Source organism: Cervus elaphus, chromosome 20, assembly GCF_910594005.1.
Source record: "Cervus elaphus chromosome 20, mCerEla1.1, whole genome shotgun sequence".
Taxonomy (NCBI): domain Eukaryota; kingdom Metazoa; phylum Chordata; class Mammalia; order Artiodactyla; family Cervidae; genus Cervus; species Cervus elaphus.
This window is the reverse complement of record NC_057834.1, coordinates 54,068,157-54,202,426: the sequence shown is the minus strand read 5'-3', so window position 1 is coordinate 54,202,426 and position 134,270 is coordinate 54,068,157. Positions and strand designations below refer to the sequence as shown.

Sequence of the window (134,270 nt, the reverse complement as noted above, 5' to 3'; positions counted from 1 at the left end):
CCTCCTACCATCAGGGTGTGAAACTAGAGTTTATTCTGAGGATGGGGAAGTGGGGACAGTGAGGGTGGGGGGTGGGAGCTGATGGGGAGGGGGTGTGGTTTGATGGGAAGTCAGCCAAGTTGCTTTCTCAACCAGGTACATCATACCTACCTGTTCGGGCATATATTTAGGGAAAAGGGAATTCAAGTCAGACTCATTCCCCTGACACCTGGCTCCTACCTGCTGCCCTGTCAGTACTCCCATTCGCCACCTAGAATTATGAGCTTCCATGCTGGCCTCCGCCCAAGGTGAAGGTGGAGGGTGTTTTCACTGCTTTGTCTCCTAATTCTCCGCAACCACAAAAACACATGTACTGTGTAAAATACATTCTACTGTAGGTCTCAAAGTGTGGCCCATGGACCAGTTACTTCAGCATCACCCAGGAACTTGTTAGAAAAGGAAATTCTCAAGTGTCAGCCCACACCTACTGAATCAGAAACTCTGGGATTTGAGTGTCAACAAGACTTTCAGGTGATGCTGATACTTGCTGAAATTCAAGAACTGAAGCTATATGTTTGTGTATAACTTGAAAAAAAATTACAATGTAGAAAGGTGACTAAATTAAAACAGAAATGTAAGTAGGACTGTTTGTAAGACTATGGGAATATAAAAAGGGTCTTTCATGAAGTTTCACTTCCCTCTCAGGTGGCCCACATGCAGAGGTTAAGAATGTTGCACAAATCTTTTTATGGTGTCTTTGGTAAATTCAAATTTACTGTAATGTATTAAAATTTACTGTTCTTGTATTTGTGAATTTTTTTTCATTTTAAGATATAATTTTGTGCTCAAGTGAAAAAAATAGTCTTTACTATTCTCTTCTAAACGTCTTGATTTTGCTTTTCATTTTTAGGTCTTAAATTGATTTTTGTATTGGGTTAGCCAGAAATTTTGTTCAGGTTTTTCCATGACATCTTACCTCTTAATCCCTTACTTCTACTTTGTCCCTCTCCCCTTCACTCTCCCCACTGGTAACCACTAATTCGTTTTCTATATCTGTGAGTCTGTTTCTTTTTGTTGTATTCACTAATATGTTTTACTTTTTAGATTCTACATATAAGAGATATTATACAGAATTTGTCTTTCTCTGTCTGACTTACTTCACCTAGCATAATGCCCTCCAAGTCCATTCATGTTATTTCAAATGGCAAAGTTTCACTCCCTTTTTATGGATGAGTACTACTGCATTGTATACACACACCACATCTTCTTTATCCATTCATCTGTTGATGGACACTTAGATTACTTCTGTATCTTAACAGTTGTAAATAGTGCTGCTATGAATACTGAGGTGCATGCATCGACTTGAATTAACTCTACATTTTTCTTTTGGTCTTGCTGCGAGGCGTGCTGGATCTTAGTTCTCCAACCAGGGATCAAATTCATGCCCTCTGCAGTGAAAGTGTGGAGTCCTAACCACTGGACCACCAGGGAGTTCCCCCCAATACTACACTTTTTTTTTTTTAATACTACACTTTTTAACCACTACTACTTTAAAATCTATTTTGAAATCCGGTAAAGCAAGTACATATATACAAGACTTTTTTCATTATTGTTCTCTCCTTGCAATACCATGTACATTTGGGAATTTTGAGGAGATTGTATTAAATCTACAAACTGACCTGAGGGAATTGACGACTTTATAATAGCCATTCTTTCAGTGTAAATGCATAATAAAAAACTTTCTATCTGCTTAGGTCTTTTAAAAATGGTTTTCAGTTTGTTTTATAATATTCTCTACATATGTATTCTCTTGCACTTCTTTGTGTGATCTAGGTATCTCTCAGCTTATCCTAAGAATCTTTTAGTTTTTATTGCTATTACAAATGCTATCTTTTGAAAGTTGTATTTTATTATTGCTGACTTATTAGAATAGTATTTATTTTAGTATTTTGATCTTGTAGGCACAACTTTGTTGGAATTTTTTGCTAGTTCCAATAGATTACCTGAAGATTTTTTGGATTTTTTTTTCTTCAGACAATCTTATCCTCTGTGAGTAAGGGTAATTTGTTTCTTCTTTTAAAATCCTTCTGTCTCTATACTGGCACAAAAAAAGGATGCATAGATCAAAGGAACAGAATAGAGAGCCAGAAATAAACCCATGCCCTTATGGTCAATTAATCTATGACAAAGGAGGCAAGCATATACAATGGAGAAAAGACAGTCTCTTCAATAAGTGGTGCTGGGAAAACTGGACAGTTGCTTGTAAAAGAATGAGATTAGAAAATTTCCTTATGCCATATACAAAAATAAACTCAGAAATAAAAGGACTAATGACCTAATGTAAACTTTTGCACAGCAAAGTAAACCATTGACAAGATGAAAAGAAAAACTACTGAATTGGAGAAAATATTTGCAAATGATGTGACTACCAGCGGTTAATATCCAAAGTACATAAACAGCTCATACATCTCAATACCAAAAACCCAAACAATCCAATAAAAAAATGGGCTGAAGATCAGAGTAGACATTTACCCAAAGAAGGCATACAGATGGCCAACAGGCACGTGGAAAGATGCTCAACATTGACAGTCATCAGAGATATACAGATCAAACCCCTAATGAGATCACTTCACACCTGTCAGAATGGCCATCATCAAAAAGACCACAAATAGCAAATGTTGGCAAGGATGTGGAGAAAAGGGAATGTAAACTGTTGGTGAGAATGTAAATTGGTGCAAGCACTATGGAAAACAGTATGGAGGTTCCTCAAAAAACTAAAAGTAGAGCCACCATATGACCCAGCAATTCTACTCCTGGGTATCTATCCAAAAAAAAAAAAAAAACTCAAAAACTACCCACAAAACACTAATTTGAAAGATACCTGCCCTGCAATGTTCATTGCAGCATTATTTTACAATTACTAAGATATGGAGGTTACTGAAGTGCCAACCAACAGATGAACAGATACAGAAGTGGTATATCCACACAATGGGATATTTCTTAGACATAAAAAAGAATGAAATTCTGCCATTTGCAACAAGGTGGATGGAACTAAAGAGTATTATGGTTAGTGAAATAAGTCAGACAGAGAAAGACAAATATTTTATGTTATCACTTGTGTGTAGAATCTAAAAAATAAACCAACAAGAGAATATAACAGAAAAGAAACAGACTTGCAGATATGGAGAACAAACGAGTTGCTACCATTGGGAGGAGGGAAGTGGGAGGGACAAGACAGGCATATGGGATTTGTTGTTGTTGTTTAGTCGCTGAGTCATGTCCGACTCTTGCAACCCCATGGACTGTGGCCTGTCAGGCTTCTCTGTCCATGGGATTCTCCGGGCAAGAATACTAGGGTGGGTTGCCATTTCCTTCTCCAGGGGATCTTCCCGACCCAGGAACCTAACCTGGGTCTCCTGCATTGCAGGCAGATTCTTTACCGATTGAGCTATGAGGGAAGCCCATGTGAAATAAATGAGCAGCAAGGACATATTGTACAACACAGGGAAATATAACCATTATTTTGTAATAACTTAAAAAACTTAATTATTTATTTTTGGCTGTGCTGAATCTTTATTGCTGTGTGTGGGCTTTGGGCTTCAGTAGTTGCAGCATGCCTACTCAGTAGTTGTGGCATACAGGCTTAGTTGCCTGTGGTATGTGGAATCTTCCCAGACCAAGGGTTGAACCTATGTCCCCTGCATTGGCAGGTGGATTCCCAACCACTCAGGGAAGTTCCTGTAATAACTTTAAATAAAGTATAATCTATAAAAATATTGAATCACTATGTTGAACACCTGAAACTAATATATATTATTGTAAATCAGCTATTCAGTTCAGTTCAGTCACTCAGTCGTGTCCGACTCTTTGTGACCCCATGAATTGCAGCACGCTAGGCCTCCCTGTCCATCACCAACTCCTGGAGTTTACTCAAACTCATGTCCATCGAGTCAGTGATGGCATCCAGCCAACTCATCCTCTGTCGTCCCCTTCTCCTCCTGCCCCCAATTCCTCCCAGCATCAGGGTCTTTTCCAATGAGTCAACTCTTCGCATCAGGTGGCCAAAGTACTGGACTTTCAGCTTCAGCATCAGTCCTTCCAATGAACACCCAGAACTGATCTCCTTTAGGGTGGACTGGTTGGATCTCCTTGCAGTCCAAGGGACTCTCAAGAGTCTTCTCCAACACCACAGTTAAAAACATCAATTCTTTGGCGTTCAGCTTTCTTCACAGTCCAACTCTCACATCCATACATGACCACTGGAAAAACCATAGCCTTGACTAGAAAACTTTGTTGGCAAAATAATGTCTCTGCTTTTTAATATGCTATCTAGGTTGGTCATCACTTTCCTTCCAAGGAGTAAGCATCTTTTAATTTCATGGCTGCAATCACCATCTGCAGTGATTTTGGAGCCCAAAAAAATAAAGTCTGACACTGTTTCCAATGTTTCCCCATCTATTTCCCATGAAGTGATGGGACCGGATGCCATGGTCTTAGTTTTCTGAAAGTTGAGCTTTAAGCCACCTTTTTCACTCTCCTCTTTCACTTTCATCAAGAGGCTTTTTAGTTCTTCACTTTCTGCCATAAGGGTGGTGTCATCTGCATATCTGAGGTTATTGATATTTCTCCCAGCAATCTTGATTCCAGCTTGTGCTTCTTCCAGACCAGCGTTTTTCATGATGTACTCTGCATAGAAGTTAAATAAGCAGGGTGACAATATACAGCCTTGACGTACTCCTTTTCCTATTTGGAACCAGTCTGTTGTTCCATGTCCAGTTCCAACTGTTGCTTCCTGACCTGCATATAGGTTTCTCAAGAGACAGATCAGGTGGTCTGGTATTCCCATCTCTTTCAGAATTTTCCACAGTTTATTGTGATCCACACAGTCAAAGGCTTTGGCATAGTCAATAAAGCAGGAATAGATGTTTTTCTGGAACTTCTGAAACATGTTTTTCTCTTGCCTTTTCGATGATCCAGCAGATGTTGGCAATTTGATCTCTGGTTCCTCTGCCTTTTCTAAAACCAGCTTGAACATCTGGAAGTTCACGGTTCACGTATTGCTGAAGCCTGGCTTGGAGAATTTTGAGCATTACTTCACTAGCGTGAGATGAGTGCAATTGTTTGGTAGTTTGAGCATTCTTTGACATTGCCTTTCTTTGGGATTGGAATGAAAACTGACTTTTTCCAGTCCTGTGGCTACTGCTGAGTTTTCCACATTTGCTTACATATTGAGTGCAGCACTTTCACAGCATCATCTTTTAGGATTTGAAATAGCTCAACTGGAATTCCATCACCTCCACTAGCTTTGTTCGTAGTGATGCTTTCTAAGGCCCACTTGACTTCACATTCCAGGATGTCTGGCTCTAGGTGAGTGATCACATCATCATGATTATCTGATTATCTTAAAGAGATACCCCATGTCCAAGGTAAGAGAAACCCAAGTAAGATGGTAGGTGTTGAGAGGGCATCAAAGGGCAGACACACTGAGACCATAATCACAGAAAACTAGGCAATCTGATCACACGGACCACAGTCTTGTCTAACTCAATGAAACTAAGCCATGCCGTGCGGGGCCACCTAAGACGGATGGGTCATGGTGGAGAGGTCTGACAGAATGTGGTCCACTGGAGAAGGGAATGGCAAACCACTTCAGTATTCTTGCCTTGAGAACCCCATGAACAGTATGAAAAGACAAAAATTAGGATACTGAAAGAGGAACTCCCCAGGTTGGTAGGTGCCCAATATGCTACTGGAGATCAATGGAGAAATAACTCCAGAAAGAATGAAGGGATGGAGCCAAAGCAAAAACAACACCCAGTTGTGGATGTGACTGGTGATAGAAGCAAGGTCCGATGCTGTAAAGAGCAATATTGCATAGGAACCTGAAATGTTAGGTCTATGAATCAAGGCAAATTGAAAGTGGTCAAACAGGAGATGGCAAGAGTGAATGTCGACATTCTAGGAATCAGTGAACTAAAATGTACAGGAATGGGACAATTTAACTCAGATGACCACTATATCTACTACTGTGGGCAGGAATCCCTTAGAAGAAATGGAGTAGCCATCATGGTCAAGAAAGAGTCCGAAATGCAGTACTTGGATGCAATCTCAAAAATGACAGAAATGATCTCTGTTCATTTCCAAGGCAAACTACTCAGTATCATGGTAATCCAAGCCTATGCCCCAACCAGTAATGCTGAAGAAGCTGAAGTTGAACGGTTCTATGAATACCTACAAGACCTTTTAGAACTAATACCCAAAAAAGATGTCCTTTTCATTATAGGGGACTGGAATGCAAAAATCAGCTATAGTTCAATTTAAAAATCTTTGTACCTTTAATATTTTTGCTTGTATCTGTTAGGAGCTCTTTCTACACTTGTTACAACCTCTAGTACACTGTTGTATAGAAACAGTGATAGGCATCCTTATCTTGATCCTAATGGAAAATAAATATTTTTTAATGTTTCACTATTAAGTATGAAGTTTGTTGTTGGTTTTTGGTAAATGCCTTCTATCACTTTAAGGGGGTTCATATATTCCAAGCTGGTGAAGAGTTTTTATAATGAATATGTCTGGAATATTATGTTTTATACACATATATGATATATCTCAGGCTTCCCAGGTGGTGCTAGTGGTAAAGAACCTGCCTGCCAATAGAGGAGACACAAGAGACACAGGTTTAATCCCTGGGTGGGGAAGATCCCCTGGAGGAGGGCATGGCAACCCACTCCAGTATTCTTGCCTAGAGAAACCTATGGACAGAAGAGCCTGGTGAGCTTCAGCCCATAGCGTCACAAAAAGCTGGACATGACCGAAGTGACTTAGCACACACTTGGATGATATACGTCATATAGTAAATATTTACATATATCTTATATGGTATACGTGACCTATATTATATATCACATACTAGTATATATGTGTGTGTGTGTGTCAAAGAAGAAAAGCCTTATAGTTATTTCAGTACATATATCTCTGTACTGAAATAGAGACAACGGGAGACGTAATGGAAGATAGATATGGAAGATGGGGCAGCTAAATTTTAACGGGGTGGTATTATACAAAGGTCTGGAACAAGGTATCCAAAGTGAGCAGTTTTATTTTTCTTTTTAAAAAATATTTATTTGGCTGTGCTACGTCTTAGTTGTGGCAAATGGGCTCTTCAGTCATTGCATGTGGGATCTAGTTTCCCAACCAAGGGTTAAACATGGGCTCCCTGCATTGGAAGCTCAGAGTCTTAGCCACTGGACCACCAAAGAATCCCAACCTGTTTTATTTAGGAGTTTGGAACTGAGTTATCTCTGCTTGTAGATCACACTGAACTCTAAAAACTCTGCCCAGGTACTTTGGCACCCAACGATTAATTAGATAATTCTAGAGCAATGAATACAAAACTCTTTATTCCATTTTTAATGAGAAGCGAGCCACTAAACTCTTTATTAAAAACATGCATTTGCTAAATCTATTTGGCTACATGGTGGGTTATACTGTGATTCTCTTTATTTGGATTTTTTTCATACTAAGAAAGTTTCAAAAGAAAAATTTTATTTTATTTTTTTTAAAGATTTATTTCTTTTATTTATGGTTGTGCTGGGTCTTTGCTGCTGTGCTCAGGCCTTCTCCAGTTGTGGTGAGCTGGGGTTACTCTCTCGTTGTGGCGCTCAGGCTTCTCATTGCAGTGATTTCTCTTGTTGTGGAGCGTGGGCTCTAGGCATGCAGGCTTCAGTAGGCATTGGGCTTAGTTGTCCCGCATGAGAGATCAAACCCATATCCTCAGCATTGGCAGGTGGATTCTTTACTTGAGCCCTCAGGGAAGCCCCAGAAAAATGTTTAGATAATTTTATTAAGTAGAATATAAAATAATCTCATCATCTAGTCATTTATCAAACATTTATTGAATGTTTATTATGTGGCAGTATCTGTGCTAGTCCATATGGGAGTATAAAGACATATAAGGTACATATAAGTGCTATCAAAATGGAAAAAATAATGTGCAGAAGAAATTAAGAGCTGGGAGGGACACCTTGCAGGTGTGACCTTCACCACTTATTGGAAAAGACACTGCATAGAGAGCCTTAGCACATCTAAAGGGCCCATGGGAAGCTTTGAAACTATAATGCACAGTGGTACTAAGATGCCTCATTGTTTTTTTTTTTTCTTGTGGGGATCTTTTCTAGGCCCGGTTTCTTTTTTTTTTTTTTTTTCATTTATTTTTATTAGTTGGAGGCTAATTACTTTACAATATTGTAGTGGTTTTTGCCATACATTAACATGAATCAGCCATGGATCTACATGTGTTCCCCATCCTGATCCCCCCTCCCACCTCCCTCCCCACTCCATCCCTCTGGGTCTTCCCAGTGCACCAGCCCTGAGCACTTGTCTCATGTATCCAGCCTGGGCTGGCGATCTGTTTCACACTTGATAATATACATGTTTCAATGCTGTTCTCTCAGATCATCCCACCCTCGCCTTCTCCCACAGAGTCCAAAAGTCTGTTCTGTGCATCTGTGTCTCTTTTCCTGTCCTGCATATAGGGTTATCGTTACCATATGTTTAAAATTCCATATATATGCGTTAGTATACTGTATTGGTGTTTATCTTTCTGGCTTACTTCACTCTGTATAATGGGCTCCAGTTTCATCCATCTCATTAGAACTGATTCAAATGTCTAGGCCTGGTTTCTTAGCTGAGGTTGTCAAGCATTTTCAACAGCAGGGAAGTGAGGCTAAGTAAGAGCAAATTTCACTCTGCTGTCTTGATTTTTTAAACGTTTAGTTTGGATTGGAGCACTGGATATGTCCTTGAGTCCAAGAAATATTTCAATATTAAGAAACAGAAAAAGGTCCTTAAAACCATAATTGTGACTCCAAACCTGCCATGGGAAGATTGATTATTGTTATATTCCAGGACAACTGTATGACCTAGGCATTGTCATTCGTCTTAACCTGTTCAGGTTTTTAATTTACAAGTCAGAAAACCCACAGTAATGCCAGCTTGCCTCTGTTTCTGGCTAAGTTAGTTTAACCTCTCTGGGCTTGTTTCCTCAACAGTAGTAACTGTCTTGCCAACTTCACAGTAGTTGAGAGATCAGACCATGTAACTGATGTAAATGCTCCTTGAAGAACATAAAACCACTCAATTTAAGTGGAGTGTCACTATTATTCTTAACATCTGTTCATAATCTTGGGTATAATATACGGCTGGATGAATATAAAGTTGTAATCAAGCAGGACTCTATGGGGCCTTCCCTCATATCTTCTGCTTTAGCTCCTCTCTGAAGTACCTAGATAACAGTATTTGATGCACATTTCCTGAGTTGTTTTACACATGTGAAAGTTCAGTTCAGTTCAGTTCAGTTCAGTCACTCAGTCGTGTCCAGCTCTTTGCGACCCCACGGACTGCAGCACGCCAGGCCTCCCTGTCCGTCACCAACTCCCGGAGTTTTCTCAAACTCATGTTCATCGAGTCAGTGATGCCATCCAACCATCTCATCCTGTCATTCCCTTCTATTCTCATCTTCAATCTTTCCCAGCAACAGGGTCTTTTCAAATGAGTCAGTTCTTCGCATGAGGTGGCCAGAGTATTGGAGTTTCAGCTTCAGCATCAGTCCTTCCAATGAATATTCAAGACTGATTTCTTTTAGGATGGACTGGTTGGATCTCCTTGCTCTCTAAGGGACTCTCAAGAGTTTTCAAAAGCATCAGTTCTTTGGTGCTCAGCTTTCTTTATAGTCCAGCTCTCACGTTCATTCATGACTACTGGAAATACCACAGCTTTAACTAGATGGATCTTTGTTGGCAAAGTAATGTCTCTCCTTTTTAATATGCTGTCTAGGTTGGTCATAACTTTCCTTCCAAGGAGTAAGCGTCTTTTAATTTCATGGCTGCAATCACCATCTGCAGTGATTTGGGAGCCCCCCAGAAATAAAGTCTCTCACTGTTTCCACTCTTTCCCCATCCATTTGCCAGGAAGTGATGGGACTGGATGCCATGATCTTAGTTTTCTGAATGTTGAACTTTAAGCCAACTTTTTCACTCTCCTCTTTCACTTTCATCAAGAGGCTCTTTAGTTCTTCTTTGCTTTCTGACCTGAGGATGGTGTCATCTGCATATCTGAGGTTATTAATATTTCTCCTGGCAGTCTTGATTCCAGCTTGTGCTTCATCCAGTCCAGATTTCTTGTGGTGTACTCCACATATAAGTTAAATAAGCAGGGTGACAATATACAGCCTTGATGTACTCCTTTCCTGATTTGGAACCAGTCAGTTGTTCCATGGTCATTTCTAACTGTTGCTGCTTGACCTGCATACAGATTTCTCAGGAGGCAGGTCAGGTGGCCTGGTATTCCCATCTCTTTAAGAATTTTCAAAAAAAAAAAAAAGAATTTTCCAGTTTGTTGTGATCCATACAGTGAAAGGCTTTGGCATAGTCAATAAAGCAGAAGTAGATGTTTTTCTGGAACTCTCTTGCTTTTTTGATGATCCAACGGATGTTGGCAACTTGATCTCTGGTTCCTCTGCTTTTTCTCAATCCAGCTTGAACATCTGGAAGTTCACGTTTCACGTACTATTGAAGCCTGGCTTGGAGAATTTTGAGCATTACTTTGCTAGCATGTGAAATGAGTGCAATTGTGCAGTAGTTTGAACGTTCTTTGGCATTACCTTTCTTTGGGATTAGAATGAAAACTGACCTTTTCCAGTCCTGTGGCCACTGCTGAATTTTCCAAATTTGCTGGCATATTGAGTGCAGCACTTTTACAGCATCATCTTTTAGGATTTGAAATAGCACAACTGGAATTCCATCACCTCCACTAGCTTTGTACATAGTGATGCTTCCTAAGGCCCACTTGACTTCACATTCCAGGATGTCTGGCTTTAGGTGAGTGATCACACTATCATGATTATATGGGTCATGAAGATCTTTTTTATATAGTTCTTCTATGTATTCTTGCCACCTCTTCTTAATACCTTCTGCTTCTGTTAGGTTCATGCCATTTCTGTCCTTTATTGTGCCCATCTTTGCATGAAAAGTTCCCTTGGTATCTCTACTTTTCTTGAAGAGATCTCTAGTCTTTCCCATTCTATTGTTTTCCTCTATTTCTTTGCATTGATCACTGAGGAAGGCTTTCTTATCTCTCCTTGCTATTCTTTAGAACTCTACATTCAAATGGGTATATCTTTCTTTTTCTCCTTTGCCTTTCACTTCTCTTCTTTTCTCAGCTATTTGTAAGGCCTCCTCAGAGAACCATTTTGCCTTTTTGCATTTTTTTTTTCCTTGGGGATGTCTTGATCCCTGTCTCCTGTACAGTGTCACAAACCTCTGTCCATAGTTCTTCAGGCACTCTGTCTATCAGATATAATCCCTTGAATCTGTTTGTTACTTCCATTGTAAGGGTTTTGATTTAGATCATACCTGAATGGTCTAGTGGTTTTCCCTACTTTCTTCAATTTAAGTCTGAATTTGGCAATAAGTTCATGATCTGAGCCACAGTCAGCTCCCAGTCTTGTTTTTGCTGACTGTATAGAGCTTCTCCATCTTTGGCTGCAAAGAATATAATCAATCTGATTTCGGTATTGACCATCTGGTGACGCCCATATGTAGAGTCTTCTGTTGTGTTGTTGGCAGAGGGTGTTTGCTGTAACCAGTGTGTTCTCTTGACAAAAGTCTATTAGCCTTTGCCATGCTTCATTCTGTACTCCAAGGCCAAATTTGCCTGTTACTCCAGGTATCTCTTGACTTCCTACTTTTGCATTCCAGTCCCCTATAATGAAAAGGATATCTTTTTTGGGTGTTAGTTCTAGAAGGTCTTGTAGGTCTTCATAGAACCATTTAACTTTAGCTTCTTCAGCATTACTGGTTGGGGCATAGACTTGGATTACTGTGATGTTGAATGGTTTGCCTTGGAAACGAACAGAGATCATTCTGTCGTTTTTAAGATTGCAACCATGCTGCATTTTGGACTCTTTTATTGACTATGATGGCTATTCCATTTCTTCTAAGGGATTCTTGCCCACAGTAGTAGATATAATGATCCTCTGAGTTAAATTCACCCATTCCAGTCCATTTTAGTTCTCTGATTCCTAAAATGCCGATGTTCATTTTTGCCATCTCCTGTTTGATCACTTCCAATTTGCCTTGATTCATGGATCAACATTCCAGGTTCCTATGCAATATTGTTTTTCATAGCATCGGACTTTACTTCCATCACCAGTCACATCCACAACTGGGTGTTGTTTTTGCTTTGGCTCAGTCTCTTCATTCTTTCTGGAGTTATTTCTCCATTGATCTCCAGTAGCATATTGGGCACCTACCAACTGGGGAGTTCATCTTTCAGGGTCCTGTCTTTTTTCCTTATCATGTTGTTGATGGAGTTCTCAAGGCAAGAGTACTGAAATGAGTCCCTTCTCCAGCAGAGCACGTTTTGTCAGAACTCTCCACGATGTCCTGTTCATCTTGGGTGGCCCTACATGGCATGGCTCATAGTTTCATTGAGTTAGACAAGGCTGTGGTCCATGTGAACAGATTGGTTAGTTTTCTGTGATTGTGGTTTTCATTCTGTCTGCCCTCTGATGGATAAGGATAAGAGGCTTATGGAAGCCTCCCGATAGGAGAGACTGATTGAGGGGGAAACTGGTTCTTTTTCTGATGGATGGGGCCATGCTCAGTAAATGTTTAATCCAATTTTCTGTTGAAGGGCGGGGCTGTGTTCCCTCCCTGTTATTTGACCTGAGGCCAAACTATGGTGGAGGTGAAGAAGATAACGGTGACCTCCTTCAGAAGGTCCCATGCAGCACTGCTGCCCTCAGTGCCCCCAACCCTGCAGCAGGCTACCACCAACCCACGCTTCTGCTGGAGACTCCTGGACACTCACGGGCAAGTCTGGGTCAGTCTCCTGTGGGGTCACTGCTCCTTTCTCCTGGGTCCTAGTGCACACAAGGTTCTGTTTGTGCCCTCCAAGAGTCTGCTTCCCCAGTCCTCTGTAAGTTCTGGTGGCTCTATGATGGGGTTAATAGTAACCTCCTCCAAGAGGCTGCACCCAGAGCTCCTGCCCCTGCGTCAGGCTGCTGCTGACCTTCACAGGAGACACTCAGACACAGTTCTGCCTCAGTCTCTGTGGGGTCTCTGGGTCCTGGTGTGTCCAAGGTTTGTTTGAGCCCTCTGAGTGTCTCTGGTGGGTATGGAGTTTGATTCTAAATGATTTCACCCCTCCTACCGTCTTGCTGGGGCTTCTCCTTTGCCCTTGGACGTGGGTTATCTCCTCAAATGTGGGGTATCTCCTCAGATGTGAAAAGCCACAACCAAATGGAAGGTGTTAACTACTTGATGACCTGGAGCACATAGCCCCAGGCCTCCTGGAGTTGAAGGAGTGATAAAGTTAACCCCTGTGACACCAACCTGTTACCTCACTGTCAGTCAGTCAGAGAACTGTGCCTGAGCTGATCACACACTCTGTGATCCCTTCCCTCACTTGGCCTTTATGTAGCTCAGTTGGTAAGGAATCTGCCTGCAGTACAGGAGACCTGGGTTCGATTCCTGGGTCTGGAAGATCCCCTGGAGACGGAAATATCAACCCACTCCAGTATCCTTGCCTGGAAAATTTCATGGACCCAGGAGCCTGGTGGGCTGCAGTCCATGGGGTTGCAAAGAGTTGGACACGACTGAGCGACTAACACTTATTTACTAAAACCAGTTCAGGAACTGGGGGACTTTTTTGTGTGCCTGAGCCACCAGTCTCTTTGCATGACCCTGCAATAAACTTTTCTCTTCTCCAAACTCTCACATTTCAGTTTGTTTGGCCTTACTGTGCCTTGGTCATATGAATTCACACTTACAAGGTGGCCAAACTTCATTGTTCTTGTTACGTTTTCTGCAGCCTCTGCTTTAGAATTAAAAAAAAAAAAAAAAAAATCCTCACACCTAAGCCTTTTCTTTGTTGATAGTTCAACATTCTCTATCTATATGTCTTGCTTGCTTCTGTGAGAGTGAGTGTAAATACACCACAGCATTCTCCAAATCAGAGGAAAGAGGAGTATTTTCCTTAAACACATGCATTGCAAGTGTGGCCCCATCAACATTTATTGAACTCCAAGACAGAACAGAAGGGGGAGGTACACAGATGAATAAATACGGTGTCTGCTCTGACGAGCTTAAGAATCCACCAACTGATGTGGCTTCCTGTTGGGAGTTGCCTTGCATTTGCAGGAGCCATTGACCAGCAGGACTTGCAGAGGAGGCCCAAGCTTGGCTCTGGAGTCCAATGGGCTCATGAAAGCTCCCGCACCCCCTCGGTGTTTACCACTCGGGAGGCACCTCTTCTGCCATTCTCCTTACTTGATGCCGAGAGATGATGAAAGATCCTTTTCTAGTACCACAGCGGATACATCGCAAATCAGGACTTCGGACTTCAGCGCTTGTGCCCTCACTCCCTCCTAAGGAGCCACTGCGCCCCCCAGCGGAGAAACGGCGGTGGAACCCCAGGGGCCGCCCCTAAACTCTGGACACCTTAAAGTCCTCCTTAAGGAGTTCGCTGTCTCCACCACCTCCCCTCGTGGAGTCCCGCCCCGACGCCCCTCGTCCTGTGCCTCGGATTGGTTGGCTCCTGTGCGTGAAGACGTTGCGTCGTGGGGCGGGGCGAAGCAGCGTTGACCACAGGGCCTGTGTTCTGTGTCCTCGGCCGCCGCCCCCGCTGCCGCGCTGTATCCGCCCCTCTCCTGCCCTTAGAGGGTACAGGCGACAGCCGTTTCTCTGGGTGGTCGCGCAGCCGCCAGACGTCTCCGCCGAGCTGCTTTTTCTAGCTGGCTGCTCTTCTCGGCTCGGTCCAGGTCGGGGGTGGGGGGGCGGTGGGGAGTAGGGAAAAATGGCGCCGGCGCCCCAAGGCGTTCGGGAGGAGCCGCTGCTGGAGTGTGGGTCCAGATTGCTTTCCCGGCTGCTCTTCCTCGCCCAGGCAGTGCTGCTCCTGCTGCCAGCCGCCCGTGCAGGCCTCTGCCCCGCGCCCTGTTCCTGCCGCATCCCGCTGCTGGACTGCAGTCGCAGGAAACTACCAGCGCCCAGCTGGAAGGCGCTGGCGACCTCGCTGCCCCCCGATGCCATCAGCCTGTGAGTAGAGTTGCTGGGTGGGGACCAAAGGAAAAGCGGGGGAGAGTGGGTGGGTTCCCCCTCCCAGAGGGACAGGAGAGAGATGCTTGGCCGGAGGGTGCGGCCGGGAGCCTAAGTTCTGAAGGGAAATGCCATTGCAATGTTGTGAACTTTTGGGGAGGATGGTGGGAGCCTGAAATCCTGGTGTTAGGGTTCTGGAGACTTGTATGAAAACCACCGTTAAAATTCTTGGGACCGGCGAGTATGTGATTCCTGGGCTGGGAGAAGTTGGGGCGGGGATGTTGTTAAGAGCTCACTGGTTCTGGGGCACCAGCATTGGCTCTGAATGGTTGGGGCTCCTCGGCCACTTTGGGCTGCATCATCCAATGCATCAGCTTGAATGATCCCCGGGTATGTGGTTTTATATCCTTATCATAAAGACTTATCTACTGTTTTTTGGCTGTCGTTCACGTTTTGGCTAGTTTTGTGCTGTTTTTCATATTTAACTGGGTTAAAACTTCATGTGTTACTACATCCAGTACTACCTTGAACAAGCATTTTTATAAATAGCATTTTTCTTCTACTTTAAGAGTCACTGTAAAGAAGAAGGCTTATCCGTGACAGAATTAAGTGATGTGCATTTCCTTGTGGCAAATAATCTAAAAATCAGTACTCTTTGTTTATGTATAAGAAGCAAGTACCATGTTGGATGAATTCTTCTGGAGACGCCACTGCTGAGTGCTCATCTTGACAGGCCTGTGTTAGACAGTGGCACCTGAAGAGTTCATTAGTCTGAGTCAGCCTGATGGCATTAGGAACAACAGTAGGTATTAAATGCTGCAATTATGGAGCTTCTTAACCACTAACATACAGTTATTTTCCTGCCACTAACTGAACAATGTATTTATTAATTGACAGACTTCTAATAGAGTCATCTCTATAAAAAGTGCGAGGTGAAAAATAGATCCAGGTGTGGCTAAAGTATGAGGGGCTGTTGGATGTTTGACAGAAAACAACAAAATTCTGTAAAGCAATTATCTTTTAATTAAAAAAGTAAAAAAGAAATGGAATACAAATAGAATGTCTCTCTTTGCAGTGGTTAAAACCTTTATACATTTGCAAATAGGTTATGTTAGGAAAGAAAGCTACTTTGTAAATTCCTTGAGGAAATTAATGTTAACAACCAAATGTTGTCATAGCATAGATCTGCAGTGTAATAAGGTGTTTTCTGTTGTTTTAGGATAGTGATAACTTTAATTCTGATTCTGTTGACACAGATAAAAGGTAAAAATTTATATCAATGTGCAGCATAGTCTGAATTAAACCTAGTATAGTATCTTAGTAATGCAACAAGTACCTTTTCCTAAGAAATTCTTGAAACAGCTATCTGATTATGACAAACTAAATCTGGTGCAGGTTTAAAAACAACACAACTTCATTTAGCTGTAATTGAAATGAATGTGGCCTACTTTTCAAGCTCATCCATTGGTAGATCAACAATAATTAGAAACAGTTTCATGTCGGATACATTTATTTTGTGTTGAGGTTTGATTTTTGTGTAATGAAGACAAATTGCCCAAAGCCAAATAAAATTCAAAAATTTTAAGTGTCCTCTAGTGAAATTGACATTTTCAATTGAAGTGAAATGCCTTGGAGAGCAATTCTCTTGAAGAAATGTAACTGGATGGAAACCTTACATTAGCAAAAGAACTCTTATGATATTAAAAGATGGGATTGTGCTGTTTTAAACTGAGAAATACAACATTTTTAAAAAATCAGTTGCTTTCAGCTGTGAAACCAGCAGTGCACGTGGGTTTATGTATTTTTGAATCTTTAAAACACATGCAGTGCTTTAAAGTTATTAATGATTATTCAAATGCTCTAACTTGTGGTAGTCATCAGAAAGTTGGTAGACAAAATTCATTAATCCTGGGTTCTAAAATATGTATCTGTCCCCAGTTACAGGCTTCCCAGGTGGCTTACTGGTAAAGAATCCACCTGCCAATGCAGGGGATGCAGGTTCGATTCCTGGGTGGGAAGGACCACTCCAGTATTTTTGCCATGAAAATCCCATGGACAGAGGACCTGGCGGGCTATAGTTCATAGGTTCACAAAGAGTTGGACATGATTTACTGACTTAATATAAACGCTTCCAGTTACTGACCCAGAGCCCCTGAAACCCTTGTAATTTCCAAAGTGATAGGAGAACTAGGAGCGCCTTTCATTTTTGTGTTTGGTCTTTGACCCTGATTCCTGACACAGAACTCATACATCTCTTAGCATTTTCTGGGTGATAGAAATGTCTTTTGACCAAATGAAGTGACTTTTAGTTGGCTCCAGGATGGCTTCAGGATGGGGGCTGGTCACCAGAAAGACTAAGCCGTGATTAGAAGATTGGAACTTTCAGCCCCGTCTCCCCTCCCCATCCTCCTGAAAGAGGAGAGGGGCTAGAGATTGAGGTAGTATTTGATCATGCCTGTGTGATGAAGACTTCATAAAAGTCCTAAAGTATGGAGTTCAGAGAGCTGCTAAGTCGGGGAACACATCTGCTGCGCGGTATGCTGTGAGGGTGGTGCATCCCAACTCCATGGAGACAGAAGCTCCTGCACTGGACCCTTCTGGATCTCACCCTCTGTATGTCTTCATCTGGCTCTTCATCTGTGTCCTTTATCGTATTTTTTATTACATAGTAAGCCAGTAAATGTGAGTAAGTGTTTTTCTGAGTTCTGTGAGCTGCTTTAGCAGGTGGTTGAATCCAAGGAGGTGGGTCTTGGGAACCTCCAATTTATACCAAGTTGACAGAAGTTGCAGGCAACGTGGGGACTTGTGATTGGTGTCTGAAGTGGGAGGCTGTCTTGTGGGACTGAGCCCTTAAGCAGTGAGGTCTACACTAATGCCCGTTAGTGTCAGAATTGAATTGAATTGCAGGATAGCCAGCTGGTGAAGGAGAATTGGTTGGTGTTGGGGGGGGGAAAGGCACACATCTGGTGTCAGAAGTATTGTATGTGTGAGTAAAAGAAAACACCAGTGACAAAAATTTTTTGCTTGACCAAACTTTAGTCAGGCTCCTGAACCTTATCCTGGACCCTCTCTGCACATTCTTGTAAAATGCAGTTTTAGCAGTATCTCTACTGAGTCAGTGTAGTGGGAATCCCCCATCCTCAGTATCTGATCCGATTCCTCCACCTATAGCACCCCCCAGGTGATATTTGATTACCCTGACCTGTCTTCAGCAAGAATCCTGTTGGGTCTCTTGAGTTAAAAATCCCCTTTCCCTGATGTTTACTCTTAGTAATTTTCCATTCACCAACCCTACTTGGCTCCTTAGCTGTGAGTTTCCTCTTATTCATGGAGTATTATTCAGAGTTAAGCCCAATCTCTTTTCCCAAACTTCAAAACTTCTTTGCAGCGGTTCCTTTATGGAGAAAGCCTCATCCCCAAAAGTCTTCCTTACCATGCTGTAACAAATATCATTGAATATTTTTTTCCTTTTAACAGTTTGTGGTGCCACAACTCGGGATAGGGTCAGATTCATCACTGGACCCCCGGACCTCTCACCCAGGACCGTAAGTGCATACCTTTGAAGTCGTTATCTTCACTCCTGACTGATTGATCGGGGATCCATTGGTGAGTCCGACTCCTGAACCATTGCACCGGACAAACATCCGTGGAAGCTGGTAAGGACAGATTTAGATGTTTAAGAGTCTGAGTACAGTTGACCTTGAACAGCGTGGGTTTGAACTGTAAATAAATACTGCAGTACTACATGGTCCATGGTTGGGTGAATCCATAGATGCAGAACCTTGAATACAGAGAAACCTCATGTTTGGAAGGCAGTTACAAGTTACCTGTGGATTTTTAACTTTGCAGATGGTCGGTGCCCCTAACCTTCATCTTGTTCAGAGGTTAACTGTATGCTGCAGAAAATGGGATAGAGTCCTAGATAAACACAGGCTGGGTTAGAGTCCCAGGTTCCGTGTTTGTAAGAAAGCTCAGTTAGAGTCCTAGGCTTCTTTGTTTGAGGCGTACTTACTGGCCTGGAAATTTCTTCTTCCTGGCTCTGTTTTTCCTGAGTGGGGATTATTCCTTGACCCCTTACGCTGGAAATCTTTCTTCCTGGCTGTCTGTGAGGCCTCTCTCTCTCGGGTCCTACTTCTTCCATGAGAACTTATCAGATGGCTCAAACCCTCTTCTTGAATCCCTGCTGACTCTGTCTGCCTCCATTCTTATTGGCATGCTTTTATTGAGGATAATAGGGAATTTCACAGACTTCTTTGGGAAACTTGAGATGTTTCTACACTGGCTCCTCTAAGACCTCTCCTTTCTCTTTGCTCTGCTCCTCCTTTGCTTTCTCACCGCCTTCAGTCTTCCTTCCAGTTCCCTTGAATCCTATGATGCATGTGTGCGTGCTAAGTCACTTCAGTTGTGTCCAACTCTTTGCAACCCCACAGACTGTAGCCTGCCAGGCTCCTCTGTCCGTGGGATTCTCCAGACAGGAATACTAGAGTGGATTGCCATTCCCTTCTCCAGAGGATCTTCCTCACCCAGAGATTGAACCCATGTCATGTCTCTTACATCTCCTGCATTGGCAGGCAGGTTCTTTACCACTAACGCCACCTGGGATATGTCTCCCTCAAAATCCCTTCATCCTTCATCCCTATGTCCACCCTGCCAAACCTTTTTCCACCTCCATCTTTATAGTCACTTGAACTTTGGACCACCTGCTCTCCACTGGAGTCTATTAAGGAACTTAGGGACCCCCAAAAACAACTGAAAAAGAAAAAGCCTGATTGGAAATACACTGGATGTTTTCACCAGTTGAATGGGCTTTGGAGACATCCAGATAAGTCTCTTTATATCTCCTCGGTCAACACCTAAAAAATTTGGTCCATAGTCTCCATATGATTACCTATCAGGGCAAGGGAAGGTGGTCTGTACAAAATTGGTAAACAGATAACCTTAACTTGTCTCATTTGCCATAAACACAACTCACATAAAAATACAGTGAAAATACAAGAGGTTATTATTTTATATAAACCAGTGAGTTTATATTTCTGTGTTTACTAACTTAGGACTAAAATTTTCCAGTGAAACCTGAGATCTGTTAGAATCTGTGTGTATGTTTATGTGGGTCTGTATATATGTTGTAGATAGATGTGAATTTTTCTATTTCTAGATGATATTACCAAATTAATTTATAAAATCCAGTTCTGTTCAAATTAGCTTAGAGATAAACGAGCAGTTGCATAAGTATTCCTGATGCAAAACTGGAATCCTAGAGTTTTATTGGATCATTGATCCACTCCTTTTAAGATCTCAGTAGTTGTGGTGCATGGGCTTAGTTGCCCAGTGGCATGTGGGATCTTCCGGGACCAGGAATAGAATGCTTGTCCCCTGCAAGTGGATTCCTAACCATTGGCCCACCAGCGAAGTCCTTCCTGTGCCTTTGCCTTCTAAGTAATCTGTCTAGGAGACAAAGATTTTGTATCTTATCAAACTAATTTCCTGTATTTCATGTTGTTTTTTTTTCAGATCTTTGATTACTTTAAAAAACTGAGTTTTCTCTTATTAGAAGAGCTATTTTTTTTAAAGCAACTGTGACTTTCTGTATTTGCCTTTGAAATCTTTTTCCGCTTTGTTTAAATGGATAACTGAGTATTGTTTCACAATGACCTGTGATCTTAGTCAGGTTTTTAAAACTTTTTGATGTTTTTGACCTCACAAAATCAAATTCTGAATGGAATCTGTTTGATTTCAAACTAACTTTGAGACTTTCCAGAGTGTCCCTGGAAAATCTCAAAAGGATATGTCTCTCACCTTATAAAAGGATATGTTAAACTAATTAGGTTTATTTGATATTTTAAATTACATGAGAAGCATAGGAAATAAATGAGGACAAACCTTAGGTTATACATGTATGGATATAAGTTACTAATATAGGTGTTTCAGAAAAGTTATGGAGTTCATAGAGATATGAAATAGCCTTGCTGTCTGGGTATTATGTGCCACAGAGGTAACTAATTTTCCTTATCAAATGAACTTTCATCAGAACTTTAATCATAGCCATTTTAAGTCTTTTTTCATTCATGAATAAGTTGTAGTTTTACTCTCCTTCTCTGAAAGTATAAACAGTCAGCCACAGGCAAGAATGCTCCATGATGGCATCAGGAAGGCCATGCCACAAGACTGAGAATTTCCAGAAGTAATGAAGCTGATGAATTGATAAAACGGTTAACCCAAGACCAATTAGAATAATAATTAATTACATCAGACTGATAAACTAATGAGAATGGTTATAATTTTTTATCACTCTTTATTTGAAGCAATGCTGGTTCTTTAATGTTTTTTTCTTCAGATTTAAATAACCTTTTTCTTTTCTGTTGTGTTATGTATAGCTTAACAACAGTAATACCTTTGTGAACAAAGAAGAAACAATTACTTTTTCTCCCTACTTGGTTCCTCCAGAATTCAGAAACTTTCAGCTAGTATTCTTATTTTCATGACAGTGTAGTAATTTGAATAAGTTCAATAATATGCTCTTGTAACAGGATCCAACTTGTAAATGATTGATATATTACTATGGCTTTGATTGAAATGTTATATTTAAGAGTGAACTGTATATGGAATCTGGTTTAAGCTACCAAGGTTGAGTTCATGGACCAGTGTTCTTGGGAAAACTGGCCTGGTATCTGGCTGATGAGGTTCGCAACCTCATAGGTGAGTAAGGAAAGTCGCTTCTGGGCTGGCTCAGGACCCTTAGGATATCTTGGGGACCCCAAGAAAAGCAAAATTCACCTGAATCTTTAGGAGTGGGAGATGAAGTCTGGTGGCTACTTCCTGAGCTGTCCTCCTAGCCTCGAGAGGCATTTAAAAGCCTAATCTGAGTTTCCTTTTGGTAAGTTTCAGTAGAACCAACTCAAAAAGAGCCTACTTATATGGTCAGTCACTATTCTTGCTGCACTTATGTAAATAATCAGGACCAATCTAATGAGATCAGAATTTGCAAGCAAGAATTAAAAGGTTGACTGTAGAGAGAATGTTTTTTGTTTTAGTATAAAACTGTAGTGCAGGGAGCGGGGATCGGGATGGGGAACACATGTAACTCCATGGCTGATTCATGTCAATGTATGGCAAAAACCACTACAATATTGTCAAGTAATTAGCCTCCACCTAATAAAAATAAATGGAAAAAAAAATAGGAAAAAAAACCCCAAAAAACTGTACAGCAGTCTTGTGAATTCTGTCTTGCACATTGGCCAGTCCTTACCACATTCTCAGTTCTAGTTTCCTCTGATGTCTGGCTGTGATGCTCCAAACTGATGTTTCTAGTTTTTTTCCCACCCTCCTGACGTGGCATCCCTGAGAACTAAAGTTGCCCTTTTCCTGAAATTCTGCAAGATGAAGCTAGATGACTTGGTATAAGCCTAAAAAAAAAGACCACAACACCTTGTATATGGGCAACCTGTGTGCCCCCTGAACAGTTGGTGCCTTCACCAGAGACACTGAAACTGCAAACCAGGAGACTTCTTCAGGTGACCACTGCCATCCTCACTCTACCATTAAAAGATGCTTCAAGGTCAAAATCTAGGAATCCCAACTGGCTGCATCTGGATTGAGAAGCTGGGTCTCTAGTTATTAATTTTGGTTTCTCTTTTATTTTTCATAGAAACTGCCATTATTAAATGCTTGACTGCTGGCACCATTGAGCAAATATCCACTAACACCAAGTCTCCACAGAAGGTTTACCCTGGTCCTTAATGAGCAAAAGACCACTGACTGAGAAAATAGACGTATGTTTCTCCTCTCCTTGAACAGAAAGGGGCCTGACAAAGATTCTTTGACTAAATTTTAATCGGACTCCTGAACCACCTTCTTCTAGGCTCATCTGTATACTTCTTTGTAAAATGCAGTTTTAGCAAGAATCTTGCTAAGTCAGTTTAGCAATAAACCCTTGATATCTGATCACCCTTGATCTGTGATCTGGTTTCTCATCTTCTGCCATCTCTCAGGTGATGTCTGATCACCATGGATTGTTTTCAGCAAGAATCCACTTAGGTCTATTTAGCCAGAACCCCCCTTCCCCTTGTTTCCAGTTTTCCATCCATTGACCTTGTCTGTCCACCCTGCTTCGTGGCTGTGAATCTGTATTAGCACATGCAGTATTTGGAGTTGAGCTCAATTTCTTCCCCCACTGCAGAATTCCATCATTTTAGTCCGTGTACTCATAGAGATAACCTGCATCACCTTGAATAAAGTCTTTCTTACCAGGTACTAATGAGTGTCATTGATTATTTTTTCTTTTAGCACAGGGAGTTTTTCCTGGACATTTGGTATCACAGGAGTGAGACTTGCTAGAATGGACCTGACTCATAGAAACATGGTTTGGGAAGACAAAGGATAAAAGGCAGGGGATGCAGAGCCTTTGATTCCTGGGAGAGCATGTGGTCACCCATGGTATGGAGCAGCAGCTTTGCTGCTCTCAGTTACTAACGGTGAAAGTTACCAATGGAATTTAGAGATGAATCAAATTCCCAGCATGTTGGTCCACTGGATGCATAAGGAAATGGAAACTAACAAGAAGGTGAAATGTTTAATCTCTTGGTTATTGTGATAACCAAATAATAATAGCTGACATTGAAATAATGTAATACAATGCTGCTGCTGCCAAGTCAGTTCAGTCGTGTTCGACTCTGTGTGACCCCATAGATGGTAGCCTACAAGGCTCCTCTGTCCCTGGGATTCTCCAGGCAAGAACACTGGAGTGGGTTGCCATTTCCTTCTCCAATGTATGAAAGTGAAAAGTGAAAGTGAAGTTGTTCAGTCGTGTCCAACTCTTCGAGACCCCATAGACTGCAGCCTACCAGGCTCCTCCATCCATGGGATTTTCCATGCAAGAGTACTGGAGTGGGTCGCCATTGCCTTTTCTTTGTAATATAATGAGTAAGAGCTAAAATTGAAATTAAAAGTGAGTCCTGAGTCAGACCTTAATGTTGGACCAAGGTCAGATTTCACTAAGTCAGAGCTTTGGTCATTGGCCTCAAAGCTGCCCACCAAGGAAAAAATTATGCAAGGATAGCAGAAAGTACCTCTTAGACCTCTGGTCACCAAGAATGTAGTCAGGGTGGGAGGAGAGGAAAACCAAGAAACTACTGAAATCAGGGAATATAGTGTGAAGAAGATGTTTGCTTTTGTGGATCAGTAATACCAGCTTACTGAAGACCAAGGAATACCCTGAAGAACCTTTATTAAAATGGATTGTGGAGTAATTAATTTAGTAGCAGTATCTGGTTTTAGATGCTACAATGGGGAAAAGCATGTTTGAGTTGATGAAAGACCCACAGCTTACCATGAAACAATCACTGATGGCCATATGTGATTCAGACACAAAGCAGTTTGTTCCTGAGGGAATAGCCAGCCTAATGGATTGGACAGAAGCCACTGTAAGGTCTCCCTATCCCTGAAGAAGAGGACTGCCCACCTCCTCCAATAAATATCAAGGGAAAGCAAACAGTGTGTTTCATATGTAAGCCCCGTGGGTTTACCTTTCTGATAATTGAGATAGTCACCTGCTGAATATGTTTGTTACCCAGTCCATGGTAACTGCTGTGGTTGAGGGGGAACTCTTATATGGGCACCCCATATAACCTTACTGCTGCAAAGCCAAGGGACAGATGTGGAAGGCTTTTGCATTTGCTGCTTCAGCTTGCCCTCTGGATCTTACATAAGTAAGTGTTAGTTGCCCAGTTGTGCCTGACTCTTTCCGACCCCATAGACTGCAGCCCACCAGGCAACGATTTTCCAGGCAACAGTCCTGGAGTGGGTTGCCATTTCCTTCTCCGTGGGATCTTCCCAACCCAGGGATTGAACCCAGGTCTCCTGCACTTCAAGCAAATTTCTTTACAGACTGAGCTACAAGGGATCTTACATAGATGCCAATAAAAACATTAGGTTAGTAATAATGAGGAAAGGCAAAGGAGAGAGTCAAGGAACTGATCTTAGCAAGGCAAACTTTTTTTTTTTTCCATTTATTTTTATTAGTTGGAGGCTAATTACTTTACAGTATTGTAGTGGTTTTTGCCATACATTGACATGAATCAGCCATGGATTTACATGTGTTCCCAATCCTGAACCCCCCTCCCACCTCCCTCCCCATCCCATCCCTCTGGGTCACCCCAGTGCACCAGCCCCAAGTGCTTGTCTCATGCATCCAGCTTGGACTGGCGATCTGTTTCACACTTGATAATATACGTGTTTCGATGCTGTTCTCTCAGATCATCCCACCCTCGCCTTCTCCCATACAGTCCAAATGTCTGTTCTATACATCTGTGTCTCTTTTTCTGTCTTGCATATAGGGTTATCGTTACCATCTTTCTAAATTCCATATATATGTGTTAGTATACTGTATTGGTGTTTATCTTTCTGGCTTACTTCACTCTGTATAATGGGCTCCAGTTTTATCCATCTCATTAGAACTGATTCAAATGAATTCTTTTTAATGGCTGAGTAATATTCCATGGTGTATATGTACCACAGCTTCATTATCCATTCGTCTGCTGATGGGCATCTAGGTTGCTTCCCTGTCCTGACTATTATAAACAGTGCTGCGATGAACATTGGGGTGCATGTGTCTCTTTCAGATCTGGTTTCCTTGGTGTATATGCCCAGAAGTGGGATTGCTGGGTCATATGGCAGTTCTAATTCCAGTTTTTTTAAGAAATCTCCACACTGTTCTCCATAGCGGCTGTACTAGTTTGCATTCCCACCAACAGTGTAAGAGGGTTCCCTTTCTCCACACCCTCTCCAGCATTTATTGCTTGTAGACTTTTGGATAGCAGCCATCCTGACTGGCGTGTAATGGTACCTCATTGTGGTTTTGATTTGCATTTCTCTGATAATGAGTGACGTTGAGCATCTTTTCATGTGTTTGTTAGCCATCTGTATGTCTTCTTTGGAGAAATGTCTGTTTAGTTCTTTGGCCCATTTTTTGATTGGGTCATTTATTTTTCTGGAATTGAGCTGCAGGAGTTGCTTGTATATTTTTGAGATTAATCCTTTGTTGCTTCGTTTGCTAATATTTTCTCTCATTCTGAGGGCTGTCTTTTCACCTTGCTTATAGTTTCCTTTGTTGTGCAAAAGCTTTTAAGTTTCATTAGATCCCATTTGTTTATTTTTGCTTTCATTTCCAATATTCTGGGAGGTGGGTCATAGAGGATCCTGCCGTGATTTATGTTGGAGAGTGTTTTGCCCATGTTCTCCTCTAGGAGTTTTATAGTTTCTGGTCTTGCATTTAGATCTTTAATACAATGGAAAAAAGACAACCTCTTTAACAAGTGGTGCTGGAAAAACTGGTCACTTGTAAAAGAATGAAACTAGAACACTTTCTAACACCATACACAAAAATAAACTCAAAATGGATTAAAGATCCATCTGTTTATTTTAAGGCAAACATTTTAAAACAGGTTTTAGAAATGTGGGGAATAAAGCAAATATTTTTAGCAAAACAAAGGAAATAGGGAAGAATCATGGGATCCAACCCATGGAAAGCAGAATGGAGAATGGAAGGCTTTAGATGACTTTTAAGAAATGGGATGAATAAAACGGACTTTAATTGGGTTGAAACAAAGGCTTTAATACTGCACTATCCAAGGCTGGGCAGGCTGAAGGGACCTCGTTCTGATCCCCGAAGAGTAAAGGGCCTTGAATCTGCTGTTTAGGTTGAAGAAGTCTAAAAGTCCAAAGACTGAGAGTGCAGTGAGAAACATGACCAGCAAATGCTTTGGTCATTGGTTAGGCAGATTAAATGGAATAAAAATTGACCCAAAGGGGGACTTCTGTGGCAGTCCAGTGGTTGGGATGCCACACTTCCCACTTCCACTGCAAGGAGTATAGGTTTGATCCCGGGTCGGGGAACTAGTATCCCGCATGCCTTGTGTCATGGATGAAAAAAAAATTGACAAAGAGGACCAGGGTCCCTTGGCTCAGCCTATGGTGGGAGTACCCTGAAACCTTTTGCAGTAGAGTGGATAATGGTCAGAAAGCAGAGAATTTCCCAGGATTTTTTGATAGGAGAGCATCTTGCCCTGTGGTACCAAAACCATTTGTGAAACCTGATGCAGCTGAGAACATAAAAGTATAAGAGTTGATAGAATTATGAAAGTAGGAATGTTTAAACAGGCTTTATGTAAAAAAGCCGTATCTCCTTTATCTGAATATTTTATGGGAATGGGTGTTATATCTGGATGGGGATTGCTTCCCTTACTTAGTATTGTAAAATAAAAACCTGTTAATATCAGCCCTAGTGGAGTCTACAGTTAAGAATGTAAGGTGAAAGTTTGTAGGAGATTGATATGTTTGATCAGACTTTTACCTGATTACATAATGAGGATGGACATTGTATCTGATCAGGGAATGTTTCCTCTACCACATAGTATCGTAAAACAGAAGGCATGTAAATCTACCCTTCAAGCAATATTAATTGGACCTGCTAAGTGGTCCAATGAGATGGACCAAGCCCACACAATATAGGGTAGAAGTTGGAGTGTTGGTATGAACAAATTCTCTGTGTGATAGCCCTGTGTGTACCCGAATGCCTCCCAGCAGCAACTTCTAGGACTTTAGACTGCAGAATTCCCAGTTGAAGGGTAGTTATTGGCTTGCTATTGCACATTAATTGAAACTGCCACTATGACTAAAACTCATAAAGTAATCTTGAAATGTGAAATACTTGTGATGTCTTGCATAATGTCTGATAAACACTCTGGGGGAGGGCAGTGCCCAGAAGAGTAGTAAAGTGGAAATGGTTTACACAGAATCGTACTGCCTGGGGCGTGTGAGGAGGGGATCCTGAAGAGCAGGGAGCCTCTTTCCCCCCAGGACTGGCTCTGGAACTGTGAGCAGCTGCTGGGTTCTGTTGTCACCTAGCAGTGTCCTATAACTGACCAGCAAAGAGTTACTTAGTTTGTGAATGACAGTTGCAAGGTGAATGGACAGCATCCTATTTGGAAGGCCACCACTGATTGAAGAAGGTAAGGACATTAGCTCAGTGGGTTGAATTGCATGCTGTTTTCCTGGAGTCCTCTTTCTTAGAGTAAGAATTTAACAGTGGTAAAAACCCCTGTTTGAGTTTGACTCATGGGCAGTGGCCTGTGGCCAGGCCATATGGTCAGGCAGAAGAGTAGTGAAAACCTGGCCTGTTTAAGGGATGCCCTTAAGGGACAGAGCCCTGTGGGAATTACTGTGGGAATTTGAAGGGTGCATTAAAGTAGGACTTTCTTGATGCCCACTAGGAGAAGCCACTTCTAGGTTCAGAAGGTGATTAGGATCAATAAGCAAATATGCCTGTGTGATTTCTTGAGGTGGTGCCTGAATGAGTGGATCTGGGGACACTGCGGGAATGCAGAGATAGTCTGAATCTATAGACATAATTCTCTTGTACCCCTGAGGCACAAAGTGACAGTAATTGTTGACAGAATAATGTTCTGTCTTCAAGCAAAAGAGACAAAGGCAGCAGATGGTTATGTCAGATTGCTCTGGTGGAAAGGCTTGAACATAGCTGGTAAGTGAGCCTGGTGCTGGTGGGCCTGAGGGGCTACAAATGAGTCCCGATAGAGTAGACACTGACTCTGGACCAGGCTTTGCTTACTTGATGGTAGATGCCAGTGTTCAAGAGTGCTTTAAAAGAACCAGAAGAGAAGGTAATTGTACCAATTTGGATGGTCGACCATCATCTCTTCAGACCAAAGAATATACTTTATAGCCCATAATGCCCAACAGTGGGCAGAGAGAGAGCCTCCGCAGGGTGCTAGTTTGATGGAGAACTGGAATGGGCAATTAAAACATTGGTTATCTAAGATGGGGGAGATACAGATGTGAAAGGCTGGCTTATTATATACCATCACAGTGTACTCACAGCATGGGGTGTGTTAAAGGAGCTCTCTTGGTGAGTCTGGGGAAGAGGGTGTGGAACGACTATGCGAGGAGAATGCTGGTGTCGTAACCACACTTTTGTCTTTCTTCCCCATGTCGTATCAGCTTTTTTTCACCCGCTTGATGCAGTGGTTACCAGGGCCAGGGCTGCAAATACAAGTGCTGGAAATGGATGGTTCTTAAGCAGGAAACTAACTCTAATTTTAGATTTGGGGCCAAGGTTCCCAAGTGTCTGGTGGGGTGTGTTGTGCTTTCATTCCATCTTGCAAAATTGAGGTCAACAGTGAATGTCTCTATATTGCCTGGTGGTAGAAATAGCCCAGTAGTTCTATACGTTTGTAACCTTACCCTAAATGAATGAGTGGCTTGAAGGGGGGGAACTTGCTAAACTAGTATTGCTGTTTGCTATCTAGATCAGCACAGTGGCTGAACCTGATGTTCCTTCTAAAGTTGGAAGAGTTTGGGTTGGAAGAGCTGAAGATAAAGAAACAAATAAATGGGTTGTTATAGTGAGGGAAATCCAATATTAACACCTCAGAAGGGCTCAGAGTAGTAGATAATATCATATCTTAGTTCAGTTACACCAGACAACTTAAAGAATGAAATCATATGTTTGCCTAGACCATACCTGCATTTGGACCCTGACAAGTTTAATTGGAAGCCTGCAAACCCAAGTGGAAATTATTTTTCATATCATATGATGACGGATGGTCCAGTTATTAATGACTGAATGGGATTCTAACAATGTGCCAGTGTCTTTTTTGAGTTGTGTGTCATTTTGCTGTAAGGGGGGTTGGCCAGAGACCAAGAATGTGGGCTGTGAAATAACAGAAAATACGTGAATTGATCTCTGCTCCTGGTTCCTGGCACAGAGCTCCTGAAACCCCTGTGATTTCCAAAGTGAAAAGAGTATTTGAAATGTCTACTGGTCTAATATTTGTGTTTTGACCCTGATTCCTGACACAGAGCTCCTACATCTCTCGGGATTTCCTGGGTGATGGGAGTGTCTTTTGACCTAATGAGGTGACGGTTGGTAGGCTCCAGATAGCTTCAGGATGGGGGTTGGTCACCAGAAGGACGAAGCTGTGGTTAGAAGCTTGGAACTTTTCACCTGCATTCCCCTGCCCCCTCCATCCTCCTGAAGGAGGAGAGGGGGTAGAGATTGAGGTAGTACTTGATCATGCCTGTGTGATGAATCCTCTGTAAAAATCCTGAAAGTATGGAGTTGAAAGAGCTTCTGAGTTGATGAACACACCTGCTGGTAGGTATGCTGTGGGGGGGTTCATCCCAGCCCCACGGAGACCGAAGCTCCTGCACTGGACCCTTCTGGATCTCCCCGTGTGTATCTTCATCTGGCTGTTTATCTGCGTCCTTTATCATATTTTCTTGTTATATAGTAGACTAGTAAACATAAGTGTTTTCCTGAGTTCTGTGAACTGTTCTAGCAGGTGTTTGAATCCAAGGAGGGGGTCATGGAAATCTCCAGTTTGTAGTCAAGTCAAACAGAAGTTGTGGGTAACATGGGGGACCTTCTATTTGTAATTGGTGTCTGAAGTGGGGATGGGGGCAGTCTCGTGGGACCAAACCCTTACTTTATGGGATCTGCACTAACTCTAGTTAGTGTCAGAATTGAATCGCAGGATATCCAGTGGGTGTTGGAGAATTGGTTCGTGTGGGGGGGAGAAGCCCCAAAATATCTGGCATCAGGAGCATTGTGTGTGTGAGTAAAGATAAAATTTTTTTCCTGGACAGAAACTTTATTATTAGATACTGTCTTTAAAAATTTTTTTCTAATAGTTGATTTACAGTGTTGTGTTAGTTTCAGGTGCACCGCAAAAGGATTCGTTGTATATATATATATACACACGTATCTATTCTTTTTCAGGTTCTTTTTGCATGTAGGTTATTGCAGAATACTGAGTAGGGTTCCCTGTGCTGTACAGTAGGTCCTTGTCGATTATTTTATGTGTAGTGTGTATTTGTTGATTCCAGACTCCTGATTGGTCCTTCCCGCCCACGTTTCCCCTTGGTAACCATAAGTTTGCTTTCAGAGTCTGTGATTCTTTCTGTTTTGTAAATAAGTTCATTTGTACTTTTTTCTTTTTTCGATTCCACATATAAGCAGTATGTGATATTTGCCTTTCTCTATCTGATTTACTTCACTTAGTATGATAATGTCTAGGTCCATCCATGTTGCTGCAAATGGCATTATTTCATTCCTTTTTGTGGCTGAATAATATTCCACAGTGTATATGTACTACATTGTCTTTATCCATGCCTCTGTCAGTGGACATTTAAGTTGCTTTTGCATCTGGGTGGTTGTAAAAAGTGCTGCAGTGAACATTGGGATGCATGTATGTTTTCAAACTGTGGTTTTCTCTGGATATATGCCCAGGAGTGGGATTGCTGGATCATATGATAGTTCTAGTTTCAGTTTTTTAAGGAATCTCCATTCTTTTCTCCATAGTGGTTGTACCAGTTACAGGTACTGGGTGTTTTTTGGTCATGTTACTCAGTTTGCAGGATCTTAGTTCCCCGACCAGGGATAGAAGCCAGGCCCCTAAGTGAAAGCACTGAGTCCTAATCACTGGATCGCCAGGGAATTCCCTAGATACTGTCTTTGCTTCTGTCTGTCAGAAACTTCTAAATTTTATTTGGTTATTTAAAAACTCCCCGGATTCTTCATAAGTGCAGAGGTCTGTATCACATTGTTCTGATTTTACACCCCTACCACCCCCCATACACAGAGATTGAGGGACCAGGTGTATTAGTCAATTTTCCATTTGTTTCAAGTAAGGGCATTAGAACCCCTCTTTTCCAGCATTTATCTGTTTTTATGGTCATGATTACTTTGATATTGAATGGTTTGCCTTGGAAACGAACAGAGATCATTCTGTCATTTTTGGGATTGCATCCAAGTACTGCATTTTGGACTCTTGTTTACTATGATGATTACTCCATTTCTTCTAAGGAATTCTTGCCCACAGTATAGTAGATATAATGGTCATCTGAGTTAAATTCACCCATTCCAGTCCATTTTAACTCACTGATTCCCTAAAATGTCAATGTTCATGCTTGCCATCTCCTGTTTGACCACTTCCAACTTACCTTGATTCACGGACCTAACATTCCAGGTTCCTATGCAGTATTTCTCTTTACAGCATCGGACTTTAAGTCCAGCACCAGTCACATCCACATCTGGGTGGTGTTTTTGCTTTGGCTCAGTTTCTTCATTCTTTTTGGAGTTATTTCTCCACTGATCTCCAGTAGTATTTTGGGCACCTACCGACGTGGAGAGTTCATCTTTCAGGGTCCTTTCTTTTTGCCTTTTCATGCTGTTGATGGGGTTCTCAAGGCAAGAATACTGAAGTGGTCTGCCATTCCCTTCTCCAGTGGACCACGTTTTGTCAGAACTCTACCATGTCCCATCTGTCTTGAGTGGCCCTACATGGCATGGCTCATAGTTTCATTGAATTAGACAAGACTGTGGTCCATGTGATCAGTTTGGTTAGTTTTCTGTGACTCTGGTTTTCATTCTGTCTGCCCCCTGATGAATAAGGATAAGAGGCTTATGGAAGCTTCCTGATGGGAGAGACTGGCTGAGAGGGAAACTGGGTCTTGTTTTGATGGGCAGGGCTATGCTCAGTAAATGTTTAATCCAAGTTTCTGTTGATGGGCGGGGCTGTGTTCCCTCCACCATAGTTTGACCCTCCAAGAGCCTGTTTCCCCAGTCCTGTGTAAGTTCTGGCGGCTCTGTGGTGGGGTTGATGGTGACCTCCTCCAAGAGGGCTTATGCCATACCCAGGTCTGCTGCACCCAGAGCTCCTGCCCCTGCGGCAGGCTGCTGCTGACCGGTAACTTCACAGGAGACACTCAGACACAGTTCTGCCTCAGTCTCTGCGGGGTCTCTGGGTCCTGGTGTGTCCAAGGTTTGTTTGAGCCCTCTGAGTGTCTCTGGTGGGTATGGGGTTTGATTCTAAACATGATTTCGCCCCTGCTACCATTTTGCTGGGGCTTCTCCTTTGCCCTTGGACACGGGGTATCTTTTTTGGTGGGATCCAGCATTCTTCAGTTGATGGTGGTTCAGTAGTGAGTTGTAGTTTTGGAGTTCTTGCAGAAGATGAGCACAGATCCTTCTACTCCACCATCTTACGCCACAAAATGGTATGGACCTAACAGAAGAAGAAGATATTAAGAAGAGGTGGCAAGAATACACAGAAGAGCTATACAAAAAGATCTTCATGCCTCAGATAACCATGATGGTGTGATCACTCACTTAGAGCCAGATCCTGGAATGCAGAGTCATGTGGGCCTTAAGAAGCATCACTACGAACAAAGCTAGTGGAGGTGATGGAATTCCAGTTGTGCTATTTCAAATCCTAAAAGATGATGCTGTGAAAGTGCTTCAATCAATATGCCAGAAAATTTGAAAGACGCAACAGTGGCCACAGGACTGGAAAAGGTCAATTTTCATTCCAATCCCAAAGAAAGATAATGCCAAAGAACGTTCAAACTACTGCACAATTGCACTCCTTTCACATGCTAGCAAAGTAATGCTCAAAATTCTCCAAGCCAGGCTTCAACATTATGTGAACCATGAGCTTCCAGATGTTCAAGCTGGATTGCGAAAAGGCAGAGGGATCGGAGATCAAATTGCCAACATCTGCTGGATCATTGAAAAAGCAAGAGAGTTCCAGAAAAACATCTACTTCTGTTTTATTGACTACGCCAAAGCCTTTCACTGTGTGGATCACAACAACTGTGGAAAATTCTGAAAGAGATGGGCATACCAGATCACCTGACCTGCCTCCTGAGAAATGTATATGCAAGTCAAGCAGCAACAGTTAGAACTGGACATGGAACAACAGACTGGTTCCAAATCGGGAAAGGAGTACATCAAGACTGTATATTGTCACCCTGCTTATTTAACTTACATGCAGAATACATCATGTGAAATGCCAGGCTGGATAAAGCACAAGCTGGAAACAGGATTGTCGGAAGAAATATCAATAACCTCAGATATGCAGATGACACCACCCTTATGGCAGAAAGCAGAGAAGGACTAAAGAGCCTCTTGATGAAAGTGAAAGAGGAGAGTGAAAAAGTTGGCTTAAAACTCAACATTCAGAAAACTAAGATCATGGCTTCCGGTCCCATCACTTCATGGCAAATAAATGGGGAAACAATGGGAACAGTAAGAGACTTTATTTTTTGGGGCTCCAAAATCACTGCAGATGGTGACTGCAGCCATGAAATTAAAAGACACTTGCTCCTTGGAAGAAAAGTTAATGATCAACCTAGACAGCATTTTAAAAAGTAGAGACGTTACTTTGCCAACATAGATCTGTCTAGTCAAAGCTGTGGTTTTTCTAGTAGTCATGTATGAATGTGAGAGTTGGACTATAAAGCTGAGCACTGAATAATAGGTGCTTTTGAACTGTGGTGCTAGAGAAGACTCTTGAGAGTCCCTTGAACTGCAAGGAGATCCAACCAATCCATCCTAAAGGAAATCAGTCCTGGGTGTTCATTGGAAGGACTGATGCTGAAGCTGAAACTCCAGTACTTTGGCTACCTGATGCAAAGAGCTGACTCATTTGACCCTGATGCTGGGAAAGATTGAAGGCAGGAGGACAAGGGGACGACAGAGGATAAGAATGTTTGACGGCATTAGCAACTCGACAGACATGAGTTTGAGTAAGCTCCAGGAGTTGGTGATGGACAGGGAAACCTGGCGTGCTGCAGTCCGTGGGGTTGAAAAGAGTCGGAAACGACTGAGCATCTGAACTGAACTGATGGTCATGATAGCATCAAAAAATTAGCAAATACATGATTTTAGAGTTAAGGGCAATTCTGTAGATTAAATATATTTAGCTTTATGGAAAACTTGTAACCTTGACTTTATTTTCATTTCTTGTTGACTGGTGGCAACTTCATCATGTATTTGGGAACCACTGCTAGACTAGATTAATTGGATTTCATATACTCAGTCGTGTCTGATTCTGTGACCCCAGGGACTGCAGCACTCCAGGTTACCCTTTCCTTCATTGTCTCCCGAAGTTTGCTCATACTCCTGTCCATTGAGTTGATGATGCCATTCAACCATCTCATCCTCTGTCGTTCCCTTCTTCTGCCCTCAGTCTTTCCTAGCACGAGGGTCTTTTCCAGTGAGTTAGCTCTTTGCATCAGGTGGCCAAAGTGTTGGAGCTTCAGCTTCAGTCCTTCTGATGAATATTCAGGGTTGATTTTCTTTAGGATTGACTAGTATGATGTCCTTGCTGTCCAAGGGACTCTCAAGAGTCTTCTCCAGCACTGCAGTTCAAAAGTATTAATTCTTCAGCACTCAGCCTTCATTACGGTTCAACTCTCACATCCATACATGACTACTGGAAAAACCATAGCTTTGACTATATGGACGGCAAAGTGATGTCTCTGCTTTTTAATATGCTGGTTTGGTTGGTCATAGCTTTTCTTCCAAGGAGCAAGTATCTCAATTTCATGGTTGCAGTCACCATCCACAGTGATTTTGGAGCCCAAGAAATTAAAGTCTGTCACTATTTCCATTTTTTCCCCATTTATTTGCCATGAGGTGGTGGGACCGGATGCCATGATTTTAGATTTTTGAATGTTGAGTTTTAAGCCAGCTTTTTCACTCTCCTTTTCGTCTTCATCAAGAGGCTCTCTTTACTTTCTGCCATTAGGGTGTTGTGATCTGCATGTCTGAGGTTATTGATATTTCTCCCAGCAATCTTGATTCCACCTTGAGCTTCATCCATCCTGGCATTTCTCATGATGTACTCTGCGTATAAGTTAAATAAGGAGGGTGACAATATATAGCCTTAACATACTCCTTCCCCAACTTTGAGCCAGCTCATTGTTCCATGTCTAGTTCTTACTATTGTTTCTTGTCCTGCATACAGATTTCTCAGAAGGCAGGCAAGGTAGTCTGGTATTCTCATCCCTTTAAGAATTTTCCACAGTTTGCTGTGATCCACAGTCAAAGACGTTAGCCTAGTCAGTGAAGCAGAAGTAGATGCTCTTTTTTGAATTCCCTTAGTTTTTCTATGATCCAAAGAATAGTGCAATTTGATCTCTGGTTCCTCTGCTTTTTCTAAATCTAACTTCTACATTTGGACGTTCTTGATTCACATATATTGAAGCCTAACTTGAAGGATTTTGAACTTTACCTTGGTTGCATGTGAAATGAGCATAATTGTAGAATAGCTTGAACTTTCTTTGACATTACCTTTCTTTGGAATTGGAATGATAACAGACCTTTTCCAGCCCTATGGCCGCTGCTTAGTTTTCCAAATTTGCTGGCATGTTGAGTGCAGCACTTTAACAGCATCATCTTTTAGGATTTTAAATAGCTCATCTGGAATTCTAACATCTCCACTAGCTTTGTGGTAATGGTTCCTAAGGTCTACTTGACTTTGCACTCCAGGATGTCTGGCTCTAGGTGAGTGAACACATTATCCAGGTCATTAAGACCTTTGTATAGTTCTTTTGTGTGTTCTTGCCACTTCTTAATCTCTTTAGCTTCTGTTAGGTCCTTGCCATTTCTGTCCTTTATTGTGCCTGTTTTTGCATGCAATGTTCCCTTGGTATCTCCAGTTTTCTTAAAGAGATCTTTAGTAGATCTCTAATTGTTTTCTTCTATTTCTTTGTATTGTTCACTTAAAGCTTTCCTGTCTCTCCTTGCTGTTTTGATTTACCATAAACTCCTTTTGACACTGAGAGTGCCTTTCTCATCACACTTTCCCTAGCATTGATTATCATCATCTAAATTATTTTTTGTTAATTTGGTAGGGGAAAATCATATTGGTTTAATTGCTTTTCTTTGTATAATTTGATTCTCTTATTATTAACTTGCCTCCACTGCTTCCCTTGTCCTGAATGGCACTTAATTTTAGGTGTTAGAACCACTTGGAAAGAGGAGAGTAGTGTGCTCAGTATATCTTTGACCTTTGGTCTTTTTGACAAGATCTTGCTGGGCAAGGGAACAGTAGTTAAGAGATGAAGACAGACAGACAAGGTTACTGCTGAAAAATGGTAAGAAACCTAGGGTCATTTTACCTTGCTAGATTCCCCTGCGTGTGAAGTCGCTTTGGTTGTGTCCAGCTTGTTACAGCACTATGGACTGCAGCCCGCCAAACTCCTCTGTCCATGGAATTCTCCAGGCAAGAAGACTGGAGTGGGCTGCCACGCCCTCCTCTAGGGGAGCTTCCCCCATCCAGGGATGGAACCCAGGTCTCCTGCATTGTCAGACAGCTTCTTTACCACTACCACCACCTGGGAATCCCACAGACTCCCTACCTAAACCTGTATCCTGACTCTGTTCTCCAGTGAGATATCCAAGGAGCTATCCAACAGTCTACTAATATGTCTTGCTGTGTTTTTCTAAGACTTCACTTTTAAAATCTAATTTTAGAAAACATGCATAAATTATAAAAGGGCATATATTCTTATTAAAAGAAATAAGCAAAACAGAGGTGAATTAAATAGAAAAGCATCCATCCCTTCTTCTGCCCCTTCTATCCTACCTTCCTGTGGTGCAAATAGGGATTTATAGGAATTTCATCTTGATAATGAATACTGTTTAGTGACATTTTGGTGTCAGTGAGACTATCCTTTTTTTTTTTTTTTTGAGACTTTATCTTAAGGTGATCCTGTAAACTCCAAGAAGCATTGTATAACTCCTTAAGTGCCTGTTTTATTCTCTGCTTTTTAGTGCAGTGCCTGGCATATGGTAGATGTCAAATATTTGTTGACAGGTTTATTGTAAGGCGGGAAAAGAAGAGAAAGAATCTTAGCAGAGCATCCTTTTGGGTATTAGATTTCTGGAGAAGCGCAGTGGTTCTCAGCACTGGCTGCAGGTTAGATTGCTACTTGGAGAACCTTAGCACAATACCAGTGGTTGGGTCTCACACCCCAGCGATTCTGCTTTGATTGGTCTGAAGGAGACCCCTGCATCAGTGTTTTAGATATTCCCTGGTAATGCTGATGTATAGTGGTGGTGAAGAACCGCTGAACCATAAATGGTTGTTGCTTACTGAATGTTACTTGGAAGATCTGTGCTTTACTTAATTCTTTAAAAGAATTAAGTCCTTTATGCTTTGGAAGACACTTTTATTTTTATAGAGATTGTTGTCCTAATTATGTTTCATTATATTAAAAGTATTTTGCATTTCCTTATATACAACATATATAATCAGTGCATGAGTAATCAAAGAATTACTTGTACATTAAGATAATCATTTGGCTTCCCCATGCTGGAAAATACATTTCCCTCATCTTAGGTTCATGACATTTTATATAGTATACTTTCTTTATTAAGGACTCTTTAATACTAATGGAAAACTGGCATTTAAGCAGTAAAGAAAACAAATCATATTAAGAGATTAGCAAAAATGTTTAAAAAAAAAAACAATGCATTTGTATGTTGTATTTTCTTTTTTATGCCAAACTAAATGACACAGCTTGTTTATTCTGTATTATTCCAGTCATCAAAAATGTTAAGATGTTTCGCTGGTGCAAATAAAAAACAAAAGCAGTTTAAGTAATTAGATTCCATCCAAATTATTAATTTCATATTTGGAATAAAAACCAGAATAGAATATTTAATGCCAGCTTTTTTTACTTTGCTGTAAACCTTTTTTTAAGTGTGTGTATTCTTTTCTTCTGTTTCTCTTGTTGTTCCCCAACTTTTCCCCAAAAAAGGGACTGTAACTATGTTGTTTGTAATAAACTTAAATACTGGAATAACCATCAGAATTACTAGTAGTGATGAACAGTTTAAAGTTAAACCATAAAAAAAAATAAAATACAAGTTAAACCATAAACAGTGCAACATTAATGAAGTGTGATGTAAATAAATTTGTTGCTAAATGCTTCTTAACTTTGGATTTCTCTTATACATTTTTATTTTTTGTATTTCCTTTTCAAAATCACTTTGACATCCTGCTTATATAATCAAAAATCTTGGCAGGTTGCAGCCTGAAAAGCATAGCCAACCCTGAGCATAATTAGGCATATTTGAGGAGATACTAGACTTGGTGCCAGGTTAAGCTACATGAGTATTAAGGAATGATGGATTATGTTAATAGTGAGAAACCAGCTGATGCTTGGCTTTGGTTATACCTGCCTTCTCTGCCAATATTGTGATAAGACAACTTATATTAGTGCATATCTATTCACTTCCCAAAATCTTTACTGTAACTTAATAATTATTAGGTTGGTACAAAAGTAATTCCAGTTTTTCATTGTTGAACTTTTCCATTTGATACTGGAATACATTCTTAAATAAATGTGGTTATGTTATACATAATTTTCATACACATTTTTTGCTTTTTCTTTTTTCTACTAATAGCTTGTATTTGCTGTTTATTTCATATTTATTTTAGACTAGGAAAATGATGTTAGACAAAAAGCAAATTTGATCAGTTTTCTTACTTGACTTCAAAATGGGTCGTAAAGCAGTGCACTTGCACTTGCACATAAAGCACTTGCAACGTCAACAATGCATTTGGCTCAGGAACTCCTAACAAACATACCGGTGCAGTGGTGGTTCAAGAAGTTTTGCAAAGGAGATGAGAGCCTTGAAAATGAGGAGCATAGTGGCCGGCCATCTGAAGTAGACAGTGACCAGTTGAGAGGATCATTGAAGCTGACCCTCTTAAAACTACATGAGAAGTTGTCAAAGAACTCAGCATCAACCATTCTACAGTCATTTGGCATTTGAAGCAAATTGGAAAGGTGAAAAAGCTCAGTAAGTGGGTGCCTCATGAGTTGACTGCAAATCAAAAAAGTTGTCATTTTGAAGTGTCATCTTATTCTACACAACGACAGTGCACCATTTCTTGATCGGATTGTGGTATGAGATCACATTGTGACTGAGAAGACGCTCCAAAGCACTTAGCCAGAATTGCACCAGAAAAAGGTCATGGTTGCTGGTACTCTGCTGCCAGTCTGATCCATTACAGCTTTCTGAATCCCAGCAGAATCTTTACATCTGAGAAGTATGCTCAGCAGATCGATGAGATGTACTGAAAACTGCAGTGCCTGGAACTGGCACTGGTCAACAGAAAAGGCCCAGTTCTCCGCGACAACACCCAATTGCACGTTGCACAACCAGTGCTTCAAAAGTTGAATGAGTTGGGCTATGAAGTTTTGCCTCATCCATCATACTCGTCTGACCTCTCACCAACTGACTACGACTTAAAGTATCTTGACAACCTTTTGCTTCTGCAACTAGCAGGATGTTTTCAAGAGTTTGTCGAATTTCAAAGCATGCATTTTTATGCTACAGCTATAAACAAACTTAGTTCTTATTGGCAAAAATGTGTTGAAGATCATGGTTCCTATTTTAATTAATAAAGATGTTGTTTGAGCCTAGTTATAATGACTTAAAATTCATGGTCTGAGACCACAGTTATGTTTGCACCAACCTAATATAATAAAATATAGTCTGTCCAAATATAAATATAAAATAGTTTGATACACAGATGTGAACCCAGTTGATACCCAGAAACTGATGATGGATCGTACCTTAGCTTTCTGTATATTTTCATATATAAGCAATAGCCTTTGTCCTGCTGTTGCTGAATTGTTTTTTATTTTATTGAGTAAATGGAAAAAAAAAAAATGAAAACATGAGATTACTCTGTGATGACCTAGATGGGTGGGGTGAGGGGAGGTGGGAGGGACGTCCAAGAGGGAGGGGATATATGTATACATATAGCTGGTTCACTTCCTTGTACAGCAGAAACAATATTGCAAAGCAGTTAATACCCAATAAAAATAAAAGCATGGGATTAGTATGCCATGGTTTTGTTCAGTTCAGTCGCTCAGTCGTGTCCGACTCTTTGCAACCCCATGAATTGCAGCATGCCAGGCCTCCCTGTCCATCACCAACTCCCAGAGTTGACTCAAATTCATGTTCATCGAGTCGGTGATGCCATCCAACCATCTAATCCTCTGTCGTCCCCTTCTCCTCCTGCCCCCAATCCCTCCCAGCATCAGGGTCTTTTCCAGTGAGTCAACTCTTCTCATGAGGTGGCCAAAGTATTGGGAGTTTCAGCTTCAGCATCAATCCTTCCATTGAACACCCAGGACTGATCTCCTTTAGGATGGACTGGTTGGATCTCCTTGCAGTTCAAGGGACTCTCAAGAGTCTTCTCCAACAATTCAAAATTCAACTCAATTCAAATTCAAATTAAAAACAATTCAAAATTCAATTCAAAATTCTCCAAAAATTCAAAAGCATCAATTCTTCGGTGCTCAGCTTTCTTCACAGTCCCAACTCTCACTTCCATACATGACCACTGGAAAAACCATAGCTTTGACTAGATGGACCATGGTTTTGTACTGCTTACTAAAAATTCAGCTGTTCATTGGCTTGAAATTTGAGGGTCAGACACTGGGATATAAAGTGCAATTCACTGTTTCATAAGTCAGTCCAAAAACTAAGTCTAGTATATATGTATTTTACACTCTGTTTCTGAGGTATATTACTAATTAGGAATACAAAAAAAATCTGATTATTATTTTTTCCATTGTCCAATGTCATAATTAACCTCATTGGGTCAATTTAGGGCGTTATTCTGAAGAAGATTCCTAATCTCTTTGAAAAGTAACAGAATTAAAATCTTTCCCAGTCACATCTTGGGCTAAAGATAGATTTTATGTGTGAGTTTATTTTTAAATAATACTTACCTATGGTAAACTATTAAAACAGTACAGGAGCATATAAAATAGAAAAGTGAAAAGTTCCTTTGTTCCATCTAAGGAAGGCTCACTGTTAACTGTTTCTTGGGTGTACTTCCACAAAGTTTTACACATATGGCTTTTCCTTTTTTTTTTTTTGGTCACAAATCACAGGGATTCTTTTTTTTTTTTTTTTTGTGGCTGAATAATATTTGTATATGTATGTATATAATACAGATATATAAATATATATAATATATAATTTATATACAATTATGTTATATATGAATATATAAATACAGATATATGTGTGTATATATATTCTTATATTTCCTTTTTCTATCCATTCGTCAGTAAGCACTTACTTCCACATCTTGGCTATTTTAGATAATGCCACATTGAACACAAGGGGTCAATATCTAATGATTTCATGGGACGTTACTTCAGGGTGGCGGAGTAGGAGGACGGGCACTCATCTCCTCCTGCTAGTGTTGGAAGGTCTCCCCTGGAGGTGTGGGTTAGCAGGGGCCTGCCTCAGGGTTAGAGGCATTGGCAACAGCAGTCCTAGAAGGTGCCCCCTGGTGGAACTTTCTTGGAGGTCCTCCCTTTTCTTTAAACACCACCCCCCCCCCCCCCGCCCCCCGGCAGTGCTGTTCTATGTATTATGTATAAGTATCTCTTATTCTTTTATTTTTTAAATTGAAACATATAGTTGGTGTACAGTATTATGTTAGTCTCAGGAGTGCTACATAATGATTTCACACTTGCACACATTATGAAGTGATCCCCATGACGAGTCTGGTGTCATGATAACCATCTGTCTCCACATAAAGTTATTACAATATTATTCACCATATTCCTGATGCTGTTCTTTTTACTGGATGCAGAGACTTCCATTGTATGGAACTTTCATAAGTTATTTCATTGATCTTGTTTTAATGGGCATTTAGATTTCTTTTTATTTTATGGTTTTGCTATTATTGTAACTTCCCGGTAGGTATCTCTTAATGATTACATGGCTGTATATGTAGAATGGATTCTTAGAAGTATTACTGGGTTATTCTAAAAGATCTTGTGGTATAGGTTTCTTGCTCAGTCGTGTCTGACTCTCTGAGATCCCATGGACTTTTGTAGCCTGTCAGGCTCCTCTGTTTATGGAATTTTTCAGGCAAGAATACTGACGTGGGTTGCCATTTTCTCCTCCAGGGAATCTTCCTGACCCAAGGCTCAAACCCACATCTCCTGCATTGGCAGGTGGATTCTTTATCACTGAGCCACCTGGGAACCCCTTGATGTAGGTTTATACCTCAATAATTTGACCAAATCTTTGGTGGACTGCCTTATTACTGGCATTTTTCTCATGAAATTGGAATTCAGAAGCAATATATAGTTTATTAACTTTAATAAACTAATTTAGGGGAGTAGTTCCAGTTAATTAAAATTTTGCCAGGACTTCCTTGGTGATCTAATGGTTTAGCACTGTGCTTCCAATGCAGAGGATTCTATCCCTGAGATGGGAAAGAAGATCCCACATTCTGTGGCATGACCAAAAAAAAAAAAAAAAAAAAGATTTTACCTTGGGAAGTGGATTATGCCTTTGTATACAAAAAATTAAATACTTAGAAGAGGTGATAGTGTTGAACCATCATTCTATTTCAAATCTAATTTTCTTGGGCTCCAAAATCACTGCAGATTGTGACTGCAGCTATGAAATTAAAAGACACTTGCTCCTTGAAAGAAAAGCTATGACAAACCTAGACAGCATGTTAAAAAGCAGAGACATTACTTTGCCTACAAAGGTCCATACAGTCAAAGCTGTGGTTGTTCCAGTAGTCACGGATGGATGTGAGAGTTGAACCATAATGAAGACTAAGTGCTAAAGAATTGATACTTTTGAATTGTAGTGCTGGAGAAGACTCTTGGGAGTCTCTTGGATAGCAAGGAAATCATTCCAGTCAATCCTAAAGGAAATCAGTCCTGAATATTCATTAGAAGGATTGATACTGAAGCTGAAGCTCCAATACTTTGGCCACCTGATGCGAAGAGCTGACTCATTAGAAAAGACCCTGATGCTGGGAAAGATTGAAGGTGGGAGGAGAAGGGGATGACAGAAGTCCAGATGGTTGGATGGCATTATCAACTCAATGGACATGAGTTTGAGCAAGCTGCAGGAGATGGTGATGGACAGGGAAGCCTGGCATGCTGCAGTACATGGGGTCACAAAGAGTCGGACACAGCTGAGCGACTGAACAACAATTATATAATCACCTACTGTGTACACACTGACCTGTATTCTAAACATTTTAGATAAAATATCCTTTTAATCATCTGAGCAATCCACTGAGGTTGTTACTATTAATAGTATCCTTATTTAATGGTAGATAAAACTCAAGTTTAGAGAGGTTAAATGACTTGCCCCAGGTACAAAGACTGGGCATGCAGAAACTCTGTTCTTAAATGTAACTATAGAGTTTGTATTTTTTGTTTCGTTGTTGTGGTCCCCACAATGACGAAGTATTTTCGATCATTAAGATCCCAGAGAAAGATAATGGAAGAACATAAGATATGCCTCTTGAAGTTAATGCTCCCGTTTTCCTACCACCTCCAACTTTTTGTATTCATATAAAAAGTGTTACACAGTGTATTGCAAGTAAGTAATGCAAATGAAGGATAGAAACTTTAATTTGGAGTAGCATTGTGTTTCATGCCATAATACAGTTTTATTTATACTAAAAGATACTCGCCCAATATCTCCAGCCGTGCCTTTTGTTGTCCAGTTGCTAAGTCGTGTCCATCTCTTTGCTGCCCCATGAACTGCAGCACTCTAGGCCTTCCTGTCCCTCACCATCTCCCAGAGTTCACCAGAGTTCATGGCCATCGAATCAGTGATGATGCCATCCAATCATCTCATCTTCTGTCATCCTCTTCTTCTGTCTTCAATCTTTCCCAGCATCAGGGTCTTTTCAAATGAGTCAGCTCTTCGCATCAGGTGGCCAAAGTATATTGGAGCTTCAGCATCAATCCTTCCAACGAATGTTCAAGGTTGATTTCATTTAGGATTGACTAGTTCAACGGAAAAGCAAAAGTGCTTCCAGGAAGCACTTATTTGTAAAGGAGCTTATCATACCCTCACACACATCTGTCTTCATTTACTCCTATTTCGGACAGTTCTAACAGGCACTGGGTTTTCTAGCCTATGATAGATGATAAGAAGCAACAAATTAGAAAAAAATGCAAGGAGTACTGTTAGAGACATGAAGACTGACAGTTCCAAGACGAAATAGCTTTTGTATACAGCTGTTAGTGGTAAAGGAAAAGTAAAACTAAAAGCAGACAGCATTTTGAGTTGTTTTGGAATCTTTGTCTTTAGTGTACTCCAAGAGCCCTTAAGACTGATTAAACATCAGCCTGTTAAATCATAGTGCTATAATTCACCAAAATGATAATCCTGAGTATTATTTTTAAAAGTAAATTATGCTGGATACACTCTAATTAGCAACACAGGGATTTCCATTCACAGAAGAAAGGGTGAATTATACCGGATAAATACATAAAGCATTGTCATACCCAAACTGTTGGACTTAATAGATATTGTTACTATCTTACAACTTTTGCAAAGAGCTCCTTCATCACAAATTCTGTTATTGTTGAAGTTCACAGTTCAGAACTATTAGTGCTACATATTCTGAAAAACAAAAATTATTGATGATGGCTCAAAAATGTACATGACTGGACAGAAGAAAACTCCAGTGTCTCCAGTGCTACGGGACTTCTTTGCAATTAGCTTGCAGAACTTGATTCTCCTCAAACTGTTGTGATTGCTCTGCACATCCTATAAATTATTTACACCGTGATGATGCTAAATGGCTGCATTAATGGCACCTCTGGCTCCACATGATATCAAGAACTTAAATAATTCATCTTTTATTACAGCTGCATCCCTGTAGATGAGCATGAGTAAGAGCTGAGTATAACACTGAGCTAAGGCCTTTGCTCAGGTCTTTATTCTCCAAATATCATATCAATAAATATTCAGATATTAGTGCTGTTAAAAAATAAAGATTATTGACTGTTCGAAAGCTAGACCCTTTAGGTTATGTTTATGAAGCATTAAATTGCTTCACCTATTTAAGTGCATTTTAAGGATACTTCAAGGGGAAAATCTTCAAAAGACAGTTCTCCATTTCAGGACTTTCACTAAAAAACAAACTAGCATTAGTTTTACTGAACTAAAATGAAATTAATGACTGGCCATTGGCAAGAATAGTGAGAGAGACCTTAATTTTGAAAATTATTCAAATTGTTAATCTTAAGGGTTTTACATCTGATATTTGAAGTCTTCAAATTTGTCTTCTTTGGGCTTTTTGGAGTACTTTAAAAAAAAAGGAAGGCATGCTTATGGAAAGCAAGTGTGTGTGTGTGTGTGTGTGTGTGTGTATGTATGTGTGCGTGCACGCCTCCATATGCCTGTTGGTGTTCTAAGTTGCTTCACTCATGTCCGACCCTTTGCAACCCCATAGAGTATAGCCCACCAGGCTCCTTTGTCCAGGGATTGTCCAGGCAAGAATACTGGAGTGGGTTGCCATGTTCTCCAGGGGATCTTCCCAGCTCAGGGATCAAACCCGCATCTACTTACGTCTCTTGCATTGGCCGGCGGGTTCTTTGCCACTATTGCCATCTAGGAAGCCCCTTCATATGCCCGTGTAACGTTAAATGCCAAAGTGAAATTAAGATATAAAAAGTTAATTTACGCCTTTTCCATGAAGGGTAGTAGCTGAGTTGATGTTGAATTCGTGTTTACTCTTTTGAAGTGACTCCACAGAGTACTATAAATGCTGCTTTTGAAAAAGACAAAAAGATTACTAAGGTTGACAGTGGTTGTAACCCTAGCACTTGCACAGTGCCTGGCATATGGTTCAGCAAATGCTTGTGCATAAATATCTGATGATCAGATCAATCCATATAATTGTAGTTCTACACCTGGTATTTTGATAGAGCAGCTATATGATTTATACTAATTGCTTTATATGATAGTACTCCTTAGGGGAGTGAATTTCAGTTTGCTGTATTTTTTAATTTGTACTATGTAGATGTGTTGCAGAAAAGTCCAGAGAGCCTCATTTTATGGGGTTCTATGAGGCATATATTCTTAAGACAGTGTTAGTCTGTAGAGAGGCTCCAGAGTTTTTCAGGTATCTTTTGCATTCCACTGAAAATCCTTAGAGGTTCTTCAGACATACAGAGAAAATTATTCTTTACTCCAGTAGAGACACTGGACAGTTTTTGCTGATACTGAATACCTAGTGGTTTATACTGTATATGAGTTGAGTTTCATTTGATTGCTTTAGATTTCTTTAATAATGGTTTTCTTTAAAACTGATTGTCTGGTCATCATTAATATCCATGAGAGAACTGTAGGGGATCATACAGCCAAAAGTTATACTGTCAAGGAGATTAGGGTTTGGAAAGGCATTAGAGGCACTGATTAAAATGAAAGCCCTTAATCTGTAAAAGGAAAAAACCCTAATTTCCAGAAAGCATGAGATATGGAATGAAATCCTACTGTGCTAGCCTTCTACACAGATGATGCTAGCTCTCTGTTGGCCAGACCAGCCACCTTAAAGCAGAATACAGAGTATCTAACTTAAATTAAAACAGTTGGATTTCTCCTTCAGTTGAAGCACCACAATAAATAAATATCTTTTTGCTTGTATTAATATGAAATTCTGTGTTTACTGTTCAGTAGCAGGTGTGAATTGGATGAAAGTGTCTGCATAAGGGCAGCAAGAGACACACAGATGTAAAAAACAAACTCTGTGGGAGAAGGCTAGGATGGGATGATTTGAGACAATAGCTTTGAAACATGTATATTATCATATATAAAAGAGATAAGCAGTGCAAATTTGATGTGTGAAGCAGGGAACCCAAAGCCAACGCTCTAGGACAACCCAGAGGGATAGGCCGGGGAGAGAGGTGGAAGAGGGGTTCAGGATGGGGGGACACATGTGTACCTGTGGCTGATTCATGTCGATGTATGGCAAAAACCACCACAATATTGTGAAGTAATTATTCTCCAGTTAAAATTAAAGAAAGTGCATATAAGATTTTTATGTGGAGTGAATTCATATTTTTATTTCTTAACATTTTCCAGCACGTCCCTCCATTCATGAGTGTCCTTGAGCTGATATCTGGTGCCACATACCTTAGAATATAGATTTTAGAACTGTATGAAAAAGGTTTTAGAACTATGTGAAAAAGTGATGGTTGGCTCTAGCCTTAGTTACATTATGGTGTAAATTAGGCTCTTACATGAAAGTGGCTAGGTTTTACAGATGCACAGACAGGAATCTAGCTGAGAACAAATTGTTCTGCTGTGATAGAGACATCGTTCAAACTGCATGCATCTGTCAGCTGCCCATGGTGGCACAGTGAGATAAAGTGATCTGTAATGTGTCTCTAGTGTGTCCCCATTGCTAGCCATATTGTAATGTATAATACATCTCTTGGGCAGACAGCTTGTGTGGGCTGGATTCCATCTCAGCCTTGAAAAGATGCCAGAAAGCATCAAGGTGAATTTTTAAGCCTATTTAAATATTTAGACTCATGACTAAATATCAGTGAAATCTCTGCTGATCTGATAGAAGTGAGATGGAATTTGAAGAACACAAGAAGTGAGATTGAATTTCAAGATTACAACTTCCTCACTTATTAGCTGTGTGACCTTGGATTGCCAAATTATTAATTTCTCCATCTGTTTCTGTGCTGGGAAAGTGAGGCTTGTAAAAGTATTTGCCTCATAAGGTGGTTGTATGGGCTCAGACAGTTAATATGTATAAAGTGCATAGAAGAGTGTGTGGCACTTAATGGATATTAGCTGTTGCTGCCACTACTGTCATCATCATTAAGGTAACTTGGAGTGAGGTGAATTTCCCTTCTCTGAAGCTAGATTCCTTTTTTTTTTTTTTTTAAGGAAGACTACATCTCTATCAGGGATGTGGTCAACCTTAATTCTAAAATAGAAACTCACTGTTTTGACTTGTGAAATCCAGTCCATCTTTAAGTTTATCTATAGTTAAAGTATAATATATAGCATATTGTAATATATATTATGTGAAGTGTATATTACCTTAGAAGTATATATTACTTCTTATTACTTTAAAAAGTGTGTATTTCTTTCAAAAGTATATAGAATATAGTGCGTTATAATAAAAAGTATAATCACTAGAAGGGATGAAGAAACCATATCACTGAAATGATCTATAAGATGTATTATTAAGTGAAAAAAGCAAGAGGCAAAATAATGTGTAAATTACTCTACTATTTGTATACAATTTTTCTGGTATATCTGAGAGGCTATAAAAGAAATGGTATTAATATATTTAAAAATATATATATATATTTTCATTTGTTGATGTTGGGAAGGAAAGTTGAATGACTGGAGAAAAGTGTGGGAGACTTTTTACTGTACATCCTTTTATGCTTCTTGATTATTGAATCACGTGAATGTATTTCCTAGTGAGTAAAAACAAAAATTAAAAAAGCCCTCAATAAAACTGAAAAAGCTATTTTGAAATCTAGATGAATTTTTATTCATCCTTTGTAAATGTTTTTTTACCTGTGCTACTCAGATTCATGTTTGATAGCGCTTTTTAGATTCCTAGTTTAGTTTCACTGTTTTTTCTTTCCTTGAAGTGTGCTTTCCAACATTAACCTAAAAATGGCCTTTTGTCCTTCATTTAGGGATTTGAGTCATAATCGGTTGTCTAACTGGAACATCAGCTTGGCGTCTCAAACATTACAAGAAGTGTAAGTTATTTTTATTTACTTAAATTTACATTAAGTTCTTTGAGGTGATTTGGTGAAGTAGGAATTTCAGGAATTAGGAAATTCAGTCCAAAAATGTAAAAAAAAAAAAAAATTTGAAGAAAATAAAACTTTAGATTAAAATATGTTTAAAATCTAAACTTATGTTTAGCTTTGTTACTAGCACAAACTCTTTGGGTATTATGCCATTGAGTTGATGATTTCAAGTTGTAAACTGCATAGAAATACTATTCTACTTCCAAGGGCCCTGAAGTAAGATTTCTTCCCTCTTAGAGTGGGGGGTGGGGGTGGGGTGGGGGTGGTTGTGTGTGTGTGTGTGTGTGTGTGTGTGTGTGTGTTTGCCAGAGTTTTAGCCTTAAAACTCTCTGTTGTGTAAATTTATTTATTTTTTACCTTTTGACTTGTCTGAGATGGAAGTGTCATATCTGAAGTAAATTTATATGAAATACAATATTTTGGGTATCATTTGGAGTGTGTTTAATGTAATTCATTATTCCACTTCACTAACATTTTTCCTTTAGTACTGAAATGTATTATTATGTAGTTTTTGGAGAGTGTTTTCTAAAATATTATTAATGTAGTTATTGCATTGTGATATTTTCAGAGGCACAACTGTTTACCTCTGTACTAAACACCCCCAGAATCTCAGATGAATTTTTCTTTTGAATATCTTTGTGACAAAAGGTACTTCATGCTCTCATTGTCTCTGCATTCTCTTCTTCCCTGCCTCAAATTGACCACCTCTAATCTGCTGTGGGCTGAATGAACAATTAACAAGCTTATTAGCTGAAAGAGTAGGCCCTGAGGAAAGGAAAATGCTCAATGGGAAGTGCATGAGCTTTATTATATATTGCATGGACTTAGTTACTTCATTTGGTTGATTGGAGGCATTTTACTCCTGGCTTCTTTTCTGTATTCTAGATTGTTGAGGTTGCTCAGTGATTGAAAACCAGGTTGGTGAAATGGGGTTGCATTAGATTTACTACTGAAACAACTGAGATAATCTGTTAGGTCTGTGGTCTCAAACAGCTTTCCCTAACTTTGAGTAACTTAAAAAAAGTTTGTGTGTGTATATTTTAAAACTGTATTTAATAGCTTATATAACTATTGAAAAGAACCTTGCTGGGAATTAAAAATATATAGTGTTGCAAAATATTTCCTAACCTTTCAAATGTTGGTATCAAATTATAGTTCTGTACTATGAAAACTTGTTAATTAAAATTTCCAATTTCTCAGTAGAATACATTTAGTCTGACTAATTCTGAGTCATAGGCTTTTTTCCAAATGTGGCATCTATTCTAAAGAATATGTATTAGCTAGAAACTAGAACTCAAGAGGTAACATTTCCCTCACTAAATTTTTAAATCTGTTTTTCCTCCTGTCCAGGAAAATGAATTATAATGAACTAACAGAAATCCCGTATTTTGGAGAACCAACTTCTAATATTACTCTCCTCTCGTTGTAAGTAAATAAGATGTCAGGTCTTTTACTTAAATTGTGAATAGTACACAGTTTTTTTATTTTTGTTTTAGGGACCCTTGTTGTTAACCGTAGTTATTTTTGTGCTCTAGGGTGGATCCCTGGCAATAGCTTCAATGTAATCTTTGTTTTGTAGAGTTCATAATATAATCCCGGAAATAAATGCAGAAGTGTTCCAGTTTTACCCTGCTCTCGAGACTTTAGATCTCAGCTCAAATCTAATATCAGAAATCAAGACATCTTCATTTCCTCGAATGCAGCTTAAATATCTGTAAGTAAAATAAGAATTTAAATTAGATTTACTTTGAAGTGCATGTTTGTTATTCGTTGATACTTATCTTCCCAGATATGTCTGTTGTTTATTGTGATTTTGCTTATGTGAAACAAACCTAGGTTAGATTTTTTGTTTTTTTCCCCTGCCCTTCAAGAAGGAGTACCCTATTTACAGAAAATATTAAGTGTCCAGGGCAGTTTTTGAGATTTAATTGTGGATTGTGTTTTACTACCAGTTTTGTGAAAGATAAATGGTAGTGGTCTGTTAAATAGCAGCTTACTCTGTGTGATGATGATGATAATTAGTATATATGCTAATGTTTTACAGTTTATAAAACATGTTCACACTGTTTCAGCCTGAATGAAGTAGGTATTACCCTTGTTTTGTGTTGAAGAAGCAAAGCAGTTACATGATTTGTAAAGTTGTTTACAGTTGCTAAGTGGTAGAACTGGGACTCAGTCATAGACTTGGGGCAGCTTTCTGGTGGTAGAATGTTTATTTAGTTTCATTAAATTTTTTTTGTTGTTACCTTGCTCATTTTAGGAATTTGAGTAATAATAGGATAACCGTCTTGGAGGCTGGTTGCTTTGATAATTTGTCAAGTTCCTTATTAGTGGTGAAGTTAAACAGGAACAGAATTAGCATGATTCCACCCAAGATCTTCAAGCTACCTCACCTCCAGTTCTTGTGAGTAACTGAATAGATGGAGTATAAGAAGATCGTTTTTTCTTATAGTGTCTGTTTCTTTTTATTATTATTAGGGAAAATCAGCAAACCAGTTTTCTGACTGTAAAACAATTTTTTTAAAGGGAACTTAAAAGAAACAGGATTAAAGTTGTGGAGGGTCTCACATTCCAAGGGCTTGACTCCTTAAGATCTTTGAAAATGCAACGGAATGGAATTAGCAAACTTAAGGATGGAGCTTTTTTTGGCTTGGATAACATGGAAGAATTGTAAGTACTGTGAACTAGAATAGGAGATTGTTAGGAAAGGAGTCCTGGTCTTTTCAGTGCTCAACAGCTAAGATAGTAACTTTAATTCTAACAGAGTACTTCAGTTTTTATGTGAAATAAGTTAAACTATAAGCTTTGTTATCTAACCAGTGTTTTTGTTATCATTTTTCCAAACAGTTGATCTAAAGTGTTTGTATTCCCTTAATGTTTGGTAGGTGAAAATTATCAGAATTTAACTAGAACCAGGTATAGTATATCTTGTGGTGAGTTTGTTTTACAGGTACATTTTAGACAGTCTCACTACTTTCTTGCACTAAATCTAAAGTAACATATTTATGGAAAGAATTTGTTCACTTGGGTTGAGCAAAAGTGTATGGCTCTCTGTTTAAGACTTAATGAAGATTTTGGAATCTCCCATTGCAGTGCCTTGTTTGAAACATATTTCCTCCTTTCTTTCTCTAATTCTGCAGAGAACTGGAGCATAATAACCTTACAGAAGTGAACAAGGGGTGGTTGTACGGCTTGCGAATGTTACAGCAGCTCTACGTGAGCCAGAATGCTGTTGAAAGAATCAGCCCTGATGCGTGGGAGTTCTGCCAAAGACTGTCTGAACTGTGAGTGTGGGATGGCATTTCAGTGGGGGCTGAGAGACTAGAGCAGATTGAATAAGTCATTCCCATGGCTAGTAATGAGATCTAATATCCCTTTTTATTAGAAGTTTGAAAGCCCTAAATTTTTCATGTAAGTAGAGTAAGAATATGAAAGTGGAACTGAAAGAGAGTGAATTTTTTACTTGTTTACCTTATTTCCTGTTTTTAGTGATTTGTCCTATAACCAGTTGACCCGTCTGGATGAATCTGCCTTTGTGGGTCTGAGCTTACTGGAGAGACTGAATTTAGGGGACAACAGAGTCACTCACATTGCTGACGGTGTATTTAGGTTTCTTTCCAATCTACAAACACTGTAAGTACATCTGTCCTTTTTGGGGGTTTTTTTGCTGACTTTTTTTTAAAGCAGTGAAGCAAAATAACTAATGAATCTACAAATTTGTGTATGTTAATATTTTGCAGTTCTCTTCTGTGTTCTGGGGCAAGACAGTCTTGCTTATCTCTATCCCTATACATAAATTTTACTTATGTTTAGTGATTTCAGCTTGTACTTGAATTCTGAGTTAACTAACTCAGATGCTACAACAGAGCATCTCTTACTGTGGAGTAATACGCAGTTGCTAGTGTCAAGAACACACATTTTTGTACTCTTCTGACCGTCTGCTAATAGTAGTATACCAGAACTACCACTTCTCATTCAGAAGAATGCAGGATGTATTATGGGAACAGCCCTGGCAGGAGACCTGCTACTGTTATTTGCTGCATTATTTTGGACAGAAAAAACTAACATTTATTAATGATCTGATATGGGTCAAGGGCTTTCAGAGTATTAGGATATTACTGCTCTTTTCCATATTGGGGGACTGAAGTTCAGAGAGATTAAAATGATTTATTTAAAGTCATCCCTTGTAAATGTTTGGGCCAGGATTAGAACCCAGGTCTTTTTTATACTAAAGCTCGTGTGATTTTTTACTTTACTACCAGACAAACAGAATCACTTAACTTTTCCTGGGTGTTAATTTTTTATCTTTTTGTCCAGTGAAGGATGGACATAGGATTAGGTAGTTGCAAAAGGCATTTTCAACTCTGTGGTTCTGTAAGTTGAATGTTTTATCCTTATCATGGAATGTAATAGAATGAAGAGGTATTTTAATGAGATACAGTAAACTCAAACTTAGAGCATAATAAAGTAAGAGTAATTAGTAGAATTTGTAGATTGTTAAGGTTCTTGAATAGGGGACTCTTTGGTCATCAGGTTTAGTTGATAAATGGACTTAGAAAAGAGGCAGGTTCCGAAGTTTGGGACCTAACCATCAGTGACAAAGCATGATGATTTTGTGAAGGTGTCTATGGGTGCACAAGTGTGTGTTTGATTTTTTTTTTTAACTTAATGAAATAGTCCTCCTTTAGAGTTGACCTTGAAAAATTAAAAGTGATTATTTTTTTCTACATTATCAGAGGTTAAATTAGATCAGTGCAATCTCAGGAATTTATTTCTTTAGGAATTTATATTAGAAGCAGCTGTAGCCTTTTGGCAGTGCATGGGATGGCAGACAGGTTCTTTCAGTACAGCACTGATTATTACTTTTAGTATTAAAGCTTAGGCAAGTAATTGCAGCAGTAATAACTAACTTTACAAAGATAGTTAAGGCAGAATTAGGAACAGATGTGAAATATTCTGGCTTTGGATCAGTGCTCTTGCCAGAGTAGATACACTTGTTACTCACTTTGGTGAGTGAGTTCTGCGGAGGAGTGCGGAGTCCTGCAGAGTTGAGCCATCAGTTGTTTATTCTTTGGTAAAATAAGGTGATCTTTTGTAGTTTTCACTTCAAGTAGAGACATAGCTAAATGGGAAGAGTGATCTATGTCCTTACTGTTATTCACATAACTTTACATATGTCTTACAAAGCAAAAAGCTTTGTGCTTTGTTCTGAGATGACTTGAGGAACAAAAGTGACTAAATATCTTTAACTGGTATTTCTTCTATGAGGACAAGGTGCAGTGCAGTTGCATGTCCTCTGAGAATGGAAGAATGAATTTTTAAAAGACCCTTATTTTTTCTTTTAAAGAAAGCAGAGTGATCACTCTAGCACATGGGTATATCATTGTTACTTCCCAGGGGTCCTGTTTAATTGCTGTTGAGCTGTGAAGCTCTCTAATGACATTAGTTTTTGTCAGGTTTGAGGTCTCAGGGGAAGGTGTGGGTCACCCCAAATCCCATCAGTCTGAAATCAGATTGGTAAGCCATACGCCTTGCATCTTGAATTCCTCCTGCTTTTTGTAGGTCCTTGACTAATTTCTAATATGCTCACACAGTTACAGGCTATTAACTAGGAAGATTAATACTCTTAGCGGGTTGCTTAATGTATTTATCAAGGTTGGCTTAATTCTTAGCTTATGAGAATTAGTGCTTACATGCTTATCTCAGTATTCTTTAAGAGGAGGAATTGAGTGTTTATCATAAATAACCTTTAATATAAGAGTCAAAATTAGCATTGCTATGTCAGGATGATGCCTGATGGTATGATGGTCATGCTGACTAAAATAACCTGTCTATCCTTGACATTTTTGTAGAAACTTAAGAAACAATGAAATTTCATGGGCCATAGAAGATGCTAGTGAAGCGTTTGCTGGACTCACAAGTCTCACTAAATTGTATGTATTTTTCACATTTATGTATGTTTGCAAAGGTCAAGAATCAGTTGTAATTGGATTGTATCTATTTGCTATGACTAGAAAGTCAGCCTTCTCACTCATCCACTAAAGGAAGAAACTTTGTTGTTTATTAACGTTTTTTGTGTTTTGGTTTGTTTTTCTCTTTCTCTCTCTTTTTGTGTGTGTATGTGTGTGGTGGGGCACTTTCTCTGAAAGAGCATTCCTAAGGTCACTTAAAGAGAAGCTATTTAACTGAACTAAAATTTCAGTTTAAGTAAAAGAAATGCACTGAAACCACAGTTGAACCAGTGATCTTTTTAATCATGTGAGATTTATGAGTAATTTAACTAGCAAAAGAGAATTCTCTCAAGTGAGATTTTAGATCTCCCATTAAGAATGTCTCCAAGGCTTCACACTTGCCTGAATTTCTTTGACTGAATGATCTTTTGCTGAGAAGGGAGAAACTGGGAATATGATCCAGTTTATTATTGAAAACCACAAGTGTTATCTGTGGTCAGATAGTTGTTTACAGGTACCTCATTGAGCACCAACATGTTAATAGATGCCTTTATTCTGTATTTTGCATTGGTTGATAATAAAGATTCACAACTTTCTTAAAAATGCATGTTAAGCTTATTTTCACTTTTTATAGGTAAATGTTTATTTTTTGTTTATTTTTTTTGTAAATGTTTATTTTAATGAACTTAATTTTGTTTAGTGGAGAGCTTTATTAGAAAGGTTTGTTTGTATTTCAGAATCTTACAAGGAAATCAGATTAAGTCAGTTACAAAGAAAGCATTCATTGGTCTTGAGTCCCTTGAGCATCTGTGAGTATTTATCATTCATTTTGATTAGTATATAAATAATCTTTGCTATTAGCAGAGGTTTTCATGACCATTTAAAGTGTTTATATAACTTAACTGTAGAAATGGTGACTGGGAATGTTTCATTTCTCTTCATTTCAGAGATTTGAACAACAATGCTATAATGTCTATCCAAGAAAATGCTTTTTCCCAGACTCGCTTGAAAGAACTGTAAGTACCTTAAGTCTTTCTTGTCACTAATTAGATAGTTATCCATGCTTGTTGTATACGTGTGATGAATGTGACCCAGATATTTCGCAAAGCACACAATTCAGGCAGGAAAAAAGAAAGTGTTAACATTTAGTTACTTTGGTGGTTGGATGTAATTTAAAAATAACTCAACATTGAAAAGCCCAGAGTGTGTGGCTCCAAGACCTTCTATTTCTTTTCCTATGCTGCTGATGCTTATAGTTAAAAGAGACCTTAGCACTACTCCTTATGCTTTATGTTTATCCTTCTGTTCCTTTTTATTCCTTTCTTCCTTTTTGGACTATTGGAGACATGTGTTCCCTTGGGGTGGGTTACAGTTAAGATATTACATAATTTTTTGGAGGTGATCTAGCACTTTGATTTTAATGGTCAGAGAGGATGCCTATAGTCTGTTCAAATGGCTAAAATGTTCCAAAACTACTGAATAGTTATGATATCAAAATACATGCCATTTTAACCATTTTTTGTTCATGATTTTTAAAAAATTATTCTTATTTCCTAGGGGAGGATTTCCCAGGGGAAGAGTGGTTAGTTGGGCACTGCTATTAATTTTAAGCTCTGTTGATTTGAATATTTAGCCACTGGTGAGAATCAATGGGGTATATCAACTTATTTTGCTTTTTCAGAAGGCTACTCAAAGGGAGGTCTGTGGACCAGAATGGATTCATGATGAGATCAGGCCAGAAATTCAGAACACACGGTTTTAGAAACTTTTAAGAACAATTTGACATTACTATGACACTTTTGTTGAATTTTATAAAAGTATTGATCAAAACAGATTGAGAATTTAAAAAACTGGTCCTTCTCCGCATATAGTTTGTGATACACTGGAAGTATGTGAGTTCAAACTGTCTAGGTTTAGATTCTTGTTCCATTCTTAATTACTATGTATTTAGCCCAAGACCCAGTTTCCCTTCTCAAAATGGGAATAGCACTGTCCTCAGGGTTATGTGAGGATAAAATGAGATAATTTGTTTGTCCGAGAAATATTGTCATTTGCTATGTAGGATACTGTTCTAAATGCTAAAAATGCAGCAGTGAACAAGACAAGGCCTCTGTCCTCACAGCATGTTGCAGTGAATTCTAAAGGGAAAATAAATTGTGAACAAGTGGGCGTATGATATCTCATCAGGTAATGTTCTGAAGAAAAAACTGGGTCAAAGGTGTACAGAGTGACAGGGATTGTTATTTGAAATAGTGAGGGAAGGCTATTCTAAAGGTAACAGCCTTAGAGCCAGGCCCTTAGCGAGATGAAGTGGCAAGCCATTTTATACTGGGTGAGGGGCAGTCTAGGCACAGGGAAGAGCAGGTGAAAAGACCCAGAGGTAGAAACTTGCTTTTTGTGCTTGAAGAATGGCAGACACACTAGTGTGGCTGGAAGACAAGAGCAAGGGGAAAAGTGGTAGGAAAGGAGGGCAGAGAGTTAAGCTGACGGGATCATGTAGGGCCTAATAGGCCATGAATAGTTAGGATTTCACAACCCGCCTTGTGTCGTCAACACCTCCCCCCCCCCCCAACCACCAAATACTTTTTTTTTTACAATATCATTTTTTTTTAAAAATTTTATATTGTAGTGGTTTTTGCCATACGTTGACATGAATCAGCCATGGATTTACCACCAAATGCTTTAGAAAGCTTTTGAGAAGATGTTTCACACAGAGCCTGGCACACAGTAAGAGATGAATAACTAAGATAACAGCAAAAGTTAAAATATGAAGTTCATTTTTTGTTACTTTCCGCCAGATTTTTAAAGTGGCTTTTTTTTTTTGTTTTTGGTCTCTTGACATATTTTGAGTTATTTCTCTTAAGGCTCACTTGAACTTGAAAAGGCACAACTTACTGCATAACAGTATATCAGTATTACCATTTTTTGGTTGTGATAATCTGAAGGCCAGCAAGAAAGTTTTAATTCTAAAGAGAACTCTGTTTTAAATATAATTTATATAGTAGGTGAAAGCAAATACTGTAGTTTCATTCCTCAGAGAGTCATTTGGTGATTTTGTGAGTTGGTTTGAATAGGCTGCTAATGCAGGAATTCTAATACAGATTTTTTTTACTGAGAAGTTTTAGTTGCTCTTTAGTTGCTCTTAAATTTAAGTCGTGTTTATGATACTGAATTTGATGTCACCATTTATTAAAATATCTCTTGATACTTTTTTGTATCCTTCACAGTGCTTTGCAAAAATCCTGAGGGGGAGATGGGAGAGTCAAATGTAAATTAAAAATTGCTTTGCATTAAAGTTATATAATCATGGTAGAGAATTCGATAATTAAACCAAGGGAGAGAAAGACCCCGAATCCTCAGTATTCAGAAGACAACCACTGTTAGTATTTGGTGTATATCTCTCCATATACTTGTGGAGAGAACACAGGGTGTACTCCACTGGTGAGACAGGGTTCATTAGCTTGTGAAGAGTGGAAAGAAGGAGAAGTGGAAGTGAAGTGAACTAATGTGGACTCTGGTATCTGTGGCCAGGCACTGTGCTAAATGCTTTATTCAAAACAATCTTTGAGGTAGGCATGCTCAATCCCAGTTTCCAGAAAAAGAAATTGAGATTTTGGAGGCATTCAGTATCTTGCCTAAGGTAAGTAGTGAAATTAGGATATGAGTCCAGGTCTCAGGAGCCAACTTACATTATACCTGAGAAAGCATAAATCAGACCATATTATTCCTCTGTTCCTAACTTTCTGGTGTATTCTAGCACATGTAGGAAAAGAACAACTCAGGTTCTTTCCTAAGTTTATAAAGCACTTGCCCCGTCTGGTCCTTCTTGCCCAGTTCTTGGAGCTCATTCCCATCCTTGTCCCTTCACTTTCTTTGCTCTGGTGTCAGTGGCCCACTTTCTTTTCCTGGAGCTTTTCCTCGTAGATGCTTTTCCTAAGCATTGGCCTCAAGGTGTTTGTGCAGTTTCCTCCATTTGTGACACTCTTACCCCAGATCACATGATTTGCTTTCTTGATTCTTTCAGGTCTTTGCCCAAATGCCATCTCTTAAAGAAATCTTTCCCTGACTGCTTTACCTAAACTGGTAGCTGCTGTCTCTAAAGTGGTAGCTGCTTTCCTTCTGTCTCTGCCCAGCTTTGTTTTTCCTTGATAGGATTTAACTTTGTAACTCTACTTTGCATTTGTTTGTTTATTGCTTGAGTCTAAATATACAAGCTTTGTGAGGGCGATAGTGCCACAGCCTAGAACAGTGCCTGGCATATAGAGTCTCAGATATTTCTCTATGAATGAATGCATATAGCATAAGAATTCTTAAATGCAGAAGGTAGTCTTTGGCCTGCTTACTTAAAATTGCCCTTGATAAAATATGACTTTTGGGGTACCCTTAAAGACTGTTTGAAACTTCTTTGGAATCAGATCTTAGATATTTTTATACCAAACTGTAAAACTACTTGAGGATTTTAAAGATGCATACAAAGCAGGTTATAATATTGTCAAAATCACTTGCTTTCCATAGTTCCAAGGGGATGGGACATTAAAGGGTGATGAAAAGAAAACACTGACTTTTCCAATGTATTTTATAGGCCTATTTTGACCACAAACCATTTTTCAGTGGTTCTTAGTTTAAGTTGCAGTACATGTTGCCACAGGGCTGAAATGTTTTTAATCTTGATGAAATAATTTGAGAATAATTATACCCTCTCCACAATAAAGTTGTCTCTTTGTTCTAATATATATAGTAAGCGCTTCCCCAAATTTCTTTGGGAAAATTTTTAAACCTCAAAAATTTAAAGGAAGGCATAGTGAATATCCATGTTGTTTACATGGATTCATCAATTCTGAACTGTTTGCTAAATTTGTTACATATTTTTCTCTCTCCCTCCTTCCTTCCTTTTCCCTCCCTTTCTCTCCATCCCTCTCCCTCTTTCCACACACACTCATATACATATACATACTATTACTTTGCTTAACCAGTTGAAAGTAAGCTACAGACGTCATGACATTTTACTCCTAAAATATCTCAGCATGTATTTCCTATGCAAGGCTATTTTCTTGCATAACCACAATACTATTATCACACCTAGTGAAATTAACATTGATAAAATAATATCTAATACGCAGTCGATACTTAGATTTCCCCAGTGTCCAAAAAAATGTCCTTTGTAGATATATTTTCTTAATGAAGTATCTCACTTTAGATTTGATTGTAATGACTCTTTAGTTTCGTTTACACTAAAAATAAATCCCTTACCCTTATCCCCCAACATCTTTTGTTAGTGTCTTTCATCATGCTGTCATATTTTAGGAAACAAGGTTGACCGCTTGAATTTGTTTTCTTATGGTTCGAGTCAGGTTAGGCATTTTTTTGGCAAAAAAAGTGAATAGATATGCAGTGAGCTTTTAATGCTGGAGAAACTTGGAATGAAAAATAAAGAGCAGTTATTTTCCTCTTTATTTCTACAGGATTCTGAACACAAACAGTTTGCTCTGTGACTGCCATTTGAAATGGTTGCTTCAGTGGCTGGTTGATAATAACTTCCAACATTCTGTGAATGTAAGCTGTGCACACCCTGAGTGGCTTGCAGGGCAAAGCATCCTGAATGTGGATCTGAAAGATTTTGTCTGTGGTTTGTATTTTTGTTTTAAATTTTGTATCTTATTCCTTACTGTCTTAACAGAATTAAAAAAATTTAAAGTAGAATGCTTTCCCACTGGCCTGTTTCCATTTCTTTACTTTTTTCTGTAATATTATAATTGTAGCTTAAATTTTGTGTTCTTTGACTTAATATAACTTAGGCAGTCTTTTTTTCTCTGTGTATTCTTAAACAATCATTTAAAATAATGTCAGTATAATAGCATGTTTATGAATGTAAGCCTTTTCTTTTTAGGGGGTTGTTAGCCTTAGAATAAATATCTAGTAAGATTCCTGCATCAAAAAGTATGAGTTTGTTTGTTCATGAATTCATTCAAAAGTATGATTTTGTATTTAGTGGATCTTGAAAAAGTGCTCCCAGGCGTTTTCAGATAGATAGCACTAGTTTATGTGGTCACCAGCAATGTATGGATGTACCACTTTCATTTGGTTTCTACTTTTAATACATTTTCTTAAGACAAAAGCAGCAAGATTTGGCAGTTTTTTGAAGGGGAAGAGGGGACATAGACAAATTGTCATAGACGAATTGTCTTAATTCTAATGCTTAATCGTCATTTCAAGTATACACCTGTATTCTCATTTTGGAGATTTTTCTTTTACACTTACATTTCCTTTAAAGTAGTTAATTCTTAGCTTTTACACAATGGAACTTTTAGATCAGTCTGTCTGTGTTGCTAGTAGCATTTGGATACCTGTATATTGCCAGATCACTTAAAAATGCTTAGGACATTTAGAAGTTCAGGTGCATAAAATACTTTACTTGTTTTTACAAATTTAAAATTTGTAAAATTTGTGAATTTGTAAAACAGATTTTAAGGAAGAAAGCAAAGAACCTAGTTACATTGCCATGAATGCCCTTCTGACTTTACTTAGTGTTAAAGGTAAACATACGCTATATATGACACAGTGAAATGTTACTGAGTAAAGACATTTCATTAAAAATTCATATACCTGCTTCTCTGAATCAATTCAATAATATATTATTATTTATTAATCTATAGTTTTTTAGCCAGTCCTAAGCCAGTCTTCAGTTGGATTTTTGACATATTTGAAATTTTTCACTGTTTTAGTTGAAAGTTATGCCAAAGTACTTTGAGATAGTATGTTTTATTAATAGAATATCTATTTTTATATGTTATATATACACAAACACATACATATTCATAGATACAAAGGGTAATAGAATTAAAGCTTGTTTTAAAATTCTAATTTAAGTTTTTGCTTTTGCCAGTAACTGGTAATACTTAAGATAGTGCATTTTAAGTGTAAGTGACAGTAAGGGAGGGTAGAAAGAGTACTAAGCCCTGAAGTTTGAAAACCTGGGTTCCAGTCCAGGCTGAGCTGCTGACTTACATAACTTAGAGCAAGTCATTGACCCTTCTGGATGTCATTTTCCTCATGTTGAAATAAAGGAATTGGGTTCTGGTTCTGTAGGCCCTTTCAACCTTATCATGACATTTTGTCAACAGAACATGCAGTTTTACATTATTTGCTTTAAAATTGAATCTGTAGAAGCAAAAATAAATAAGTGACTTGGCTCCTGCCCTGTGTTTTTTCCTCTTAGATGATTTGCTCAAGCCACAGATAAGAACTCATCCTGAAACGACAGTTGCTCTGAGAGGCGTGAATGTGACTCTGACATGCACTGCAGTGAGCAGCAGTGATTCACCCATGTCTGCTCTGTGGCGCAAAGACAGTGAAGCCTTGTATGATGCTGATATTGAGAATTTTGTTCGTTATCAGCAACAGGCTGGAGAAGCTCTGGAATATACTAGTGTCCTACATCTTTTCAATGTGAATTTCACAGATGAAGGAAAATATCAGTGTATTATTACTAATCACTTTGGTTCTAACTATTCTCATAAAGCCAAACTGACTGTGAATGGTAAGAAATTATGCTCCCTGCTGGTTTTATAGTTAGAAGGATTTTTCATGTTTAATTTTTGAATTTTGACCAAGAATATTACATTAAACCTGACACTGGCTCAGGGTCCTTACTGTTTTTGTCTTTAAGGTTATGATAGTATACAGGCGGGATTGTTAATTTACCCACTTACTGTCCCTAATTAGTCTTTGACTGAGGGGTAAAGGTGAATTCCATGGTTTCAGGAGATGAACTATTCTCTTTTGTGTTTTTGAAAAAAAAATTTATTTTTAATTCTCCATTTTCTTTCTAGGACTGTAATTCTCTTCTAAAAACTATAAAATTTATTCCTGACACTTGTCACAGGGCCGTCTAATAGTGGAGTATCGAGAACATTTGGGGGCCATTGATCATTATTGTCTAAGTGTAGTCAATGAAACCATTTTTGAAAATAATGCTCTTTTTCATTGTGTCTGATAAACAACAGCTTGATTGGTCTATTGCCTATTAGATTGAATAACTACAGCACTTCAGGCTTTGTGCAACCAAAAGATGTACATGTGTCTTGCTTCCGGGCTGTTTTATGAGCTGTTTGAAGGCATAAATTTTTTTTATCATGCATCTCTTAAGTAAGGAATAGTAAATATTAAGTGCTAAAATATGGGTTCAGAAAAGTTTATGGCCTCAGCTTTTTCTGCCCCTGTCAAGGAGATCAGGTAGATTTGTCATGCATTCTGGAAGAGTTAGTCATCACTGTACTTCATGCTCTGAGACTCTTAGAGAAAAGATGGCCTCTGAAGTTGTATTTACTATCAATGCAGAGAGCATGTCTTCTCAAAGAAATGGAGCAACACAACAGTTGGTATTTTGCCTAATAGATTCTCGTGTGTGTGTGTGTGTGTGTGTGTGTATGTATATATATTTTTCCCCACCCACTATCTCCTGTGTGTGTGTGTGTGTGTGTGTGTATATATATTTTTCCCCACCCACTATCTTTTGGTGATCTTTTTTGGAACAGAGATGCCATCTTTTCTGAAAACTCCAATGGATCTAACTATTCGCACTGGTGCCATGGCCAGATTAGAATGTGCTGCGGAGGGGCACCCCGCACCTCAGATTTCCTGGCAGAAAGATGGTGGTACTGACTTTCCTGCGGCTCGAGAGAGACGCATGCATGTCATGCCTGAGGATGATGTCTTCTTCATTGCAAATGTGAAAATAGAAGACATGGGAATCTATAGCTGCATGGCACAGAATATAGCAGGCGGTCTCTCAGCAAATGCCTCACTCATCGTGTTAGGTATGTTTACTGCTTCGTGGATCCATCCTTTTGTGTGAGTCCTTTTATTGTGGATCAGCTCTTCGTCTTAATGGCAAGAAAAATCTCAAGTTAGATTTCAGTTGGGATCCTTATATCTTTGTTTCATTGTTCTGCCAATTTATACAGGTATGTGTCAAGCTTGGATATTAGTGGAACAGTTAACTGGAATCTGGGGAAATTTTGAGGGCAGAATTGGAGATTTTTATCCCATGAATTGAAAATTCAAATCCCTTTGTCCTGTTACGTTTCTCTCTGTCAGCTTTCTACTTCATGTATATGTTTTTTCTACCATTCATAGTGAATTTTCATCATACTGCTTCAGAGAACTTGAGATAATTTAACTTTTCCCCCTTCATTAAAAAAAAAAAAAAATTGTAGAAGACGAAAAGACCTGTGTTCTGGTTAGATTTCCTGTTTTCCTTCCAGTGTGCTCCTGTTAATCTTGTGCTCTGATAAAATATCTTTTCCCTGTAGATTTCCCCTGATAAGCCAGTTTTTTTCCCCCTTATTATAACATTTGTCTTTGTGGGACTCAAATCAAGGCAAATTCTCTTTGCTTCCAGATGTTAGGGTTTTTAAAAATGTGTTGGTTTGTTTAACTACTTGTGTAACCAGGAAAATAAATTTATTGTTTAAAAATTTTAAGGTATGCAGAAAATTTGAAAAAAGGAGCGAAAGTCACTCAAACCCTGTTTAGATTTTGGCATATTCTGGACTTTTTAAAAATACTCATCTTCATGAGGTTATGTATACCTACTTTTTTCCACTTAATATTGTATCATAGGGTTACATTGTCATTAAGTCTTCATGAAATATGTGACTGTACTTTAAGTTACTCATTTTTCTGCTAGATTTTTTCATCTTTAAAAATCACAGTTAATTTTGTAATAAACATTTTTATATATGAATCTTGACTTCTTTGCCTAGGATCACTTGCTCTAGGTAGAATTCTTGAGAGGAGATTTAGATTTTTTCAGACTTTTGCTTTTCTGAAAAACTTCTAATCCTCCCATGAGCTAATGAAAGTGCTTATTTCATCATAACCTCATTAGTCTAATTCAGGAGAATCTTAAGGATAAAATTGCCTGATATTTTTTAATGCATCTTTCTGTTAGAGACACCCTCATTTGTTAGACCGCTGGAGGACAAGACAGTAACCCGAGGTGAAACTGCAGTACTGCAGTGCATAGCGGGAGGGAGCCCCGCCCCCCGCCTCAACTGGACCAAAGATGACGGGCCTTTGCTGGTGACAGAACGACACTTCTTTGCTGCAGCCAACCAGCTTCTTATCATCGTAGATGCTGGGCTAGATGATGCTGGGAAATACACCTGCATTATGTCAAACACTCTTGGGACAGAACGTGGTCACATTTACCTAAATGTGATTTCATCCCCCAATTGTGACTCTTCCCAGAGTAGCATTGGACATGAAGATGATGGTTGGACCACAGTTGGCATTGTGATCATTGTTGTGGTCTGCTGTGTAGTGGGTACCTCTTTGATCTGGGTCATTGTTATTTACCACATGAGAAGGAAAAACGAAGACTATAGCATCACGAACACAGGTAAGTGGTATCCGGTTGACCACTGTGGCTTGTGTCTGAGTCAGAATGTAGTAAAGAGTTTTGATACTTTATGTGTGATAGAGGAATAGTTTTTCTGTTAAAATGTCCTACTTCCTTGATGTGATGGAACCTCTCTAGTGAATAATTTTAAGAATTTCTAGACAGTTCCCCCGGGCTTTGCTCTTATAAACAGTCGCAGTGCACCTTCTTTCTTTAATTCCTAAGACTCATTTCTCTTGTAATTTTCCTGTGGGAAAGAGTGGAGTCCTTATGACAGAGGTCAGTCTTTCACACCTCTCACTCACCCTGAAACCCTGTGAGAGAGGAGGTACAATACAGCCAGATAGATTGCGAAAGTGCATCTATGGATTTCAGACTTTAGGTTTTGTTTCTTTTGCTAATACTTTTAAAATGAAGCTTGGGGGAGAATTCTAATGAGAAATAATTTTCAGAGAAAATTCTAAGAGCTCTTGAGTTCCTGGGTACATACATTTGCAAAATAATCTTCTGAGTGTTGGCTTAAATTACCTAACTTTATTTGAGAGTTACAGATGTCTCTTTTACAGAGGAACTCAATCTGCCTGCAGACATTCCCAGCTACTTATCTTCCCAAGGAACACTGTCTGAACCACAGGAAGGCTACAGCAACTCTGAGGCAGGCAGTCATCAGCAACTTATGCCTCCTGCCAATGGGTATTTACACAAAGGCACTGATGGTAATGACCCTTCATTGTCTGTGTTTATTGTTTCAGCCTACCTGGTTGGGTTTAGTTTTCAGTGGATAGTCTTCCCCACTAACTTGAAGCAGTATTTTAAAATAAGATACACAATGAAAACATTTGGATCCATGCAAAATAGGATGAAAATTGACTAGAGTCTTAACAGAGGAGAAAATCATTTGACAGAAAGGAGGAACACATTCTTTTTTTTTTTTTTTTTTTCAAAAAGACAAAAATAGTTAACATTTATTGAATGATGTTTACTATGTGTCAGAAACCATTTAAATATTTTTACATGTGCAAACTCAGTCCCCATGGCAATCTATGTATTCAGTACCAGTATAATCACTACTGCACCGATTAAAAGACTGAGATACAGAGAAATTAAGACATTTATACAAGACTACACTTAGTGATCATTTAGAGGGGGAAGAAATTCAAACCTAGGAAATCTATTTCTACAACCCATATCATTAGCTAATCTACTACATGACAAATATAAATTACAACCATGGCTGATTCATATCAATGTATGACAAAACCCACTGGAAAAAAAAAACAAACATATATATATATATATAAATTACAAGCAAAGAGAAAGTGACACATACACAGTAATTATTTCCTTATGTGTGTGCTAAGTCACATCCAACTCTTTGTGACCCAAAGGACTGTAGCCCGCCAGGCTCCTCTGTCCATGGGATTTTCCAGGCAAGAATACTGGAGTGGGTTGCCATTTCCTACTCCAGAGGAACACATTCTTAAACAAGGGATTGGCGAACACAGCAAAGGCTTTCAAACCAAAGTATTGTTATGGGAGAGAGATGTTCTAGAAACTTCTTTGAGGTGTCTTTTATCCTTTTCAGGCATGAGCACCCTTCAGACCATGTCCAGGAAGTTTGTTCTGTCTGCTGATAGGTAGACATTCATTCAAGTTTAAAGGGCATTGATTATTCTCAGTATATATTGGAGAGCATCAGAGAGATAACATAGTTAAGATATAAAATAATTAAGTTCTAATAATTAAGAACCTAACTTCTCAACAGCAGTTTTTTCCACTCCACCCTTCCCATGGGGAGTGACAGGCACAGGGAGGAGAGTTAAGGGATAGAATTGGGTTTGGCTGTCAGTTCTTCTTTCCAGCCATGTGGTCATGAAGAAGCTATTTAAAATCTGAGCTTTAATTTCTTCATTTTAAAATAAAGCAACAAAATTTTATAAAGCATTTCTCTGAAGATTCTCAAAGATTCTTTGAATGAATCTGTGTAGTACTTCAAGTACTAATCAAATGGAAGGTCTGTTTCATTTCTACAGAGATTTTTTTTTTAGACTGGGTGTTACTAGAACTTCTATGTAAAGCGACAAATTGGATTTTCTTTTGACTTTCCATGGAAAGGAGGGTATTTCTAGCTTTTTTTTTGGCTGCACTCAGCAGTGTGTAGGATCTTAGTTCCGCGACCAGGGATTGAACCGGGGGCCATGGCAGTGAAAACAGCAAATTGTAACCACTGCACTGACAGGCAAGTCCTTCTGGCTGTTTAAAGAATGCTTAAAAGCCTCTACTCTTTGCATTTTGTAGAAAATAACACTACTTTCTGGGTTAAACTTAATTACTTCCAGTTCTTTTCCAGTTCTAACAATTCTGTTGCTTGATCATGAATAAGTAACTCACTCTCTAGTTCTCACTTTCCTCTCTTTTTTTTCAAACACATAATGGTCCAGGGAGCTCGTTATTAAACTTTTACTTCTCCCAAACACACACTTGTCAGGCAGGACCCTTGACCGTCAAACTTTCTCTAGGAGTCCTTTTAGCAATTAGTGTTGCTTAACTGCTTGACTCATGAAAGTCACAGGGGCTTTTGTGAAGTGAAGTCATCCTAGCTGCTTCTCTGCTTTAGTTTGCTTAAGCCAAACATGTGTCTTTTTTTTTTTTTTTTTTAATGTTCAAGCAGTACATTTTATTTGCTTGACCCCATATACACTTTTCAGAGGCTTTTGGGACCATTTATTAAGTGAGGCGAATTAGACGAAGACTAGTATCTTAAGGGGTTGAAAACTAGTGGCCCTCTGTCGTATCTTGAATCTGATGCACAGATTTTTTTTGTTTGTTTGTCTGAAAAATTATTTTTGAGCACATGTGTAAAACTTGAAAGAGTTTGCATTAAAAACCCAGGTCTTCGACTTCTCTCGAAAAATCGGAATTGCTGACACACAGAACTGAATTTGTCTGGTGTCGGTGAACCCAATTCTGCTGCCCCTTAGAAAACCTCAGGTGAGTTTGCAGCTTAGCTAATTTACATTTACCTGGGCTGCAGGTGCTTGAGCTCTGGCTCTCACTTTAAGTAAGTATTAGTCGCTCAGTCGTGCCCGACTCTTTGAGACCCCATGGACTGCAGCCCACCACGCTCTTCTCTCCATGAGATTTTCCAGGCAAGGATACTGGAGTGGGTTGCCGTTTCCTTCTCCAGGCAAACATGTGTCTTGTAGCACAGTGCCAACCTTATCTTGGCCCTCTTGATTTTAGCATGACTTTATTCAGGCTGGACAAGGATAATTTAATGTACTATTCAAGAGCCTACGTGCTGAAGTCAGAGAACCAGAGTTTAAGTTTCAGCTTTCCACTGGGCAATATGTCTTCGGGCAGGTTACCCAACCCCTCTGTGTTGTAGTTATTCCTTGTGTAATATAGCGATAATAGTTAGTCCTTACCTCATAAGCATATTACAAGGATTAAATAAGTTGATTCACAGAAAGACCTTGAAACTTCATCACGTTTATAATGTAAGTTTTGACAAATGCCAGCTGTGATGACAATGAAGACAACTGTTAGCCAAAACTAATGATTGGCAAGACTGAGTCCTTAACTGAAGGAGGTTTGGTTTCTTTCCCATGTTGTCATTAGGTGGCACTGGCACCCGAGTTATCTGCTCAGATTGCTATGACAATGCTAACATCTACTCCCGGACCCGAGAATACTGTCCGTACACCTATATTACTGAAGAGGATGTTCTGGATCAGACACTGTCCAGCCTCATGGTTCAGATGCCCAAAGAGACTTACTTGGCACATCCTCCCCAAGATGCCACTACCCTGGAGAGCCTGGTGTCGTCAGCAGATAGAGAGAGATCTGCCTTTCCCACCAACCATGAGCGGATAAATGAGAAGAAACTTTCCTCCACACAGATGAGCAGTGGTAAAGGGCACAGTGTTTTTTGTTATTTTGGTTGGTTTTCACTTTCACCTACTTGATTTTTCCTTCTATCATGTCCGTAGCACTCTCCTTTGACAGAAACAAAAAAATTGGTATATTGTAATAATTAGCTACTGTTAACTTTTATAAACTAGAGCCAGAGATTTTTATGGAAAAAAGTCTGAAGTTGTAGGATGAAAGCTGTTTTTGTGGGAGTAGCAAGGTCTTAAGATTCAGGAAAAGTTACAGAAAAAGTTTCTATTAAAAAAGTTGCACATAGGCAGTACTTTTTTCTTCCATGTTTATTTAAATAATGGAGACCTGAAATACCAAGGATACAATAATTTGGGCATAATTAGGTGAATATTTGCACTTCTGTGACTTAAAAATATTTTATTTGGTTGCTGTTCTATTAGGTAAAGTTGAATGTCAGTTTGACTTGGCAGGTGTTTGCTTTCAATTGTATTGTGCAGATGAGGAAGAGGAACACATGTTGTGTTGTGTGATGGGGCATTTGAAACAACCCAGTCAGTAAAGCAAATCAAAACAAAGCAAAATGAAACTTTCTAGACCATGAAGGGCACTCCTGAGTATGTCTTCTTATCCATCCAGGCTCTTCATCAGCTCTCACCCTCTCGTCAGCCTGGAATAGAAGAGTGCTGGAAGTAGGGTGGGGCTACCACTGCAGGTTTCCAGTGGAAGACGTTGTGCAGTGGTGCCTCCAGGGATGGTTCTGGCTGGAATAAATGGAACAGCAAGGACTTTTGCTCTGTGCTCTGTTGTTTTCTTAACTAAGTTTTCTAAAGAGGGTGCATACAGGTCAGAGAAAAATATCCTGTTATTAAAGTTAGTCTCGTCTTTAAAGTTCTGTGTCCGTGAAAGAAAGGCATCAACACTAAATCCATTTCCCCATGTCTTAGAAGAGCTGTACACACACAAAATATTAAGTAGAACTAAAAATGCAGTGTATTTTTCCCCACCTTTGGGGTTATCTGTATTGTTAATCTGGTCTGTAAGTGAGGAACTCAGCAAATGAGAGTGCTTCGGTACGCTGCTTGTTCCTTACCGAGGGTGCTATAGCGTCTTGCTACTCAAAGCATCAGCATTACCTAGGAGCTTGTTAGAAATGCAGAGCATGTGAACCAGAGTCTGTATTTTTTTTTTTTTTTTCAGAGTCTGTATTTTAACACAGTCTCCAGGTTATTTTATGCGTATTAAAGTTTGAGAAACCCTGCTCTAGCTTATTTTGCACATGGTCTTATTTTTATTTCTGAGTGTTTGTTTCTAGAATGTTGGGCTAGCCTTTTCCAAAATGCAGCCCCATCAAGTTAATAATATAACTTTCAGTCAATGTTCTCTGGGGAAAGAGCTCACCACTGCAGTAAATAATAATGAGAAATGCATATTTTTTAAACCAAAGTACAGATAATCTGATTTAAAACACCAGCTTTTGGTTATTATTTTGTTTTTAGAATTACTGGCATGCTAGAAGCTGAAGGGGAATGGTTGTTTATTTTTAAAATTTTTTAAAGATAGCTATTTGTTGTTTAACGATATACTGACTGCTTAATCCATGTTTTTTTCCTATGTATTATGCAACTTTCATTACTATTTGGATACTAATTCTCTTTTAGTCTGTTTGCATGTGTATAAAGAGTTTTAAGCTTTCATTTTTATAGTAGCAGAAACACCAATAATAGGTGAAAGTAGATCACACATAGCACAATTTCGGTAATTAATTGGTGAGGTTGTTGGTTAGAACTGTTTGAAAGACCATAGTTCCAGTTTTTGTTTTCTTTTCTTATTTTGCTCGTTAAAAGAAAAGTGGCAAGTATAAATTTGATCTTAATGTCCTTATTTAGGAATATTGGGCATCTTTATTTCTTTGAAGACTTGGTAGAAGAAAATTAAGTCTTAGAAAGTTTAAACTTCCATTCACCACTGGTAATTATTACTGTCTTTCATTCTCAGAAACCTTGCAGCGGCCTCTGTGGAACATAAGCAGAGAACCAGGTATGCCTCATCCTCCTTTTCCCCAGCAGTCAGTCCTTGAGTCATCACAACTCCATCAAAACGAGGGCCTAGCAGAGAGTGATCCAGACTGTTCCACTTCCCCCATACCCTGTCACAGGTTACACGATCACACTTTTGATTTTAGTAGGACTCGGAACATTCAAGATGGCAGTGAGGGCACATGAAACTCACTCTAGGATGAAATTTCAGCAGACTCAGATTAGTTGATTTTGTATTTACTACCTCAGAGTTCAGAAGAAACCCCAGAGTCAGCATTTGCTTTACTCACGTCTACAATTCTATCTGACCACACCAAGGTAGGCCGGGCATTCGTTTGGCTTATACTTGATGAAGAAAGGGTAACGGCTGACCGAAATGGGTACATCTAATAGAAAATGTGCAACCCGGGCAGAGGAAGATAAAGGACAAAGTGCTTTGTGATGGTTCTGCCGGGATGTGCCCAGGTGTGCGTGGCCTCTTAGGAAGAGTCTTCTTGCTGCTTAAACACCTTGGATTGTCTCAACCTACAGAATGACCCTGAATAAACAACGCCATTTTGTTTTGCCTTCCAAGGAAGAGAAATAACTTTGGAGGCCCCTGGAAGTGTGCCTGGGATTCTGCAGTGATTTTAAACGTATAGTTGAGAGTGGGGCTTTGATATTCAAGGTCGTCGACAGGAATCCCAGACTTGACCAGTTGTTACCAGGTCAAGGGTTTTGTATTCTTGTGACTCTCTCTCTTTTTTGGTTCAGGGGTCTCATTGTAAATATATGTGCATTTATAAATAATTTTTGTATTCATTGATCATATGTGTTGCAATGTAAATATTTTTGATATGCTAAAATTATATATATAATATCCAGTTATAATATTGACAACAGCTTCTCAGACCACAGATTTTGTACAACTTGGTTTAGTGAATCCAAAGATTTTGTTTCGAGTTTTGAATACATACTTGTTAAGAAGTATAATAAGTATAGAAGCACGGTACCTAGTGATTGCGTGCACACAAACACAATCTTGGTGTAATTAACCACTTTCTTGATACCTAAAGATTCATACATCTAATCATTTGTCATCTGTTTACAAGTGCCAGGTAATATAATCTTTCTAGCATAAAAAGACTTTCAAAAGACTAGTAGTCTTGTTATTGCCATATACACATAGATAAAGGAAAACTTGTTTTGGGAATATCTTCTTTCAGCAAAGTACTTTGTTGATGAGGAAACCAAAGATTGGTTTTTTTTCTCTGTGTGTGTGTGTGTGTGTGTGTGTTTTAAACAGTTTAATATCTCTTTTGCCAATGCACAGTATATCTTAAGGGAATACTGCTTTGGGGAGGAACATGCAGAAACTCATAAAACTTCAGCATGGTCCTTGTTTTGTACAAGTGATTATTTAAGCCAAAATGTTTTCTTGAATTTCTGATAGCAGAAGGCTTTATGTTAACAAAAGACTTAGTGCTGTAATAAAGTGTAATGAACTAAAGCTCTTCTTTCTTTCTGCTTTCAGAAAGAAAGGCTGTCGGATTCTGTCCTCTGAGTTTAGTGAGGAGTAGTTATGTACTAGATGAATTCAGTCACTTAAAATATCAGTTTTTAAGTCATTGTACATTTCAAGGGTTTTAAACTTTACGTAATTTCTCAGCTCTTTGCCAAGAAGTTTGGCTGAATTTCATACTAGTTTTCAATCCTGTTTTTGTCCCCTAGGCAGTAGCACTTTCTAGCTGTTTTATACCACCACATCTTTCTTTTTTTTTTCCTTTTTAAATAGCCTCATTCATTTTCATTTTGAACTTAAGTACCACTATTTTCTTCTCCTTTCAATTTTGGATCCCTCTTCTTACTTACTAGGTTGTATTAATAGTGTAGCTTGTACTGGGCTGACTTATAATCAAGAAACCTGATTTAGTTTTAGCTCTGCTGCTTACAAGTTGTATAATCAAGGGCAAGTCTCTTTACTTCTCAGCCTGACTTTTTCATTTGTGAAACGATGTTTTACTAGATGCTCTAAAGCCCTTTCCAGCTGTAATGTTCTATGAATCTGTGGTCCCTCCAGGAATCAAGGAGGATTATCTACTCTAATAAAAAGCTGCTTTCATGAAATATTTGTTAGAGTAGAACAGGAGTGATGCTGCTTACTCTGACTTGAGCCAGATTTATTTCCTCTATAGCAGGAGTAATGCTATAAGAACCTTTCATGAGGAGAAAATACCTTCAGCTTCTAAAACAGTATCAGTAAACGTGAAGAATCTTGACTAGATTGAGAACCACCCTTGGTGTGTTACAGCACACCAGAGTATCTGAATCTGTTGAGAGGTATGCCACTGCTAATTTGTGACCAGTTTATGACTCACCTTTCTAATGTATTCAAGGTCATTCTTCTAATTATAGTACTCTGACGCACATTCTGATGGACTTTCTTCAGTGAGAAAGGTGGAGTTAGAGCAAGGCTGCAATGAGCATCAGCCGTTACATGTGAAAGGACAAAACCAGTGCTCCAGAAAACTTCTCCTTTAGCAGTGGGCCCTCTACTGCCCCTGGTGTCAGGCTGCTCTGTGTAGCCAGGTTCTCTGTCGTGTCAGCTGGCTGAGATGTCCTCCCAGATATTGCTAGCTTTCCTAAATAAAAACACTCGCCTAAAAAACTAGTCAGGAATTTGGCTAAATGGGGATAGTCTACCCCTGGTCTTAAAAATAGTAAATTTAATAAATTCTAATCTTAGGAGGTGGAATTCCTGAAATTTTTCATTACTGCGTGTTTTTGACCAAGCAGATGCTCTGCTATAAACAGGATTAGTGGCTCATCATTGTTTCCTCCCAGCCATGTAATGTCTGCCTGCCACCGATTTAATCAGAAATGTTGTAAGAGCAAGGCAAACAAATGCCGAGAGAAATACTCTGTCCCCCACCCAGTTACCACTTCATAACAGTAGGGATGCATACATTCTCTTCATTTGTTTGTGCCCCTCTGAGACTGATTCTGTAAGCCTACCTTGAAGAGGAAATAATGTTTTTCTTGTACTTCAAGCTTCTCTGCCACAGAATCTACAAGTGGACCCTGTTGGCTTTCTGTCATTCAGCCTCTGATGTGCTTTCCCTAGATGCAGGTGAATCTGTAGAACAGGAAGTACCAGAAACCCAGCCCAAAGTGCTGTCCCCTCTAATGTGCCATCTTATAATGCTTTAAATGTGTATACTTCTGTAAGGTAAATGTCATGTTTAAAAACAGTTACCTTCATGTTGCCCATTGGGAGGTTGTAAAAGAAACATTAAGATGTTAAGCAACTTAAGAATCTTACCCATTTTCCTAAGAAGAGGGAGAGATAAAGTCTTTAGTTATGTAGAGGGTTCTCATAGGGAACAAGGATTAGATGAACTCTTTTTATTCCATTGGACAGGGGTCATATCAGTGGGACAGAAGTTACAGGGAAATAGAGTTTATACACTTGCCAATAATTCTATATATCCTAACACTCAAATTAGATTTGTCTGACAATAGGAATAATCAGCCTTTGATGGGAGAAGTATGCACAGAAGCTAAGTAATCATCTATTAAGAGCATTGGAGAAATTTCTGTATTGAAATGGAATATGGACAAGATGACTTAAACCCTCTTGCAGTTTTATCATTGGAATTCTCCAGAAGCAGTCAGACAGTCTAAAATCTTTGTCCTTCAGAATCCTTTGTATACAGTAAGTTTACTGTATAATTTTTAAAAATTTATTTTTAACGAAAAGATTATGTTCTTTGGTTGACAAAAGGAGCCTGTTCTGTGTTAATAATGGCAAACCTGAAACTGGGCTTATTCATTTGAGGAAATCTATAATGTTCCTAAGCCAAATGGCGTTACCATAATAAAAAAATGTTACAGCTTATAACCCCTTTACTCTTTGATTTTTATTCCTGTTTCTTTTTTTTTTTTAATTCCCCACCCCCCCACCATTTCTGTATCAGTGGGACTCCATGGGAATGGGACTGGGATTGTGGTGGTGTTTTGTACCCAGTGTTTTACCCAGGTGTGTTGTGGCCTCTTCTAATCGTGTTCATAGCCGCAGAAATGCCAAAGGAGTGGTGAATTAACAGAGGTAAATTGGCTGTCATTTTATGCTACATCTTCCATTTCTTAGTTTGCTTCTGATGCAAATTATAGAAGTAATTGTGAAGCAATTGGACCTCAAGAAAGTTGAGTTAAGATTGCTAGGCAACCTGTTAGTAACGTTTCATTTTTCCATTACGTGGTCTCTTTCCTAGTTCAGTTTTGGCAGATGTTTTTCCCTCTTGCTTCTAACCTAAAACTTTTTTGTTTGGAGTACAGTCTAAGTCAACATCAGTTAACCTTAATTTTCTTCCTTCTTCCTCTTTCTTTCCTTTCTCCTTCCTTCCTTCCTTCCTTTCCTCAGTTCCTCTCTTTCACAACTGCTTGGTTTGTTGACAAAAGTAACATGTTCTGAATTGAGATATGTTACAAACTTCTCTTAACAACACCTGAAAGCCCATGAATCACCTGGAGATTTTGTGGGTAGTGAGGGACGTGTGTGTGTGTGTGTGTGTGTGTGTGTGTGTGTGTGTACATGTGCATGTGTGAGGAGTAATACTTAGTGAGGGACGTGTGTGTGTGTGTGTGTGTACCTGTGCATGTGTGAGGAGTAATACTTGGACCTGCTCCCTCAAGGCCCATGAATCACCTGGAGATTTTGTGGGTAGTGAGGGACGTGTGTGTGTGTGTGTGTGTGTGTGTGTGTGTGTGTGTACATGTGCATGTGTGAGGAGTAATACTTAGTGAGGGACGTGTGTGTGTGTGTGTGTGTGTGTACCTGTGCATGTGTGAGGAGTAATACTTGGACCTGCTCCCTCAAGGCCCATGAATCACCTGGAGATTTTGTGGGTAGTGGGGGACGTGTGTGTGTGTGTGTGTGTGTGTGTGTGTGTGTGTGTGTGTGTACATGTGCATGTGTGAGGAGTAATACTTAGTGAGGGACGTGTGTGTGTGTGTGTGTACATGTGCATGTGTGAGGAGTAATACTTAGTGAGGGACGTGTGTGTGTGTGTGTGTGTACCTGTGCATGTGTGAGGAGTAATACTTGGACCTGCTCCCTCAAGGTTGTATGTTGAGTGTTTCTTAGCAGTTCTAATAATCTCTACCAACAGGTGGGGTGAAGGTAAAGAAACAGCTTGATTTGAACCTGTTTTCAAATGTAAGGAGTGAAGTGATCTTTTGTCATTTCTAATCAGCAGGTGGTCAAGTGCTCTTTGGATATCTCTTGGCTACTTAAAGTTGCCTCTTGATCCATCGAGAGACTACTTCTCCCTCTCCTTTCCCTTTCTCCCTTTTTACCTGTCAGAGGATGTCAGTCTGAGCTGTCGTGGTACTCGATGTATGTAAAGAGAATTATAAGCCAAGTTGTCGTTCAGTGTTGCCCTTCCTAGTATCTATTTATATTTTCTCACACATGAGAATGTATATTTTATAAAGCATGTGTTTGTCTACTTGTTTGTCTACTGTAATGTCTTCAATAAAGCTAAAATACATGATGATGTTCTGGTCTTTTCTTGCCTAAAGGACAGGAATGAAATGGTGCATTTTAAAGTTTGTGGTCCTTTTGAGACGGTCTCCAAATAGCTGTACAAGTTAAAACGGGGAAGGGCTGCTCTCTAGTTCCTGCCGTGTGTAGCCGTCGCACACAGCCTCCAGCCTGCCTTGGGTGCACGCAGCCTGCCCTGTGAGCTGCCCCAGGCGGGCACTGCGCGTTCTCTTCCTCCCTTATGCTGCCCACTGTGGTGCTGTATGCCTGGTGGATGGAAAGAAACGCATCTGACAGTTTGTTAGAAAGTAAGAGTGCTGGACTTCCCTGGAGGCTCAGTGGTAACAAATCTGCCTGCCAATGTGGGAGACTTTAGTTGGATCCCTAGTCCAGGGAGATCCCACATGCTGCAGAGCAGTTAAGCTCATGTGCTACAGCTTCTGAGCCCGAGCTCCAGAGCCTGAGAGCTGCAGCTACTGAGCCTGTGTGCCTGGAGGCCGTGCTCCACAGCAAGAGGAGCCATGGCAATGAGAAGCCTGCACAGTGCAATTAGAGAGGAGCCCCCGCTCTCTCTAGAAGCTGGTGTAGAGCAATGAAGATCCAGTACAACTGAAATAAATAAGAGTGCTTTCTGCATCAAGAATTTGAAGACTGTGTTTTCTATCTGGTAAATCTTTAATAAGATACTTGAAGAATGTCAATATTCTGGTCATCCTCCTTGCTGTATGGTTTTAGGGGCTATTTCCTTTGAGTTTGTCAACTCTTTGAAGGCCAAGCTCATAATACTGATCCCATCGTCACCTCTGCTGCTGTTTATTCTTTGAGGCATGTTCCACAAACACTTTGTTTGACTCACACAGTACTCCTAAGATGCGGATTGGGCAGAGGATTTTAATCTACTTTTTGTAGTTACCACAAATGGCTCATTGAGATCATCAAACAGTGTGAAAAAGCTTTTAGGCAGTAGAGTCAGGATTTGAATTCAGAACTTCTGACTCATGTTCAGAATTTTTCCCACTGTGATATTTTTCCACTTCTGAAGAGTGCTTACAGACAAACATTGGAATAAAAGCCTTCTGGGCATTGATTACTTTCAATATGGTCAACGACTAGACTGGAAATGTACAGTGGAAGCTGATTTTTACTTTATTCCTGGTAGGGAAACACACTGTCATTTTCTTATTAGGTGGAATGAAGAAAAATGCCATGATTTTATCATTTTTTTTGTCTTGAAGTGTGATGTACTAGGGCCCAAGTAATAGTCCTGCTGAGTTATGAAAGGTATTTGTTTGCCCTCAGCTATTTAGAAGCTTGTAACCCAGTGTTGAAGCTGTATGTGTTGCAGGGCCAGTTGCTAGGACCTACATGTTTGTAAAATACACTAAGCCTTGTGTAATCAAGGCTCTATAGGGAATGTTCCATCTGCCACCTCTGCTGCTTTTTTCAGCCAATCAAGAAATCTTGAAATTTCTTTTTTTTTTTTTTTTAAAGAAATCTTGAAATTTCTAAGGCCAAGTTTGGTCGCTTTGTTTATTTAGGTCATAGGGCAACAGCAAAGACAGTTCCCAAAGCTCCTGACAAAAAGAGACAAGTAAGAAGCACCGTTGTTGTTCAGTCTCTTAACTCCTGTCTGACTCCTCATGACCCCATGGACTGCAGCTCACCAGGCTTTCTTGGTCCTTCACGATCCCCTGGAGTTTACCCAGACTCATGATCATTGAGTCAGTGATGCTATCTAACCATCTCATCCTCTGCCACCCTCTTCTTTTGCCTTCAGTCTTTCTCAGCATCAGGGTCTTTTCCAATGAGTCAGCTCTTTGCATCAGATGGCCAAAGTATTGGAGCTTCAGCATCAGTCCTTCCAATGAATATTCAGAGTTGATTTCCTTTAGGATTGACTGGTTTGATCTTCTTGCTGTCCAAGGGACTCCCAAGAGTCTTCTCCAGCACCACAATTCAAAAGCATCAATTCTTCAGCGCTCAGCCTTCTTTATGGTTCAACTCTCACATCTGTACATGACTACTGGAAAAGCAATAGCTTTGACTATACGGACCTTTGTCAGCAAAGTGATATCTCTGCTTTTTAATCTGCTCTCTAGGTTTGTCATAGTTTTCCTTCCAAGGAGCAAAAGTGCCTTTTAACTTCATGACTGCAGTCACCATCCACTGCTTCCATTTTTTCCTCTTCTATTTGCCGTGAAGTGATGAGACAGGATGCTATGATCTTAGTTATTTGAATGTATGAGTTTTAAGCCAGCATTTTCACTCTTCTCTTTCACCCTCATCAAAAGGCTGTTTAGCTCATCTTTGCTTTCTGCCATTAGAGTGGTATCATCTGCATATCTGAGGTTGCTTTCTTTCTTGGCAGTCTTGATTCCAGCTTGTGATTCATCCATGTGACACTTCATATGATGTACTCTGCATGTAAGTTAAATAAACAGGGTAGCAGTATACAGCCTTGTCTTACTCCTTTCACAATTCTGAACCCATCAGTTGTTCCATGTAAAGTTCTAACTGTTGCTTCTTGACCTGCATACAGGTTTCTCAGGAGGCAAAGAAGGTGGTCTGGTAGCATCAATCAGTTACTGCTAGGAACAAATAATGCAATTTTAGCAAACACATTCTGCCTACCCCTTTCAGGTATTGTTAAGCACTTTACATACTCAGCACTTCATTTTCACAACAGTGGTTTGAGGAGGTGTTTTTTTTTTTTAATTTTATTTATTCACTTTTGTCTGTGCTGGGTGTGCGTTGCTGCTTTTTTTGGTTGGGGTGAGTGGGGGCTACTCTCTAGTCGTGGTGTGCCGGCTTCTCACTGTGGTGGCTTCTCTGGCGGAGCATGGGCTCTAGGCACGCAGGCTTCAGTAGTTGTGTTTCACGGGCTCCAGAGCACAGGCTCCAGAGTGCAGACTCATTAGTTATGGCATATGGGGCTCAGCTGCCCCACAGGCAGGAGGGATCTTTCTGGACTGGGATTGAACTGATGTCCCTTGCATTACAAGGCAGATTCCTAACCACTGGACCACCAGGGAAGCCCTGCAGGAGGTTTTTACAGATGTTGAAATAAGTAGCTTAGACAAATTCACATAATTAACATGCAATAGAAGCAGGAGTTAAAGTTACACTTCATGATTTCAAAGCACAGGTTCTTACCCCATGCCTAGAAAGGAAAAAATGAACTTTTTATCAAGGCCTTACTTTGTCATTTAGTCTTTGTTATGGGCTGGATTCTGTGCCCCACCTCCCTGCCCCCCAAATTCACATGTTGAACCTCTAATCTCCAGTACCCCAGGGTGTGACCGTGTAAGGTCTTTAAAAGTAATTATGTTCAAGTGAAGTCTTTAGGCCATAATCCAATATAACTGGTGTCTTTCTAACAAGAAAAAATCTGGGCACCAGACTTGCAGGTGCACAGAAGAAAGACCACATGCAAGAAGGATGCAGTGAGAAAGCAGTCATCTGCAGCCCCCCGAGAGGCCTCAGAAGAAACCAGACCTGCTGACATACTGACGTTGGACTTCCAGACTGCAAAATTGTGAAAAAATAAACTTCTGTCATTTCAACCACCCACTCAGTGGTCTTTGGTTGTAGTAGCCCCAGCAAACTAATTCAGTCTTTCAGTAACCCAGCCAGGTTGGTAGAATTTTCTTACAACTCAGGCTAAGTGAGTTGTGTAGTCACATGATCTGAAGCCCATGGGCTTCTGCTGAGCTGCTGCTGCTTCTCTGACACCAGTTGATGCTGTATCTACTGAAATGCACTGTAGAGACTGGAAATGAAACCGGCAAACACTGACTGGCTTGCTTGGAGTTCTGAAGTATCGCACATCGCCAGCCTCACAGCGGTTACAACAACAGTGACTGCAGTACTGAACGATGCTTTGCCAGAACACAAAAAGTGACACGTGTTTACGGCATGAATGATTGTATGTTGAGTGCATCTGGATCCAAAAGCAAAGTATTTGAGGCATTTAGAAGTAAGTGCATTTAAGCTTCTGTTTTATTCTCCTTTCCAAAGGAGAGGCCAGGTTTTTAAATTAGTAAGTGGAATCCCATATGTGGAATGACTGGCTGCTTTTGAGTCATATGCCAGATCAAGTAGTTTAATTTTTTGTCTTTTTAAAATGTGCCGTCAAAGGCTGTGTGAATTCCTCTCTCTCAAAAACAATAGACATGTGGTTAAGGTCACAGTGCTAGAGGCTAGCTTGAGTTATTTATTCTGGGCAAGCTCCAGAGACAAGTGCATGAGTATATGTTCCATGCTAGGAACAGTTAGTGCAGAGAAGAAATACAATTATCATCAAACAGTGAATTACCGCTGCTTCCAGGGCCCTGTTCTTTATATGAGTAATCTGGAGGTGGCATGGGGACCACACAGATGAGCTCTTAACTGAAAAGGAAGTTCAGGTTAAGACTCAAGTGTGTAATGTTGAGGACTTTTGACTTCTGGAGAAGCACAGAATAAATCGCAATGAATTGCAGGTTTGGGGAAAAAGCAATGCATCCTGTCGGCTGGAGTTTTGCCTCCCGGGCCCCACTCCTCCACAAGCTTCAGTCTTCTCTGACACCTTAGTCACCTGTCTTACCTGTGAAGATGTACCATTTTTGGAAGGTCCTTTGAGGTGGAAAGACTTTAATACTCGAGGAGGGAAGAAGTTTGAAAACTACCTCCTTGTCTTCCCCTGTTGAAAGTCTCAATGTTTCTTCCTTTCAGCCTTAATTTAGAGAAGCCCTTAAGAACTGGCTGGGTATATTACTTTCCTTACTCCAGGAAAGGGAGTCTGTAAAGAGAAATTCCAGTTTACAGAGATGACTGGTTCATTTTCCCCAGAAGTCTTTCCTTGTGTCTAATTCAAATTCTAGCAGATGCAGGATTTGTTAGTCAAATGGTTACTGAGGGTAGTGACAGAATTTAAGAATGGCATAGGTGGGGAGGGGTCAGGGGGAGGGCTTGAAAAAAAATAATAAAAAAAATGGCACAGAATTTCTTTTGTAGCTCTTGAAGGCAGAGTGGGCTTTTAGAATACCTTTGGCTTGGGAAGATCCCTTGGAGGAGGGCGTGAAAACTCACTCCAGTATTCTTGCCTGGAGATTCCCATGGACAGAAGAGCCTGGAGGGCTACAGTCCGTAGGGTCACAGAGAATTGGACACAACTGAAGTGACTTACACACACATTGGCTTAGAAAGCAAACCTGTTTCCTTTCTGTCTCCACTAAACCTCCAGTCCTGAACGTTCCCTTCCATATTGCTCATCCTACTCTTCTCTCATGCCCCGGTAAGAGACTTTGGGCAGAAGAAGCAAAAAAACTAAACTCCTAAGTACCCCATCTGCCATCCATGGTGGAAATACCCTCTTTCATGCTCAGTAGAGCTGTGCTTTTCTTCAGGGACAACTGACTGGTATGTGAGGATTTCTTACGACCAACAAAATTTTGAGTTTCCCTGGGCCCTGCATTAACCATACAGTTTTTAAGTCGGTGATTTGAAGCACCGTCTTTGGTAGAACAGAGCTGTTCCCTTCCTGCCTTCACCTCTTACACATTGTGAAATCTCAAGTCTTGTGCCTTGTTGTCCTTTTCTGTAAAGTAGAAAGAATCATGCCTACCATATCCTGTTGTTGTGAGGAGGTAATGCATTTAAAGTACTAAGCACAGTTCCCAGCAAACTGTGGGGAAAACTTCAGCTATTAGCTATTGTTATGGGCACCCAAGAACCCCTTCCCTCCTGTCCCTGCTCTCCCCTTCCCATCCCATCCCCATCCCATCCCATCTCAAACAGCTCAAGATAAGGAATGTCAAGTTTCCCTCAAGGGTCATTTCAAGGGTAGCCCCAGAGATTTGGGTTCCCAGTTGGATTTTATTTAGAAACAAGATACAGTCTGAATCTATGGTTAAACAAAAAAGTACCTTTAGCTAGAAATCAATTGGACTGACATTCTGATCAGCTGTGCCACTCGCTGACCATATGATCTTGGAAAGTAGCTTAACTGCTGGGTCTTGATATCATCTGCCAAGAGAGCATTTGGAAAGTCATCAGATGCTCTCAGAGGCCCCATTCCAGCTCTGAAATACTGGTTTTTCTGGGCACAGAGAGACCCACACCACTGTCCCTATTGTGTCTTTGTTTCTTCTAGTTATTGTTTAGTGGTTCTTCATTCTTGGCTAGGGCTGCAAGGTTTGGGCTTGGCCTGCTGAGATAGCTAGCCAAGGGCCTCAGGCTTTGTCCCCTTGCATCCAGGTGGCCTCACCCAGTCTCCCAGCCCCAGGAGGGAACTCACTTTATCAGAGTATAATAATTACAACACTTGCATGGGATTTTATAGGGGGCAAAGAACCTGTCTAGCTTAAATGAAAGGAATGAAGTTGGAACCAAAGTCTAAAGAAATCTTTTTGTTGGAGAAATATTGATCCTCCCAGAAAGTGTGTTGTATGAACTGACCTCCAGTGACCCTGAATGAGGGTCATCCTTGGTCTACAAATTCCATTTACTGTGTAGTACTGATGACTGTAAGAATTCTTGCAACAATCTGTGGCAGACTGAATTGTTTTTCAGAACATTCTTTTCAGTGCTTAATACATTGACTTCATGCCAAGAGAGATGTTGACCTTGGGAAAACTGGAAGCAGAACACTTGAGTTCGAATCTTGGCTACTTCACTTATAGGAAAATTATGCAGTTTCTTTTAGCCTCTGTTTCTTTCTCTGAAAGACAGCAATAATAATACTATCTCAGAATCTCACGTCAAGATTGTGTGATCACCGAGTGAATTGTTGCGACCAGAAGAAGCAAATTGGATTTACTAGATTTAGCATGTGTGTGTGTTCAGTTGCTCAGTCATGTCCAACTCTTTGCGACCCCATGACTGTAGCCTACCAGGATCCTTCGTCCATGGAATTGTCCAGGCAAGAATGCTGGAGTGGGTTGCTATTACTCCTCCAGGGGATCTTCCTGACCCAGAGGATTGAACCCGAGTCTCTTGCATCTCCTGCATTGGTAGGCAGATTTTCTACCACTGTACCACCTGGGAATTTAGTTCATCCACCTTGCTTGAGAGTATAGGCGAAGGGAAATGGCAACTTCATTTCCTCTGGCCCCTTCGGCCAGTCAGTGGACTGCACTTTATCCATGATAAACAGCTATAGCTTTTAAAAAATAGATTCAAAACATAACTCTAGTTTTCCTAAGGCTCCTCAGGGTTTCCCTGTGTTTGAATTGTCCTTGGTGTGAAGAGCGACCAGAAGCTGCTTGCAGGCAAAGATGTATTGTCTCTGTGAGCATTCCATGGATACTACACATAGTGCTATCTCCAAGCAGCATGAACTAGGACACTTTGATGGAAAATGGGAGCTTGAATATTTTATGTGTCTTGTTTTCCAATTATACTTGAATTCAAAAAGCTTAGTAGTAGGAAACTAAATTGCAGGTCTGGCAAAAGATTGAAGAGAAAAACCTAAAGTAAGAGGGTTTAAAAAAGGGATCCTTGCTCAGTTTGGGAGCTTTGGCTTACTTTTCTTGATACTCTACTACCATCTGGCTTGGATTTTCTTCAGGAAAAAAATAACTGTGTTGATTTTGAAGTATTGGCTTATTTTTGATGCCTCTGTAGATTCATCCAGCTACTTCTGAATAAATGGCCCACGATAAATGTGTGTCCATGCTCAGCATAGGGTAGCCAATCCCAGAAATGGGTAAGCAGCATCAGCAAACTCTCGCTAGGAGGAGGGCTTATCTGCCGAAAAACTGTTTTTCCAAGCTAGACAGAGTCTAAACTTTGGGGTAGGAGAGGAGGAGCAGATGGACTGGGGTCTAGGCTGCAGGGCAAACTGGAGGGTTTTCTTGACATGCTTGCTCTTCAGATCTAGAGTTTAGAGTATGTGAGATACAGTGACATTCTCACATTGGTCCCTAGCCATGGAGGAAACCCTGTCCAGTGAGAAGCTGAGATATTTCAGCCCTGGACTATCTCATCAGCAAGTGACAGGGGGCCTGGTGGAGAAATGATGGGGTCCTCTTACCTGTCACCTGCTGTTTGCTTGCCTTTTAGTCCTTTGAACGTCTCTTTTCCACGTTTTCCAGGCGGAGGCAAATGGTGTGACGAACCCACACAACCGTTTGAGCTAGAGCTGACCTCTAGGTGGCGCTTTAGCACAGAGAATGGTAGTAGCTGGCGTCACCTAGGGCCTGCGTTTCTTGGGGATATTCATTATATAAGGGGATTCGTAGGAATTGGGCTTCATGGGCTGCCCAATAGAGGGGTGACCTGGCCTTTGCCACGTTCAAGCCACCCAGAAGAAGTCGTGGGTGGCGCAGTGCCGCAAAAGCACCTAGTCCCAGGCAACATCACACAGGTTTAGGTTCCTGCCTGGCAGAGAAGCTTGGCCAGGTTGCAAGGTTTGGGCTCAGCCTGCTGGGACAGCGACTCAAGGGCTTCAGGTTTGGTCGCCTCACATCCAGGAGGCCTCACCCAGGTGCCCAGCCCCAGACTGAGCACTTAGCTTGGTCAGCTGCCTGCCCAAGGTCTCCAGACACTGTGGACAGTTTCTGGGTTATAGCCCTTCCCTCCTCCCAGCACACCTCATCCTCACCCTCTGTTGTTTACCAAGCACTTTCCGCGGTGTGATCTCATTTGCTGCTCACTGACTCCCAGGGAGGAGGGTGCGGCCCTCCAGAGTGGGGCCTTCCCTAGGTCTCTGGAGAGGACGCGGGACATCATAATACACTCCTTTCCCTGTCTGTCTCTGCCAGTAAATAGATCTTTGGGGGCCAACTACCGAGTCCAACTTGGTGATTTCAGAGTTTAGCATGTGGTACTTGGCACAGAGAGGCACTCAAAATTGTTTACTGAATGAATGACTATTTACAGATGAAGAAACCAAATCAAGGGACAGTAGGTAGTAGAGTCTAGTGTAGAGGGTAGGGTTTCAGGCTTCTAGGACCAGCAACACTGCTGCACTACTAATTACATCACATGTTTTTCTAGTCAAAAATATAGGTTGCTTTTACAGGGACCCATGCAGATCTGTCTCCATGTCTGGCGTTAAAGAACATGAACACTATAATCTGGCTCAGGCCCTGAGCCCCAGTCAACCTTCTGTCAAGGGCACACCAGCAGATCTGAGCGAGTCTAGGGGAGCGACTGGCATTTGTGTGTCCTTCCTTAGAAGCATGAGGGCATGCTAGGCACTCTGAGCTTCCCATCTATCAAAACCCTTCTGTCAGGAATTCCCTGGCAGTCCAAGGGTTAGAACTCCACTCTCTTACTTTGGAGGGTTGAGATTCAATCCTTGGTTGGGGAACTAAGATTCTGTAAGTTGCACAGCACAGCCAAAACAAACAAACAACAAAAAGAAAACAAACAAAAAACTATTTTTGGCTGCGTCGGGTCTTGGTTGTGGCACATGGGGTCTTTGTTCTGTCATGAGAGATCTTTCGTTGCGGCACATGGACTCTCTAGCTGTGGCCAATGTGTGTGCTCCATGGTATGTGGAATCTTAGTTCCCAGACCAGGGATTAAACCGGTATCCCCTGCATTACAAGATGAATTCTTTACAGGGGAACCAGGGAAGTCCCCAAAACTTCTATCTCTGACTGACAGAATATCTTTGGGTCAAAAACTCCATCCAGTTATTATCCACCCCATCCCACTCCAGTCCATGAATTAACACTTTCTTTGTTGTTTAAATATACATATTTCGGGTAGTTTAGGACTCTACAATGAGAGCTACATAAGTTCAAGTCCCGACTCCACCACTTTCTTCCTAGTTGCTGACCTTGGGCAAGTCATTTAACCTCTTGTGCCTCTATTTCTCATCTTTGGAGTGATGATAATGAAATATTTAATTCAGAGCATTATCATGGGGATTTAGAGAGTTAATATGTATAAAACAATTTAACAATCCCAGGTAATAATTAAAGGCTAGAAAGTATTCTGTTGACCTCTCTCAGTTGTATTCTGGATTTGAGACTGTTTTGTATTCACCCTATGTTCACCTCTTCATGATTTTGTAGAATCCCTGGAATTCCTGCGTTCTAGCTGCCAGGCTCTCAATTTGCTCGCACTCAGTTACAGCTCTTTTGAGATCTAAAGAAGAGAGAACGTAACTTGAAATGCATTTTTCTGCTGATCTTTGTCTATCTTTGTCTATCTCAGTGCTATTATCTTTGTCTCTGCAGAGCCTCCCCTGGTGACTCCTGTTTGCAGTTCAAATGCTTTCCATAGTGGTGCTTACCAGACAGCACATAGTAGTTGTTTAATCAGCGCTTTTGGCAGGAGGACAGGAAGGAAGAATCCATACAGAGGATAACATTAGTATACAGTAATTTATATGGACAAGGTCCGTATGTCCCTATGGAATTGACACTTGTCCCCTAAGACCTACTGAATAAGCATGAAAATCACCAAGGAAATGTGATCAGCTTGGAGGAGAAGGAGGGGGTGGAGGAGAGAAGAAACTGGAGCAGCCTGCTATCTGACCAAAGATATCAGTGTTTCCAATGATGATTTTTCCATTGGTTCAGGCCAAATTGAAAACCTTGCTGCTGCTTAGGGACATCAAAGGCATCTCCAATTGTTCTCTGCCCCAGAGATTCATCTTTCTAGAGGTAGTTTTTTATTTGTTTTGTAGCCTCTCAGGTGCTACTTTTAATCACTCTCACCAGCCAGTTCACCAGACATTTCTGTGGGTCTTGGCAGGAGGACAGGGAACGTAGACAATGCCCCAAGACAGTTCTTAGTTGAAGCCCTTCTGACCTTGGCAGTCTTATTACAATTCTTATGCCAAATGAGACTTCTAATAGAGCCTCCCCCACAGCCCAGATCCTCCAGGCTCAAAGACTAGAGTAGATAGAATGTAACTAGAGACTACTCTAGTTTAAGTTTCCATAAGAGAGTTGAAACTGAAACTCAACAGACTTTTCTAGTAAAGACATTAGCCATTTAATCAACTAGGTCATTGATGGTAAGTAGGACTGTCTCAACTGGCATGCCAACTTTGGTTGATGGATAATACCTGTCTGGGGAAGAGTGTTGAGAAGGATTCTGAATCTACATCATCACATCTGGGGCTGGGGAGCAAGTGCTATGATCAGTCAACAGCATCCATTGTAGATGTGGGAAAGGGGAATAATCCCAAGAGAGGTAGATATGTACCTGCTAAAATTGCTCATTATAACAGGAGGCTGTTTATTTGAAAGTTGGAAAAACAAAACTGGTGAAATGGTCACCTATGCTCATGTAAGTAAATCAACATGGACCTTGAGAAATTCAACACTGGGGGGAAATATAGTACCAGCTCAAGAAGGAAGGCAAAGGAGGAATAAGGATGGGGACAGAATAATGTTCTGGATTCTTCACGTCTTTGTAGAACCTTGATGGTATTCAAAAACAGCCATATGGAGAGAAACCTGTCATGTCAGATGGCATGACAACCTTAGCAGTTGTCCTGAGTTGGAGTTCAAGACCTGGGCAGACCGCAGAGTCAGGCTACTGATAAGCAGGTGGAAGCACATAGGGAGTATTTCCCAAACTGAGTTCCATGAATCACTTGGTATCCATGAGCTGTTATCAGTATTTTGCCATGAAAAACAGGCAGTAGTGGAGAAATGGAGTTCCACAGTATTCAAGTTTGGGGAACTTTCTGTCAAAAATAGTCAAGATAGTCAGTGGTAGCCCAAGATGACTCTTGGCCAGAGACGGGTTATGGAAGAGAAATGCAATCAGCTATAAAAGCAAAAATGTGGCTTGGTTTTAAATCTGAAAGGCCTTGAATGGTTGGCTGAATTAAGGTTTGATTGGTAGGCATGGAGGAGAGTGGGCGGGACATGTGATGCAATCCGGACTGGGGTTAGAAAAATAACTTTTGGTGCCATGAAGGAGAGATTGAAGACTGGAGAGACTGAAGGGCAGAAGATTAGCTGGGAAGCTGTTATACGGTCCAAACAAAAAGAATTAACAGCCTATAAACTAGGGCAGCAGGAGTGGAGAGAAAGGGCCCAAATCCAGATCCATCTCCCCAGTAGTATTGTTAGGACCAGGCTGACTTCAAACAGCACTCAAGGTTGTGCAGGTTGTGGGGAAGAGCACCAACTAGCCCTGCTCTGCAACTGTGGGAACAAAATCTGCAGGGTGGGAGGCAGATTGCCAAGACAGAATATTTGTTTAGACAGAAAGTATAACTTCTCACCTCTGGGGATGGTTAAACCCTGGGAGAGCACCAAGAGCATTAGCCTTATTCTTCTGGAGCTCTCTCAAAGGCAAGTGGCCACCTGCTCCAGGCCCCTAAGGTGTATGATTACTCCAATCTCCTTTTGCTCCAGGAGTCTACTGTTTTAATTTAGCACGTGAATATTGGAAAGGGCCTTCGAGCTTATCTAGTCAATAACTTTCCAACATGACTGAGCACCAGATCCTCCAAGGAGCTTATTAACATGCAGATTCTCCATCTCCCTTTCCAGACTCTCAAGTCTGGGAAAGTCCTTTCCCAAACTTGCTGCAGCCTGGGAAAATGCATTTTATGATGTCCCAAAGAGAAGCAAAAACCAAAGGAGAAAAGGAAAGATATACCCATTTGAATGCAGAGTTCCAAACAATAGCAAGTAGAGATAAGAAAGCCTTCCTCAGTGATCAGTGCAAAGAAATAGAGGAAAACAATAGAATGGGAAAGACTAGAGATCTCTTCAAGAAAATTAGAAATACCAAGGGAACATTTCATGCAAAGATGGGCTCAATAAAAGACAGAAATGGCAGGGACCTAACAGAAGCAGAAGATATTAAGAAGAGGTGGCAAGAATACACAGAAGAATTATACAAAAAAGATCTTCGCGACCCAAATAATCATGATGGTGTGATCACTCACCTAGAGCCAGACATCCTGGAATGTGAAATCAAGTGGGCCTTAGGAAGCATCACTATGAACAAAGCTAGTGGAGGTGATGGAATTTCAGTTGAGCTATTTCAAATCCTAAAAGATGATGCTGTGAAAGTGCTGCACTCAATATGTAAGCAAATGTGGAAAACTCAGCAGTGGCCACAGGACTGGAAAAGATCAGCTTTCATTCCAATCCCAAAGAAAGGCAATGTCAAAGAATGCTCAAACTACCAAACAATTGCACTCATCTTACACACTAGTAAAGTAATGCTCAAAATTCTCCAAGCCAGGCTTCAGCAATATTTGAACCATGAACTTCCAGATGTTCAAGCTGGTTTTAGAAAAGGCAGAGGAATCAGAGATCAAATTGCCAACATCCGCTGGATCATCGAAAAAGCAAGAGAGTTCCAGAAAAACATCTATTTCTGCTTTATTGACTATGCTAAAGCCTTTGACTATGTGGATCACAATAAACTGTGGAAAATTCTGAAAGAGATGGGAATACCAGACCACCTGACCTGCCTCTTGAGAAACTTGTATGCAGGTCAAGAAGCAACAGTTAGAACTGGACATGGAACAACAGACTGGATCCAAATAGGAAAAGGAGTACATCAAGGCTGTATACTGTCACCCTGCTTATTTAACTTACATGCAGAGTATATCATGAGAAGCGCTGGGCTGCAAGAAACACAAGCTGGAATCAAGATTGCTGAGAGAAATATCAATAACTTCAGATATGCAGATGACACCACCCTTATGACAGAAAGTGAAGAAGAACTAAAGAGCCTCTTGATGAAAGTGAAAGAGGAGAGTGAAAAAATTGGCTTAAAGCTCAACATTCAGAAAACTAAGATCATGGCATCTGGTCCCATCACTTCATGGCAAACAGATAGGGAAAAAGTGGGAACAGTGGCTGACTTTGTTTTTTGTGGCTTCAAAATCACTGCAGATGGTGATTGCAGTCATGAAATTAAAAGATGCTTACTCCTTGGAAGGAAAGTTATGACCAACCTAGATAGCATATTAAAAAGCAGAGAGATTACTTTGTCAACTAAGGTCCGTCTAGTCAAGGCTATGGTTTTTCCAGTAGTCATGTATGGATGTGAGAGTTGGATTATAAAGAAAGCTGAGCACAGAAAAACTGATGGTTTTGAAATTTGGTGTTGGAGAAGACTCTTGAGACTCCCTTGGACTGCAAGGAGATCCAACCAGTCCATCCTAAAGGAGATCAGTCCTGAGTGTTCATTGGAGGGACTGATGTTGAAGCTGAAACTGCAATATTTTGGCCACCTGATGTGAAGAGCTGACTCATTTGAAAGGACCCTGATGCTGGGAAAGATTGAAGGCAGGAGGAGAAGGGGATGACCGAGGATGAGATGGTTGGATGATATCACCGACTCAATGGACGAAGAGCTGACTCATTTGAAAGGACCCTGATGCTGGGAAAGATTAAAGTCAGGAGGAGAGGAGGACGACAGAGGATGAGATGGTTGGATGATATCACCAACTCAATGGGCATGAGTTTGGGTAAATTCCGGGAGTTGGTGATGGACAGGGAGGCCTGGCCTGCTGTGGTTCATGGGGTCGCAAAGAGTTGGACACGACTGAGTGACTGAACTGAACTGAACTGAAATGATGTGGATGCATAGTCAAAGTTAGGAATTATTGGGTACCTTCTTTTCATTTTGCAGGTGAATAACTGAGACCCAGACTAGAGCAAGGATGTGCCCAAGGCCTTAGGCCCTGGCACCAGGGCACTAGTTAAGTGGCAGGACTGGACTAGTCCTCCGTGCTTAGGGCTCCTCCAGTGTATCATGAACTAGTACTTGGTCCCATAGCTTGTCTTCAGGCTGAGGGCTTCGCAGTAATTCAAAGGTTCAGAAATCTTTTCCTGTTACCTCCCTGTACTGTGAGCCCCGCTAGGAGATACATTGCTTGAGTCTAGGATATACACAGAAGAGTGCTGAGGGCAAAAATTAAAATAATAATAATAGTAGTGAACATTTACTGTATGTCAGGCACTGTATCTCTAAGCACTTGATGCGTAGAACTCTTTTAATCCTCACAATAACCCCATGAGTCAATATTATCCCCATTTTACAGAAGAGGAAACTGAGGCACAGCAAGGTTAAGAGGGGAAGGAGCTGCTTTCACCACGTCCTGTTCGGGTGACTGTGTTCCTTTGCCTTGGGGGCACTCCGAGCCTCTACTTCCCTTATTCCACACACTCAGAGCTGGGTCCTTCCCCTGCCTCCTTGTCCCCAGGGGTCACTCAGAACAGCACTGGGGGAGTTTGGCTATAGTGCTGCGCCCGTGCCAGGCTCTGCTGTGGGCCTCCCTTCACTGAGGGGCGTCGAGAGCCAAGCCATCGATGTGGTTCCAGCAGCGGGCAGCACGTCCCAGCCACCAGTCCTGTAGTCAGCCTGGAAGGGGGCCTGCAGGCCAGCTGAGCAGGCAGCGGAGAGAGCCTGCTTCTCCTGCCAGCCCCAACTTGTGCTCAGAGGGGCAAGCAAATGCAGGGAAGGCATTCGAGGTGAAGAGGGGCGGGAGCAGCGGTATAGAGTTGTATGTAGTGTCTGAGATGAGTTTTTGTTCTAGCTGAGGCACATGTTATATGGCCTCAGAACTGCTGTCTAACTCTGTTACTCAAGGCCCTTGTGTTAAGACTCTCTTAATAAAAGTTTCCTCTTGGGTTTCATGAACAAAGTTTATATCATTTGAAAGTTGGGAAAAGAAAGATGGTTGAATGGTGAGCTATGCTCACTTAAGTAAATCTAGATGGATCTTGAAAGTCCTGGTGGTGAGTTCTCTTGGCTATGTTTTTATTTTTGCAGTGGCTGCTAGGAAGCCTGGGTTTCTATTTGTTGCTTAAGAGAATACTCTATCCGATTTTGAGTTCTTGATGAAATTAACTTCCCCCTGTCTAGTTTTCCCTCCAATTTTAAAGGGTATTAATCTCTGAATCAATTTTTTTTTAGGTCATGCCATGCGGCATGTAAGATCTTAGTCCCCAGCTAGGGATCCAACCCATGCCCCCTGCATTGGGAGCATGGAGTCTTAACCTTTAGACCACCAGGGAAGTTTCATCTCGGAATCAATTTTAATTTGTCATACTTCTAACTACAATATATGAAACTATCACTTTCATTGCCTCTTATCTATTAATCTGACATTTTTAATAGGTTGTTTTTTGGTTGGTATTTAAATTGTTTTATCTTTGTTGAGCACTTTTTCGTGTTATTTTCTCCTATAAATTTTTGTGCTTTATGTCCTATCCTCATCAATCTAAGTGATGTTAGTGCTTACTTATTGCTCTGTATGATTTCTTTAAATATAAAAATTACCCTTGTGTTGTGAAAAAATTTTTTAATTGCCCAATAGAGTGTGTGCTTTTATTTTAAGCTGCTTCAGATAGTTTTCCAGAAAAAAGCAGGGCAGAAAATGAACGAACTAATTAAATTTCTTATTTTGTACTGTGGTAAGTGTTTATGGAGCAGTCTTTTTGATATTCTACTTTATCTGCTTTTGGTTTCTGGTGATAAGAGCAATAGCATTTATTGAGTGGTTATTATGTGCTAGACACTATTCTTTACACATATTATTTCATAACAATATTCTGAGATAGATATTACTATTATCCCATTTTACAGATAAGAAAACTAAGGCCTGGATTAAACAAACTGCAGTGCTCACGCAGCAGCCAGTGATAGAGCCAAGATTCAAGCCTGAAGCCTTGGAGCCTGTACAGCAGTGCTTCCTCATCAAGGACCGATCTTACCCACCAGGGGACACAGGAAATGATCTGAAACATTTTTGGTTGCCACAACTGGGGAATTGCTCACTACCACGTAGTAAGTAGAGGCCACAGAAGCTGCTGAACACTCTACACTACACAAGGCAAAGAATGATATGACTCAGACGTCAGTAGTGCCAACGCTGAGAAATCCCATGTAGATCAACCATTACGTCATCTCTTTAGGACTCCCTGAAAACGCTTTTACCTGGTTCTTCATCTTTGATCCACTTGTGCAGCTGAAATGCCTCCCAAGGGGGTGGGCCGCTGCATTCATCCTGGAGGGCACACCTGGCTCTCTGGGAGCCTGGAGGGCAGAAACCTCCTGGGGAAAGAATGCTGAGTGCCAGAAGCAGAAAACAAAGAGCCTTTAGGTCCATTGTCATCACTGGTCCCAAAAGGGCAGAGGCTCCAGAAGGAGTTCCTGGGCTTGTTACCTTAGGAAGGAGTGCCCCCTCCCCTGATACGAACCAACCAGAAAGCCCCAGGTCACTGAAGCCGCCGGATACAGCACTTCACAGGCCCTGCATACCTGCACCCACCCCCCCGCCCCGGCACTAACCCTGTATCTTACCTTGTCCTCTTACCTCTGAGAGCAGGTCCTTCTTACCCCCTCCATCTCATCTAGATTCTGACCCAGCCCCCACTGGAAGGATCCTGGGATTGGACGAGTCCTGTTTACCCAGGAACGCTCTCACTGGCTCATTGCAGACCCCTTGTGCAGAAGTCCCAGGTTCATCTTTGCAGAGGATACAGAAGGGAAAAAATGCTCCTAATCCTGGCAGCTCAGACGTCCTCTTTGGAAGGTAGCGCTGCTGTGGAAGGAATACCGCACAAGGAACTGGCAGACTTAGGCTGGTGGATCTGTGTACCCGGGAGGCTGGCATGGGGCTCAATGCAAGCCTGAGTTGTACTTGTCTCCTCCTCAGTACCTGGACTGTGCATGGGGCTGACTGTCCACAGTTACTTGTTGGGTGGAATAAATGCATCACTCCTCAGCTCTGCTCTCTGATCTGGACAGATCGAAACCATTTCCACAGATGGACCCAGGTGGCTGCAGCCGTCTGCTCCACGGCAGAGGATGTGGGATACATGTTGATCTCTGTATGGTACACGACTGAAGGCCGTCCCAACCTCCTCCTGCCTGCTGAGTCCTGCTCTTGCCTGTGGGCTTGTCTTGGCCCACCTCATTCCCCGTCCCAAACACACGCACCTAGTCTAGAGGACCTTTGAGGTGAGGGACTGTTAGTGAAGTGAACTTATAATTGAGACTTATGAGGGGCCTGTGTGTGATAGTTGCTAAGTTGTGTCTGACTCTTTGTGACCTCATGGGCTGTAGCCCACCGGCTTCTTCTGTCCATGGGATTTCCCAGGCAAGAATACTGGAGTGGGTTGCCGTTTCCTTCTCCAGGGGATCTTCCTGACCCAGGGACTAAAGCCACATCTCCTGCATTGGCAGGTGGATTCTTTACCACTGAGCCAAGCCCGCTCTGTGCCAAATGCTGGGTCCAGCGTTCAGAAGCAGCAGTGAATAAGAAAGACATGGTCATTGACTAGTGGGGAATAGGGATTTTGAACAAGGAAATATTAGTGGGATGTATATAATGAAGAAGTACAGCAGAGTCTGTTACTGTTTATTACTATTATAGAGAAATGACAGAAATTTGATAGGTATGGTTTTCATCTTAGAAGCCACATTAGTGTCCCATTCCTTCTGTGTTGTTCCTGCCCTTAGGCAAAGGTGGCAGTTATGTGTAGGGCCTGATTTAATGGCAACGGAGAGTTACATCCACCCCATATTATCTGATCCAATAGTCTATTGTGATATAAAGAATCCAGGAATTTTGGAAAGATTTGGATTTGAATCCTGTCTCTTCTGAGACAGTCTCCCCACTCTGTAAGATTAGATTAACAATAACCATCACCAGCATCTCAGGAAGAACCCCTTGAGTGACCTTGGGACAGCCTTCATCCTCTCTGACTGGAAGTTTCCACAACCAGAGTGAGGGATGGCCACAGGACAAGGCCATGTCCTAAGAGGCAATAATCAAAAATCCATGTTAGCTGAGAGAGGAACAAAGGCAAGGCCTGGTCCTCTACCCAGTGGGCTAGTTTGTAGACAAGCCTTGAAGACCCCAGTCCAGGATCCCCAAGTGGTAGGAATCAGACAGTGACATGGAGAGTGAACACTTCTAACTTTACCACCTAATGTTGATTTTAATGTGTTTTGGGAAAATGCAACCAGCACAGCAAATGCATGGTTTTATAAATATTTTTGTCTAGAATGATGCTAGGTTTTAAAAAATGCATTTGTTTAAAGAAGCAGGTAAATAATCCTTCAGTTGACACAATAATAATCGTGAAGGTGGCTCACGAATGACTCTAGTATGGGAAACACTGATCTTATAAACCCCTTCTTGTTTGCACTGAAAACACTGAGGTCCAAAAGAGTGAAGGTGAAGGCTGTCAAGAAGCAGAACTGGGTTGAGAACTGAATCCTCCAGAGCCCGGGGTGGTGGTCTTCTCAGAAGCCCAGGCCACCTTCCCACCTTGAGCTCCTTGCACCAGAAGGCAATTTTTTTTTTTTAACCAGAAGGCATTTTTATTAGAGCTCTTTTTTTTTCTTTTTTCACATAATTTTATTTATTTATTTTTGGCTGTGCTGGGTTGCTGCACAGGCTTTTCTCTAGTTGCAGTGAGCGAGGGCTACTCTCTAATCACAGTGCATGGGCTTCTCATTGCAGTGGTTTCTCCTGTTGTGGAGCATAGGCTCTAGGGAGTATAGACTTCAGTAGTTCCTGCTCCCTGGTTCCAGAGCATAGGCGCAGTAGTTGTGGCACATGGGCTTAGTTCCATGTGGGATCTTCCTGGACCAGGGATTGAACTCATGTCTCCTGCATCGGCAGGTGGATTCTTTACCACTGAACCAAGAAATCCTCAGAGCTCTTTTGTTTTTAAATAATGCTTTATTATAATATGACTCACATACCATAAAATTCACCCTTTTGGAGTGTGCCATTCTGTGGGTTTTAGTATATTCACAGCGTTGTATAACCAATAGCGTGGTCAATATTAGGACATTTTCACTATCAATATCAGTACATGAGTGTGTGGTCAATCAGTCGTGTCTAACTCCTTACAACCTCATGGGCTGTATAGCCCACCAGGTTCCTCTGTCCAAAAAGTTTTCCAGGCAAAATACGGGGTTGGTTGCAATACCTTATCCATTGGTAATCACCTTCCCCTCAAGCCCCTGTCAACAACTAATCTACCTTCTGTCTCTATAGGTTTGCCTGTTCTGGACATTTTACATAAATGGAGTCACATAGTACGTGGTCTTTTGTGTCAACTTCTTTCACTTAGCCTACATTTTCAAAGTTCATCCATGTTGCTGCATCTATCAGCACTTCATTTCATTGATGGCTGAGTATTATTCCATTGTATGGATATACTACATTTCAGTTACTCCTTTATCAGTTAATGGACCTTTGAGTCATTTCCGCCTTTGGCTGTCATGATGAATACTGCTAAGAACACTGGTGTACAAGTTTTTGCATGGATATATGTTATCATTTTTCTTGGATATATGCCTAAAAGTGGAATTGACTGGTCATATGGTATGATTGGGATTCTTGATTGCAAACAGCAGAAATTGACCCTGGCCCTCTTGAACAAAGAAGAAATTATCAGCAAGATCATGGAGTCTTCCAGAATGCATAAGGAGGAGGAAATGGGCTTGGGAAATGGGACAAGGGCCACAGGTCGGTCAGTGGCCAGGCAATTGCTCCTTCGGCAGGGCCGTCCCAGGGGAATGCTCAGGCCTGCATACCACTGCAGCCTGCCCTTTGCCTCTCACCCAAGAGTCAAAGTCCAGGAAAGAGCCTACAGTTGGTCAAGCTTTATGTATCCACTCCTCTTCCCACCAACTCTGGACCAAGGAGAGGAATGATCTAATCATTCCAGCCTCCATAGCATAAGAGAGGCATTATATATACAATGGGCAGGGCGTCCCAGGTGGCTCAGTGGTAAAGAATCCTCCTGCCATTGCAGGAGACACAGGTTTGATCTCTGGGTCGGGAAGATCCCCTGGAGGAATAAATGGCAACCCACTCCAGGATTCTTGCCTGGAGAACCCTATGGACAGAGGAGCCTGGTGGACTACAGTCCTTGGGGTTGTAAAGAGTTGAACATGATTGAATGAGCATACACAAACACACATATATACAATGGGTAATTTCCCCCAAAGGGAAATTAAGGCAACAGTACGAAGTTAAAGTTGAAGGGAATGACGGATACCCACCAAAAGAAAAACATCTACCACAAGATGGCCAGATTTTGAGAGGGAAAGTCTGGGACTCCTGGAGTAGCAGAACCTATCAAACCTGGGGCAGGAAGAGGAGGCTGAATGAAATGCAGAGGTAGGAGGAGGCGAGGAGAGCAGGTGAGAGAGGCTCAGCCATAGGATGGCCCAGGTTGGGGCTCAGACTAATCTGCCCTTCTATTCCTGCCATCTTAACTTTTCTTCCTTTCTCCTGTCTGGCTCAGTAGTTGTGGCATACAGGCTTAGTTGCTCTGTGGTCCCCGGCACTGGCAGGCGGATGCTTAACCACTGAACCACCAGGTAAGTTTGGGACTTAAAATTTTAACCTTGTCCAAATGAAGGATGAGTGTTTCAAAGAGACAGAGTGACTACACATATGACAGACTCTGCCACAAGATTGGCTCCAGTTTGAGAAAATGAGGCCCAACAGCATTGTTGGTTGGGATCTCTTAGGAAGAATCGTCCTCATTTACAAGACAGACACAATAAGAGACTTTCTTTTCCTCCTCTGGACATTGTGATGTGTTGGTGTGGTGTTTGGAGTGCAATAAATAATTTTGGCATGAGAGAAGCCAGCCTGAAAATGAAGCCAGTACACAGATGAGGAAAGAAACAAGAGAGGGGCAGAGAGAACACAGAGTCACAGTCCTTGGCTTCTACCAAAGACATCCAACCTCTGCGTTTCCAGTTATGTGAGCAAGTGTTGCTTGGCTTTTTGGTTGCTTGCAGCCAAATGGATCCTAACCAATACAGTAGCGATTATACATAAAAAACCACTAGAGAGACCGAAAGGCAAGGAAATCAGTGTAGACCTGGATTCTGGCCCCATTTCTGCCTCGCGCCTCTTAGCCAAAGCATTTAATACCTGAGTCACGGTTTTGCCTCTTTCACAGAGCTGCTGCAGGGTGAAACCAAGGGTGGGATATCCCTGTGTAGACTAGTCTACGCACAACGGGTTTTTATTTTCCCCACAGACTTGTAATCAAATGAGACAGGGGCAAAAGTACGGTGATAAATGAACAAACAAACAGCTGTTTTCTCAAAGGCTTTAACATTCCAGGTTCCCATTTGGCCTAAGTTTTCATGTATTCTCTATACTTGGCAGCTGGGTGGGAGGCAGTGGGAGGTAGGAAAGAGAAGGAAAGGCTTTGAAGTAGAATTGGGTCAAAGCCGATCACTAAACTGCACGTAGATGTGGGGAGTTTGCTTTTCCTTTTCTCTGTGTTCTTAAAGATGCATTGGGAAAGCTGTAGCCTCTTGTTCAGGAGGGAGGGAGGAAGGCTGTCTGATGTGCCAGATGCTTTACTTTTATTTTCTTATCCTCCTAGCAGCCCTTGGAGGTAGGGATATTTGCTTCTGTTTTCAGGTATGGAAATGCCTTAGAGAGGTCAAGTCACCAGTTCTCGGCATGAACTTGAACTTGGTCCTATCAGATTCCAGACCACATGCTCTGTTCTGTATCCCTCACCGGCTCCTAGGAAGACAAAAAAACATACTCCATTGTATCTGAGCTCCAGAAGTTTAAAACTGAAGCTTACAGAGGAATGAGGGAAAGCACTGTTTCCTCCAGTTAACTTCAAACATTCTTTTTACCTGAAGGCTGCACCCTCAGGGAAATATGTGTAAATATCTAGGATATCTCTGAAGGACACTCAAGAACTGGTCAGAGTGGGGAATGGTCAGAGTGGGTAATATGAGGCTGGCAGGAAAGGGAACTGGGTCTCTGGGGGATGGTGAAGAGAAAGGCTTTAACTTTTCACTGTTGACCTTATCCTGGGTAAACATTGTACTATGTGTATATGTTAACTATTGAGAAAGTAAATTACATGATTTTTGGTGTTTAGGTCTTAGATCTGCTGCTTTTCAGCAGCAACTTGGTTTAGTAGCTCTTTAATATTTCCTCACTTGTAAAATAGGCATTAAAATGTCTACTATTCAGGCCTACTCAGAAGATTAGATCATAAAATGCACAGGAAAGTGTTTGACACTGAGTAAACGCTCAATAAATGAAGGCCACGTCTCAAAACTGCAAAGGTCTAGCCATATGAAAACTATAATTAATAAGTCATTATTGCTTGTTGTTCAGGGCATTTATACAAATAGTTTTGAAACATTTAAAAGTTCAGCCTTCTCTGCTTCTTGGGCTTGAAATAGTTTGGCAAGTTGACGATGAGAATAAGCTGTGTGTTATAGGAGAGAACATAGGTGTGGAGTCAGACGGATCTGACTTCAGAACCTGAGGCTGTGCGACCCTGCGTGAGGCACCCAAGCTCTTTGAACTTCAGCTCCCTTTTAGCCCTGGGACAGTTGAATCCTCATAGGTGGTCTTTGTTGTCATCAGATTCCTACTGCCCAACCAGATCCAACTCAGTAATGTATTAGCTAGAAATCTTTTGGGGGGGGTATAGGGGAGAAGACACAGATCACACACTACGCAGCTGCCATTTCCTTCTCCACGGAGTTTTCCCAACCCAGGGATCGAACCGGCATTATGGGTGAATTCTTTACCATCTGAGCCACCAGGGAAGCCCCCACACATACTACATAATAGATACTAAATCAATTTCTCCATCAGACTCCTTTTTTTAAAAATTTTAATTGAAGTATAGTTGATTTACAATGTTGTGTCAATCTCTGCTATACAAAGTGACTCAGTTATACACATATTTATATATTCTTCTTAATACTCTTTTCCATTATGGTTTATCACAGGATATTCCATATAGTTCCCTATGCTATATAGTAGGACTTTGTTGTTTATTCATTCTAAATGTAATGGCTTGCATATGCAACCCCAAACTCCTCAGTGCATCCCTCTCCCTCCCCTATTCCCCTTGGCAACCGCAAGGCTGTTCTCTTTGAGTCTGTTTCTATTTTGCAGGTAGGTTCATTTGTGCCATATTTTAGATTCCACGTGTAACTGATATCATATGATGTTTAGCTTTCCCTTTCTGACTTACTTCACTTAGTGTGATAATCTCTAGCTTCATCCATGTTGCTGCAAGTGGCATTATTTCATTCTTTTTTCTGAATGAGTAGTATCCCATTGTATATATGTACTACATCTTCTTTATCCATTCATCTGTTGATGGACAGTTAGGTTATTTCCATGTCAGGGGTGCATATATCTTTTTAAATTATAGTTTTGTTTGGGTATACTCTTAGGAGTAGGTTGCTAGATCATATGGTAATTCTGTTTTTAGTTTTCTGAAGAACTTCCACATTCTTTTCCATTTACATTCCTACCAACAGTGTATGAGGATTCCCTTTTCTCTACATCCTCTCCAGAATTTGTTATTTGTAGACTTTTTAATGATGGCCAGCCTGACTGGTATGAGGTGGTACCTCATTATAGTTTTGATTTTCAGTTCTCTAATAGTTAGTGATGTTGAGCATCTTTTCATGTGCCTACTGGCCATCTGTATGTTCTCTTTGGAGAAATGTCTATTAAGGTCCTCTGCCCATTTTTGATGGGGTTATTTATTTATTTTTTGTTGAATTTTATGGGTGTTTGGATATTTTGGAGCTTAAGCACTTGCATCACACATTTCTTTCCCACCTACCCTCCAAAATTCCTCTTCCCTGTCAATCATTTTCCTGCTGTCTCCTTTTCACCTTCATATCTTCTTAAAACGCTTCCTGTTGTCGCAAGTAGTTCACCTCTGCCTTCAGTGGGTGTGCCCCACTCAGCAAAACAAAGCAGAAGCCATCCTTCTAGTTCTTGAGTATATCTCTTTGAAGAGGGGCTGGGGGCAGTCTCAGTCCATCCTGCCATGCATAACTGGGGGATAATTATGCTTATCTTGCAAGGCTGTTGTGAGGATGAGCAGAGCTAGAATTCAAGTCCAAGTTTTCTGACCTCAAGTTCAATATCCCTCCCCCCAGCTACAACAGAATATTATAGAATCTTGCTTGCTGGCAACTCACCTAACAATAGGTTGGTTACTAGAAACTCACCTAGCTCTCAATCTAACTTCACTTTGTTGTTGTTATACACTCAAATTTTAGAAGCGACAAAGAGCCACCCAAAAATATGAAAATAAAAATTCAATTTCCAGAATAAGTGCGGAGGTCAGTTCAATTTTATGCCAACATCTTATTTTCTCTCTACCTGTGATGCCAACCAGGGAGACTTGAATTTAGAGTGATGACCCTTGAGGCAGAGCAACATCCTCTATTGTCAATGAACCATCTTACTATGTTCACTGATCTCTACTTAGGCAAGAAGGCAGACTACGATGTTGCAAAATCCACAAGACTTGAGATATGATGAGGTTTTCTTCTTAGTCTGACTCCCCACTTTGTAAACCTACTAGCCAGTTGGGATTTCATTGTATAAGACCTCTCAGAAAGGGAAAGGAACCAGGATGACCAAGCCTATCAAGAGGTCCAGCAGAGAGGCAAGTTGGCTGAGGCAGGCAGCAGTGGGGCCTGGAGTAGAGTGTATTTAAGTTTCTTTGGGCAGCTGTAACAAAGTATTGCAAACTCAGTGACTTAAAACAACAGAAATTTATCCTCTCTGGAGTTCTGGAGGCTGGAAGCCCAGAATCAAGGCATCAGTAGGGCTGCTCGCTCCGAAGGCTCCACAAGAGGGTCCTTCTTTGCTTCTTCCTACCTTCTGGCATTGCTGGCAATCCTTGGCACAGCTTAGCTGGTAGATGTATCAATGCAATCTGCACCTCTCACATCACATGGTGGTCTCTCTGTGTGGCTCTGTGATCTATTCTTATTTTCTTCTTTTTTTTTTTTTTAATTGAATTACAGTTGATGTATAATGTTGGGTTAGTTTCAGTACAGTAGGTCCTTGTGATCTCTTCTTATAAGTACACCAGTCACTGAATCAGGCCTGCACAATCCAGTATGGCCTCATCTTGACTATCACGTCTACAAAGACCCTATTTGTAAATAAGGTCACATTCACAGGTCCTGGGGGTTAAGACTTCAACTCATCTTCTACTCATATAGAACACTTCAACTCACAACAGAGCACTATTCCTATCTTCCAAGTTTGTCAGCCACGGTACCTGCTGAAATGATTCAAAAGCTAGGACACAACTCACAGTGACTGAAGGGAGGAGCCTGGTGAGGTGAACTTGTGAGCATTTCCAAAAATGGGGCAGCAGAGGCCTTGAGTGCCCACTCAATTCTTAATCTCCTCCCCTAGCCATGGTGGAGGCCCAGTTTCATAACATCTGAAGTGTAGGTTACTCTTCTAGCTTTAATCTAACCCATAACTTCAAAATTAATGCTGGCAAATTGACTCCATCATCATTTATAAGATAGAGTTTCACATGATGGTTAACATCCCCTTTCAAGATAGATGTGCATGTAATTCATTCCAGTTTTTAAGAGACATCTCCCAGAATTCTGCTCAGATTTATTGTCAAATAACCATTCCAAATAATTGCATCTGATGCTGACTCAGGGCTGGTGGGGACAGTTGCCACCAGCACTGAGCTCTGGCATCGATTTGTGACTTCCCAGCGGGAGAACCCCAGGGGTGGAAGCCCACAGGCCTGATTGCCCTCTTCGATTAATATTTAATAGAATGGCTGCCCCCACCCAGCCTCCCAGCCCGGATCAGTGCCACAAGCCAATGTTTGGCCTTGCCGTGCACAAGGGCGGTGAGGAAGACTTGGCAAAATTTTAATTAACTGAGATAAATAAACATACAGAGGAAGCATGAGTCCATTAGCTGGCACCACCACCCAGAGAGAAAAGGCCTCACTAATCACACACCGCAGCAGGTGAAAAGACCTGCAGACCAGCAGCATCCATTTACTTTCAAATTAAAAACCATTTTTTCAAAACGAATATGCGTGGGGATCTCTGTCATATTGTTTCTCCTGAAAAGCAGGAAAGCTGGGATATTAATGAGCAACTGTTTTCAATATTTCAGCCCAGGAAAGCTGAAAACATGAGTGCAGCAAAACAGGCTGGAAGGCCCTTCCCTTGGAGGAGAGAGAGAGGGGAGTTGTTCAGAAGCTAAGCAAAGGCAATCAGAAATTGAGGACCCCACTCTGAGGGAAAACACAAGCAACACAGTCAGCCCAGATTGGATCCGCTGAATTCAGATGTGGCAGAAGATCAGGTGTGGCAGAGGTATGTTGTTTGCTCAGAGACGAGAAGTCAGTAAGGTTAGATTTTCGGTAGGCCTGCAATTCACCAACCTTGGTTTGGATTGCAAGATGAACAAGAGACAGGGCTGGAGCTTCAGTTTACAACATTCTAGAAGGATGATTTTATACAATTTTAGAACCATGTCAGAAAGAGGTACTTCATTTACTCACTATATACTCATATATTCATCACTTGGTGTGTAACAAGTGCTCTCTGGGTCTGGAGGTTAACGAAGTCTCTGTTCTTATGAAGCTTATGTTCCAGTTGGAGGAATTGAATGACAAAACCAGAAAAGATCATGTGGCAACTAAATACAGAGACCTGAATGGCAAGAAAGAGTTGGCTGTGCTGAGATCTGGAGAGCATTCTAGGGAACAGAAGGGGAAGGTCCGAGGGAGATGGGAGCTTGGTGTGTGGGAGGAAGGGCCAGTGCGGTTGAATGGTCGAAGCTCAGTGAGAAAGGAGATGAGCAGTAGAGTAAAAGAATAGGCAGGGCAAGGTAAGGAGATTGGATTTTGTTCCAAGTACAAGTATTTATACTTATTTACATGACCACCTGATGCGAAAAACTGGCTCATTGGAAAAGACCCTGATGCTGGGAAAGATTGAAGGTGGGAGGAGAAGGAGACAATAGAGGATGAGATGGTTGGATGGCATCACCGACGCGATGGACATGAGTTTGAGCAAGCTCCAGGAGTTGGTGATGGGCAGGGAAGCCTGGCGTGCTGCAGTCCATGGGGTCACAAAGAGTCAGACACGACTGACTGAACTGAAACACGACTGAACTGACATGAAAACAGGCATTCCCACCAGATTACAAACTTCAAGAGGGCAGAGACTATATCTTTCCTATGTGCTTACTCCATACCTGATTTACATTCTAGGGCATGTTCTGCTTGCCTTTTCTTCCTTTGTCGTCCCCTTATTCCTTCCTTCCTTCCTTTCTCTTCCTCCTCCTTCCCCTTCCGCTGCTGCTTCTTTTCTCCTCCTTCCCCTCCTCCTTCTCCTCCTTCTTCTTCCTCCTATTTCAAGTATGTAAGATTTCTCTCCCCCATCTCCTACCAAGTTGTAAACTACTTGATGGCTTGAGTCGGGTCCTCCTCTTCTGACCCTCCTATAGTGTCATGGGCCAGCATCCAAGATGACCTCCAATGATCCTTGCCTCCCTTCATGGTCCTCTTTCACACTGAGTCAGGGCTGTCCCTGTGTGATGAGTAGGAGGGATAGGGTATGACATTCAAGGCTAGGCCATGAAAGTCATTGCAGCATCTGGCTTGGACTCTTGGTTTTTTGCCTGGGGGAGGCCAGCTGCCACGCCATGAGGCCACTCAAGCAGCAACATGGGGAGATCCACATGGAGAGGAACTGGGTCCCCCTGAGAAGAGCCAGCAGCAATTCAACAGTCAGGTGAGTGAGCCTCCTTGGAAGTGGAGCCTTCTGCCCCAGCCAAGCCTTCAGATGACCGCAGCTCCAGCTGATGTATGACTGCAATCACGTGAGAGACCCTGGGTCGGAACTGCCCTACTGGGTCCTTCCCAAGTTCCTGACCCACAGAAACTGTGAGAGAGAATAAATGATGTTTATTTTTTTTTAAGCCATTAAGCTTTGGGCGAATTGTCAGGCAGTGTTAGAGAACCAGGGTGCAGAGCATAAAGTCATGCATGAAGTAGTGGGGTGAAAACACAGCTATGAGGAAGGCCCTTTTTCTATGGGACAGAGGGTCAGCGAGCACTTGAAACAAACAGAGAGCTAATGCTGTGCCTAAGGGCATCTAGAGTCACGTCTGAAAGAAGACCACTGATGAGATCATTCAAGAATAAATGTGGAGGGCAGAATCTGTCAGTTAATATCTCCTGCAAAGAAGACAAAAGCCAGGAGAGCCAACCAAAAGACGCCTGCAAGAATCTAGAACCTGTGGAACCTCCCAAAGTTTTGTTGTTTTTGCCACTCTGGTCTAGTTTTACAGGATAGAAAGCTCTTGAATGTTTGTTTAGGGTGGCACACCACAAAGAGTCGGGGAGTGGGGAGAGACAGTGCCCCACCCAAAGCTGCTTGGAGGCAGCCACCAGGAAGAGAGGCAAGTGAGTGAGGCCCTGGGACCTGCTGAGGGAATCAAGTTAGGACAGAGCCCTGCTGAGCCCGAGTCAGGCCCCCGGGGCTTAGTAGTTGAAAGTCCCTTGCACAAGCATATTGCACTGAGTGAGGATGTTTCGTTAACACCATGGGGCACAGGCACAGCTGTTTCCAAATCTGCCCTCTTCCTAAGACCCTCCTCCTTCGTCAGCGCTGGCACCTCACAGGTGGAAATGTGGAGTCTCAGTTAGCTGTGTGAGGCACGTGCCCAGCAAATTATTTCTCCTCCAACAACCCCCTCCTGACACATTTGTCTGGCTGCTTATTTGTGTAATTAATTTACATCATTCAACTGAAGTCTGTTGAATTATTTAAAAATAAATTTGATCTGGAACTCCCATGTATGAAACCGTTAAAGGCAGTGCTGTTGCCGTTAAGGTGAGAATGGGAGAGGGTGCTGGCCCCTGCCTCCCCCCAGTGTCCCCTTGCTCCCAGGAGCCCTAATGTTCTCAAGATGGTAATTTGAAAGCCACAGATCAAGGGTATTCCAGAGTCTGCCACATAGTCTTATAATGATCTGCCATTTGTGATTATTTATGCTGCTCTTTTCTTCCAGGACTGAAAATAAATAGATTAATCTTCCTCAGATACCATCTCATCACATACTTCCCATGCTTAACACCTCTGGTGGGATGTTGCTTCTCAGGAGTTAAAGTGCAAATTGTTTTCTTGGTTTTTGTCTCGGCTTCTGGTAACTAAGCTCGCTCTCCAGTCACACTCCCTCTTCACAGTCCCTGTGTGTCCTCCCTCCAGGCCCCATGTTTGCATCTCCTCCCCCATCCACACGGGCACTGCTTAGACCCCATTTCATGGAGATTTTTCCTCCCCCACTCACCTTCACCTAGAGATTTCCTTCCTCAGCATTCTGTTAGCAAACAGTATCTGGACCAGCTGTTGACCCTTAAATTACTATGGGTCAAGAGTCACAGAAACACGAGGGTGGTCAGGAACCTGAGGGCTGGTCTAGTTCAAGCCCTTATTTCACAGATAAAGAGAATAAAGCCCAAGAGTTGAAGTAAGTTGCTCAAGGTCACATAGCTAATTAGTGCCAAAGTCACACACAGAGTCCAGTTCTCCAGGCTAGGCTCAATACTGCAGGAACCTCTTTTTTTTTTTTTTTTCTGCAGGAACCTCTTGAAGGCCAAGACTGTTTTATATTTCTTTGAATTTCCTACATGTAGTAATGAATGTGTGTGTTCAGTTGCATCTGACTCTTTGCGACTTGATGGACTACAGCCCACCAGGCTCCTCTGTTCATGGGATTCTCCAGGCAAGAATACTGGAGTGGGTTGCCATTTCCTCCTTTAGGGGATCTTCCCGACCCAAGGATCAAACCCAAGTCTCCTGTGTCTCCTGTGCTGCCAGGCAGATTCTTTACCACTGAGCCATCTGGGAAGTAGTAGGTGTTTGGTTAGTCTTTGTGACACTGTTGATTGATTGTTGGTCAAGAAGGCTTCTTCACTTCCCAGTTAATGAGGATGAAGGTTTAGTGGTCGCAGGTGCAGAAGAGAGTGTTTATTACCCAAACTATAAGTGCCCTCATCTGGAGGGCACATATGAAAGAAGGGCAAAGAAGAGTCCTTGACTCTGAAATTGTGTTTCTCTGAATGCTAACCTCCTGGTCTGTAAAATCAGGATAGGATGAGGAAAAATTTATGTAAAGCACTTGGCAAACCTACGGAATCAGTAAATGTTTGCTATTTTTAATGAATCACACTATTCTTATTTCTCCCATTTTATTGTGACATTTTTCATACACATAGCAAAGTGGAAAGAATTTTACAGGGAACAGCTGTCTACTAGCCACCTAAACTCTACTATTAACATCTTACTAAAATTGCTTTCTCACGTATTGTTCCGTTTCTGTATCCATCCATGAATCTATTTTATTTTAGTGGTGCTTTTCACTGTAATTTGTAGACAGCAGAACACTTTCCGCTAAATACTTCAGTATGCATATCATTACTAAAGCTCGGCCTTTGTCTAGCTTTTTCATTTGATGTAAAATTTAGATACAATGGCATGCCCAAATCTTAAGGGAACTTTTGCTGAGTTTTGACAAATGTGAGTGCCTGTGTAATGCAAACTCCCATCAAGATGCAGAGAACATTTCTATCATTACAGAAAGTTCCCTCACATCCCTTCCCATCTTTTTTCCAACCCACAGAGGCAACCATTGTTTGGACTTTTTCCCCACCATAGATCACCTATTAGAGAGCATAATATTAATGGAATCCTATAGTGTGTACTCTTTCGTATACGGCTTCTTTCACTCAGCATAATGTTTTTGAAATCCGTCCCTGATGATGTGTGATTAGTGACCCATCTTTTTTGCTGTTGAATAGTATTCCATTGTATGAATATACTACTGTTTATTTATCCACTATCCTGCTATGACGTTTTAATAAATACTAGTGAGCTCCATTTTTTCCTTACAGTGGCTCATTTTCAACGAAATCAACCACCATAAAACTCAGCTTGAAGAGAATTGGCATTTCTAAAGTAGAAAAGACCCTGGGACAGTGGGAGAAGATACTTCTCATGATGAGTCTTCAGCTAATTCTTTCCAGGTGTAAATCAGCGCATAGATAGAGCATCATTTTGGCAGAAGATGCTATTTTAATTTCCTCCCAGGAGATCTCTCACCCTGTCTTCTTCTTATTCAGTGCATTTTTCCTAGCTTCCTCCACCATGAAATGAGTTGGAGCCAATTAAGAGCCTTCTGCTTCCTCATCAGTGATATTTATGACTATGGAAATATTTATGATGCATAGAGAGGGTTTGGGTCAGAGAGGAGGTCGAGATTTTGCTGTCCTTACAAATGGGATTTGTCTCCTGCCTATTTTTGTCAGGGTTGTAAAAAGGAAGAGTGGGCATTATATAGTTTAGGGTTGCCTTCCCCCCACCCCCCTGCTTCTAACCTTTGCATTCAGGCTGTGGATTAAATGCTTTTTTATTACTGACCTCCGTGCTCAGAATGAAAGAGGCATTTTGATTTTCTGGGCTCATTGGTAGTGTTATCTCCTTTTTCTGAGCCTGCCCTCAAATGCCCTCTCTCTCTAGGCTTGAGCTATAATGTTCTAGGGTAGACATTTTAAATCTAATGACAGAAATCCTGCATTCTATAAGAGGCTCAAGAGCTTCTGACATCCATCAAAATGACTCTGCATAAATAAGAAAGAATCAGAGTTGTTTCATGTTTTTGGCAAACTTGCTAGGGAAGCAATCCCTTCACTGCAAAATATCCATTTTTTCCCACCCTCCCTGCATGCCATCATTCCTGTCTTCCAGGAATGTTTGTTTCTTGACCAAGTCCAAGAGCCCCCACCTGGAGCTCATGTTCTCCTACCCAGACCTGGCTTGCCTGCATCTTCAAACACTCCATTACAAACAGTTCTTCCACCTCTGCCAGCAAACTGTTTCTATCTCTCCCAGAAGGCACCTTCAGCTCCTCAGCTGACCTGTGGAGCAGCCCCTCCTCACTCACGCGTGCTCTGGTCCTGGTGACCTGTCCCCTCCCTGTCGACTTCTGTGAGTCAGCAACATTCCCATGAACTCCCACAAGCCTATCATCCCGTCTTTTCCTCAGTTAGGCATTATATTTCCTCCCACATCCTAAAGGTGGTCATTTTTTCAAATAATGTCATAGCTTCTCCCACCAGTGTCAGCTCCTCCCGCGGGTAGCTGCATCGCAAATCTGTGTCGGGCTCCAAACTCCTCTCTCCTCCTCAGACCCACATTCCACACTGATCTCTAGATGCCTCCTCCTGAGTCACCTTACACCTAAGTTTCACCTTGTTGCTCTTGTTCAGCCGCCCAGTTGTGTCTAACTCTTTGCGACCCCATGGATTGCAGCACACCATGCCTCCCTTCACAGATCACCGCCTTGTCATGGCAAAGGGGCTTGAGTAACCCAATGAAGCTATAAGCCAAGCTGTGTAGGGCTACCCAAGACAGATAGGTTATAGCGGAGAGTTCTGACAAAATCTGATCCACTGGAGGAGGGAATGGCAAACCACCCTAGTATACTTATCATGAGAACCTCCTGAACTGTATAAGAGGACACACGTCACCTTAAAGAGGTATAAAACATGGTTCTGCCCTCTGGGAGCTTATGATTTGCTCAGAGACACACAAGCAGGTTTGGAGATGTTCTAGAACAAACCCTGAGAGTTAATTAATGTGAAAAGTGGTGATAAAACAAGAGTCCCACCATATGACAAAATACTACATGAGCCATAGTTGCTCGCTCAGAGTGGGGAGAAGCTGAGGGCATAGAGACCTGCTGACCTTGGCTCGGCAAGTTCAGGAGGGAGGGACAGAGAGGATGTAAAGAACTGGGGAATGTAGGACCATTCAGGACATTCTTTCAACCTGCATTCAACCACACAGGTCACAATGCTTCTTAACCTGAGGTAGTACAGCTTACCCTGAAGTAGCACTGCGCCCTAGGAAGATTTTGGAGGTTGTTTTTTTTTTTTAATTGTCACAATGACTGAAAGGTGCTATTAGCCTTTAGTACCTGGAAGTCAGAAATGATAAATGTCCTGCAATGAGTAGGTTAGTCTCATGCAAAGATTTGTCCCTACAGTAGAGCCAAGGTTGAAAAACACCTGCAGTGGTAATGGGGAATTGACTCGTCCTCACTCTTCCTTGCCCCCTCCATCCTTCCAAGATGACAAAAGAGAGGGAAGGTTTACCCTACCCCACCCCCACCGTGGCTTGACTTTGTCAAGTCAAACTAGTAAAATCCACATATAGTGAATGGAATTATTCTGCATCATGGAAACTATCGTCCAATAGAGGAAATACATGCCTGGGGTCCCACCAAACTGAGGGACAGGAAGAAACATAAGTATAGCTGTAATGAGTTTATTCATAATTTTGCAGGCAAAAAATCTAGAAGGAAGTTGCTTTTTAAATTTTTAGCAATTGTTAGATCAAAAAATAAAATTTTATTTTTATTTTCATGTGAAGTTAGTCCTTGTGTACTTAGCAGTGCTTAGGGCCAATGAAGACATTAATTGGGCCAAGGGAGTGTCGCACAAGAATATTATACATATATAACTGAGGAGTTGTCATATATGAATGGGAAATAGTCGTGATATTGACAAGATGCTTCTCCAGGAGGTAAGACTAAATCTGCAGCCTAATCAGTGGTGCTCTATCTTGCCTAGAGGAAAACGAGAGTCCAGTTGGTTGGTCCGTTGGTCGCCAAAAAGCTACCCAGTAACCACTAGGTCCCAGGCACTGGGGTAGGTGCTGGAATAAAGCAAGAACTGGGCAACATCCTTGCCCCCGGGGGGTGGGGAGGGAGGAATAGACCAATACCAGCGACTGAGACACATACCAACTGAGCTATCAAAAGATGTTTGCTCCTTGGAAGAAAAGCTATGACCAACCTAGACAGCATATTAAAAAGCAGAGATACTACTTTGTCAACAAAGGTCGATCTAGCCAAAGCTATAGTTTTTCCAGTAGTCATGTATGGATATGAGCTGGACTAGAAAGAAAATTGAGCACCAAAGAACTGATGCTTTTGAACTGTGGTGTTGGAGAAGACTCTTGAGAGTCCCTTGGACTTTAAGGAGATCAAACCAGTCCATCCTAAAGGAGATCAGTTCTGAATATTCGTTGGAAGGACTGATGCTGAAACTGAAACTCCAATGCTTTGGCCACCTGATGCAAAGAACCAACTCATTGGAAAAGACCCTGATGAGGAAGGAGATGAGCAGTAGAGGAAAAGAGTAGGCAGTGGTGAGGTAAGGAGACTGGATTCTGTTCCAAATATGATTATTTATACTTATTTACATGACCACCTGATGCAAAAAACTGACTCATTGGAAAAGGCCCTGGTGCTGGGAAAGATTGAAGGGCAGGAGGAGACGGGGACGACAGAGGAAGAGATAGTTAGATGGCATCACCGACTCAACAGACATGGGTTTGAGCAAGCTCCAGGGGTTGGTGATGGTCAGGGAAGCCTGGCGTGGTGCAGTCCATGGGGTTGCAAAGAGTCGGACATGACTGAGCAACTGAACTAGACACATACACCTTGATAGACATAAAGAAGGTTACAGGTCAGCAGGGAGCCTCGAGGATGGTGAATCTGAGAACAGCAATTGGGCAGGTGTAGTCTGACCTCTCAGGGAGGCAGGCAGGGATCTTGACCACTAGTCATGTGATGACTGGTTCCCCAGGTCTCCCCAGTGCTGGAGGAAAGCCCCAGGGACTGAACAGGGCAGGGGTGGGCAATGCTAGGGAAGTCCTGAGAGTCAGAGCCATGAATCAGAGATGAATTCCACACTGCGGGAGGGAACTGGACTTGACATGGGCCAAGGTGCACAAGAAGATGCTGGTTGGTCACCAGGAGGAGCTGAGGGTGCGATCTTGGCCTTATTGGCTGCCGGGCTTGTGGGGTGTGGTCTGATTCAAAAGCTCTTACCAAGGTGTGGATGAGGCATACGGAAACCATGAGATGTTGGGGTGATTCTGCCGCGGGTCAGTGGAGCTGTAACCTCCCTAAGCCCTAACTGAAGGGGAGGGAAGTGAATACTGAAACCAGGGAGGGGGAAAGTAGAGATGAGAAGGCTGACCCGAGAGAGACTGCAGGGCATAACTAGGCTGGGTCCTTCTCTTAGGGAGGCCACAGGGATTAAATACTGTGACCTTTCTCCCCCGACCTCCAGTCTTCTGTCAGCTCCCATTGGCTGAACCCAACGAGAAGTCAGAGAAAAAAGAGCAGGATCCGAGGAGTGAACAAAGATATGGAGCCCAGGATGACCAGTAGGACACAGGCAGTCCCGTTATTAGAAAGAAACCCTTCACCAAAAACAAGAGACTGGCTAGCTTCCTGAAAGAAGAGGAACTAGGAACCAGCCTGGCCCCAGCCCCTGTTGTGATTCTTCTACCTTGCTGATCTAACTGCATCAGGTACCATAATCTTCCTCTAGGGATCTCTCTACCTCTCCCATTCCCACTGTCACTGCCTCTGGCCATCACCTTCCCTTGTATTTCTGTAAGTTTCCTTCTTGGTCTTGCTGCCTGAGGCCCCATCCAGTCTCCTCTTCACCTGGCAACCAATGTACTGATCTTTCTAATGTACTGATCTGAGCATGTCATTTCCTTTGCTAAAGCCACCTCATTAACATAGTCCAAACATCTTACCATGACTTATGAGGCTCTATCATGGTCTGACTCTGGTTTACATGTCCAGCCTCATTTCTTGCCAGTTCTACTTTTCCATCTTCCCTCAGCCAACCTTTCCTTCCTAAATCTAGCTTGCTATCTGTCCAACCATACAGCACTGCTTTCTAATCTCTTTCTAATCCCAGGGCCTTTGCACATGTTGTTTCTTCTCCTGAAAGCCAGGAAGTCAATTTTAACCTAACTTTTGCTTATTCCTCATTACTTCGTTCCAGCTGCCCTTGGCAAGAGTTCAGTGCCTCTCCTATGTGCTCCTAAAGCACTCTGGCCCTGCACAAATTGTAGTATTTATTTTAAAAGTTAATTCAGTAGATATTTACTGAGTACCTGTCATACATCAAACCCTTACCATCCCAGAACCATGAGTAAAGACTCATGCTGTTCTTTCTGCTTGCCATGTTTTTTTTTTTTTTTTAATTCTTCATTTGACCAATTCTTTTTTTAAAAGTTATTTATTTATTTTATTTTTGGTTGCTCTGAGTCTTTGTTGCTATGCATGGGGTCTCTCTAATTGCAGTGAGCAGGGGCTACTCTTCGTTTTGGTGTGTGGGCTTCTCATTGTGGTGACTTCTCTTGTTGCAGAGCACAGGCTTTAGGCACATGGTCTTCAGGAGTTGCAGCACGCGGGCTCCAGTAATTGTGGTACACTGGCTTAGTTGCTCCACAGCATGTGGAATCTTCCTGGACCAGGGATTGAACCTATGTTTCCTGCCTGGCAGGCAGATTCCTGTCTACTGTACCACCAGGGAAGTCCATTTGAACTACTCCTAACCTTTGGGTCTCAGCTAAAATATTTCCTATGAAAATTTTGCTTCCTTATTCTCTCCCGCAGCATGCTGTATGATTTAGCTTATTTGATAGTGGTGTCTCCTTCTCCACACCTAGGAAGATGCCGTATCTGCTCTATCGCCCACTGTGTGCCTGCCCAGCCCTGGCTCTGAACCAGGTCCTCAGTGGGCATTGGTCGCACATGTGTGGAGCAGGGGGAGGCAACTGTGTTCTCTCGTCAGACTATGACAGGGGGTAAACCATGACTGGATGCTCCAGGGGTATCTGTGGGACCTGAAACTTAGACAATTTGAAGGACCCTCTTTAAGAAAAATAAAAAATTACAAATCCAAAATTGGGTGTGAAAGTGGATCTTTGCTTAGATTGGGAAAAATGACAACAAACTGTAGGACTCTTAAAGTTGAAATATTTCACAAATATCACAAGATACAGAAAAGTAATACAATGTTTTTATTAATTGCCTGGCACACTGCTATAATACTTTTCTTCCTCTGCATTTTTTGTTTGAATACTCTTTTCTCACCTCTTTATATAACAACAGTTTTGTCATCTTTTCTGTATAGAAAAAAGAAAGTGAATTAAGTCTTTCCTCCAGCATAATAAAAATAAGATTTATTATTGATGATTAGGATGCATAAAACATGTGAATTCACAACCAGACATACTTGCTGTTTGTACGGCTGCTAGTTTATACTTTACAAACATATTCTGATAAGTCCTATTTGGCGTAATTGTCATCAAAAAGAAAAAAGGTATAGTATAGAATTTCATCAGTGTATTACTGAATATTCCTAGTATATATGACGTGGTTATCTGTGAGAGCTGAATCCTGCATTTAGAATTTTACACATAGATTTTCCCATAGACTAGCTTTTGGCTCTGTACAATTCAAATCTTGTTTCTCCTCCACTACCCACATACTTCCACTGCCAGTTCTGTAGGATGTATTCAAATCTGATACGAACTTTGGCCCTGCTCCTTAGTGCCACATGCCAGATGAGAAGATACCATGGGCACTAGGAGGATTCCCGGAAGCTACTTCCACACTGAGATGGCTAGACAAGTTTATTTAAAAAGTGACTGCAGGACTTCCCTGGTGGTCCAGTGGTAAAGAGTCTGCCTGCCAGTGCTGGAGACATGGGTATGATTCCTGATCTGGGAAGATCCCACATGTCGAGGAACAACTAAGCACCCGTACCACAACTACAGAGCCCACGCTCCACAACAAGACAAGCCACTGCAGTGAGAAGTTCATGCACTAGAACTAGAGAGCAGCCCCAGCTTCCCACAGAGAGAGAAAGCCCATGAGCAGCAATGAAGACCCAGTGCAGCCAAAAATATAATAGTAAAGAAATAAAATTTTTAAAAAGTGACTGCAAACCACCCAATATACCTCCACAGAATGCAAACCTAATTGTATCCCCTACTTACTTGCCCTTGGCCAGATCCCATAAATGCCACTTCATTGCTGCTCTACCCTGGGGGAAGTGTGACAGAGTCTGAGCAGAAAGAGACAACATTCTTAACTAAGTGTGGTTAAAATAACTTACATTTGCAAAGTTGACCAAAACATGAACAGCATTGCCAGTATCCCTTTCAGGACTTGTGCTGATGGGATGCCCTAAAGCTTAAGCTTCCTTCATTTCATGGTAAGCTTGCCTCAGTCTGTATCTTAGTTGTTATTGCATGTTGCCCTGGCACCTCTCCTGGCCCATAGTACAGTGGTCCCCCTAATCCTTTTGTTTTCTACAATTTCAGTTACCCTGTAGTCAGCCATGTTGGAAAATATCAAATGGGAAATTTCAGAAATAACAATTCATGAGTTTAAAATTACATGCCATTCTTAGCCGAAGAATTGATGCTTTTGAACTGTGGTATTGGAGAAGACTCTTGAGAGTCCCTTGGTCTGCAAGGAGATCCAACCAGTCAATCCTAAAGGAAATCAAACTTGAACATTCATTGGAAGGACTGATGCTGAAGCTGAAGCTTCAATACTTTGGCCACCTGATGCTAAGAACTGATTCTTTGGAAAAGACCCTGATGCTGGGAAAGACTGAAGGCAGAAGGAGAAGGAGACGACAGAGGTTGAGATGGTTGGATGGCATCACCAACTCGATGGACATGAGTTTGAGCAAGCTCCAGGAGTTGGTGATAGACAGGGAAGGCTAGTGTGTTGCAGTCCATGGGGTCGCAGAGTCGGACATGACTGAGCGACTCAACTGCACTGAGTAGTGTGATGAAATCTTGCGTGTCCTGCTTCATCCCACCTCCTCCCACTGAGACGTGAATCATCCTTTCATCCAGGATATCTCTCCTGTTAGCATTTAGTAGCCATCTCGGTTACTAGCATGACCATCATAATATTGTGGTGCTTGTGTTCAAGTCACCCTTGTTTTACTTAATAATGGCCCCAAAGTGCAAGAGTTGTGATGCTGGCAATTCAGATATGCCAAAGAGAAGTTGCAAAGCGCTTTCTTTAAGTGAAAAGGTGAAAGTTCTACACTTAATAAGGAAAGAAAAAAATCCTATGCTGAGGTTGCTAAGATCTATGGTAAGAATGAAACTTTTGTCTGTGAAATTGTGAGGAGGAAGAAAAATTCATGCTGGTTTTTTTTTGTTTGTTTGCTTTGTATTGGGGTATAGCCAATTAACAATGTTGTGATAGTTTCAGATGAAGAGACTCAGCATATTCATGTACCTAATCTCCAGTAAACTCCCCTTCCATCCAGGCTGCCACATAACACTGAGAAACTCGTGCTAGCTCTGTCGAACCTCAGACTGCAGAAGTTAATGCCACAGTGCGTGATAAGTGCTTAGTTAAAATGGAAAAGGCATTGAATTTGTACCATAATATATTTTGAGAGTGAGAGGGAGAGAACATGTTTATATAACTTTATTCTAATATATTATTATAATTGTTCCATCTCTTACTGTGTTAATTCATAAATTAAGCTCTTTCACAGGTATGCAGGTGTAAGGAAAACCAGTGTATATAGGGATGACTACAGTTTCAATCATCCTCTGGATGTCCTGCGACATAGCCCCTTGGATAAGGGGGACTGTGGTAGTTTGCTTAATAAATATAGAGTGAGTGAGAAAAAGTGTTGCTTGGCCTCATTATCCAGGAGATATTCTTTTCCCCAGTAGATCTCATTGCCTTGATTTAAAGCTGGTGCTCAAGAAATAGTTCAGTAGAGTTATTGGAGGCCATGGGAGGGGGGAAGAGGGGACCGCTAGGCGGGGTGAGTTTCCCATCCCCTCCTCACTGGGCAAAGAAGCCAGTGCCAACACATCAGCTGCCCTCATTAGCGGCCATGCTGCCCTGGCTGCCCTCTCTGGGTAATTCTAATTGGCTCCAATCAAGGAGAGCCGAGTCCGGGCTTTATTAACACTGACAGCAGCTCGTCTGTTAGAATCGCAGGTAGAAAGGTCACATTGGAAACAACATTTCCGAGCACAGAGTAATTACGGACAGAGCTCATTCTGGCTTTCACAGCTATGCTGAAGAATCTTTATTTATCCAGCCCTGCTGTTGGGGGCTTTCTGTGTCCTGCTTCTATTTTCTTCCTTGTTGTGAGGAGGGTTGGCCTTATGAGTCACACATAAGTTTTTTCTTCATGGCTGAAGGTCCAGCAAACAAAACCAGTCTGGATTCCCAAGGGGCTCCACAGGGTTCCACTGCTGAAGAATTTGAGTCTAAAATTGCAGAGAAAGGAGAATGGGCTGCACTTCTAGACAAAAGATGGTAGGTCATTGGTGCTTGTGTACTAAGTGGCCTCTGTCGTGCCTGACTCTTTGTGACCTGGTGGACTGCCAGGCTCCTCTGTCCATGGGATTCTCCAGGCAAGAATACTGGAGTGGGTTCCCATGCCCTCCTCCAGGGGCTCTTCCTGACTCAGGGATTGAACCCGCGTCTCTTGTTTCTCCTGCATTGGCAGGCGGATTCTTTACCACTCACGCCACATTTACATGTATTGGTGTATGAGAACCAAGGACACTTCACACTTTCTTGCAGCTGCTTAGCATGTGCAGCTCATCTGCTATACTTGGGTGAAATCTTCCCTGATCCTCAGGCAGTGAGTCGCTCTTCTCTTTGCGCTCCCACAGCATCTGGCTCATGTCTCTATTATAGGACTCGTCCCACTGTATTTTATTTATTTGCTTTGCCATCTGTCTTTCAAGATGGACTGCCAACTCCTTGAGGGCACTGACCAAATCATTCATATTTATATTCTTGGCTTATTCCCTAGCTCAGGCCCTGGTACTTGGTAGATATTTATTGTATGATTCTCCAAATGAAGGGAGTGGAAGGCTGATAATATTGTGAACCAGTGTGGGCATGGAGTTGTACAGTAGAAACAGCATGTCAGAGTGGTTAATTTAGGCCTTTGGTGTCAAACTGGTTTAGATTCCTGCTCCACCACTATGTTAATTAGGATTAGGTTTGGCTGTAAATGACAGAAAACCCAAAACAATGGTGGTTTAACCAAGCTGGGTGTTTATTTTTCTTTCATGTAAAAGTTGAGAGGTGGTTACCTCAAGATGGCTGAGTTGACTTGGTTCCATGGAGCCCACGGAAACCCAGGCTCCTTCTACCTTGTGGCTCTGCTATTTGTGGCCTTGGTCATGTCACGGCTCAAGCTGGCACCCTTCTAGCTCCAGCTCTCAGGTCAGCATTCCACCAGCAGGAAGGAGGAAAGAAGACTGACATTTCCAGGAAGTTGCACATAGCATTTTTTAAAACTTTTTATTTTGTACTGGGGTATAGCCGATTAACAATATTGTGACAGTTTCAGGCGAACAGCGAAGGGACCCAGCCATACATACACATGTATCCATTCGCTCCTAGACTCCCCTCCCATCCAGGCCACCATACAACACTGAGGAGAGTTCCCTGTGCTATACAGTAGGTCCTTGTGTACAAAGCATTTTTGCTTACATCTTGTTATCCATGATTTAGTCACATGGACTCACCTAGCTTCAACAAAATCTAGCAAATAAATATAGTCTTGATTCTAGAAGGCCACATATTCAGCTAATAATGAGAATCTATTATTCTACAAGGAGGAGAAAATGGATTTTAGAGGACATTGTTGTTTAGTCGCTAAGTCGTGTCTGACTCTTTGCAGCTCCATGGACTATATAGCCTGCCAGGCTCCTCTGCCAATGGGATTTTCCAGGCTAGAATACTGGAGTGGTTTCCCATTCCCTTCTCCAGGCGATCTTCCAGACCCACGGAGCAAACTTGCGTCTCCTGTGTCTCCTGCATTGGCAGGTGGATTCTTTACCACTGAGCCACCAGGGAAGCCCTTAGAAGAAAATAGTCCCTGTCATACTTGCTTACTAATCATGTGACTTTGGGGAAGTGAATTAACCTGATTCTCTATTTCCTCATTCAAGAGTTTAAGGAATGCAAGCAGATGCCTTAGCAGAGTGCCTGGGACTTAAACGGTTCAGTTTAATGATTATTATTTCTGTGGTGCAGCTAGGCTGGCAAAAAGAGGTGTCCCTAGTAGGGAGTTTGGGCACTCCAGTCAGACTGTCTGAATCTGAGTCTTAACTAGTACCACTTACCTGGTGTATGACTTGGGGTTAGTTACTTGACCTTTCTGAGCCTTTTCTCATCTATAGAATTTCTCATCCATAGAATGGGGGTAATAATACTCCTTTCTTCATAAAGTTATGAGGATCATTTGAGATATTTATGTAAACCATTTTGCTTAGTAGCTAGCAGTAAATACACTTCATGGGTGGCTTCTTCTATTGTCAGTCAAGGCAAACCCTGAATGACCTTCGGATGGGCCATGAAGAGGATGACGGAGAAAATTCCGTAGGATTCTACCCAGCCATGAGACTCCAAACTGAATTCATTCTAAGGGGGCGGGACTACTGCTGTAACCAGGAGGCAATAAATTAACTTGGCCAACAGTGACTGCACAAGTACACTTGCATTTTGAATTGCCTCCAAATGGAGCTGACTTTCAATGCAATGAGAATGTCCTCTGTCTTCCTGCTTGTTTCTATTTCCCAAGGCTGTCAGCAGTTCTCACCAAGTAGGGGCTTTTCCCAAAGGGGTCAGGTAAGAAGCTCTGGGAGGAGAAGTGTGGAGAGCCAGAAGGGATTTCTGGCTGGGGCAGGACCAAGGGGGGTTGTGCCCAGGCTGCGTTTGGGTTGGGACTTCTGTCCCTTCAGGCAGAAGTTGCAGGAAAGCAGAAAATATGCCAGGATCAGGTAAGACAGAATGCAACTTGATGAAATGAGCAGAATCCACCATATCTCTTCTGCTCAGCCTCCTGGGATTAGTGGTTAGGTCCATCAAGTAGCCTGAGTATTTATTATCAGGAGACCCAATGCTCTGCAGCCTGGGAAGAGCTGAAGGCACAGAACCTTCTCAGGTAGCTTGTTGGTTTTGTTTTTTATGGCAGCCAAAATGGGACCCTCTGTCATTTATCCCCTGTGTTCACAGGCTGCTCCTACCTCAGTGCTAGCTGAGTAGCTGCCAGGGGTCCCTGAGAGACAGGAAAGTCTAAGTGGGAAAATGCATGATCATGCCTGACTCTAGCTCCCTGGCTCCCAGCCTTTCCTCCCCACCCAGCCTTCCCTCTGTGCTGACCACTCCATCAGTCACCACAGCCTCACAGGGCGACTCCTGGGTACCCACCTGTAAATGGAACCACTGTTTGATACCAGAAAACCCCCAGTTAAATCAAGAATCAACCGCTTTTCTGTAGTCTGCAAAAGAATGGATCATTTGAAGTGAAAAATTGGAAACAACCTAATGACTAAGGAAAGAAGGATTGTACAAATGAGGGTTCCATCACTTCAAGTGATATTATGCACCATTAAAAATATAATTGTGACGGTTATGTGGTGATGTGAGAAAATGCTTCTATTATGATGTTAAATGAAAATATAAAACCTCATCTTTGCATAACTGTAGAAATTACATGTGTTTCTGGACAAAGAAACACCAAAAGAAAAAATTGAGGTGATAGGGTTATGGGTATCATTTTCTCTTTCTTTTATGTATTCTGATATCAATTCTTGCTCTTTGCACCTATCGTGTACTTCTGCCCCACCCCCAAAAAGGAAAAAGAACTCAGACCACTGGAATTTGCTAGTCTGACTCCTTTGCTTACTTTGGTATCAACTTTTCAATCAATGTTCTCAGGAAAAGACATGACTATTTTAAGTTGAAAGCAAACTCCAGATGAACCCTCTTCAATTCTCCTCCCAGTAGGTGGTAAATGATGAAAGCAGGTCCTTAAGGACCAAACCAATCCCGCCCTTGCACTGAGGCCTGGTAACAACAGGGTAAGGGGTCGGGAGCTCAGGTGCTGAGCATCTGAATTCCAGGATTGCCTTCAGCAGGCTCACCTGAAGTAGGAATTAGAGGCAGGGCCAGTTACTGTTTGGGTCTGGGAACAAAACCACCCACCCCAAAGCTCCTGACTCTTTGGGTTTGGCTGAGTGAACAGGAGAAATAAGAAATCATCACTTAACGATGACCCAGAATTTCAGGAGCTGCTTTAATACCATTCCTGCCACCAACTTATTGTGTAAGCTGGAGTGACTTGCTCAGCCACTCTCCAGGTTAAGAGGCCAATTGTAACCTGTCTAAATGGCTGATGGGCAGAAAAACAAATGACAACAATGGCACCAGGCACTCTGAGAACAAAGCAAGTCTATTGGGAAGAACATGGGGTCTGGAATCAGAAACTCTGGATTCAAGCCAAGGCTCTGTTACTCTTGAGCAGTATGACTTTAGGCTAATAGCTTCTTAGGCTCAGTGTTTCATCAATAAAATGAGGATAATACTCTCCACTCAGTTGGATTGTTGTGAAAATGAAGTGAGCTCAGGTATGAGAAAGCAGCTTTATAAATTGTAAAGCATATGTATTAGTTTGCTAGGGCTGCCATAACAAGATACCATGGACTGGGTGGTTCAAACAACAGAAATGTAATTTCTCACAACTCTGGAGTCAAGTCTGAGATTAGGTGTCAGATGAAGCAGTCATTTCTTTCTGAGGTCTTTCTCCTTGGTTTATAGAGATGGCCATCTCTCTCTGTATCTTCATCTTGTCTTTCCTCTTGTGTTGTCTCTGTCCTAATCTCCTCTTCTTCTTATAAGGACAGCAGTCATATTGGATTTAGGCCCACTCTAATTACCTTAGTTTAACTTAATTACCTCTTTAAAGACCCTGTCTCCAAATATAGTCATATTCTGAGGCATGGGGGGTAAGGACATCAACATATCAATTTTAGGCAGATTCAGCCTGTAATAGTACTATATAAACATTTTTCTGGACCTACCCAGGACTGCCCATGATGGGCCTTCAGAACACAGTGGAAAATAGCCTTGCTGGTCGTTTTCCATTATGGCATCAAGGCAAGAGGCAGTCAGAGGCAACTGCCAAAACTCTGAGTGAGCTTTTCTCGCTGCAGGGCCAAAACCTTCTGAGGCTCTGCTGCTCCCAGTCTTGTGCAGCAAATAAACAAGCCGTCTTCCCTTTGGGTTCAGGATGCTTTTTTGTAGGAAAGGAGTTATTAGTACTTAATAGCTTCTAACTCACGGGGAAACAGGTTTGTGTGGGCTGTGGGTGTTTGTCTCTTTTTACTTGTATGGGTGTCTTCAAGAACAGCCCATTGAGGTCTTATAAGGAGCTCTCATCTGCTGATGGATAAACCACAAATAGGGAGCCCAGGTCATTTTTCAAAAGTATTTACTTTCATCTGCTGGGAAAAGGCCTCAGCAAACATTTATCAAGTGCCTCCTTGGTGCCTGGGGCTGACTGAGGAGTGGAAGGAGAGTTTGGCTTACTTAGCAAACACACTGCTTGCCCCACGAGGAGGACAGGAGACCGGTCGCCGTGTCAGGAGCTGGGAATGCACTTCTGTGGACACTACAAGCTGAAGGTAAAGCAGAGCAGAGGAGGGTCCCATCAGGAAGTCCGGCCACCTGGGCTGTTAGGTTATTTTGGCCTTTTAGGGAGGTCAGTAAGAGACAAGTCTGGCTTACCTGCAAGCTGTCCCTGAGTGGCACAGGAGCTGGTCCCACCAATTTTACAGTCACTTGGGTCCCGGGGTTTCCAACGTGGTATGGAGACGAGAGGGCTCAGTACTCTTCATGGAAACCTGATACCAATTTAAGGCCAATTGACTTGCCCTCCTTCCAAATATCTAGAATTTAGTCTAGCGGATAGAGGCTCTAACTACATCAATTTGCACCTTGGCCCCCAAATGGTTCTCTCCTATTGACCAGAAGTCGAGGACTTGTGTTGTTTTTGCCTGCCCAGCTTACCCTCCTACTTCTCCTAGAAATAAAGCCACTCTTCTCCATTACATGTGGTTCAGGTGCTGCTGCCCTCATCTCCCCCAACACAGAGAGGTACCTGTCCTCAATCTGGCCAATGAAAATAGACCTCTCACCCTTGACACCAATGATTGGCACAGGGTTGGGCACATGATTGAAACAGCCAATCAGCATCTGTTTTAGTCACTTACGGAAGCCAGAGGAGAGAGGCTCTGCCCTCCTTTTGGATAATAAGCCTTGTTCTGAAGCTCCCGTTCAGCCATCTCCACCAGTGTTGAGGGATATAGCAAATACCCCTGGAGGAAATACCATCTGGAGGAAATAAAGCCAATGAGCAAAGAGAAACACAGCTGAGAGATGTAAAGGTAAAGAGAACCTTGAAGCAAAGTTTGAGCCCCTGAATCCACCTCTTCCCAGAAGCCAGTAAATCTCCTATTCTGCTTATCTTCCTTTGAAGTGGGTTTCTGCTACTTGCCATGGAAAGAAAATGCCGACTGTTGTAACAGGGTTGTACCAAGGCTTGAACCAAGCCTCCATGGAAGTAGTCCGATTTTCTCACGCTCAGCCTATCATGTTTCCCCCTGACTGGAGCCCTGATTATTATAAAACTAATTACGGGCAGAGTATGGGGGCCAAAATCACTCAGGGATTGTCTCACATGTGATGATAACAGTTTACATTTGAGTTTGGTTTGGGGCGGGGGCTTTTGTTTAGGCTTGCAAAATGCGAGCCCATTCTGACTCCAAGGCCTTACTGAAGGCTTTCTGACTCAATTTTCAGGCGTCACCCCCTGAACATTTGATTTGCAGTAACCTGTGTTTCCTTCTGCACAAAGTACTTGAATCGTCTCTCCTCTAACACGTAAGCCTGACAGCTTGGGTTTCTCTCCCCGCTGTGTGACGGTGTGAGGGTTTGGACAGGAGCCTGATGGTGATTCTTTCTTTTTGTTTTTGTTGCTGTCAAGTTACACCTTCTTAAAGGTTGCCTCTTGTCCTTTGAAGCAGATTAAAAAAAAAAATGGCTATGTGTCTTATGCCCTCTATGTATAAAGAGCCTTTTATTATTGATGAAGATATACTATTCCAGGAGACTCTCCAGCTTATTCAGGTCAAGAGCTGGGCACCTTTCTCCAGACCGTGTTCAGCCTCTAGTCCCACAGTGATGTGAATACAAAGCAGTCTTCATTGCAAGTGTTCAGCACACAGGCCTAAACCCAGGCAAAGTGCATGGCATGCAAAAAGAGGCCCACTTTCTGGAATGGATGAACATACGTGTATGGCTCAGTCCCTTTGCGTTCACCTGAAATTATCAGAACATTGTTAATCAGCTATACCCCAATAGAAAATAAAAAGGTTTTTTTTTTTTTGAAGAGGTCTACTTTCTGTTTTAGCTTCTGAGACGCTAGTTAACCCAGAGAAGGAAGACCAGGGAGAGGAGCTAGACTAGTACCCCTACATTCTATCCCTTTATTTCTCTGAAGATCGATGATGATTATAATTTGTTGAGGATCTGCTAATGTGCCAGGTACTTTAAGTGCTTGGCATGTTACCTCCAAAAAAAAAAAAAAAAACCAAACCTCAAAAGAATTGTCGTATGGGGTAGAGAGTGTTATTCTCATTTTGTAAGTTAACAAACTCAGAGATGTTGCTAGAGTACCTGAAAGAAATGAAAGGGCTATTCTGAAGCTAGAGGTGGCCCTGGAGTCTTGAGGGCTGGCAGGTGGCCAACACACAGGTGGGCGCTGCTGGGTGGTCTGCAGGCCCCCGGAAGATACAAGGCAGAGATCCTGGACAGGCTCCAGGACGGTGGGCCCTGTGTGACCCCCCTAACCCCCAGCTCCCACCCACAAAGCCAGACACATCCCCCGGTGGGGTGGCAGGCGAGTGGCTGTATCATCTTCCTGAAACACTTGCTGACTTCATGTTATATTTTGTCATTTTGTTGATTACATTTGTTAACATAATCTCGTGTGAATGGGTCTTATAAAATGTGGACCTGAGGTAAACCATCATTTGGTATATTGTAATAGTTTTCCCCACTCATTACACATACTAAGCAAAGCAAAATGTGTATAAATTCTTCATCTGAGACCCTTGGGCCAGTAAGCAGAGGTTATAGTTGTTTCTCGGTCCTACTGGTGAGTTAAATTCCCTAGTAGCTCTGCATTATCTGTGTCAGTAAAACGTGGGTGAGGCAGAGTGAGAAGCATGTTGCAGTGTTGACTCTCAGATGCTAAAGCCAAAGCCCTTTTAAATTGTTTTGCTAAGGGTAGCAAAGCCAATAAGTAGGATCAGGCATGGGAGGGCCAGGGATCACCACTGATCTTTATTTTTCAGATTTGAGAGTCTTGTAGCCTTTACAGAATCCATTCCCCATTCTCTCTACCCATAGAATTCATATCAGAATTGTGCAAATGGAAGTATCCAAGAAAACAACTCTAGTCCCAGGTTACCCGGTTGGTAGCTGGTACAGTGGGGCCAGAGCCCACGCACAAGCATTTCCCAGGTAAGTATATTCTTGAGAACTAGTGATGCTGATTCTTCAATGTGGGAGAAGAGGCTGCTGCCTTTCCCTTCATAAGCATTTGCCTCGCCTGATTAGACTCTGATGTGTCTAGAAATGAGGCCAGTGAAACAGCCAGAGTGCAAGGCAGTGTGACACATGTTCTTCAAAATCCTTCTTGTCTTTCCCTGTGGAGCAGCAGTGGTTACCCTTTCTCTTCGTTTGAACCCCTGGATGTATCTTGGACATGTTTATGGTTCTCTTTTTCCTAAGGGACACACTTGGGCAAGGATTTGAACAGATGTCTGCCTCTGGGGGCTTTCATAGCTTTCCTGGCTGTCCTTTGTCTTCAGCCTTATTTCTCTATTTCATCTTTCACTCTACTTTTAATTCTCATTGGCACGTGGAAGACTGTGCACAATAGAGAAAGAAGCCATCTCTGGGCAGGTGTAGCCTGAGCTGGGCTGCATGGCTTGGGTGAGATGGACTGGATTTCAGCCCCCAACTTCCCCTTCAGTGGGTGCTTTTTTGCAGTGAACACCCTGCACAACTGGATGTGGTAGCTCTACTGAATCTTGCTGTTTTCTTACATCTTTGTTAGCTTCAGAGCAAGGCAAGGTGTAGAATGAATGAATGAGACATACATGAATAGGCTGGTTCCCCACTACTAGGTTGAGAGGAGCAGATGCTCATAGAAGAGTGTTGTGTACATCTGTTGGAGGGAGGAGTGAGCAGTTATGAGGGAGCCTGCTTGAAAAATGAAGATTCTCTGAGCAGGGTCGGCACCCAGAGTGAGGGTGAGCCTGGCCTAGACAGGCATTCAGACTGGAATTTGAGAAACCTGGATGTGATGATTTTGGAGCAGGGGCAGTGATGTGATTTGATGCCAAATGATAGCTGAAATATACAGCAAGAGCTGTCATTACCTGAGCTGAGCCAGTGCCTTAGGAAAGGCAGGAGGGAGAGGAGAGGAGAGGCTAGGAGGATGATAGTCATGGAGTATTTCCCAAGGTCTGGGGGAATCAATTCTACCTGTGCTAAATTTATTACAATTGCTTCCCTCTTCTGTTGGATAAACATTTGCTGAGCTTCTCCTATGTGCCAGGCATCTTGATATAGAGCTCATAATGGAGAATACAAACATGCAAAGCAACAATGGCTGTTGGTCTAATATTAACAGGTGCTATTAGTCAATAATGAGTTAATAACAGGGAAAGGAGAGGGATGACACTCTGTTTAAGTAATTATGTGCATAAGAGTGTTCTTTGCTAAGATATGGAACACAGGCACCACAAACTGAGAGGAACAACACAAAAGAAGCAAGTTTGCTGAATGTAAGAATAGTTCAGCAGGTTGCATTTGAGGTGGGACCCCAAGAAATGGGCCATAGACAGATATGTTCCAGGAAGACAGGGCTTTCTGCCTGCTTTGTCCAATTCTGCAGCCCTCTGGCACATGTCAGGTGCTCCATGGATATCTGTGGAATGGGTGTATAACTCACACAGGGGTAGCCCTAGGGAAGACCTTCCCATTGCCCTACTTGCTTCTTTATTTATTTATTTATGTCTGCACTGGGCTTCCCTTATGGCTCAGATGGTAAAGAATCCATCTGCAATGGAGGAGACCTGGGTTTGATCCCTGGGTTGGGAAGATTGCCCTGGAGGAGAGCATGGCAACCCACTCCAGTATTCTTGCCTGGAGAATTCCCATGGACGGAGGAGCCTGGTGGGGTACAGTCCATGGGGTCACAAAGAGTCGGACACGACTGAACACAATCCAGCATGTCTGCACTGGGTCCTCATTGCTGCGTGGGCTTTCTCTAGTTGTGGCAGCAGAGGCTACTCTTTGTTGCGGCGCACAGGCTTCTCATTGCGGTGACTTCTCTTGTTGTGGATTCTGGGCTCTAGGGCGCAGGCTTCAGTGGTTGCAGCTTGCGGGCTTAGTTGCTCCACAGCGTGTGGGATCTTTCTAAACTGGGGATTGAACCCGTGTCCCCTCTGTTAGCAAGCAGATTCTTAATCACTGGACCAGCAGGGAAGTCCCCCTACAAAGTCCCCCTACACCCGTCCTGATGCTGCCCTCACTCTGCGACTCTCACCCTCAAACAGACCCCACTTCACAGTGCGTTAACTGCCTGTCTGTCACATAGGAGGTGCTCAATAAGTATTTCTTAATGATAAGTAGATATGATAATGCATTATTAATATATCTATTAATCTAACAGATACTGTATTCATGAAAAATAGACATTATGTATAGATGAACAGATAGTATGTCAAAGATTTCAAGGGGAATTAGGCTATAATAATGACATTGTCCACCAGACAGCAGAAACATAGTTTCTTCATTCCTACTTCTTTCCCTTTCCTCATGAGCCCTCTAAACTCTCCCATTAACTGAGGTGTTCCTCTTTGGCTCCCAGCTTGCACCTCTCAGCGAGCATAACAAAAGCCTGGTCGTCACCCAGCAGATGTCTTCAGGGCTTCTCTCTGTGGACCAGTTCAACCTGCCACAAACGGAGCTGGGGCTCAGACGAGTCTGGGCAGGAAATACAGACTCAGAACCAAGGGGAGAGGGATGTGGATGCAGAGGGAGAGGGAGAGAAGGAGCTGAGTCGAGACCTTGTGAAACCCTGAAGGTATGGAGGGAGGAAGAGGAGCCTTATGTGTACTGGGGTTCCATCAGCTCACCTTCCCAGCTTCATGCACTGTGTGTGTTGGGCCCATCACTGCAGTGTTAGATAGCAGCATAGTATCAGGAACAAAATAGGCAATAAATAGTTTTTGAATGAGGAAAATTCCTGCACCTCCCATCAAAATGAACCCCTTGCTCTAGTAATTCCAAAGTAAGTTCAGTTTCCAGACCATGTCATGTTCTTTTTTAACCTGTTTTCATCCATTCAATATCCATCCTCTTGTTTATTCACTCAACAGGTCCAGTGCCAAAGCCATTCCCACATTTAAGGGTTTTGTTATGGCAGCAGTCCACTTCCAGGTACCAAAAATATCTGGGTGTACTTTAAATTTCCTGCATACCCCACCAGACTGAAAGCCCCTTGGGCACAGTGAACTGAGTTTGCTGTGTTGCCCTCTGTCTTGCCCTGAAGGCCCCGCCCTGACCGGAACCTGGTCCTTTCTGAGACACAACAGTTATAGGCCTGCATCAGTTCTTCAGGCATCGCCTTTTATCCTGGTATCATGATAAAGTTGCAGACAACTTAGCAGCCAAATGGGCAGCCAAGAAGAAGTACTCCTCCAAAGAGGTGAAGATTAGAAACAAAGGGGAAAACGATGGCTCTCTGTAAACCCTGTTGGGAATTTAAAAGGCCACAGGAAATTGGTCCAGTGATTGATTACAGAACCAACTTCAGGATTCTCATCTGGATGGAAAATTTTTTAAATATTAATTTTTTGTTGAAGTATAGCTGCTATATAATATATAATTACAGGTGTATACTATAGTTAGTGATTCACAATTTTAAAGGTTATACACCATTTATAGTTGTTACAAAATATTGCCTATATTCCCCATGTTGTACAATATATCCATGTAGCTTATTTTATACCTGATAGTTTGTATTTCTTAATCCCTCATCCCTATATTGGCTCCCTCCCATTGATAACCACTAGCTTATTCTTTATATCTGTGAGTCTGCTTTTTTTAAAAAAAAATGTTCATTAGTTTTTGTATTTTTTAGATTACACATATAAGTGATACCATACAGTTTTTGTCTTTCTCTTTCTGACTTTTGCACTTGGTATAATGCCCTCAAAGTCTATCCATGTTGTTTCAAATGGCAAAATTTCATTCTTTTTGTAGCTGAGTAGTGGTATTCCATTGTACATATACACCACATTCTCTTTATCTGTTCATCTGTTGGTGGACACTGAGTTTGCTTCCATATCTTGGCTGTTGTAAATAATGCTATTATGAACACTGGGGCACATGTATCTTTTTGAGTTAGTATTTTCATTTCTTTTGGATATATACCCAGGAATGGAATTGATGGGTCCTTTGGTAGGTCAATTTTTAGCTTTTTGATAAACCTCCATAATGTTCTTCACAGTGGCCATACCAATTTACATTCCCACCAACTGTGCAGGAGGGTTCCCTTTATTGGATAGAGACTTTTAAAGGACTAATTTTACTTTTGGCAACTGCCCCCTGAGTATAGTTCAGGGGCTCCACGGGGAAGACATTGCTCTGTCCCTCCGTTCTCATACTTTCTCTCCATTTACCTCACTCATCTCCTCCAAAGACTTCACAGTTATAAAGTCATTCCTGACCTATAAGATTTTTTTGGCTCTTGGAAAATATAAATGTCTCTGGGAGCAGTATGTACTAGGCCCTGTCAGAGTCAGAGGGAATTCATCTACCAAGTCCTTTGTTAGGGCAGATTTACAGAAGAGGAAGCTGTTGTGAGGATGTTCAGAGCAAGAGTAGGAAAGATGCTAGTTGGAATGGACAACAGGGGAGTCCCTTCCAGGAATTTGGAAGAAGACAACCAGGAATTTGGGGATTTCAGAAAAGCCAAATATTCTGTTTTTGTGAATGTGGCAGAGGCTGGCTGAGTGCTGCCACCTGCTCTGGGGCTCCTTGGCAATAACTTTGCCTGTTGCTCAGTTTACGGTCAGCAAAAACGTGGCTGTTTCACCCATCCAGCAAGGACTGTGGCTAGGTCAGGCAGCACCAGCGGCCGTGGACACTCGGACAGACCCAGATGAAAGGACCAAACATCTGTCACTCCAGAGATCCAGGTCGAGCTCGAAGCTGCCCTCGCCCTGGGCCACTTGACCAGTTTGGGAAGTGCACAGCTTTGTGGTGGGACAAAACTGACACAAACCTAGACTTGCTCCTCACTAGCTGTGTGGTCTTGCACATGCTTATTGCCCTCTCTGAACCCTGACTTCCCCCCTTGCAAAGTGAGGATCAGCATAATTAATGCAGAAGGTTGGTATGAGAATAAATGAAAAGAAGTTTGTAACCTGCCTGAAATAGTGTCTGGGATGCAGTAGGTGCTCCAAGACAGCTGTGCTCCTCCCCCTCCCCAATCAACTCTGTCTTCTTGCATTTCATTAGTCTGATCCCTGTTGTTTTCTTAGACCATCCCTGACTGTGAAGCAATCACGACTGAAAACCCAGAAGGAGGGGTAAAATGTGTAATGAGGAATTTCTAGGTACATAAAAGTTATATCATTTCTGTATGCTCATGTAACTATCAATCAGCTTTAGTGACAACTGGGTGTGCATAGCTGAGTGGACACCACCAGCTTTCTGCTGCTTCTCCAGACTGAATTTTATTTTTATTAAGAGCCGAACAATGAGTCTGATTTTTCTGCTTGGATACTAAAGAAGACAAATGAGCCAAAGGGAAATTCTGCTGAAACTGTATTTCGTACTTGAGATCCTGGGCCCTCAGATGGAGCCTTGGGTGTGACCTTGAGAAGCTGAGGACACGCTCACAGCTGGATGCCAGTCTCTTGTTGTCACAGCTGGGTCAGCAGTATGGGAGCCTCAAGGCCATGCTGGGGCCTGGTCAGCAGGGCAGCCAAGCAGCACATGTCAAATGAGAGTGACCGTGGTCCTTGGTAAGAGGCAGAGCTGCTTGGGGACGCGCTGCCCCAAGGTGTTGTGAGAACTGTCACCCGCGCTGGCCCAGTTCAAATCAACAAGCAGGCACTGAGAGCCTACTGTGTGCTGGGCATTGTTGGATGTGAGGGCATGGGCTATGCAGTCTAGACCAAGGCTGTTTCACTTTCTGGTGCCTTTGGTAATCAGGGAAGGTATGGACCTCTTCTTGGAATAATGTTTTCAAAATGTGTAGAACAGGGACTTCCCTGGTGGTCCAGTGGCTAAGACTCCCTGCTCCCAATGCAGGGGGCCCGGATTTGATCCCTGGTCAGGGAACTGGATTCCATGTGCCCCAATTAAGGCCTAGAGCAGCCAAGTAAATTAATTAAAAAAACAAAGGGGAAGACATAAAAATGTGTTAAATGAAATAAGATGAAAGAAATCAATTTGACCAAAACATATGCAGTCTCAGGCACACACAGAGGAATGTACTGTTGCTAATATAGATGGGTGAGCTGATCATAATGGTGGTGGGTGTCTGGAAACTTGTAGAGGGGATGTTACAGACTTCCAAGGACAGAGATGGGAAAGAGCATTCCGTGGGGTGGGAATGGCATGAGCAAAGGCTTGGCAAGAAAGGTATGCCGGTGTGTTGAAAGTGAAAAGTAAAAGTGAAAGTTGCTCAGTGGTGTCCAACTCTTTGCAACTCCATGGACTGTATGAATTCTCCATGCCAGAATACTGGAGTAGGTAGCTGTTCCCTTCTCCAGGGGATCTTCCCAACCCAGGATCAAACCCAGGCCTCCTGCATTGCAGACGGATTCTTTACCAGCTGAGCTACAAGGGAAGCTCATGCAGGCGTGTTAAGGAAACAAAATTATCAAGTGGGGAGGGGAGCGCTGATGGGAAGCACTGACCCCTTGTAACTGGGTCCTCTCTCTGAGTCTTAGCCACTAACAGTGGTGGACTAAGTTTGCAGTGAATTACCCGTCCTTCTCTTAGGCCATTAATAATGGGGAAGTGAGCCCTTGGCATCTATCCTGTAGCAACAATCTGCTAAGGAAGTTCAGAAAATCAGAGATGAGGGAGGCAAGGAAGATCTGGGAAGAGAGTGCTAGGCAGCAACTCCATTTCGCCCCAGAAAGACCGCCGTGCAGGGTTAGAGGTGGCCCTGCAGCAGCAGCTGAAGGTCCCCCAGAGGACGCTCATTCACAAGCTAGCCACTGTCACTCTGCTGAAACAAGTTTCTGGCAGAGCTGTCAGAAGGAAAAGGTTCAATTCAACATTGATTCCGTGAGCATATCAGTCCTATGTTATTTTAGGTTGTAGGGGAGACTAGAGTCTGTCCACAGATTAGAATTTGTGTCTAAATTGGAGACTTTCTAGAATCCAGGCAAGCCAGAATGACCACAGGCCTGCTGAGAGGGAGGGCCAACCAGGGCTTATGCAGCTGCCTGGGGGCAAGTATTTCCCAAGTGCAGGGCTGAGGACACAAGTGTGGTTTAGACTCAAAGGCCTGGCCAGCAAGGGAGGGTGATTTTGAGTTCTGCCATCAGATGGGCCTCAGAGACCAGACTGAGGGACTGCAGCAGCTCATGTTGTGTAACACTTGGGCAGCATCAGGCATAGGTTTCCATTGTTAAAGCTAAACCACTTCCAGGTGTGCAAGAAAGACCACCCTTTTCAGGTAAGGAAACAGGCTTAGAGAATCAGGCCACTTGCACGGGGAACACAGCTGGAAACTGGCAGAGCCAGGCAGGGCTTGGGGCTTCTCTGCCAGACTCTTCCTCTGGTCGTTAGACACGAGTACTGGCGAGTAAAACAGAAGAAACCAGGACACAAAACTGTCACTGAGGCCAGCTGCTGCTAGTAGTCAGCTTGTGCAGTGAGGCAAGCCAGACTCCAGTGGGCTCGGCTGCATCCAGGACCGGGGGACTAGGAAAAAGGGGAAGGATAGGAAGGGCTAAGGAGAGGAAAGAGAGAGGGAGGGGAGAGAGGTCAATAAAGTCTCTTGTTCCTTACCGGTCGGGGCACTCTGGCCAGTTGTCCACGTCAGGAGGAGACCAGGGACAAAAGGGTCCCAGTTGCGGCCGCTGGGTCTGGTCCATTGGCAGGCAAGCTGGCCCCTGAGTACCCCGAGTGGTCGGGATATCAGTCACAGCAAAGAAGAGTCCCTACCAGAGTCACCATTTGTTGCAGGAAGGGGGACCCCTTCCAGGGCCCAAAACCGGGCTCTTGTCTAACACTCGGAAATAAATTGTCCGAGGAGACACATGTGCTGACAAAGCAAGAGATTTTATTGGGAAAGGGCACCCGGGTGG

General features: G+C 41.6%; 1 protein-coding gene and 1 long non-coding RNA gene across 8 annotated transcripts; both read left to right on the top strand.

The window, feature by feature from the left end:
* The first annotated feature begins 14,581 nt into the window (after window positions 1–14,581).
* LRIG2 (leucine rich repeats and immunoglobulin like domains 2) lies at window positions 14,582–75,689 on the top strand. Of its 7 annotated transcripts, none has more exons than XM_043876243.1 (20): window positions 14,936–15,074; window positions 18,552–18,730; window positions 49,422–49,487; window positions 50,110–50,189; window positions 50,892–50,966; window positions 51,121–51,255; window positions 51,802–51,945; window positions 52,068–52,211; window positions 52,682–52,825; window positions 53,031–53,174; window positions 55,394–55,474; window positions 56,230–56,301; window positions 56,440–56,508; window positions 60,955–61,118; window positions 62,709–63,029; window positions 64,027–64,308; window positions 65,445–65,894; window positions 66,461–66,610; window positions 69,516–69,836; window positions 71,775–75,689. In XM_043876243.1, the coding sequence occupies exons 4-20, from the start codon at window positions 50,155–50,157 to the stop codon at window positions 71,999–72,001; spliced, it is 2,958 nt and encodes a 985-aa protein (XP_043732178.1). In that variant the 5' UTR covers window positions 14,936–15,074; window positions 18,552–18,730; window positions 49,422–49,487; window positions 50,110–50,154; the 3' UTR covers window positions 72,002–75,689. The 7 variants fall into 7 exon arrangements, with proteins under 7 accessions (XP_043732176.1, XP_043732177.1, XP_043732178.1 ...); XM_043876244.1 differs by lacking the exon at window positions 18,552–18,730 and adding an exon at window positions 15,745–15,876 and having other exon boundaries at window positions 14,942–15,074; XM_043876247.1 differs by lacking the exon at window positions 50,110–50,189.
* A 48,465-nt stretch (window positions 75,690–124,154) lies between these two features.
* On the top strand, window positions 124,155–126,377 carry LOC122677862. Its single transcript, XR_006335940.1, has 3 exons — window positions 124,155–124,241; window positions 124,657–124,737; window positions 126,268–126,377. It is a non-coding gene; the product is annotated as an uncharacterized LOC122677862 (long non-coding RNA).
* The last annotated feature ends 7,893 nt before the right edge of the window (window positions 126,378–134,270 follow it).

Excerpts from the sequence above, each read along its gene's own strand:
- LRIG2 (XM_043876241.1), top strand. The coding sequence starts at position 14,836 with ATGGCGCCGGCGCCCCAAGGCGTTCGGGAGGAGCCGCTGCTGGAGTGT. Across the intron at positions 51,946-52,067 it reads CTACCTCACCTCCAGTTCTT|GGAACTTAAAAGAAACAGGA; the intron begins GTGAGTAACTGA and ends ATTTTTTTAAAG. Across the intron at positions 69,837-71,774 it reads CAGTGTTTTTTGTTATTTTG|AAACCTTGCAGCGGCCTCTG; the intron begins GTTGGTTTTCAC and ends TTTCATTCTCAG.